Source organism: Aphelocoma coerulescens, chromosome 1 (assembly GCF_041296385.1).
Source record: "Aphelocoma coerulescens isolate FSJ_1873_10779 chromosome 1, UR_Acoe_1.0, whole genome shotgun sequence".
In the NCBI taxonomy this organism is placed as follows: Eukaryota; Metazoa; Chordata; class Aves; order Passeriformes; family Corvidae; genus Aphelocoma; species Aphelocoma coerulescens.
This window is the reverse complement of record NC_091013.1, coordinates 5,678,190-5,801,579: the sequence shown is the minus strand read 5'-3', so window position 1 is coordinate 5,801,579 and position 123,390 is coordinate 5,678,190. Positions and strand designations below refer to the sequence as shown.

The 123,390-nt window shown below is 43.0% G+C and overlaps 1 protein-coding gene and 1 long non-coding RNA gene across 8 annotated transcripts in view; one reads left to right on the top strand and one right to left on the bottom strand.

The window, feature by feature from the left end:
* Window positions 1–15,599: 15,599 nt before the first annotated feature.
* Window positions 15,600–100,196, bottom strand: AGPAT3 (1-acylglycerol-3-phosphate O-acyltransferase 3). Of its 7 annotated transcripts, XM_069022607.1 has the most exons (11): window positions 99,900–100,196; window positions 62,045–62,165; window positions 61,460–61,549; window positions 31,327–31,553; window positions 26,807–26,976; window positions 26,463–26,624; window positions 24,881–25,034; window positions 24,360–24,462; window positions 21,733–21,808; window positions 19,391–19,589; window positions 15,600–18,735 (listed from the first exon to the last, which is right to left on the bottom strand). In XM_069022607.1, exons 4-11 carry the CDS (start codon window positions 31,502–31,504, stop codon window positions 18,647–18,649), a joined length of 1,131 nt encoding a protein of 376 aa, XP_068878708.1. In that variant the 5' UTR covers window positions 31,505–31,553; window positions 61,460–61,549; window positions 62,045–62,165; window positions 99,900–100,196; the 3' UTR covers window positions 15,600–18,646. The 7 variants fall into 7 exon arrangements, with proteins under 7 accessions (XP_068878708.1, XP_068878389.1, XP_068878445.1 ...); XM_069022288.1 differs by lacking the exon at window positions 61,460–61,549 and having other exon boundaries at window positions 99,900–100,195; XM_069022344.1 differs by lacking the exons at window positions 61,460–61,549; window positions 99,900–100,196 and adding an exon at window positions 82,829–83,096.
* A 21,031-nt stretch (window positions 100,197–121,227) lies between these two features.
* LOC138117728 (uncharacterized) overlaps window positions 121,228–123,390 on the top strand; it is a 4,080-nt gene continuing 1,917 nt past the window's right edge. Inside the window, exons 1-2 of the long non-coding RNA XR_011154832.1 lie at window positions 121,228–121,332; window positions 123,239–123,390. The exon at window positions 123,239–123,390 is cut by the window's right edge and continues 950 nt beyond it. This is a non-coding gene — a long non-coding RNA (uncharacterized lncRNA). The remainder of the gene's footprint in view (window positions 121,333–123,238) is intronic.

Below are 123,390 nucleotides of genomic sequence, written 5' to 3'. Positions count from 1 at the left end.
TAAAAATGTCAGCACTTAAACAATGTTTTACAGTACAAGTGATAAGTGTGTGGCTAAAAGGATTTACAGAAACAGAAAAAGCACTCTGCATGCACTTAGAAAAAAATTAGAAATTCCTCCCACTAAGCTCCAAAGTAACTCATTTTGGGCATCTGTCAAATGGTCGTGCACAGTCCTAAGCAGCAGAGGTAGGGAAACAGGCAAACCCAAGTCAAATGTCCTTATCCCCTTTTCTCAGTGATTAGAGCTAAGGCCAATAGTTCATTTGGATTAACATTTTAATCGCTATAGAATTTGATAAATATTCAATTTCCTCTCTTGTTTTTATGGTTGCAGTGTAGCTGTTTCTGTTAAAAACAAACATTTAAAAAAAAAAACCAAACCAACCAACCAAAACAAAAGCCCTGTCCTAGCCCTGCTTGCTATTTTTGATAGCAAGTGAAGCAAATACATCTCCATTTGTGGTTTGTTCCTAAACCATCTCCTCCCCCCAAAAAAACAAGACAGACTCATTAATGTAGGCAAGAAGACTAATGAAAACAACTTTTCATTGTGTCTCAGGTGTTTAATTGCCAAAAATATTTGAAATTCAGTTTGACAGGGAAGTGAAATTGACTGGTCTCTGATGGACAAAGTAGATCTTTTATAGCAAACTGTACAGAATAAAAATCCAAGCATTTGGAAATTTTCAGTTTTTACCTTGCATTTTGAAATGAATGGGTGAAATTTTCCTTCTGGCAAAAATGTGGGAAAGGGAAAAAGAGACCACTTGAAGGGCAACTAGAATTTTGCTTTTCCTCCTGCTTTTACACCAACTAAAATACTCTCTGTATCCACTAGAAATCATTACATGCCTTAAGTGAATATTAATTTTGTATTCACAAAACATAATCATTACAGACACCAGGCCATCGTGGTGCTACAGTTCACTCCAATTTTCAAACCTTACATGCTTGGCAAGATAAACTTTAATTCTTGCCTACCAATTGGTCCCTTTAGCCAAGCAAATTCTCTCCACCATTTCAGATTGCTGAGTATCAGGTGCCTGACACTTTTCTGTTGCCACATTAGCAGGGCACAATTATACCTGCACTTTGAATGAGTAGTCAGTAAGAGAGGAGGAGCTGAATTTGAGGTAGTTTATGGCCAGGCAGAGCCATTAAAGCCAGGCTTTTATGTACCAGCATTATCATTTCTATTCCAGCCACAGGCTTAGTGCCCAAGTAAGGTCACCTCTGGGATGGATCTTGACTTTGAGGCACAGTATAAAAGAGCAGATTAATCTAGGAGGCATCTGTGTGACTGGATGGAAAAACTGCATATATATTACTAAACCAGGTGTTTCCTGGTTTCCAACTCCTTGCATCTCATTTTCCCTTGGATTTCAGGTTGGTATGGACAGAAGGACACACCAGCCTTTCTTTTCATCCCTACTCCACAGCTTGGCTTCTGCACAGAGCAGAGGTGTGCTGCTGGAGCAGGGCCATAGCACACACCATCAACACTGGGGTGGGTATTTACAGGAACAGGGCTCTGGTGGATGACAACACACTAGCAGGAAAAACAACTTCAGAAAAATAGACTCTCTCTCTCCCCCAAAACAAGGCACATAAACTCATTGTATTTCAACACCCAGACTCTGCACATCACACTCAGTTAGTTTAACTGCACTTCATTAACTGTTCCATTAGCAGTAGCTGATGTCTATTCTTCCAGCTTTCACTTGGTCTGTGTGCTCTGATCATGCAGCCATGTCACTTCCCCCTCAGTTCACAGCTTCTCTCTGCAATAGGATTTATATGATACCATACAGAATTTAAAATTTTCTCCCATCAAAATTTTGCACCATTGTTCTTCTGTGATGTTTTTTCTTATTGATGACTTAGAGATTTATACACCCAATAACCACTGCCACCAGGCAGTCCCATCAGTACTACATGGCTGGGTTTGGGTTAGGCTAGTTTCATGGGCAGTTTCTGTGGCTTTTGGGAACTCTCCCTCCTAGAGGGGGAATGAAGTCTAACTTGAAAGGTGGGAATTGTTTCAGAGGAAGAAACTGGTTTCAGAGGTGCTGTTTGTGTATATTGTGTGGTAGTTAATGTAAACTAAGGGTTAAATTTCTCATTGTCCTGTTCTATCATATTTCATATGCACAAACCCAGTAGCACTGGTGTCAGGCAAACAGAGGAAGTCAACGTATCCCACACCATTTTCTGCTCCTGAATTTCCATTTCCTTCTTTTTCCCCTTGCTCCTCTTCTGTTACTGGTTTGTTTAAATTATGTTCTCTGCAACAAGGAATTTAATTGTAAAATATTTAGCACTTTTAATTTCATCAAAACATAGCTGTACCCTTAACAACCATATCACAGAGATGAATGAGCTCAGTAACTGCAAGAGAAGCAGCAGTGCTTTTCTGAGGAACTGGATCCTGTGTCTCAGGTCTCCCAAAGAGCAAGAAGGTTAATTAAATCCTCTTAGTTATAACATTAAATCCTAAAATACTATGTCAGTCGTCAGGTCCCTACTGGGACAACTCTTGTTGCATTTCTTTCAAATATTTAAGCAGCATGAAAATGGAAGGACAGCAGTTAAAGTGTATCCCTAATTGCCTTATGTTTTGATGGAATGTCCATTACAGAGGAAAATCCATGTTTGAAAATGTTCCTGCTGAGTTTGAAAATTATAACAACCATCCTATCTTGGGGAGGCAGAAAGAGAAAAGATCAACAGAAAGAATGGTGTTGATGAAAGAAAATGATCACCAGGCAAGGGTTTGATAGGAGGAAAGTAAAATTCTTATGCCAGGTTTCAGTCAGGATGAAGACAAAACCAGCAGTGTCTACAGGACAATTTGATTCCCCCTCTCCAGTTTTATCTGACTGTCTGTAAGATAACCAGGCCCTAGGGGTATCATGGTAGATCCTAGAATCCCAGGATTTGCCAGCAATAACAATCATTAATTTCTTGTATCCTCTAATTCACATAAAATCCAAATAAAGATTTGCCATGAAAAATATTATCTTTATATTCTCCATATCTGACCCCACTATAACATTTCTGTTGGATGTAGTGGGTTGACCCTGGCCAGCAGCCACACAACCACTCACTGTGCCATCACCAGCAGGACAGGGGGAGAAAAGAAGAAAAATAGAAGTGGGAATGCACATGGGATGAGATAAAAACAGTTTATTAGGTGCAGGAGAGAGACAGAAATGAAGCAAAGGAAATCACTTACCACCTCCCACACGCAGACCAGCCATTCTCCAAGCAGAAGCCACCTTGGAGGCCAGAAATCTCCCCTTCTCTGTCCCAGATTTTACTGTCAACCGTGACCTTTTGGAATTGTATTGTGTGTAAGGAAAAGCCCTTTGGCCAGTTGGAGCCAGCTGCCCCAGCAAAATCCCCTCACAGTCTATTGCCTATCCCAGCCTGCTTGCTGGAGGAGAAGAGTGTCCAGTTCTGCTTTTTATGATTATCTTACAATAATCTCATTTAACAGATTGGGTTGGTTTCCCTGAGATGATTTAGTGTAGGATTATGCCAGAGATATCCATGAAATAATGTGCAGACTTTGACATATTGTCACCACTACTTAAAACTGATCCTGAAGATGGGCAGTCCTGAGTGGAATGGTAGGACAGAGTTTATGCATCTGTTTTTTTACCAAAAGTTTAAATTCTCTCTGACCTGAAAATGATTACAGAAGAGAAACTTCATGGGAAAAATGAATATTTGAATGTTCAACTTAAGCTGGACAGGAGCAACATTTGGAATGAAAAACTCTGGTGGAATTTCTATAGAAAGCCTCCCTCTTCAGACTGAGTATCAACTTTCACCTATGGGGAAAATTAAATGAGATTTTTCCAATAATGTTAAAAGATATATCTCTGCTTGCAGGGATTGCTCACCTTTTCCTTTTATACACTTGGCAAGTTATATTTGGGGAGAAATGGACATTGAATGGGCTTCCACCGAGATGGCCTTCATTATATACAGTGTTTGGGATTAAAAAATCTACTTATTTACTGTAACTAAGTTTTATAGAAGTACTGAAGGAAATTTTACCCCCAGAAGAAGAATTAGTCAAGGAGTCACGAGAGAAACAAATGTATAGTTTGATGTTTTTATTTGATCTGTGGCAGCAGTCAGAAAACTGACACCAAAAAGCACAGAAAGTTTAAGTGAAGGAATTCTGGTTTTAATTAACTGATTTCATGAATTCACAGCCACCTGCAGAAATCTGACAAGATTTTTATATCTGGGAAAATAATTTTATAATACTGTAAAGCAAATTCTTTTTTTAAAATGAGTACTTTAAAAGCCACCTTGTCTTTTTGAATTAGTACGTCAGCCACAAATCATTAGTGGTACATAATAATCAGAATTTTGGCTTTTTATTTCATAATGTTGGTAATGAATCATTGACTGAAATGTATTTAATAGCAAAAAACCAGCGTGGGAAACCTATTTCCACAGAAGCTCTATTCAAGAGCATTTTCATTCCATCTGTAGATTTCTGTCTGTGTTTCTGCAGCAGGATCAGCTGTGTTGTGTGAACTTCCCCCCTTCACCAGAGTTAGGAAATCATGGGAATGCAGAGAAGGTGACAGTAACTGGAAGAGCTGTGTGTGTCCCTGTTCTGAAACCCCTAAACAACCACAGGACAAACCAGAGGGACAAAGTTGAAATGTGGGACCAAAGACCTTCAGGAAGGGTCAGGAAGAGCAAACAGCCTGAAGAAGGGGAGAGAAAAAGAGAAATCATAGAAGTGCTTATTTTGAATCCTCATTATATCACAGAAAATACTTAAGAAAGGAGTCTTCAGAAATACTGGCCAGCAAGCCAGAGCAGAGCAGCTGGAGCAAGGAAGGGGAGGTCCTACCTGGCCTGGAAGGGAGAATCAGTACCTTTCTATTTGTCCAGCATAATCTTCACTATCTTTTCAACATCAGTCTGTGCCTTCTGGGACTCCAAGAAACCTCCTTTCCTGGCAGTGCCTCTCTTTTAGCACTCCTTGCGACAGACTTTCCTCCTCCCCCAAACAGTTTGCTTTGAATAGTTCTCTAAAATCCTACTCATCCAGGGAGAATGGCACAAAAAGGCAGCGTGTTTGAGTTATCAGAGGCAGCTCTACCTTGCAGACATGAGAAAGACACTTGGACTCAGATCAAGTGCTGAGTGTGTTACAAGCACGCCAACCCACCTCAGTAAAGATGAACAAGTTCAAAGTGTGAAATTTTGAGTAGGAAAATATAAACATCATTACTGGGATGTTAATGTTACGTGTCTAATGGTGCCAGCAACTGCTCTTGCTGCCCCTGTACCACATGAACCACATAAAAGAAAGAAGAGGGAAAAGCTGATGTGACAGCCCTTACTCCAAGCTAATTCTGAAGACCAGAGGAATTCAATCTGCAGCTGAGTTGCCACTGTACTTCCCTCCTTTTCTTGCTCCCTAGCAGGTCATTTAGATCCATATCCCAAGTCACTAAACATACTGAGTAACTAACTAGCAATAGTGCAGTGATCTTGGAGCCTTTCACAGCTCCCTGAAATTCAAACTATTTTTCAACCACTGTGGGCAGAAACAAGGTCAGGTGCCAACAGGCAGAGAAGGCCCTCAAACTCCAGGAGTTCCTGCAGCTCTGGACTATTTTCGGGATAGGCCCGAGCTGCAAAACAGAAACACTTCAGATGCCAGCAGGGAAGAACATGGGCTAATTAGCAGGTCTTGAACAGCAAGATCCAAACTGAGAGCATCCGGCACTCTTCTCCATGTTTCATGGATGCTGCTTCTCTGTATCGCCTGCCTCTGCTCCCTGAGCACCCACCTTTTCCCTACTAGCCAGCCCTGCCAAGCATGGAGCTGTAGTAGCTGTTATGAGAACATCAGCTAAAACTGTGCTAAAATGGAGATCAGTTCTCCTCCTTCAGGAGAGGGCTTTGTGTCAGGAGGTTCATTCTCATTTATGCCACAACTATTAGTGGCAGAGAGCCCAAGGCAGAGTCCCAGGACAGTCAAACCCCAGGGTAGTTCTGAACTTCCTTTTGAGACTGGCAACTTTAGAAGAAAAGGGTTGTTTGTCTGGAAGGTTACCCAGTCCTGAGAGGAGTTAGAAGCACAGAAAGATACACATTTGAACACTGGCTGTTCTTTGGAAAAGGGGGAGGTAGGACATCGCCATGGGATGTTTCCATGCACAACTCAAGTGCAGGGGCTTTGGTACCACCACCACCAAGGTGATTTCATCACCAGACACAGGAAACCTGTCATGGCCTGCCATGAGGTCATGCAGACAGCACGATGTATTTAGTCTGTGCACAGCCAGAGAGTTCCCTGCTCCCAGCTCACAAGGTAATTAACTGTTCTTCTACCAGCTGTACCCTGCAGTCTGCACCTGGACTCTCTCAGCTGGAGACTGACAACACTTTCCTCCAGAATATATTAATTTCTATTCATTTTTACTTACTACACTATTAGAAACATAGATGTGTGGTCGCTTAAAAAAACACATTATGGGAAACATTAATAAAATACACCTTTACCAACTAATTATGTTTTTTACAAACATATCATAGTAGTTTTGGGTCATTACTTCATTTATCGTTCTACTTAGGAGTAGCTTCTGAAGAGCGCTGAAGTTGGTAAGAATGAGACCATAAAATTTCTAATTCAATTTTCTAGACAATAAGGATCTATTCTAAGGATCATGTAAGGATGATTGTTTAATCTCTGTCTGTCACACCAGCCTGGGGAAGAGCTCACATGTGTTCAAGGGATAATGTAAAAACTGATGGGAATAAGGAAGGAGGGAGTCTTATAGAGAGTTACAGCATTATTTAAATACTCTTCTCTGTATTCATCAAGGGAAAGCTCAATTACAAATTAGAATGTAAAATTATTAGTTGTTAAATTAAAATGCATTATTAATTAGAAATTAGATTCCCTTGCAAGGTTATTTTAGGCAGGTCCTCCCTGGGTGGCAAAACTGAAGTACTACAAGAATAATGAAGTCTGAAGAAGAGGCACAGAAAGCCATTCACAATAAGCATAAAAGTAAATATTCTGATGAGAATCCTCCCCTTCAGAATTTTTTTTTTTTTTTGGTGTGTCCTGCCATGACAGCAGGACCCTCTCAGAGGGTTAAACTGACAGGGTATGTGTGATTTCATGGAGAATGAGGAGGGCTGAACAACCAGCAACTCAGCAGTACCATAAGTTTGAGATCACAAGGACATCCAGGCCACACAGGCTATTTCCACCACAGGTTTCTATTCCAGGCTTTGATCCTATTAGACCCTGGATCTAATAGGATCTATTAGATCTTAGCAATAAAGCCACTGAGACAGCTGTAAAACAAAATATATCATTGATGGGCAAGAAAGGACAATGAAATCTCATCAATTCTTGCTCTGACCACCACTGCCCCCCAAATAATTCAGCAGCAAATATTTCAAACAGAAGATGCTGCTTAGATCCAGAGTCCTGTATGAGCACTGCAAACAGCCCTTCACTACTTTTAGCACCCTGTCAGTCTTTTTCAGCTGCGCCTGAAGACACAAAGGCACTGAGAGCCTTGCCCTAAGCACCAAACTGAAGCTGAGTAAAACTAAGCCTGAACCCTCCTCAGTGAGCTGTTGAAAAATGGGAACAGGTTTCCTCTTGCAAGTGGAATAGCAAAATTCTGATATTTCATTTTTGTAAAGGTGCTGTATGGTTATGTTTTGTATCTTGAGTGGGAGTGAGTACTGTTTTGTCACAGGTTGCACACCAAGTGCAAGGCCCTATGCCCTTCTGATGGGTGGAATAGGAAATCTTGTCTGGGGGACAGCCAGAGAGGAAAATCTGGGTGTACTGATGGTTTGGGCAACACTTCTGAACCTGTGCTGAAATCTCTGAGAAGCCCAAGGGAATTAAACACTGACTCCCATCAGACTGAAAAGGAAGTCATGTGCCTAATCCTATTAGTGCCTGTAAAATTCCCAGACCTAACATTAGCTCCAGACGTTACTCCACCGAGAGATCCCTTTGAGAGTAAGCAAAACCCCTCCTATTGCTTCCGTGCAATTTGTTCTCCCTAACCACGTTATCACTTTGGAGTTAACAGCAATAATTTATGTTCCATTATGTGCAGTACTTAATTTAGATAGGCCAGCTGCTTTCTTGTGTGGCTGCCAGCAAGAGAGTGCACACTCTCAGGAAATAACAAGTTTTCAGGTTTCCCTTGCCTGCCTTTCTAATCTTACTGGAGTTCTGGGCCAGGGGTGCTGGGGGGATGTGGTTTCTTTGTTCCCATGTGACAGGGAGCTAACCCTGGTGTGAGCAAGTTTCCCTCCCCAAAAACACAGAGTTCCAGTCTGCAGCACAGGGTTGTGTCTTGTCCATACCTCACAGCTGCAGAATATTCAAAAGCATTTTCATAAAAGCACTTCTTAGCAGCTTGAGGTCTTCTCCATCCTTTAATGATCCATTAGCATTAAACTAATCAGAAAAGAAATACGGGATTTGCCAGGTAAACTCTTTTATCATGCTCAGTTGGAGAGTCTTGCTCTGAATCTACCTGCTGGCAGGGAAAGGATGCAATGCATCCTTCTGACAGATTATGCCATTATAACCCAAATAAATGCTCTGTACTGAAAACATTCAATTTCTTAAATAACAGAATTTTTTCCTTTAAAGTTTGACTATTGGAAGCAGCAGCCTGTAAATATGCTGAAGTGGATCTGCACGGTGGAGATCTACAACTAAATGATGCAGCTTCCAGCTCTAATCTTGACTGGATAACTTTACTACAGCTGAATTAAAAGATGGGGGGGAAGGGGACTGTAGCATTCTCCTACCTTTGATAAGGAGCTCTGAGCTAATTGGAAGCATACAACGAATAGCATTTTCCTGAAAATACCAGTAGAATTTGTATTTCATTGCATCAAAGGCGGGAGGAGATTTCTGTCTTCCTAAACCGATTCATTTCTTTCTTCTACTGATTTTCCTTATAAATGGAGCAACCGCTGCACTTAACTACCATTGGAGAAGTGAAAAGAAAAGGGATGTCTCAACTAGGCCAGTGCTGAATTTGGCTTTTGCAAATGTTGCCCGACATCAGAAAGATGAAAAACAAAGGCAGTTCACACCACAAGTCACAGGAAAGTAAAACAACCCATCCTCAGAGTCAGCTGTGCCCTGCTCTGTATCCCGTCAGTCATGTGCCATGTCTGCACAGAGGCAGTGACCACAGATGGCACGGGGCACCTGCTTTTGGCACTCTGCTTTCTAGCAAATGCCTCGGGAAGCAACGTGCTTTGCCTTTCCAGCAGGGAGCAGAAATGCCTGCTCCAGCCCCATCAGCTCAGATGTCACAATTCCAGCTCCAGCCCCAGTAGCCTCATCATAGCAGTCCTGTCCCTTTGGCACAAACCTTTATCACAGCAGAACGTAATGATGTTGGCAGTATAGGGGACTCCTATATGTGCATGTATCTCATATACTGTATTGATATCATATGTTATTTCTGTGGGTGACCCATAACCCCCAGCAGGAGAGAAGGCTCAGTGGAGATCGGTGAGGGTGATGCATGTGTGAAGCTCAGGGAATGAATAATAGAATCATAGAATTTTAAGATGTTGAAATGGTCCTTGAAGATTATCTAGTCCCAGCTGCACTCCTGTGGGCAGGGATACCTCCCACTAGACCAGGTGCTCAAGGCCTTATCCACCCTGGCTTTGAACAGCATCAAGCATGGTGCTTCCACAACCTTCCTGTTTGTGTCCTTACAGTAAAGAGCTTCTTCCTACTGTCTAACCTAAATTTTCCTTGTTTCAATTTGTAACCATCCCCTCCTGTCCTGTCACTACAGTTCTTGACAAAGAGCCATTCTCCAGCTTCCCTGTAGCCCCTTCAGACACTGGAGGGTGCTGTGAGGTCTCCACACAACCTTCTCTTCTCCAGCTGAACAGCCACATCTGTCCCAGCCTGTCTAGGGGAGGTGCTTCAGTCCTCTTACCAACATTGTGGCCTTCTCTGGACTTGTTCCAACAATTCTACATCCTTCTTATGTTGGACACCAGAACTGGACACAGCACTGCAAGTGGGGTCTCACCAGAGCAGAGGTGGAGAATCTCCTCCTTAGACCTGCTGCCTGTGCTCCTTTCAGAGGCCAGGACAGGGTTGGTTTCTGGGCTGTGAGTGCTCACTGCTGGCTCATGTTGAGTTTTTCATCAACCATCACCTCCAAGTCTTCCTCCACAGGGCTGCCCTCAATCCCTTCTCTGCCCAACCCATACGTGTGTCTGGGATTGCCCCAACGCAGGTGCAGGACCTTGTACTTCCCTTTGTTGAACTTCATGAGGTTCCCACTGGCCCCACCTCTCAGGCCTGCCAAGGGCCCTGGATGTGGGGTGTGACAGACCCCAGCTGTGGCACAGCAAGCTGACTTCAGCTCAGCACAGCAGGGACCAGAGGGCAGCCTTTGGTTCAGATCAATAGCTGCCAACAGCTGAGTGGAACAACTGGTGGTGTAAGTACCTCCCTGAGTTAGACATGGAGAGGGGCAATTAAACATTATCCCCTCCACATGTGGGACGGCTAAAAGAACCTCATCAGAGAGCACTGCACTCTGACATATAATATAGGATATGATGAAATCCAGGAGAGTACTTCATTAACTCATACCACAGCTATTAACCTTTTATCTACCTACAAAATCCTGTTATACAAAGTTTTGTTTCACAAAGGCACTCTGTCAACCCTCTCAGGAACAGATTCCAGTTTTAGCAGCATGTAGAAAGGGCATCAGCCTGTTCCTCAGCCCAAAGGCCCTGCCCAACATAGCAGCACTCAAGAGGGTGGCACATGTGAACCATGAACTCGCTCCCAGTGCAGCTGCTGATTGTATCTGGTATTGAGAACACAGCATTGCTTTTATGGACTTCCAGGCTGTTTTCCCAAATATATTAATGCAGTGTTGGAAGAAAAAGAGTGGAATTAGTGAGATGAAAGTATATACAGAAAATGCCACCACCACAAGCAGCCTCTGACCATGTTTGCAACTTAAAGAGAGCGTGTGTAAGCTCCCACAGCCTAAAGGTCACTGTGATGTGACTGCTTAGTACAGAAACAAACCACCTAACAACATTCCCTGTGCCTCCATCCAAGGAGTAAACATTCTTCCCTTTCCACAGTTCCCTTACACAATGCTGGCTGTCAATCACTGTGGCGACAGACTGCCCCATGGACCTACCCTTGCCCATGAACCCCACTGCTGACTCCCTCTTAGTTGTATAGTTGTGGTGTCTGACCCTGGTTGGTTCTAGATCAAAATAATCGTCCTTTAAAAATGAATTATGGATCCAAGGAGATCCAACTGAGGCACTGAGATAAAAAAAGCTGTTTTTGTGAAAACTCAAAAGTAACAGAAAAGTTTTTGCCTGCATACTCTTAGAATGGAAGCCCATCCTCTCCACAAAAAATAGGTCCTCCCACACAGTGACACATGACACCACTCATCTGTCATTTTAAGGCAGCTCAGCCCAACCTAGACTATCCAAAGGGGAACACATCAGGGAAGAGAAAACCTACAGGAGAAACCAAGAGCCCAGTGCTTGCAGTGTAGCAAAAAGATGACCCAGAAATGTGATATTATGACAGAAATGTCATTTGCTACAGGATCATACAGGCTAAAGAAGAGCTGATGGCCCAGGGGTACAGAAGTACAGTGTATGCTGATGGTGGACAGATGAGGAAGTGCTTTATCTCCTAGTGAAAAAAAAAAAAAACCTTCAAAGATGTCAGATTTGACAAATTGGTTTAATCTACAGCATCTATCCATACAGCCACTGCACCCTGCTGCAGTCTCAAGTTCTTAGATCATACAGCTTTGGGGTTTCTTTGGAGGATTCTTCAGGAAAGGAAGATACCTCCCTCCCCATTCTGATCTTTTGGAGGAGCCATGCATAACTTTAAATATTGCTGCTATAAATGCCTTGGTAGTGAACCATCCCTCTGCAGTTCTTAAGGACTGGTTCGTGCAGGGAATGCCCATAGAGTTAATCTTGTTCTTGCCTCCCACCCCCACAAAACGATCCACCCAGGTTATTGCTGCAGACATGTGGCCCTCACATGGATTAGTCTGTAGGACTGAGATCAAAAAGCATAAGTGGAAATAAAACCAATCAAAGCAAAAAGAAAATAGCCCTTAGTGCATGTTTAGTTACAAAAGCCAGAGTAGCAAGTAGGAAAAGAATGCAGATCTCCCAGTTACATTATTGGCTGCTCTATAAACACTGGAAAAAAACCCAGGTGCTAGGCAGTCACCCTTTTTCATTCAAGCACAATTAAACCCCTCTATTCCATCACAGTATGTACAAAATCAAATACAGTTAAATAAGAACTGAAAGCGTGAATGAGATTCTAATATACAGTACTTTCACACAGCCAAAGCTATTTTATTTTACAAGACGAGGCTTTTGCGTTCATCTTTTTTTCTGAAAGCCCAGTAAAAACAGCGTAAACTACTTAAGCAAAATTTAAGAGACAACTTACAAAGTAATATTTGCATAGCACTGTAAATCTGCGTATTTGTTTGGGCACAGTTCTCAGTAAAAACTACAGTAGGTGACAGGGTCGGGTTTTCTTAATAGCTTCTTGTTTATCACCAGATTCAGACACACCTCTTCTGAACGTCATAAAATCAAGTGTAGGAAATAACCGTAAAAATGTACAAAAATATATACACATGCACAGTAAATGCATACCCTGTATACAGTTTTATTACTCATTAGATTTGGCTAATAATGGTCATCTGGTGACTTAGGCTCCCCTCCGAATGACAGGTTTGCAACACATCAATCAGCTTAAGGAGGATGAATTTCCTCGGAGAGAAGGTTTTGATTAAAGCTACAGTACTTGCTGGTGATCTGAGGAGTGAGCGAGGTGCTGGCCAGCAGCGGCCACCGGGCGTTCGGGCGAGTTCAGCATTCAGATGTCACAAGGGACAGCTGGGACACAGCTGAAGCGAAGGGACACAAAGGGACACAGCTTGGCTCTCTGCACAGATGCACATGCACGTAATAAAGGAGGTACACAGAACCCACTCATGCCTTGGGGAGTGAAATTTAATTCCTGATTAGGCTCTGCTACCTACTCTCCCTCCTTCGCAAATTGTGGTTTAGTAAGTAGTAAATCGGTGTGTTTTCCTTAAGAATGCACACTGGTCAAAATAAAAAAGAAATAGAAGTTGTGTAGAATTGGTAGTGGTAGCCCCCACACTACAGAATACTTCTAATTTAAAATTTAAAAGTACTGTTATATTCTGGTTTCTGCTGAAGTGTCTAATTTTAAAATACATTTTTCTCCTAAAAAGATAAAATGCTGCTTCTGCTAGTGGTTTTTAGAAATAGACAGTCATCTGCACTCAAGTGCTCTCAACAGTGAAAGTGCACAAATAATCTTTCTTTACATTTTCAAAAACTGAAGAGTGGCCAGTAACTACAGGTATAACATTTTAAGAAATACGGGCAGCTTTCTAATAGCCTAGAGAAGCCAAGGATCAGAGAAACACGTTTGTCTTAGATGTCAATCCCACATCTGAAATATGAAATATTTTCATGATGTTTTCTGGTGGCTAACACACGCACAGACTCTGTAAAGCTGACCTCCAGAACATTCTCACTCCAAACCACAGCAGGTAAATAACACACAACCAACAGCCTGCAAGCATCTTGCTGCAGAGACAATCGGATAAAGCAGCCTTAAAGGTAAACAGGGGGAGGTGTGGCAGAACAAGAGTCCGCATCTGTAACAAGACCTTGGGAGGAATTCTGACCCAAATCACGTGAACACAGCAAGGGTTATTTTGTAAGTTGTCACAGGGAGATATCACAGAGTCAGAGCTTGCCTCTCACATACTTGTCTCTGCTTTGCAAAGCTCCTGGTGATCCCTCAGTTTTCTCAGAGCAAGAATTTGGCTGGGCCTGTCGGTGTTCTGCTCTTCCCAGTGATGCACCGTGCGTTGTTCCTTCTCCCTCACAGCTCCCAGCACAGCTGGCACCTGCTTCAAATCCCAGCTTCACCCAGCACCAGCAGCCCTGCAGCTGCCCGTTATGATCAGAAGGTTCAGGAATAGGGGAACAAGCAGCTGTGACACACTGGGTAGGAGTGCAAATTCAGCATTCCCATTACAGGGATAAGCTTCTTTGTGCAGGCACAAAGCAGAACTTGCAGCAATCGTCTGCTGGGAATCAGAACCTTCACACCAGGGGACAGAAGCACTTGGGATCCAGGAGATGCTGTGAGCTGTCCTGCTGCATCCTCTCTTCAAAGGAGATCAAGGAATGGATTCTTCACTTTGATCTGTGTTGGCCTCCAGCATCTGCATGAAACACTCGAGCAAGCTCTGCCCAAGCTTGGCTTTAGACTTCTTAGCACATACTTCTCCAAGATGCCAAAAAACATCAGGTTGTCTGTCTTCAACCTGAAACACTTTGTGAAGCATGAAGTCAGCATTATTAAAAGCCTCCAACCTCACATTTCTTCAAAATGTACATGAAGCAAAACCAGGTTTTGGGGTGGTCCCAAGACAGAAACAGTACTTTGAGCAAGTATCTGATGTACCATGACTCCCTTGCTTTCTCATTATTCCAACTCTTACTAAAAACCTTGTTCCAACTCCCTTTCACCAGTGCCAGAGGGAGGTGTTGCCAGGTAGGGATGGCCTGTGTGAACAGGCCTGGGAAGGGCTTCTCTTCCCTGATAAAAGTTTTGCTTTGAAGCAGCAAAGTTGCATTGTCACGTAACACAAACACAATCATGTCACTTCACATCTAGAGCTGTCAACCAGCGCCAAAATTCAGGAAGACAAAACCCCAGCCAGGTAAGACAATTGCTGTAGGACTGGTTGAACTGGAAAGCTCCAAGTTCCTGCTAAGAGGCTGTACCCGAACCATCTGCAGAAGATACAGGTGAGCAAATATACAGACATCAGCGATGGAGACAAGTGGTACCATGTGGAAGTGAGCAGACACGCTCACTTTTCCTGTGAATATCAGGCAATTAGGACACAGGCAGCAGCCAGATTCATTGGTCAGCAATTAGGTGTAGAGCCCTTCGAGATAAGTTAAAGCAGAACAAAGGAAGGTTGCCCATGCTCTTTGTGCTGGAGACAGATATTTTGCTCAGTGACGCAAAGTCAATTGCAAGAGCACGTTCAGCCCACAATGAGCGAGAGAGAACTGTAATCCTACCGAACCAAGGCCTCTGGATACCACATCCTTCTGCAGCATCAGCTCTTTGTGCCTTCCTAACTGAGAGATGCCACATGGCCAGCAGTCCCCGAGCTCTCTCAGCAGGTTCTCAGACATAGGTCAACGTGATGCTACTCTGGAACTGCAAATCCCACTTGGAAAGCAGTATCATTGCTGTTCACAACAATGACGAGTGCTGCCAAGGCCAAGAGCACACATCTATCATCTGTCCATGCCAGTCTGAGAACCATTCCTCTTCGGAGTCAATGCTGAACTCCATGGCAGTCAGCTTGCAAGTCCATACTGGAAAACTCTGTATTTACTCCAAACAACTAAGCAATAAATGAGAATTCTGAAAGGTGGAGGAAAAAAACACTCCCATAGCTGTAAGTTTATTAAACCTAGCACAGTTGAAAAGCAAAAGACAAAAAACATGATGTATTTTTTTTATTATTGCTCTTAAAGGGCTTGGTAGTCAAATATACAAGCTATGTTCTATTAAACCAGAAGAAAATAAGATATAAAATCTATGCTCACTTTTCCAAACCAATCCACCTGCTAATCTTCATTAGTGACATTAACTTCAGCTATTTCCAGTCATTTTAATTTATACATACTCTGTGTACGTGTGCGCGCGTGTGTATAAAAACCCCTATTTGAGGAGATAAAATTCAAAATGAAGATATTTGTGTTGGTTTTGTACTGTTTTGTGCACTGCTGTAGGTTTCAGTTTTTCAAGTGGTTACTGATATGTCTGTTTAGAAGAGCAAAATTTATGTATCCGATGATGTATTTATTATATTTTCAAAAAGAAAGCATGACCAATAAGTTATGATAAGAAAATATGAAATGTTGATTATTCTCCCCTTGATGTACAGCACTAATCCCATGATCCTGAATAGGGAGTTACATGCACTAAGAGGAGAAAAGGATCCTGTAAAGAGAAAGGCTATTAATTCCTTTCTCCTCTAAGCAGCTCCCCTCTTCTCAGCATTAAGAAGGGATTTATTTTGTGAAATTCTTGTCATGCCCATTAATATACTGCTAAAAATGTAAGTATAAAACAGTCAATGGTCAGCCTGCTTTGCAAGCCTCTTCTGCTAAGCCAGTACAATTTATACATACTCAGTATCATCTTCAGGAAGCAAGTATACAGCATTTGTAACACCTTTCTAGGAAGCAAGAATTATACCCATTACTGAATTACTTAAGAAAAACAAATAAAGAAAAAGAAAGAAACCCCCACTGTTCTCAGTCCTCCGGTTAAAAACAGGGAAAAGCCAGAGTTAACTTTATCAGCATTTGGATGTCTGACTGTATTTGAAGACAAAGTGCAAAAACATCCAGCAAGGAAAACAGAGTTATGGCTAGGCTCTGCTCTCCTCAGTTCCCAAAGCATATTCCAAATTCCACTAACATTTGCAACAGTTTTGCACCCCCTCTCTTAGGGAAGATTTATTGAGGGGACAAAGATGACACACTAACGTTGGGGGTCTGGGTACAGGACTCAGCGAGGTGGAGTCTAACAGGAGACAGACAGAACGCAGGTCATCCTTCAAATGCTCTTGTTGAAAAGACCACAAATAAAAATCAAGTGCATGACACAACAAGTGATTAATGACCCCAAGTAAAATATTTTTCTAAGTTACAAAATTGCTCTTCCAGTGTTTGAAAACAGAAAAACCTGTAGGAGAAGAGGTTACATTCCAACAGTTAAGAGTAAATATGGAAAGAAGGTAAATTATTACTCTCTTATCTTGGTTACTGGAGCAAAGATGAAAACAACAACCAGTGCTTTGATAAAATCTGCTCTTTACAAAAGTGAGATAAATATTCTAGTGGCAGCTGGGTTACAGATACAGACCCTGAGGTCAGCTTCTGCCCTCTGCTGTAGATCTGCAACTCATTTCACCCACTTCTGAGAGCAGCCAAATGCAGATTGTGACCTTCAGACTTGAACATACAGGTATAGTTACCATCTGTTTGCAAATAATTCTCCAGCTATGCATAAAGCAGCAACCTACAGAAATCTCTGAATGTGCGTTTGTAAAAAAAAAGATAAGGAAAGAAAGAATGAAAAAGAAAGGAAAGGAAGGAAAGAAACAGGTACAGACATGATTCTGAACTCTTAATTTTCAGTGAAAGACCAAAATGTCAACAAGCAAAACTAAAGATACTTAAAATCCCTGAAGAGACCTTACTCGTTCTAATGCTTAACAGCACAGCTCACCTTGCAAAAAACTTCTCATGAACATCTAAAGCATGACCCAAGTCGAAAGAGCAGCACACCCTATCCTGACACACACAGGGTAAGGTCCTGGCCCCATCTGAATCAATGCTGAAACTCTCATTAGAAGTTCAAGAGATGCCAGCATTCAAAATCTGACTGCTACAGACCTCTCCTTTTCACATTTTTTTGCAAAAGAAGACATTTTGAAAACTATTGTGCTGATTTCTTGTGCTGTCTCCCAGTTTACTGAGAGAGGTTGGCTGAACTGGACTTTGGTAATGAGAGATGCAAACAGAAATAAAAGGAGAATTGAAAAAATATCCTTCTTTGCACAACTCTAAATCCCACGGTCAACCACTAATTCAAAAAAACTCAAACAAACCAAAACAGATGCAAAATTATCATGTGTTTGATGTGAAACAGGGCAAACTCAAGACTGAAGTAGTATTTTGAAATTAAACAGCCTTGAGCAGTTAGCAGGAGATAGGATGAGAATTTTATACTATTGGATCTGTTCTATGGGATGTGCTGATGGATATATGCTGCTTCCAAACTCCACTATCTGTTCTCCTGCATTACAGAAGTCTTAAGATGTTGCCTGAAAATAAAATGTGTCAGTGTAACATACAAACAGGATTTCATCTGTAGCCATGACAACACAGCTGAAAAGATTCTAACCCAATGAACACCTGTCAATTAATTTAAGGAGGGTGTTTTGTCCTGGCTCATTAGTAAGAGAAGTTGGAAATCAAAAAATGTTACGTTGGCTTTAGCAAGAGGAAACATTCAATGGCTCCTGTTTTAAAAGTGAGTGTAGTGGTCTTGACAGAAACCAGTGTTTTCAGTCATCTGAAGATACATGTGGCCATGGCCAATGCCCTCTTTTCTCCCCCACCCCAAGTCCCCCAACACAGCAAGAAAAATTAGTTTCTTTTTCCACCCCACCCCAGATTTTCTCCCACTGCTTGACTACAGTAATCCTTGAACAGGCAGAAGGTTGGTGCATTCTCTTCAGCCGATGCCTCCAACTTCTTCATTCTTGGCTCAAGTTTTATTCATTAATATTAGTCATCAGTTATTAAGAAAAAGATAGTTTCTAAGTGTTTGTTGTTGTTTTTTTAACTGAAGTTAATCGGATACCATAGTCTGGTTATATGTGCTGAACTGCAGCTGTCAGTTATTCCTTTTTCTTGAATTCCTGGTTGCCATAGCTGGAGCCTTTTTCTATTTCAGTTACTCCTATCAGTCTACGAACTCCAAAGGAAGCTTTAAAATATAACAGAGAAATGAGAGGCACATTAAAACCAATCCAAGCATCTAGGAAGTTACATGTAAACACACAAGCAGAACCCACATGAGTTAAGCCAATCCCCAAGTCAGTAGTGACCAACAGTGCACTGTATGAAGCTGCACATGGATCACAGGTCAAATAACACTCAAAGAGGGGGACAATCCAGATTTAAAAATATAATTACTGCTTCTGTTGGTTAACAGCACATGTGGCATGAACACTGAAGCATATGCCCTCCCCCTGCTTCCCTCTTTATTGTTAGGGTTTTTTTGTTGGTGGGGGGATTTGGTGGTATTTATGTATTTTTTGTTTCTGGTGGTGGTTTTGTTTAGGTTTTTTTAATTCACAGACAAGGTGTCCAGTAGAAGTATTTTTTCCTTCAGGCACCATAATAATGGGCTACAAGACTCACCTGCTACTATTACAGATTTTGCTTAAGATATATGAAGGCAAATTTGCCTGGATTAAAGCTTTTGAAACAATAAAAATGCTGTACAATAGAGAGACTACCGAGTGAGCTCCAAGTATTTTCCTGCAAGCCCCATTCTCACTAATTAATACACAGAACTTATTTGAGGTAAAGAATCTTGTTACATGTCACACTGGGCTTAGCATCTTTGCTTTTATTACCTGCTCCAACAAGTCCCAGGAATGCAAGGATAAGGAGAGGTGATCCACTTGCAAAAACTCCAAAGCCAAATGTGAAGAGGGGAGAGAGGAGAACTGTGGCCCAAAAAAGAAAGTTTAGGAGGGTCCATGGTCTCCTAGGAGGTTTAAACTGCTTGCCAGGAAATATACCTTCCTGATTATACATCTCTTGCAAAGCATCCTGAGGGAAAGAGAAAAGAAAACAGATTCATAATGTTTGCACCAAGCAGCCCAAGATCAGTCAGCTCCAGCACAACATCAAGGACAGTATCTGTGGTACAAACTCATCAACAGTGCATGGCATCCAATTCCATCTGCTGTCATTTATTTGGGCATTTCTGCTGACCACCCAAGTGACCCTTAAGCCATCTGAAGGCAATTTTGGCACCATCACAAAATGAAACCATATTGTCCCCTCCATTACCAAATACCTTCATCTTGTCTGTTAATTGCTTAGGAATCTAGGGCAACTTCAGGCCAGAGATCAGTTCAGACACTACCCTCTTAGCTGGGTGCTTTTCCTTCTCATTTTTACTTCCAGAAAGGTCAGCATGATTCAGCAAAGGACAGCAGAAAAATGCTGTGTGTAGAGCCAGAAGGGGAGAGCAATGCACAAGCTGAAGAGCAGAGACAGCACCACACCAGCCCTAATCCCAGCACTCCAACTGAGCTGCTGCATCCCGAGCTGAGCCTGCAGAGTTGCAATCCTGGAACACATCACCCAAAGGAACAAGGTGCCCACCACCTTCCCTCAGTCTGTAAGATTTTTTTTTAAGGTTTCCAAGCCATTACCAAGGATGGCTCAAGTCTGGCTGTTTCTCATTTTTCTTTGTCTTGTTTTGCTTTAATTTCCCTTACAAACAGCTGAGAAGTGCGAGGCATTCCTTGCCAGTAACAGCCTTTTGAGGACACATCCTCTGTGCAGGAAGAGGATTCCAGTTACAGAGTCATTCGAATAAATGGAATGAGAGGATTCCAGTTAAAAAGTATTGCTAACATTTTAAGATCAATATGTATAATACCCATGTCTATAAGCAATACCTCCCTGGCAACATCTCAGCAAAGTTGAACAGAGGTACAGCTAACAGCAGGAGGGATGAAGGGAAATGGTGTCACATTGCACCAGGTGAGGTTTAGGTTGGATATTGGAAAAAAAGAACTTTCATGTAAAAAGGTTGTAAAGCAGTAAGACAAGCTGTCCAGGGAACTGGTGGAGTCATCATCCCTGGGAGTTTTCAAAAAAACACATGGATTTGGCACTTGAGGACATGGTTTAGTGGTGAACATGGTGGTGGTGCTGAGTTTACAGTTGGACTCGATGTTCTCAGAAGTCTTTTTCAACCTCAAAGACTCTGGTTCTATAGACCTGCTGAGAGGAGCTGGGGGGAGAAGATGAGGAGCTGCTGCTCTTTGTAAGATAACCTCTCTCCTTAACTGAATCAGAGTTCAGGTATTCAAACAAATTAGGTTGAAACAAATAAAAGGAAACTCAGAACAATTTGCTGCCTACCTAGAGACTGAGCATAAGCCTGGCAATGCTGCAGCACAGGTCATCCCAGCTGGGGAAAGCCCAGGATACTTAAACTTTCTGTGCTCTGCTGTCTTCCCACAAAGATAAGTAACACAGAAATCAAGGTACACTTTTCAAGTTCAATAATCCACCAATTAGAGCTGGCCAATATTAATTACAGTTCTCTCCTACTTCCACAGAAGTGTTAAATCTGTGGTCAAGAAAATAACCATGTAAGCTTACAAAAAGAAATGACATAAGGAAAAGCTCTGAGCCATCTGAAGACACTCTGGGCAAGTGCTCTATCAGTCCCTGGCAGCAGATCCCACAGACTGTCTGTCCCACGTCATACACCACTGCAGAAGTATTACCAGGAGGCAGAAGGAAAGTGACAGTGGAAGAAAAATGAAAGCAAAGAACAATTGCAGCTGAAAGCCAGGACCGGCTGTCCCTGACAGACAGTTATCACTCTTCTCGAGTGCCTAAAAACACCCACAGGGAAAACAGAGCTTTTAAATGCATGACAGAGATCCAAGCACTGAAAAATGTAAAAGGACAGTGGATTGCTATTAGTCTTCCACAGCTAAGGAATATCTCTGAATTCCATTGTGCTTCCCGGCAATTTGGGACTTCACTACTCAGCCCTCTGCTGCCAAGGGGCTCCTCTGTCCTGCTCCTTCCAGCATTTTGAGGCACGGCTGTGTAATTACACAAATATCCTCTCCATCCAGTGCAAGAGTGTGTATTACTCACTGCCTTAATACACTCCCCTGTGCAAGTCCCAAAAGACAGAAAAGAAAGCAAAGCAATTTACCTTTTCCTGGTAAAGCTTATGAAGCCAGTTTGCAGCTTCCTTTTCATCTTGAGGGATATCTTCCAGAGGAAATCTCCTAGTTTAGTAGAGAGATTAAAAAATGGAAAGAAAAAAAAAAAAAAAAAGAATTAAAGGAAAATCCAAGTATTTGGTTTTATCCTTCTGCTAGGGAAGATCTTCCACTCACTAAAGGGCATAAATCATAGGCAATCCTGTCACCGATGGCAGAGGTCTTAAACACAGAGAACTGGGACTTAAGAATCTGAGATTTTAGGTTGAGAATTGGGCACTGTTTAAGACAAAAGAAACTGTACAAGCTCCAGGCAGTTTCAGAGCACATCACTAAATTAACCATCTCCCATTCAAACACTGTTACTCCTTCACCACATCCACCACTGGCTGATTCCCAGTGAGCTCAGACTGAGGCACTCAGAGCTGAGAAAAGACAAGCAAGTGGAAAACCCAAGGACAATTGTTTGTTACATTTTGTTAGTGAAAACCCCATATTGGAAGTAATGGGAGAGGCAACTAAAAATTCACTTCAAACCATCTCTAAGGAAAACATCTTCTGCAGTGACTGCACTTGTCCCTCTTTGCCTCTGCAGCCTCACTGAGGCACACAATTCTGGGGGTGTGTGACAACTATGCCCAGTGCCAGCCCTCACCTGACCTCACTGAGAACAGGTGCCCTGTAAGAGCCTCTTTATAGTGGTGAAGAGCCAACCATTTCCCTGCATTCTTTAATTTTTTGAGACCCTTCCAACCCAAACCACTCTATGATTCTATGAATATGTTCTTACGCTTTTCAAATGACTTTTTCCATCCCATAAACAAACTGAACGCCAGATCTGGCAGATTTACTTACATGAGCACTAACAAGAGAAACTGCTCAATAAAAGCTCAGTGAAATTGCTGAAAGCTCTCTGGTGAAATTGCCATGGTGTTGCTGTCACCACTAGAGGGGACTCACAGCAATAACATTTGGTGATTTCCTGATTATTTCCTCTGGGGGCAGTCGAGATAAGGACTGGATCCACTGCAGAGCTAAGCTGCTTACCTCTGCACAGGTAACTATGTCTGCACGTATCAAGAACAAGAGCTTATGTGCTTCCCTTCTCTGAGCTACAATAAGTCTGTTGGCACAATACAGACGTGCTCCATTTTCAGCAAAATAAATCTGTAAAAATAGTTTCCTTACTCTCATAGCTTCTTCCCCAAAGCAGAGAAAACATGTAGAAAAGCACCTTGAGAATATTCATTCTGTCCACAAACATATTTTAAATCAAAATTATCTAAGCACAGCCATTTGTAGGGTACAATTAGTAATTTTACCTGCCAACATCATCCTCAACAGAGTTTTACAAACCCAAACCTCTTCTAACACTATTGAAAACTAAATTTCTCTTCTTTTCTCCCACTACCCCTCCAAGAAATAAAATTGCACCTCTGTCAGCAAACCGTAGGATATTTAACTGAAGGCTGCCACTGTTCAATGTATAATAATAACTATACAGATGTGCATCCATGCATGTGCACCCCAGATCCAGCTGGATATCCTACATGCATCTGCCATCACTGTGGAACTGCCTGACCAGCTGTTTTGCTGGCTGGCAAATTGTCTCCCTTTCCTCATCAGGAATGTGTTTGGCAAGTGTAAATAGTGAAAATGAAACCCCTTGCAAATGAGCAACCCCATTTCTCTGTGGACAGCACCACAGTCGCCTCTTCAGCTGAGAGACTAAAATGTTGTGGATGTTGCAGCATCTGAGAGCAGAACTGAACAACTGCCCTCCCTATGCACATTAAGGCTGCATTCTGCACCTCGAAATTGGTGCTGCTGCACCTCAGCACAGTGGGTAATTACTGTGATTCCCTACAAAGGCTGTAGGGAATCACAAAGCCTGGAGGCTCTGCCAAGACACCCTGCTTCGATTAGATGGGACAATGAACAGAGCCAGTGCCATTGATCTGCAACACACAGACCCAAGGCCAGAAGGGAAAGGTGTGGGGGGAAGGAGGAAGGCTTTTTTTTTTGTTTTTAACTTTTAAAAACCAAGCATCAACCTCATCACCAGGATACAGCAATGTTTTCCACAGTGTGGGTGAAGCCCGCAGAGAAGCAGAAGCAAACTGTCCAAAGAACTGTGGAAAGAACAATCAGGTCATCTCTCAGGTTCAAACATAAAAGGGAAAAGAAGAAATTCAACAGATTGGTTGTTTTTATGATCATAAGGAAGCCTTTGAAGCAGAAGGCAGCAAGGAGAAAGCAAGAAAGAGAAGGGGTGTGTGTTTGTGCATGCATATGTGTATGTGCTCCATGGGGTTAGGTGTTAGCAGCTACTCTTTGAGGAAGAGGAACAGTGAGGAATGTAAGCAACGTCCCACCTCCTTCATAGGATGTCTGAATTTCAGCATTATTTGGTTTTTAATCTGCTGATCAAACCATGTGAGTGAGGGAGAGAAACCGGCATGTAAAGGAGTTTTACACTCTCTACTACAAGGGACCACTGAAGCTGAAGGACAAGGAAAAGTGGACTACAAGAAGGGAAATTACCCTCTAAAATCTAATACACTTCAATGTGACAAAGTATGCATCTTAGGGCTCACCTCCATCAGTATATGCTCACCTTACACACATATCTGCTTCATATTTCTTTCCGTAAAGAATTCCTAATAAAGACGGGTTCTTGTTTCCTCTGAAATTTAGTGTTACATCATACACTGCTGAAACTGTTGGAAAAAAAAAACCAAAAAAACCAAAACAGGGCTGTTACAGAAACAATTCTAGCAAGCATCTTCTGGCATCCTTGCCTGAGACAGCAACAGAGCCTTGTGCATTAATGATGTCACAGAGTCCTTCACTATTTTGTGTTTACACATCACATTTATCTGCACCAGCCCCCTGACATTCCCAGCTCTGTAAAACACCAGAGGACTTGATGAACTAAGCAACATAAAAAGGTTTTTAGTATTTTTAAAGACTGGTATCTGACAGTTCTGTGGCAATTTACAAGTTACCAGCTGACAGCCTGGATCCCCATTACTGCCAGCTCACTAATTGTAATGGACAACGGAGTAGACTACACTGGGCTACACAGAGTGTGCAATTAAATAACACATTACAAGTGCTGCAAAGCTTGGCAGTTACCTGTTCCCCTGAGACACTGGACAGCAGTGGTGAAACCTTTGGTTCTGGGCAACAGGTGGTATTTCAGTTTAGGCAACCCCTTGGATTCAGCTACTTCCATACTGATGCGGTGCTTGGTCTCTGTGAAACGAGTTCCTTCACAGTACAGGAGAAACTGTGCAAGACAAAAGCAAAAAAAACCCAAGGATATCTTGAGATATCAAAAGAAATCCAGCAGAATACTGAAAATTTGTCCAAGATGAACGTACATGTGCACACACTTCAGTTGTCTTATCTCTTCACCAAGTATCCACCAACTCAACTCATTTACTATTACCTTTACATTTAACAGCACTCGTACCAAATTTAAGGTGACAAAAAGACAGCCCTAATTGTGGCCTTTAGAATGCACAGAAATTAGGAAATTGAGTCGCTCAAGTAAATGTTAATCATTATTTCAATTATCAAGCAGGAAGTCTTGATTTAAATAATCAATGCTAACTACATTTTGCACTTACATTTTCTAATTGTTTTCCCTAGAGCCTAGTCCTTGGTTCTCAGTTGTAGAATCATTAAAATGTACAGATTTGAAGCTCAAGTTCAGTCTTGAGATTTTCTAATTGGTAGGGTTTTTTCTGTTTTTTTCTTTTTTCCTCCCATACTAATCAGGAAAGTATCTTCAATATAATTCATATCCATATATTCAAGTAATTAAGTAGCTTAAAATATATTCTCCAGATTCTTACTTTTTTTATCTTTGTAATGGTAGAAAATTATAATCCATTCATGATATTCTAGTTAAGGCTTAATGTTTCACTATTCATTTTAACAAGCTGTACTGGATAATACTGAAAACTCACTTAAAATGCATAAAAAGCCTCTTTATGTTTCATAAGCCAAATAATTGTACATTACATATGCTGCTGTAAAAGCAAAACTGAGAATGTATCAAAACCTTTGCATTCAAAGCTCTAAGAAGGTTAATGGGTTGATTACAGCACCGTGCTGTTGCAGTGAAGTCTAACAGCATTGCACACAATGAAACAGAGATGTTTTACCCTTGATTTTAAATAATGTCAAAATAAAAAGTATAACTGCAGAAGCAGGTATAAGCTTGCCATATGTTCTCACAGAGACTTTTTGGGAAACCTGTAATTTCACGTATCAACGAACACACTAACAGGAACTTTCTATCAAAATCTATGGTCTGTGCAGTCTAATTCCCTCACTTCTCCAAAAAAGCTTTTTGTTTATGCATCTTTTCAGCCTACCTCAGAAAATGTTACACAGATGTAGTAATCAAATGTAGGCTTTTTTTTAATAGGTAAAAATAAGTTCGGATAAAATCGTTAGTATCACACACACCTGATTTATATATTACTCTCAAGCTTCTGATCTGTTTCCCAAAGGACTTCCCTTACCAACAGGCAAACAGCAGTTTTCTACCAGCATATGCCAAAAGACCTCCTGAAACAGAGTATGGCTCTTCCCTGACAACACTTGGAAGTGAGCACACCTTCTCCTGACAGACCAGGCTACAGCCACCAGTCTGCCACCGTTTCACTTCTCGCAGCCAACACCAGAGGAGGGACTCAACACTTACCCACATATATTCAGGATAATCAGACAAACGTTTCAATCCCTCAATAACTGTATCTCTGTCCTCTTCCCATTTCCTTTTGCAGAAAACAATCTCAAGGAAGTACCACGTCCAGCCGATTAGGGGCACATAGAGCAGCTCTCTCTTAGCAAGAACTTTGGAACTCTTGGAGAAAAAAACAAAAGCGACAATCCAAAAATGGCATTTGCTGATTTGTGCAACGAGGTCAAACACACTAGGATGATGGAGGTGTATCTGGGAACTTAAATGCAAGGGAACTGTTTATACATGGTTTTAAACCATGTATATCACCGTGCAGAGGAAGGGAAAGCTCACAGCCCACGTACCCCCAGCACTCCAAAACGCTCTGTCATCGTCCAGCCGCACAGGAAGTCGATCTCAAAATTGTGGTTCAGGATGATGATAACGTGTTCCTTCCCAAAGGTTTTCACCGTGGCCTCATCTGAGAACAGGGTGCACTCTGTGCCTGACCACCATTCCAGCAGCATTACCAACTCTAGCAAATGTGATGAAGGTGGAAAGAGGAGTTAGGGGTGCCCCTTACAGAAAGCATTTAGTGTTTCATCCTCAGCCCCATTCAGTGCTCTGTCTCTCCCAACTCCCAACACTGTCACCTTCTCAAACCCACCCAGCAGAGATGAAACAAAAGCTTGGAAGGGAACAGACCAAACCACATTACCATCCCTAAGGAGTATTCAAGGCACCAGACATATGCATTATGGATAATTTAGCAGGTTTTTAACAGCAACAAGTTTGGGCATTGCATTACAAATGCGAAATTTCATGATCACTGGAAAAAAAGCCTGAAGACTTTTGTGCCTGGAAACAGACAGTGGAGCCGTTGATTGCTCCACTAAATGAGTACAGTTCCTCCCAGGTGGAATACAAATTATGCATAGATGCAGCCTAATGTTTTTACTCCACATGAAACAAGCCTTATGGAGGTAAACAGACCAATAAAGGTCTTTTAAAGGGATGCAGTGACATAGATCTTCTGTGAAAGCTTTTAATATTACAACACAGGGCTCTAATTGTTCTGCATTATGATCATCAACCCAGAGTTTAAAACAGCAGAGAATTGAGCTAATTTATTAAAATACCTGGGCAAAGACAGGAATGGTAAATTGTGTCTTTCTTTCACTGCAAAAGAATGAGTCCTTTTCCCTCCACTTACTCTAACTTTAAAATATCACAGCAACTCTTATTCCACCCTGAATATTTGTTACCCATTCTTATTTTCCACCTCCCCTTTTTTCATCATAAAACCCCCTTCCACTTAAATTCAGCACGCACTGACTGTAGTTGCTATGGTTAGCTTATTTCCCTCATTTCAGTACATCGAGGCAGATGGAAGGCATTGCTTGCATCATGGGACAACTATAAAAAGTATGAGAATAGTACATCCTCCCAGCAGGAAGATTTGCTTCCCTGCAAAGTGTAGTCGTTGGTATTTTCTCTTTTCAATGAGACATGGATGAAATAAAAATCTGGTTGCACAAATATGGCAGTTAAAAAGAGTCCAACCCTTCCCACATTACTACACCTGCAGGGTTCCCGTTCTGTTCCCTCTGTCAGGCTCTGCCAGGAGGTTTTCCAGCTTCCTAATGGGAGATCCTGGTTTTGCCAAACAGGGCAGCACCTTCCTGCACAAGGGTTTCTGATCGGTGGGATCAGACAAGGTCACCTATCCATACAGCTAAACAAGAGTTTAGGATCCAGTCTTGCACCACACCAGAGAGAAGGTAAACACAGTATCTAGGGGAATAATGGGGAAAACCAGTCCTGGTCTGCTGAAGATAGAGCACTTAGCTAGCACTGGTTTTTTTCACTCATGACCACTTGCTCACCCACCAGGTTATTCCCTTGTATCACTTTCTGCACTTGCTCATTTGGAGGCACAACAAAGTTATGCACATTGCTGACCAACAGAGCTTAATCCCAGTCAACTGGAAATATGGCAGAGGAAGGACAGAATTGTCCTGTTCCTTTACACCAAGTACAGGTTCCTATCATTGCTTCCCAGCTTTGCATGCTTTGTGATCACTTACCTTCCTTTCTCTGGTTATCTTGGCTCAGTAAAAGGAGAAAGAGGACAGCAAGAATGTCCTCAGAGCACCTTCCAAGCAGGTGGCCAGGAGAATGGAGCAGTGGTACCAAACACAGAGTGGTACTCTGGTAATTTTCCCTTTCCATTGCTGACTATGTACCAAGGAGGAACATCTCCAGTACCTGCTACAACTGCTGCATTTTCTTAGAAAAATTATAATCAACTGGGTGTGTTTCTTCTTCAAAAAAAAAAAAAATCTGCAGAGGCCAGTGTGGATGACTTTCTGCAGAACATTTCTTTCACCTTTCTCCCTGTAACAGTGGAGAATTTGCCAGAGTCCATACTGAGAGAGGAGGGTTGACAAGCCAAAGGATTAACACGAGGAAACAGATTGTCCTTTACAAGTGTGCTGACAAATGATGTAATTATAACCAGGAGTGGGCTCGTTTCCTTTTTTCGGTGTGTGGGTTACAGCTGCTTTGCATGGCACTGATCCTGCCAATGCTACAGCAAGAACATTCTTCTGAATGAAGGAATGGGAACACTTGCACTGCCCAGGATATTTCCTGTAGGGAATAACCAACACCTGGCTTCAACCACCCCCTGTGGCTGGGGTTCCCACACTCCAAAGCAGGTGCATTTACAGCCTCATAAACCCCCCAGGAACAAAGCAAACAAGGGGCACAGCACATCCCTCAGCTGAAAGTACCAATATTTGAGAGGCTATTTTTGCAGCCGGACTAACCCAAACATGCTGCACTCTCCAAGGGGGTGATTCATCTGAAAGGAGCTGACGTGGGAGAGCTGGAAGCGCAGACTACCTGTCACAAATTTACGGGTCTGTGTTGGGGCCAGAGCCCAACACACTTTCTTCCCCAAATGTCTGTCAGGAACACTGGGTAGAGTCTCTCTCCCTCCCCTTTGGAAGCTGGGCTTTTGTGTTTGAGAGGAGATACAGTAAGAATAGAGCCTGGTTTTCAGGACAGAGCCAGGAACACGATTACCTGTGTATCCATCCCTGCACACTGATCCTTTGCCAGCTGGGCAGAGCAGCTTCTCTTACAGACCCTCAGCCTAAAACCACAAACAGCTTGGAGTAGGCGAGCAAAATGCAGCATCCAGAGCAGAACACCAATCTACAGGTTCCTTGCCAAAAGGCTTCTCCATACTGAGATATATTTCATTATGAATGACAACACTGGGGCTGCTGCATTTACACAGCTTACCTAAATTACTATAAATAAATCACAATTGAAGTGCATATTCTGTCAGCTCTTCCATTATAGGGCATCAGCTCTCTGCAATCCCATGTAACATTTACAATAATTTTCATAGTTTAATTTCCCAATGTGTTAATTTATAACAGGCTATACACTAGGGGTTATCCTAGGTACAACCCAATTATCTACCCAGCTTCTCCAGATCTCTTTGAACAATGGTGTGGTATTTCCAGTGTTTAGAAGATAACAGCATTTAAAATGTTAGCATTTAAACAGTGCTAACTAGGGGCTGAGCCTAAAGCCTTACAGGAGCAAGCAGCTCATATCCTCAGAAAAGCCAAACTATTAATGCAACAGTAGTTTTTAGCATGAGATCAGATTCTAGATTGTTAAATGCATAAAGAAATTCTTACAAGTAAATTAAAAACAAGAACTCCTATATATCCCCACTCTCATCCAACCAAACTAATTTTGGAATTTCTACTAAGTTCTTCTACTACAATACCTTTTTTCCTGACAACTTGCCTGCTACTCTATTTCATTTCCTTTCTCCCGTGCTTCTCAGTAGGCAGGAGAAAAAGCACAGTAAAGGCAGGGACAACAAGCTTAAGAAGAGACCAAACCAGACACCTCAGAGGGTTTTTGTTGGTGGTACTTCACATCGATGATTTACAAAATGTGGGTGCCTGTCAGTGGACAGCTGAACTGTAATTTCAGTGCTCATTTTGGTGACTCATTTAGCCAAAGTGGGAGTTGGATGCTGAGCTGAGCACTAAGGTAAGTGGCTGTGCATACTGGGAAGGGATGGAGAATGGAAACCGATTAGATGATTCACTGCTGAAACAGGAGGTGACATTTGGGCTAAGGAGGTTTCCAAACACTCAAAAACATTCTCAGAAATCCAGCCCCCCATTAAGGTCTGTGAGGAGAAAAAGAAGGCATCCACAGGGATGAAGTTGTGCAAAGGTCTGAAAGAGGAGAACAAAGAAGCTGCACTCAGTGCACAGCTGGCCCATGGGCAGAAGAAGAAAACACTGACAAATTGCTCCCAAGAGGAGACCCTGGCCTCAGAGATGGGCACTGCAGGGTGTAAGGGGACTCTGAAGTTTGTCACACAGTTCAGCTGCAGAGACATCTACAGGAGATACTTTCAGACCAACCTCTCCCTCTGCAGCCCACACAATCAACTTGGGCCCCTACAGGGTGAATATTGCTCATATGCTCAGCAGCTGAGCCAGTCTCAGAACTGTCCCTTAGCATAGGTGCTGATACTGGATGAAGATGGCACTGAGACAGAATTAACAACTCCCCTCAGTCCAGATAAGGCTGGAGGTGCAGAGGAGCTTTACTCCTCACTTTTTTGAATGCCAGAGTGACAACATACATCAGATCCTTGACTTCTGTATGATTTCCCAGTATTCCAGAAAAAACAGAGGCTATTTTGACCTGCTCTGAAAGAATCTACATCCAACTTACCATTTCTCCCGTCTCTGTGTGCAAATATTTTTTTTATTTTTTTTTAGTTAACAAAAGCAAAACCAAGGAAAACCCCTCCCCAGCCTCATCCCAGCATACTCACGGCTCCAAAGGGAATAGGCAAGGCGACAGTTTACTCGGCGATAAAGCTGCTTGTTGATGGGCCAGAGGACCAGCGTGCATAGTTGAATGAAGTTAATGATCAGTCCACTCACAACAAAGACGAACCCAATGAGGAGGTGAACTATGAACTGGGTCTTCAGGAAGGCAATGAAGCCCATGATAACCACTCAGAAGCGTGTGCAAGGGCCGTCACTCAGAATAACTGTCCTGAAAGAGGAAGAACAACAACAAAGAGTCAAATGGAGAGTGGATTTACAAGCTGTGAGGAAAGACAAAGCAAAAACCTTGAAACAGTCCAGGCTCATTCATCAAGAGGAACCCAACCAATAAGCACTCTGCTCTCCAAGCCTGCCTCATGCAGGTCTTCACACAATAAACTGGTGATGGTGCAAATCCCTGCCCAAAATAGGAAGGAATCATTATTTACAATTTACAGCCCACCAGGAAGATTATTGTTTGCTGAGGAGACTAATCTCACACCTCTCTTCAAACAAATACCGCATAATTGGGAGTTAATGCTGGGAGGAACACAAAGCCCTGCACTCACAGCGAGCAGTGGAGCCCTGATGGGCCAACAGGGGCTGTACCTTCAGGGGTGCTGTCCTGTGCAACAGGAGCCTCACCCTGGAAAGAGCAGGGCTGGTCACACACAGCATCAGTCTGCAAACAGTGAGGCATGGAAATGGAAATCAGGTACTCCCACATTCAAAAACCCATGCTGGAGCAGGTTTAATAACTTCTCACTTTGTCAAGCCACAGTTCCATGATCAAGTATACCAGTTAACATGGAGAAAAATGTAAAGTAATAAAAAAGCCTTAGGCTGTGTAGCAGTACAAACTTGATCTGGAAAGGGCATTGGTGTAGAATCTTGATTCCACCAAATTAGCCAGAGCACTTAACTCTGAGCACGTGCCATATTTATACCAGGTGCAGAAAGACTGGCACCGTCTGAACCAGCAGAATGCCACAGGAGCTTAGACAAGCCTGACCCACTACAACTCCTGTCAGCACAAAGTTAACCCAGCAAACCGTATTTACCAAGCCACCAAACTGAGTTTATTGCAAAACCCACATTATCCAGCACTGGCCTGTTTGACCTGTTGGGTACTCAAAGCCCTGCAAGGCCAGCCAGGCTGTCAAACCACAGCCTCGAGGTCACACCCAGAAACTAAAAGCTTGACCCTATTTTCTGCCACAGCCACAGCCTGCTGATGGTTTTTATGCCCAGCTTTTACAAGTGTGGCAAATGACCAGATTAAGCAGCAAATGGTAACAAATACTTTTGACAAGTCACGTGTCCCAAGGTGATGTGGAGCCACTGTCCGAAAATAAAGTCCCTGCCAGCTGTGAGGAATCAAACCATTTTCACTCACCACCTGCTTACAGTGTGCTGCTATTTATAAAACTCTACAGCAATTTTATTGTGAAAGCTTGTTTTCTATCCTCTCTTCTACCAATCAGGTACTGCTTTTCAAGGCACGGAGCGTCTAGTTTTTGCACAATTAACATCCATTTGCATCATTAGTAACCTACCCACTTCAAAGCACGTTAGAGAGGCAAAAAAAAAAGAGCCTGGTTGAACACAGCCAGTATTGCGCCTACCACAGAAAGCAAAGCAAGATGAATAGTGTTGGAGCTTATGATAAATAATCTAAATTCTCTCAGTGTTTTCCTGTAAGGATGAAAGAAACATTTCTTCCATCAATGAATTACTTTAAGAACAGCTGTTGGGAAGCAGAGACTTCTGTTTGAAAAGGAACAAGTGGAGCTGTCCTTCCTCTTCCCTCCCCAAAAGGCTCCAGTTGTCTCACACAGCCAGAACACCACACCAGTGTTCACACATTGCCATGTGGGAGGCAGCTGTGGCATCCAGTGACTCCCTAGCACTGGGCTTGTTTGTCTTTTCCACTGGCATGCTCTAATAAACACTACCAAGCATTAAACAACCAAGTTCTTCAAGACCAGAGTCATTCTCTTCATCTGGTGTATTTCAAAAGCCAGTTCAAACAAACAAGGAAAGAACAATTGCCTCCACTCCCCCAAGCTATTTCTTGAGTTCTTGCTTGCCCTCTGCACAGCCACGTGCAAGCAGCTTTGCTGATGACTGTGTCTAGTGTCAAACCATTCAAAGGCTGGACTTGAGGATCTTGGAAGCTTTTCCATCATGATTCTGTCTGTCACAGTTGTCACACCAGCACTTACAGCCTTTCGATGCACAGCTTGGCCCCTTTCAGACAGGGGCACAAAGGACATGCAAATGCCACAAGCAGAAACAGGAATATCAGGTATTATCTATCCTGAAATAAAATGGTTTGGCTCCACTTCCACAGCCTCTTGGCTTTGAGGATGTCCATGGCACTCTGGTATTTCTCCCTTACGTTAAGGACACTGCTGTTTTACAGACCCCAAAGGACACTACACTGCAGCATGATGGTTTCTCCAGCTTTGTTGCACATGGCAAACAAGATTTATCACTCTTGCACCGGCATCCAGCCCCACATGCTGGGCACCATAGAATCACTAAGGTTGGAAAAGCCTCCCACAGTCCAGTCACTTCTTGAACACCTCCAGGAATGGTAACTCCACCATTTCCCCAGGCAGTTTCAATGCTTAACAAAGAAATTCCTCCCGATGTCCAATCTGAGCCTCCCTGGCACAGCTTGAGACCACTTCCTCTCATCCTGTTGCTGTTATCTGATTCTTCCAGTTTCACTGCTGGATACAGAACATTCCAGTCTCTGTTTTGACAATTCCTCACTTAATTGTATTTGACGTTTAAGATAATAAGAAGTTAACCTTAATCCAGGAATTCTTTAGTTTTCTGCACTCCTGCCCATGTACGACTGCCAGGCAAAGCAAGGACAGGGCATCAGGCAAAAAAAGGTGATCAGCAGCTGTTCTGTTCTATCCCATGGTCAGGGTGGGGAAAGGATAGGGAAATCACTATTTGCTGAAACAAGGAAAAGCACCACTTCTGCATTTGACATATGTGTTAAGATCAGCTTAGTGAAGTATCCAAGAAGTAAACATCTGCCCTAGTCTACGACAGCAAGTCTCAGCACTATTAAATTTTTCTTTTTTTTAAAGTCTACCCATATCATCTGCATTTTTAAAGACCTGCTGGCAAGCTCATATTTTTGCCCTTGTTTTTCTAAAACACTTTGTAACTTCACAGCACTGACCTTTCACCACAAAACCTTCACTTCCTCCTATACAGCCACACTGAGAACTGTGGGGAATTTTAGTATTCCCTCTGTTTTCACATCCTCACCAAGGGCCTGCTTTTCACAGCCACGTTGCCAGACAGCACCAGGGTAAAACCCAGCTCAAACCAAAGAGGACTTTCACTGCCTTTTACAACCTCACCTTTCAGGGCTGTTGGACTTCTGTAGTCAGACACCTCTCCCCACAGTGTTGAACACAGGATCATAGAATGCTCTGGGTTGGAAGAAACCTTCAGTATCACCTACTTCCAACCTCCACACCACAGCCAGGGACACCTCCCACTAGACCAGGTTGCTCAGAGCCCCATCCAGCCTGGTTTTGATCTTTTATCTGCTCTGATGAAAAAGTTCTTAAATTTTTTGCATCCTTCAGGGCTCCCTCCCTTATTTCTATGCCTCTCAAGAAAAGGGCAAGGAGACAAATGTCTTGGTGTGGTGGGCTGACCCTGGCTGGAGGACTGGTGCCTACCAAGGCCACTCTATCACTCCCCTCCTCACCTGGACAGGGAAGAGAAAACATAACAAAAGGCTTGTGGGTGAGGTGAGGGTAAGCACAGGACAGGGAGAGGCCACTCACCAATCACCATCTTGGGCAGAACACTCTCGATGTGGGGAAATCAGCTCAATTTATTACTAATCAAAGCAGACCAAGGGAAAGAGAAATAAAACCGAATTTTAAAACACCTTCCCCCCTAACCCCTCCCTTTTTTCTTGGGCTCAACTTCCTGATTTTCAGTATTTCCTCCTGCCCAGCAGTGCAGAGGGACAGGGAACAGGGCTGTGGTCAGTCCATCACTCATCTCTGCTCCTTCTTCCTCAGAGAGAACTTCTCACACCCTTCCCTGCTGCCACAGGGAGTCCCTCCCACAGGAGACAGTCCTCCATGAACTTCTCCAAAGTGAGTTTTTCACCAGTTGCTCCAGCCTGGTTCCCTTCCATGGGGTGAAATCCTTCAGGAACATGCTGCTCCAGAGTGGGTCCCTTGCAGGGTCCTGCCAGCAAACCTGCTCCAGCCTGGGCTTCCCAGAGGGTCACAGCCTTCTTCAGGCTCTCATGTGGGCTCCTCCAGAGGCTGCAGATGGATCTCTGCATCCCCATGGACCTCCATGGGCTGCAGGAGCACAGCTGCCTCGCCAGGGTCTGTAGGGGAATCTCTGCTCCAGTGCCAGGAGCACCTCCTCCCCCTTCTTCTACACCAACCTTGGAGTCCCCAGGGCTTCTCCCACATATTCTCACTCCTCTCTCTGGCTACAATTGCTGCTGTGCAGTTCTTTCCCACCTTCCTTCTTCAGTGCATTATCCCAGAGGTGCTACCACCATCTCTGATGGGCTCAGCCTTGGCCAGTGGATCTGCCCTGGACTTGGGGACAGAGTTGTGTCATGAGGCCTCACACTCACATGGATTCTCTGGTTTCCAAAAGGTAACTATGTGCCTCTCAGTAGAAGTCAGAATACAACCCTTCTCCTTTACCCAGCTTTCTACATTCATGGAAGTCCTAATGATTAAACTTCCTGGAGACTTCTACCTCTCCCAAATGTGACTGGAATGTGCCACCAAGTTCAAAGGCCATTAGAAGGTAGAATGACAGAAGTGTGATTGCATCAGCCCCATTTCATTAAGAAATCAGGTTTAAAAACCCCCAAATGCACAAGCACATTGCAGCATTTCATGAAACATAGCTATTTATGACCTCAACATTAAAAATTAAGCCACTAATCATTCTATAATACAGTATATTCAGTTTGAACTCCAGATTTTAATTAATTTATTGCTGTCACGTGTGTGCAATCCTTCTGAAGTTCATGATGTTTGCATGAATATGAGCATGAAGTTAGAAACTGGTCCACTGATCCTAATATTCCAACCCAGTCAGAATTAATGAGCTTGACAACAACAAAAACTGTGGCAGGCAGTACTTACCTCTCTAGACCTTTGCCTTCAGTTTTTCTGAACGTGCTTTTGCTATCTCTACTGTGCCATATTCACCTCCACTTATGAAACTAATTACAGACATCTTTTGCCTTGAACATCTTGCCCCCACCCTGAAACCTGGTATTTTACCTACTTTTGCTATTTGAGAAATGAGTGAAACTTTTAGATCACTGAATTTTACCTTTCACCACCACATTCTAAAATACTGTATTTTTCAGAGGAAGCTTTTTAAGCCTCCTTGATGTCCACATAAACTTGGCAAACTCTGTCTGTGAAGAAGGGTTAATGATGTTGCAAGTCAGAAGCAGTACATAAAATGCATTTTGCTGCCCATCAAGAGTTTCCTGATAATTTTTCAGAATTTTACAAACTCTGCTCATCAAAAATACACAAGGAAAATAAAACCTTTTTTATTCAAAAGTGAGATCAACCTGTTTCATGAGCTGCTTCATGAGTGTGGGGACAGATAAAAGCAGCAGAAACCAGGAGCTGAAGAAAATGGCTCTTTTCTCAGTGTACTTTCTACCCTCCAATCCTCTCTGATGACCCAACTCAGGCTACTTCTCTTTCAAAAGCATGAAAATCACTAGCCTAAGTCTCTGTTCCCTCACCTCTCCTTCTGAGATCAGAAACCCCAAGAATACTAAGCAGCTACCCAAGAGTCAAGGCAGAGGTATGAAGGAAAGCTTCCAATAGCCCTGCCTGTACTTCTTTGGCAGATAAATAAAAGTACAGCTCCCAGTCTTGTTATTTTATCATCCTTCAGAAATACCACATTGCCACAGGGGTAGCAGGTTACTCTCCTGGACATTTCTGGGCCATACCACACAAAAATATGTTGATCACCTTATGACCAATGCTTAGAAGTAATCAGTTACTGCCAAGAAATAATTTTCCCTTGCAGAATGCACGTTCTTCTAGCTGAAAGACAGAAGTGCAGTGGCTATCCAGCTTTTAAAAGCAAAATGATATATTCATAGCAAACAACCCTGACAACAGGAAAATGTTCAGGAAGACAGCAGGTCATTGGTGACTCCCACTCCTGCACTGTACCACATCTCTTTCTGGGATGAGGAATTTGGGAGCCTGTCCCCCATCATGCAGAAGCCACACAAAACCAATGGAGAGAGGATTTACCCAGGGCTTTGCCCCAGACTTTAGAAAAGCCCCCCAAGACTCCTGCGCACTCTGCCACAGCACCCCTAAAAGCAATCTCCACTCAGACCTCACTTATTTTAGAGCCATCATTGGCAACCACAGGTGTCTAAGTAGGCTGGAAAACAGAGCTTAGATCAACAGCAGTGAGTCAGTAGAGAGAATAAGTAAGTAAGGCATAACAACAGTTTTGGTATCCATTTGAACAGTCTGTACTAGGGATTCTCCAGATAAGCTGTAAAAATAGACAGCCACTCAATTGCATCCCACACAGCATTACAAACTGTCTACTACAGACCCAGCCTTTTAAACCTAAGCACGACAAAGATTCTCTTCCTTTCTCACACAATATAGGTCTAATTTCCTTGAACATGCCTCAGTGAGATGCAAGGCTGGTTCAGAGTTCATTAAAAATCCTGCTTGTCATGAATTTTTAAAATTGAAGAGTATGGAAAAGAACCTTAAGCTAAACTGAGGTCACAGATAAAAATTTGTTTATGAGTTGTAAGAACTAGGAATAAGAGCTGAAAAAGAAAAAAATGTTACTGAGTTACCATCATGAAATCAGATGATTCCTCATCATCATTCCTCAAAATTTTGTCCATCTTGGCCTTGAAACAGTACCACAGCCAGTTTCCAGAAAAGGTCAAGAGTGAAAGATTATCAGCACTATCCGTCTGAAATATATTCCTTACTTTGGGCTTGATCAAACCACAAAAATTTCCACTCGTGTCAATAGGTTTGGCTCAGTATCTGTAGAGATTTTTGATAAGACTATTTCCACCAAATAAAAAGCCTTTGATTTGACTCATCATCCTAATGAGATGCCAATACTTTGAGGTAAACAAAAAAAGAGAAAAAAATCTGTGAACATGGCTCTGACATTCATGATCATTTCACAAGCATACAGAATGAGAGGTAGAGAGAAGTTTTTACATTTTCTTCTTATCTTCAAGATCCAAGTTGCTCTAAGAAAAAAACCACCAACATAACCAGTTGTTTAACTTGTATTTGGTAGAGAGAAGACCACAGAATATAATAACAAAGCAAAGAAAAGCATTCAGACAACTCAGTGCAACCAGAAGGGAAAAAAAACCAGCCCTCAATACTACACATCACTGCACTTGAGGGGCAGCTTTCCCTCTTCCCTGCCCGAAATGCAATGTTACAGACATGACTAAGCCTCCTCAACAGCTGCAGAGAGCACTGTGCTTATGCCACCACTAGGGATGAAATTGTATTTTCTCTAACTTGTTGCTACAATATTACAGCTGAAAACACCAGCAATATTAAAATGGCTGTTTTCCAGATTTAATTCCAATAAATTCCTTTTATCACACTTGGCACAGAAAAAAGAGAGAGCAAGTGCGCACAAATTCAATTTCTCCTCAGCATACACACTCAGTTAGCATTGCCTCTATTTGAACAAATGGATTGGATAACCAAAATGAACCCTGACTTGCTCAGAAATCTGCTGGCTGCAAGACAACCCCCACAAGGAAGCAGAACTCCTTGCAGAATTTCCCTCACAGTGAGCACCTCTTTATTGACAAAGAAAATAATGGTATTTTCCTAAGGATTTTCTGTTCACAACAGGGAGACTAGAGAGATTCTGTCACGAGTTCCCTGGGAAAAACCAGCCCAGACAACTTCAATGTCAAGGCTGAGTCTCACCAAACCAGGCTGACATGACTTCTCCCACAGAACAGCCTCCCATACTCGAAAGACATCACAGGGTTCTGGCATTGAGCTTTCCAGGGAAGGCACCTCACAACTTCAGCACTTGGTTGTCCACCCAACCTTTTTTTCTTTCAGGAAGACAATCACTGCCCTATGTTTTAATAAACTTACAATAGCTTCTATTAGAGTATGTCACTTACAACTGCTTGTAGGTGTTTGTGTGCTGCTTCTCCCCTGGATACACACATTTGTCATCCCTCAGTCTGCAGTCTGACGCTTTTGTTTCAGTATGAGCAACACAAAATGAATTTTTCTTAGCACTATAATTACAAAACCTTAATTGCATCTTAAATTCAGATTAGATAATAATTGCAAATTTGGCAAGTTTGCCTCTTCTCTCACAGGTTCTGATGAGTTTTGTGGGTGTATGCATATTTACAGATACTTGTGAGAGCTTTTGTAGAACTCAACCTTAACAAACCTTGTCCCAAACTTGAATATTACTGATCACCAAGGTATACCCAACTGCAAGCCCTTGAGCTCAAGTTTTTTACCTGCTTGCTATCAAGAGGAAAAATAAACACCCTGTAACTTATGCTGTTCTGCAAAGCATGCAATCATATAATTAGCCTAATTTTGAAAGCCAAAATCAGGCAGACACACATTACTTCTGGCTTCATCTTTAGCAGGAGGCACAGAGACATAAGCCATTGACCCAGGGCAAGGGGGATCCATGCTCCCACCAGCACAGCAAGACACAGCAGGATGGAGCAGCAGAAGATAAGCAAGACTGCAATTTCAATGAAAGAAAGGATTAAAACCAGGGGAAAATACCAGCCCACTGCAAGACATTTACACTGGAACGCACGAGCTAGAACACTGTCATATTCTGTATATTTTAAGAAATAAATAGGAACAATTATTCAGCTTTGCAAATTCTTCCTGGCTCCAGACAGACAGCTAAGCGTGACTCACTCAGAAATGGTTGTCAAACACCTTCTGCCAGTCTTGTTCCTTCTCTTGGGAACTTTTAAACTTCTCCCTGGCCTTTTTTGTTTGCTTGGTGGCAGCTATTCACCCCACTTTGCCACTTTGGCTAAAACTCCCTGGAGGGAGAAGCAGGATGCTAATCCTTGCTAGCTCCTGAGCTCCCTATTCCTTCCCTCACAGCATACTCTCCTTTTTCTTTTTAACTGGCTCGGAACCAACAGCTTCCCAGGCCTGTGCACGAGCCCTGCTTTGTGCCACAGTGGATTTAATGCCATTCCATCACAGTGCACAGCACTGCAGGCACTGCCTGCCCACCTGGTGCTCAGTTTGTGTGTCAACCCCAAGTTCTGAAAAACACTGTCAAGTTTCCAGCTTGCTTTGAGAGCAAAAGCAGGCTGGGAGAAGCTCTTGGAGAACTCAGCACACTCCAGCAGGTCCACGCCAGTTCTTTAAAGGACAGGGAAATACTTTCTGTCCTGCTGACTGCTCCCTGGAATCTCACTGCTGGGTGTCCTGCCTGAGTTCAAGTCAGGCCAATTATGGGCAGTACTGGGATGCAGTATCTGCCAAGCAGCATTGGGATGCTCCTGCTGTTAAACACTCCCTTGCTTTTCCCACACAGGTTCACTCATCAGCAACATCTAAGAAAGGATTTCACAGAATCACAGGATGGTTTGGGCTGGCAGAGACCTTGAAGCTCATCTCATTCCACCCCCTACCATAGGCAGGGACACCTTCCACCAGACCAGGTTGCTCCAAGCCCCATCCAACCTGGCCTTGGACATCTCCTAGGAAGGGGCAGCCACAGCTTCTCTGGGCAACCAGAGGGTCTCACCATCCTCAAACAGAAGAATTTCTTCCTAACATCTAATCTAACCCTATTCTCTTCCATTTTGAAGTCATTCCCCCATGTCCTGTCACTCCAGCTCCTGTGTGGCTTCCTTGTAGGCCCCTTCAGATTCTGGAAGCTGCTCTGAAATCTCCACACAACCTTCTCTTCTCCAGGCTGAACAGCCCTAACTCTCTCACCCAGTCTCCATAGGGGAGGTGCTCCAGATCCTCCTTTTGCTGGGGGCACAAGAAATGTACACAGTATTCCAGGTGAAAATCTTGGCTGGGGAAGCAAGCAGAGCACCTTTGGTAAGCACAATGCACCCCTTTAACCCTGTACACAAAGGGAGGGATACTTGGGAGAGCCAGGAGCCAGCTGGAGCTCCATGCACAGCCCAGCAGCAGCTCACATGTAATTTAATGCTGCACTTGTAGTGAACAAAATCACCACCAGCACCACAAGACATTTAAGCAGTTTTGAATGCTCATCCTGAAAATAAGCCAACAAATCTCCAATAACCACAGAGTTTTACATGCTTCCTACTCCCAAGGTTATACCCAAGGCATGGGAAATCCTTTCCCTAATGACAACACACAGATTTAGGATGTTGCAGATGTAAAACACATCCCCAGAGGGACCTGCTGATTGTCCACTTGCTCATGGTGCTCGTGTTCTCTGCAGCTAAGCCATGACTGACCAGTTTGTGCTCAGCACCACACAGATGTGGCTTTAGGGTTTATGGAGCTGTGGGTGAAGGAGCAGGAAGCAATGTTTCTCCCTGGAAGCAGAAGGATGGAGGGGGATGACCAATTTTAGCCAGGTTTAGTGCTCACAGTATGGGTGCTCTAGGGGTCTTATAGATCCAGTAGGCAGCACTGTACTGACACACCAAAGAATGACCCTCAGCCAAAGGCAGGTCTCACTATTAGGGCAGGATTCCCCAGATTTGAAAATCCCTTTGCTTATATATAAATATACATACAGATACAAAAACATGCAGAGATGCAGCAATTTCTAGGATAGTAGTTGTAGGCCTGAAGGAGCTTCATTTTAACCCAGTAGTTATGCTGGTGTTTAGTAAGAAATGGTCTGTAGAAAACCAGCATTGTAATCAGAGACAGGGTGGGAAGTGGAAACCAGGAGAGCACGGATCTCATGATTGAAAAGTAATGCCACGAGGCTGGGCTGGCCATAACCAATGCACTTCTCACATCAGCTCATTATTTATTCCATCCCACTGCAGTTTGAACACCTAGGTAAGTGCTGCACTGTATCAGCAACCCCCCAAAACTGCGATAAAAATTGCATTTGGACAGAAGCATTAATGTTTCTTTTTTACGGGCAATGTGGCAAGAGCATCAAATTTCTCCCCACCAAAGTGATTGCTGGCAGTTGAATTTTTTGCTGTTAAGTCAATGCACAGATCAACCAATACAGAGTAGTAAGAAAGTTAAGATGAACATTTTATACTCACTCTTTTCAAAAAGGACAGACAAAAAGAAGTAGTTCTTCCTAGTTCTTAACTGGCTCGGAACAGACTCCTGCCCTGAGCTTAACTTCCCAAACGCTAAAACTGTGACACATTTGGTTTCTCCACTTTTGTTCCCCATGCAGGTAACTGTTATTTCTGCTCTAACACCTTGAATATTGTGAAATCCTGACCAGGCTGGGTGCTGACAATTCCCAGATCTGAGACAGGCTAGGAAGAGCTGTAACCTCCCCCTTCACTTGACATGAAGGTGGGCAAAACCAACAGTACTGTCAGTCAAAAAGCACAACCCAGTATTTTAGTGTGCTTAAAAAACAAAACAACACAACAGACATTTAAAAAGTGGAACAAACTCTATCTGCTTAAAATGATGAAAGAGGACTGAGACCAAAACTTACAAACACATTATTTCACAGAAATAGCTGGAGCTGTAAGTTACCTCTGCAAGTTCTTCTCATGTAGCTGAAAACCGGGCACTTTTATTATTTTGAAGAACTCAGGACTTCTGCACCACCTGACTTGGAAATCATGCCAAGATTTAACCACCAGGAAATCACATTCTGCATCTAGCAGCTCTATTATTTTCAGCCTTTCCCATGGAGCAAATGCTGATACTGACATTTTTCCTCTCAAATGTAAGCATTTTCCATCTCTCTTGCAAAGAAAGACTTTTTGCCTTAATTACTTCTGCTTTTGATAGAGCTAGCAGGTGTAGTGAGTATTTTCTTCATTTCAACTAGTTCATTCAAAGTTGAAAACCCAATTGGGAGCTGAAAAAGGAAAGAGCCTCTTGCAATCTGAATAAAAAGCAGGTGGGAGAAAATGAGGTCTCTGCATTTTAAAGGAGCCAGACTTTTCCTTGGCACTTAGGTCTTGTTTTCTCCCTTACATTCTGGCTGTGGTTACCCTTTAGTGAGAAGAATACTATCCAGAACGGATTTCCATAGTAATTCAATACCTTTCCAAAGCCTTTCATTCTTTCTGAAGTTATTAAGACAGATAGTTTGACTGCACAGGTGAAAATGCATTTTTATGAATACAAAAACCTGAAGCTACCACAATTACAACTGGCACCACAAAACAGGATTTAGTCAGATTTATGTCTAGACACTGATAGTGACACTTTTTAAGCATTAATTGAACACTGTGGGGAAAATACTAATGAATAGTTCAAGCGTAACATGCTTAGATATTATGTCATCCCCCTGACTCCTAATTTCTAACTTGAGATAAATACCTGCTTTGTATCTTGTAATCAAACCTCTCATTAGGTCCCAAATTCTGAAGCTTGATTAGGTGAAAAAAGTTTGTTTTGTCAAAAAAACCCAAACAAACCAACCAACCAACCCCTAACAGGTTAAAACATAACTATTTCTGGGAGAAACTTTAGCATTTCTAGCTTTAGTGTTTCTGTATTTCTATGCAGGGATTTATAATGTTACAGTAGATTTTCTGAAGTGCCCTTTCCTGAGTCACCTGCTCTGCTTTGTACAGCCCCCAAGCTGCAAAAAATTTCAGAGTTCCTCCACACTCACTGAAGACAGAGTTTCACTGACAGCAAGTGGCCAGAGCAGAGCCATGCAGCAACCAGATGAACTGGAATGTAATAAATTAGACACAGTAAATTATACTGGACTTTTTTTCTAGATTGCCCCAATAAACTTTGTAACACCAGAAAGGCATAAAAATGCCTTTAAAGAAGTTAAATATTGTGTAAAAAAGAATCTTTTAGAAAATGTTGCCTGTCTCCAGATGGCTTCCCCAAAGATGAGAGTGCACAGCTCCAGGTGTGCCCCAGTCACTCCCCTGGATGGAGGAACAATTTCCAAAGTGAGCCTCACAACTGCTGAACAGAAATCCTGACCGAAGGGGCTGCCACTACTGACTTCAACAGTAAGTTAAATCCAAGGAGTGCACAGGGAGAGCCAAATCTCCTGCAAAACAGCAGCTTTTCCCCACATCCCTGTGGAGCAAGGGGCCCAAACCTGATTCATAATTGCTCAGGTAGATAAATGAAGATAGCTTAAGAGCTGAGAAACTGAGGAGGAGTACAGACCATGCTCCCCCCTGAATCCACAACATGAACCAGTCTTCCATCCATCACTCTCCACCTCCATGCCAGAATATTTAGCTTGTTATTTTCCTCCCCTCACTACACACAGCTACAGAGTTATTTACATGTCAGAAGAAACCCTCATCTTTTTTCTCCCCTACTTGCTGAATCCATGGAGTAAAGTGACAATCTGGTGTCCTGACATCAGTCTGATGCTAGGTACTACCATGCCACAGACACATGGCATTACATTAATAACCATAACCACTACAACACTTGGATTTAGTCAGGCAAGAGGAGCTTACTAATTGCCAGAAACTGAACTGGGCTATTTGTTTTCCAACCCACTGGGCACAGAAGGAAGCTGCATCCATCCACACACACATCACCCTGGTGCAGCTCTGCCCTGCTCATCAGCTTCCTTCCACCAGACCTGCTCCCACTGGACGAGCAAAGCAATCATGAGCTAATCCAAAAATTTCCCAGATGTATCAAGAGGGTAGTAAACCTAAAATATCCTTGCTTTGTCTCCTTGTCCATGTAAACATCTATTTTCAGAAGTGTAGCTTCTATTAGTGATCTCTTGAGAACAAATGATTTGTTTTTAATTCTCCCCTCACCATGGCAATACACGCACCAAGCAGAAAGATGGTCTATTTAGCAAAGTGCATTTGATGCTATTTCAGAACTTAAGATACAAAACAGTATCCTAATGCTTTGCAAGCTTTATTTTTACAGTAATTTCACAAGAACTCAAGTACCCATTAATTTTTCTGACATTACAAGCCACTTTTTCATTTCATACCATCATTTCTAGTTAGTTTTCTCTGCAAAGCTTCTCCCTCTCCTCTGTGTTAATATATTCTTGGTAGCTGCACTCTGATGGCATTTTTGTCACCCTACCTGCTCTCATGTATACAGTTTTTCTCCTCAGTCCTTCCCCAGATGACAGTTCCTAAGAGCACTTTATGATCTTTGCTACACATCTCAAAAGTTTTGCTTTCTGTTTCTGGTTTTATAAATATATTGGACTGTGTGAAAGCAAACAGAATACACGTAGGGCAGGGATTTGAGGGAAAGCATCTTCAAACAATTACAGATGAATATATATTTCAGACTATAGGACAAACAGGAGAAGGGGAGTGACTCCAGCTGCTGATAGCATCTGTTTCCCTGGCAGACTCCTACTGCAGGATGAGAAACCAGCACTTCACACAGACAAGGCCAAACCACAGACACCTGCATTCGCTTGAGTCTCTCCTTTCCAGGCAAAAAAGGCCACCAAAAAAGAAAACCCACAGGCTTCTTCCAGGTTTACTTCAGTTTCAAAATCAACCAAACTTCGATTTTGCTTTGCCTTGTCAACTGGCCTCTCCCAAGCAGCCACCTTTGGAAAAAGTGACCCATTGCTCACTTTTGGACACAGACTAATAAGCATCTCATTAAAAGATGACACGAATTTATATTATTGCCAGCTGTATTAACAACACAGGAACAGTGGTTCAGCACTGCAATAAGTTGAGTGCAGCTGCAAAGAGGCCGAGGAAATGCCACCCTTCCACATTTTCAAAACCCAACTGGAAAAAGCCCTGAGCAAACCAACCTGTTTCTGAAATGAGCCTGGCTGAAAGCTGCCTCACACTCAAATGATACACACACCCCCAACTATATTCTATGTATTTTTTTTTAATGACAAGCCTAGAATGACAATCTCCATAGAAAGAAAGATGCTGATCTCTTATTTGACCACATGAAGCCATCCTGAGACCTCTCTCCTTGAAATGTCTTTTCAATGGAAGGCATGCATTGCACATGAAACAACAATAATTAAGTCCAAACTGCCTGAGTTTTCACTCCACTTCCCAGGTGTTTTTTGCAGCCTGCAGTGAACTTTACACTGTCATGGCTACTCTTTCAAGCATTTCACCCCTCCTTTAAAATTAACCACATCACAGCTGCAGGTAACTCTACCAGGTAACTCAGCCACAGATTCATTTTTAACTCTACCAGCTAAATCTAAGATGTGACTTGAAACACCTTCATCCTTCTTAAGAGAGATCTAATTTTAAGTATTACTTACATTTGTTTTGCTCCTCTTAATCTCTTTGCTAGCATTGAAATGATGGGTCTCTATTGCAGTGTCTTCCAAATTTCAGAGTGCTAAATCACATCTCTCTCACATCAAAGTCTGACATCATTTGTTTGCAAAGGGCAACCAAATCAGCCATGGGGGACCAAGTGCCTGGGGAACCATGCTGTTGCACATCTTCAGGGGAATAGGAACTGCTGCCTCTCCGGACCAGAGGTCTGTGGCAGAGCAACCACTGCATGGAGCAGGATCAGCCAAGTCCCTGAGGTCAACTCGGTTTGTGTTCAAAAGTAAAAAACAGCCTGTGCAGTATTGACAGCTGCTCTTCCAGTCTTTCCTCCAGCCTCTAATAGCTCATGTTTTATCTAAGCTCCAACTTGGACCCACATACAGGAATCTCTGTTTATTTCCTGGATAACAATTGCTCTGGTTGCAGAGAGGAGCTTAAGCAGCTTAGACAGCTGCCTGCCAAAGAAAGGAATTTAGCGTGTAGTTCCAAAAGCCTGGTTCCTTATGAACTTGGATTTTAGTGTTGACAATGCTCACATCCATGAAGAGACATGGGTAGCAAAGAACATCCAACTTTGTCATAACAGGCTCTTAGCATCCCCCTTTCTCCTCTCCCTGGCTACTTCCATGAAACATGGGGTATTCCAGTTATTTTGGAGACACCCTCATAGACATTCGCCAGCCAAGTGTGTCTGGAAATTCCTCAATGGGTTCAAAACAGACCAGTGAGGAGAGAGAGACAGATAAATGTATTTGAACAGGACAACACTAAGTTTTATATCCATAGCACAACAGGCTGAAAAATCTGCCAAGCCCAACCTCTTCAGCTCATCACATTTAAAGACACAGCAATGCTATGCTAGCCCAGATAAACTCATGCTTTAGGCACGTGGGCATGGTCACAAAATTCTTTGGGTAACAAGCTTTTAGACAGTCAAGGTTTCCATATTTTCCACAAGCAGCAGCCACAGCACAGAAACAACCCCCCTGAAACCCACACTGAGAACGCTGATCAAAGCTCCAACTTCTCTGCAAACTCCTGATTTAGATGAATACTCTACGCTCCTCAAATTGCGTGGTTTGGTGCTACGGGTGTGTTAGGAAGACACAGGCTGTTTTAATCTCCAGGCACTTATCTCAGAGATAACTACTCAGTCAATGTAGGACACCTATCATCTCAGTGCTTCGCTTTAAGCTGCCTGAATAAAGCAGCAGAGCACACAGTGGCTTTTACACAAGCATGGTGGTATTTCAAGCACAGCCCACTAGATTATGGGCACATTATCCACAGATAACACAAACCAAGTCCTCACATGACAGGAACAGGGCTCAATGCTCACCTTTCACCAGTTTAGAGTTTACACTGCACTTCCCAAAGCACCAAACCATTCCCAGGGCCTTCCCATGGAAACAGCCTGGCCCCATTGTGAATCATCCCCCAGCACGTACAAATTAGGAACCTTCAGGTTATTGTGGCTGAAATAACAGATAATACATTCAGTCCAAAACCACCTATGGGAATTGCTAATAAAATCCAAGTGAAGATAGACATCATTAGAGATCATGTGCTGAACTACTGCTTCAGACACTTGAAACAGAGAGAGCAAAGCACCATTACAGTCAATAAGCAAATAAAATACATGGGGCAGTGAAATTATGTAGCTCATTAAAACTCTAAGTCTAGCACAGGTCTCCCCCCTCAAAAATTGCTAAACTATTGCAGCACAAAATACAACAGTAGCCAAAACGTGATCTGAATTATTGTGCTCTTAAGGCACATTAATGAAATCAAAGCATTTATGGCCAGTTCAGGCATTTGGGCACATCACTCAAGCCACAAGGCAGCTCTAGGAACGAGGTAAAATCAGTGTCAAATTACCTTCATTTCTAATACAAAGTACACCAATTAATCACACTAAATACATGTTAGTATTCCAGGCTCCTTTGATGGCCAGAAGCTGAAACAGAAGGCAGATTCAGCAGCAGGGGAAAAAGAAAGGAAAAGCATTTGTTTCAAATATTTTGTAGCTTGGAAATGGTCAATTAAAACCCACCAAAAAAAGTGCAGAGGATTCTTATGAGTTTATCCTATGTATTAAGTGATGACAAGCCTACACAGAGTGATAAATCCATTATTTATGGGCTAAGAGATTTGTTGATTGGTGAAAATGGACAATTCTTTTAGAGTCTCATGTCGTGATGAGAATTTAACCAAACAAACTCTACGGAGCAGCAACAACTGCGCAAAGAAGAAAATGTGATATCTCGTGCTCTTATAATTTCTGTGTTCTTTGGCTTTGCACTACTGGATTGCTGAGTGTACCTGGGAGGATTCACACCTGCTATCAGAACGAGCCTACGTGAGGAGATGTGGCTGGGTAATGGGGGAAACCTCTGGGTTATTCTCTATACAGCTGCCTCTAACTTTAAGACTGTGGTGGTCCCTCACCCCTTCACTGCTGCCTGAGCACCAGCCCTCACATATCTAAGAAATGCATATTTATGTTTCTCTTTCTGGTTTTTTGGGTTTGTTTTTTTTTTTGGGGGGGGGGGGGGGCAGGGGGAAGTGGAAGGGACATGCTGATTTCCAAGGCTTGGGGTGATACTGCATCAGAAACACAGAAAGCATCAGGCCTGGAGGATGCCACAAGTCCCAGAGGAACAAAGAATCTTCACTTCCTTAGATGAATTCCTTAGAGAGTACAAACTAAATTTGGCCCAGAAAGTGAGGAAAATACATCAGGTCCAGCAAGATAATGAGGGTGCTCCAACCCAGGAGAAGCAAAAGATCAGATGGAATTACAGAAAAAAAAACAACCCCGAGTTAATCTCTCAATATGCAAAGTTGATTCCCTGCTGAACTGGTGATCTCTGATCTTAATCACCCCAGCTCTGTCTGAGGATATTCTAAGGGAATTGCAGCAGCCAAACTAACATATTTAAGATGAAAAAGGAAATAATTAGTCTTTCTAGTTACTTCCTACAGGGCAGGCTTGTGCTAAAAAATTAATAAACTAAAATATTTATCAAAGTCAGCTTTCTTCAAGCAACAACAAACTAAAGAGTTAAAAATACCCAAACCAACAAAGCCAAAAAAGCACTCTGAGGTACTCACATTAAGTCTCATCTATATCTAATCAAAGAGGTTTGAATGAGCTCTCATTTCACAAACAAGCAGGTGACATAATTAATTTTCTCCTGAACCTTGAGGTTGTCGAAGAAGAGGATCTGACCTAATACCAGCTAATTCCTGCTGTGTGCAGAATTGTAAGCTCTCCTGCAAACCAGATTTGACCTGGATTCAAGTCAAGAATTTTAAGAGTGAACAGAATAAGGGGGAAAAAAAGAATTACAAGAGATGTGTGCATGTTATGCTCTATGCATAATGCACACAAATTTGTATTTGCATCAGTACAAAATCTAACTGATACCAGATGCACACATCACACCCCAATACTGAACTAGGACATGAAGAATGAATTTAAAACTACACTGTGTTCATGTATATACCTACTACATGTACTTTCTTCTATTGAAAAGAATATTTAGCAGGACAGCTGTAAATGTCTTTAAGCTCTAGATTTCCTGATTTTTAACATTAAAACTGTGAAGTCACATATGCCTGTTTTCTTGGAACACTTTGAGGGCTACAGAGGCTATTAATCACACACATTTTAATTTGAGCTGCCACACTGTATAGCTGAGAGTTTACGTCTCTGCAGAGATACACTATAAAGCTTAAATGTAAATAAACTCATTAATATTACAAGTGTGTGCATACACATACACAGAGAGGATCGTAGGTTTGTAAATAGTACAGGCATAACTGCCTGGAAGAAATACTTGGCAAAACAAAACCATGATGATCCTACACAGATTTTTATTTCTTTCGTTTTTTAAACAACTTATAAAACAAACAAACAAACAAATTCATGTGTCATGCTGGAAACTTGTTCACAGCAATGTCACACCCCTTGGAAAGTTTTCCAGCAACAGCCATATTAATTCCAACTCCAAGCTTTTCCTTTTACAGTTGAAGTGATGTGTATTTTTTCACTAAAACCAGTCAACAGATTGCACTTCAGCTTCTTAAAGTCGCTGTTTGCTTCAGACACGGCTCTAAAAAGCTTCAAGATTTCTTTCGGCTGAAAGTCTTGGACATATGTGGAGACACAGAGAAACAAGGCCAGCCCAGAAACGTAGGGCAGCCCTGCCCTGCTTCTACCCTTCCCAAACCCAGTCAAAACACCCAGGCACGTGGGGTCTCCTGGCTCTGCTGCTGCCAGTCACCACCCTCCCAGGCCCAGCTCACCCCCAAGGGGTAGAATCTTAATTTTCACCTGCCTGAAACATCCCTTTTCCACGCTGAAGACATGAGTGTCTCACAAAGACCCTAATACATGGTGAGCCTGTCAGCCTCATTTCCATGTTACGTGCTGAGAGACAGCTATGAGAACACTAAGAGCACAAAGTCAGAGTGAAAGAAGTCTATAAGGGCTTGCAGAAAAAAATGGAAATACACAATCATCATCTTGCCCAAGTGGCATCCTTAGCCACTATGCTCTCAGCTGAATAAAAACATGCAAAAGTTCAAACAGCAACAAAATCGAGTCCCAAACAAGTAACAAGGGCACCAGAGCAATTCAGGGAAGGTATCTACCCCAGCCACACATTAGTAAGTACACATCAGCCTTCCAGAGCACCTCAAAAAGGACCACCACTCTCCAGGTCGCCCCAGGGAAGCATTTCAAAGGACAAGCCACCACCAGCACAGTCGCAGTACGAAACTCCAACTTACCAATACAAGTAATAGGCTAAAGCCAGGGCAATGAGTGTAGCGCAGACTCCAGCCAATAAGCAGGCACCTGACTGGTTTACCAACATCTTCCCAATTTGTTATTAATAAACAAACAAACAAAAAAAGAGGAGGAGGAACGGAACGGCAAAAACGCACGATGTGAGTCTTGGCTAGGAAAGCAAATCAGTCTTGACATGGAGGAGGGATTATGGTGACAAAAGCACATCGAGGTAAATCTGGAAGTGCTTCAGCTACTAAAACTGCCTGCTCAGAGGCCCAAAAACCCAGCTGAGTGTCCTCTCCATTACACGGCTTTGTAAAACACTGAACTAAAAAAGCCCCTCTTACCTCAAGAATGAAGGCATGAATGGGGCAGAAGTGGACTAATATTTGAAACAGATAATACTGCTCAATAAATATTACAGTCAGGTGGTGTTGCTGACAAACCAAGCTTTTGCTCTAATCCAGTAAGCTCCTTACAGGAAATTACCAGGCTACAATCGACCAGACTCGCTCTTGTGGTTGTGCGTGTGCTCAGCGCTGCCACTTGACACTTTTTGTTTCTGCAGGACCCGACGAAAGATTTTAACAAAACCTAGATTTTAGCACCAAGGAGCCTCCCACCACAGCACCCAACAGATGACAATGGCATTTCCTCTCCCTTCTCCCTGCTCCAAAATCAGGCCTTTGGGAGGGCACTGAGCAGGCACAGTCCAGGAGTTCGGTGAAAAAGGAGATATCTAAGCCTGGAGAGGAGGAAATGAGGTGACAGCATCTACAACCTGTGCAGGAACACGGTGCTGATGGGGTGGGTAAGACTCAGGGGCCAATCCAGATGCTCTGCACCATAAACTGGACAGTTCAGATAAAGAGAGACTTGAGGGCACATCTGTACAGGGACACAACAGTCAGACTGAAGAGTGATTCGCATTCAACCACACAGCCCTCTGTGAAGATGCAGCTTTAACTGGCATAACTCACCTGGTCAGAGTTAGGCCTCTAAAGAAATAAAATCCTAACAAAATCTAGCTTAAATGCCGAAGATAATACTCAAGTGGTAGTCACAGACCCGTGACACTCCCATTTTTTGACCAAACTTAGCACTACAGAGAGTTAAGGCATGGTATAAATGCCTCTTAAACCCCTGGCTGCCCTGGAAGTGGAGTCACATCAGAAGATGTCAAAAAAGTTGAAAGAGGCAGCACAAAACCACTTAAGATGCAACAGATAGAAAGTTTTTACATTCAAAGAAACAGACAATGCTTAGAATAATTTCGCCAAAAAGGAAAAAAAAAAAAATGGAGGCTGGGAATTTAAATGTCCCAGACAAATAGGAGCTTTTATCTGGTTTAGCAGAGCTGGGTGGAAAAAAAATGTGAAAACCGCCTTTGAGTTTAAAGCACACACAAATTAAATACAACATACTCCAGAAAGCGTGGTGAGTAAGGGTCCAGTGGAAAACCAGGACAGAAGCACCACAGCATTCATGAAATAAAGGAAAATTTCAGGTGCTCCCCATGCACCAAGTCAATAGGTCCTCCTGCCCCCTTATACCCTGCACACCATCCAGGTCTGTTGTCAAACCTTTTGCAACCTCACCCACAGCTCAACAGCATTTCTTAAGTGACTGCACAGATAAAAGTCTTACTACTATCTACATCTTTGTCAGTGAAGGAGATAGCTTGCAACTAAATTCCTTGCTTAGGAATAATCAGTTTCTGTGGGCTCCAAAGGAATTTTTACTGATTGTGTTCCCCAATCTCATTTTGAGACTGCTCACACTGCTTCTGTTCTCAACTGGAGAAATAAGGTTATATCAAATTACATCAAAAGAAACCCCAAAGCCCAAGAGACAAACATACACACAATTCAAAGAAGGCAGGAGGGTTTCGGACATGCAGAGTCACCAAACTGGCACTTGCAATGTTTTTGTAGGTGAAGCTCAATTACCAGTTTCCAGGACTGCTGATCAATACTTTCCCAATGCACAACATTCATTACAGAAAATGCACATAATGGATGATGACTGGGCACAGGACAGCATCGTGATTTTTTAAATGAAAACAAAACCCAAAGTAGCAATTATCAAGAGGCCTCATTTGGGAAAAAAAATAATTACGATATTAGAATAATTGCCTATATTTGGAACAAGGCTTACTTGGTATTTCTATTATAAAAGCTACCCTAAAATTATAGTGCTGGTATTCAAACAGCAATTCTGTAATACCAGCCCTTACATAACAAACAGAAAAGGAGTTATCTAACAGAAGCCCTATTAGTACAAAATTATTTGAGTAATAGGTCTCTTGCAACGTATAAAATACATCAATGTTATATAATTACAAAATGCTGCCAATCTTAGTCTCTGATGATTAAGAAAAAACCTCAGTATTGTCTACTCATCTCTAAGACGACATAAAATGCTCCTCTTCGCTCCAAGTGGTTGAATTTTCAAGACAAATGGGAATTCATCCTTTGTATTCAGATAAAAATAAACTACAAAAGAAACTTCAGGAGAGTTAAATGCATTTACACACCAAGCTGTGAAACCTAGGGAGCCACCTGCTAGACAGATTGGGTGAATCTGGAAAATGCTTTGTGGCACAGGCGCATCACTTGTTAAAACAGGGATGCAAAATAAAGGATAAACAAAAGAGTCTCATCTGCAGATAAGCGTTATAGGAGAATGAGATACTTTGCTTTCTGGATGGAAAATTATGCAGGAAAAAAAATTAAGCCTCAAACATATGACAGAAAGAGCCAGCCAGGAGACATCTGTCTGCATGCAAATGTGCTGTGGCTGAACAAGGAGAAGTCTCTGACTGCTGCTACCCAGAGTCTCAGCAAGCACCGTATTCATGCCTGCGAGGCCCTGCCCAGGTTCAAAGCTTTCCTTTGAAGTACTGAGCACTAATTGGGAAGAAATGCAAACTCTGTCTTTCAAGAAGTGCTGAGCTGCTTCAAATTTCAGGTATAAAACACTACCTTCTGCAGAAGAGGAGCAGTGTGATTTGCTCTCTGATCCATAGTAATGCAGGATCCCTGATGCAAGTCAACAGGCAGGGGCAGGAAAGCTCCTGGGGCTGTCTGGTGGCAAAGCCACCACCTCCTGAGCCAGTGTGACCAGAGGCAAAGCCACCACCTCCTGAATCAGTGTGACCAGAGGCAAAGCCACCACCTCCTGCATCAGTGTGACCAGAGGCAAAGCCACCACCTCCTGAGCCAGTGTGACCAGAGGCAAAGCCACCACCTCCTGAGCCAGTGTGACCAGAGGCAAAGCCACCACCTCCTGAATCAGTGTGACCAGAGGCAAAGCCACCACCTCCTGCATCAGTGAGACCAGAGGCAAAGCCACCAGCTCCTAAGAGCCAGCTTGGACACAAACGCAGGGCTCAGCACATCCCCTTCATTCATTTATGCCTCGTGCCTCTGCTCCAGAGTTTGCTACCACGAGCTGTACTGCCAGGATGGAAAAGATTAAATAGGACTATTTTTTATTTTTATGATTATTAAATAAATAAGATGAACAGGGTAAAGCAAAGGCCTCAGGTGACACCAGAGCTATCCACATGCTGTGGGAATCACAGCTGCAAGACCCAAGAGAGACATCAGGAAAGTTTTCCCCTGCCAGTGCCCTGCTATACTAATCCTAAACAATCCCCAGAAGAGCATTTGCATGATCTCACCTACAAATGTACCTCCAAAGTGGGAGCTGTTCACAACTTACCAGCAATGGAGAAAGGCAGCTCTAAAACTGAGAAGCAGAATACAATGCCATGCAATTTTAACTTTACAGTCCCCAGTCTTCCTGACATCTGTGACAAGTGAGAAAGACCAACCGGCCTCCTGTCACCAGGCTGACATTTGTCACATGGACAAATATATCTCATCAATACATTTCTGTACAGAAGACTATGCTTTAAGCATCAAACTTTCCATGGTTTGAGCCTGGAAGGAGACAGAGGCCATGTGGAGAGGGAATGAAGACAAAAGCCACCATTCTTCCAAATCCAAATGTTTCAGATCTTCATCACAGGGGAGACAGAGAAGCAAAAATACTAACACCAAAAGTAGGCGTTCTGCTGAGTCAGTGTCACCAGGGCAGCTTCAGATAAAACCCAGATTTGCAGTCAAGAACAAATAAGAGGTGAAAAATTAGACCTGAAAATGCAGCAGTACACATGCCAACGGTTTCTCATAAGTTCAGTGAGCTGAACTGGCAGCCTGAATTACAGTGGGTAGGGAGCTGGATCCTGCTCAGTGCATTCACACTGCTCACACACGGCTGTGCAGCTGCTGTTCATGGCCCAAAGGGGAAAAAAGCAAGAAAGGAAGAGCTGTACAGGAGGGCAGAGACCCAAATCACCCTCTTCCTCCTTGTATGGGATCCAACTTCTACTCTCTTTGATGTCACCCTGACTGCCATCAGCAGCTTGTTCATTCCTGAACAAGACATCTATTCTTCTTTTGGGTTATTTCACTGACAAATATTTCACAAGGCTGTTACCAGCCTGAATCCATAATTACCCCTGTGGTCAGATCTCTTTTTGCATATACACAAAAGCAGCTATCTTCCTAAAAAGACAGACCAGACTTATCAAGCAGACTGATAGCAAAAACAAATACATGCTGAACAAAGTTTTATTGTTCTGTGTTTTCTGTCAAGATCACACCAGCCCCTTCTGGTCTCAATACCAATACTGGCAGCAGCCACACACCATACAACCTTACAGTGACCTCCCCACCCAACAATAAAAAACACTCAAACCCCCAAAACAAGTCACCACAAAAAGAAAAAGCCCTTCTCCTGTGCAAATTTAAAGATCACATTTTGAATACAAAGCTGAACTGCATGCACATAAATGTGCACTTCTGCACGTGGTGAAATCTTTATAAATTACAACCATAACTCTTTACAAATGAAATTTCCCACAATTAAAAAAAATTAACTTAGAAGTGGGAAGGCTGTACATTGTTGAAGTTCAGGCTTTTGTTGGCCACTCAGCTGGGAATCTAAACAGCAGCCACTCTATAAACATCCCATCTGTCTTTAAAATCCACGTTGGACAAAAACCTGAAAGAAACATCTACAGCATTCACCTTTTCTTAAGATCTCCCATCTCCTGGGTGGCTTTGGCATTCTATTGCTAAGTAGGCCTCTAGCAGCATATATAGTTAATTTAAGCCATTCTGGATCCTGCAGAGCAGGGGACCCTTCTGTGGTAACACACAGTCTTTGAAAGATGCTGCCAACAAAGATCACAAATCCAGGACTGGTCAGCCCTATCACGATTCAGTTTCCCTTGTTCAGCTTCTGCTGAACAGTGGCCTTTTAATGCAATGTTTGAGAGAGACATGACCTAAATACCCTTTTACTGAGGGCTGCAGGAATCCTGGGAATGACTGGCCCACTAGAAATACATGCTTGCCTTCCACGAGCAACATTCAGACAGCAGCGTTGCACAGGGTCTGGCTGTTCCACAGCTGATACTGAAACTTTGGGAATTGCCACAGATGCTCTCTGCTCTCTTTGTCATGGTCTCATGTAAACCGACTTTGCCACACCCAGACAAAAAGACATTAAAATATTCTGCCACTGTGAGTACTTTTTCAGTCCTGTAAGTGCCACAAATAGTGATAACAATCTGACCAGGAGATCTCTTAGTGATCACAACCCCAGCCAGGTGGGCAGCTGCCTGAGTGGAAATTTCTGCATCTCCCTACATTCCTCTGTATTGCTTCCACTTCTGTCAGAGACACAGAAAGTCACCGAAGCAGAGGTTGTTTCCTGCTGGCACAGTTATAAAGCACCGGAAGAAATGCAGAATGTGAAATCACTGGTATAAAAGTGAGCACCCATTTCTCATGGAGCTTGTAGCATTTCAGAATAGTTTGACCGCCAACTCAAAAACTGCTCCACGTCACTTTAAAAATTAGAAGCTAATTAGTAAAAAGAGGAGTTCACTGCACCAAAGCTTCATATTCCAAAGACCCTATGTGCCAAACTCAAATTATTGATGTCACCACTGCTGGCTTAGCACTGCTCCTCAAAAGCTCCTCAGTCAGGCTGAGTAGTGGTTTGAGAAGCAGCGTTTATGCTCATATGATTCATTTTTATCTGCCAGAATAACCCTCAGCTCATCTGCAATTATATGCCCAAAAAAAAATCAGATATTAAAGGGTATTACAAACTGCCTGCAGTTCAGGGCAATGTGTTAATATAGGACACATTTATAGACAATGACTCTAGCAAACCAGGCTAGCTTCACTTAAAATAAACAAACAAGCAGCCCAGTCTAATTACCAGAATTAATCTAAAAGAATCAATATTTCTTCAATCAAGACACATAACATGAACCTTCATGCTATGTACTCAGCAATGTATAATTGCTTCTTGAGTCTGCCGATTTTGTTCACTTTTAAGCCCATTAAACATGAACTATTTTTTATTAATTCTATTTAAATTCTTTTTACTTTTACTGTAATAAACCAGATTTCAGAATAACTGGAATAACTGAAACTTCACTGCATTAATCAGAAGTATTTTAATGTAAGTAAGTTCATTACTTCCAGGCAACTGGGAGCTTTTTCTATGCCTGGTTTGTCTGACTGCTCCCAAGTCTCTGCTCCCAGGCACTACTAGAGGCTCGCTCTAAACTCATGCTTAAGGTCAGCCTGTCCTCAAGGTTTGCTTGTATAACTGCTTTCACAGTTATTACCCATCCCACATCTGTACCAACAGGATATATCTTAAGCTAAACTGTTGGGTTTGGGGGTTTTGTTTAGGTTTGTGTTGGGTTTTGAGGGTTTCTTTTTTCAATTTTGGTTTAGAACTCTTTATCAAGCAGATAATTTCTGTAGGCATTGGGGAACCCAGGCTACACAGGACAGTAATAAATTGCATTGTTATTACCTTCAGCACAGGGAAAAGAACTGCACAAGGAGATGCTTAGGCCTTTTGCTCCCATCTTGCAACACAGATCCAAAGTACCCAGATAACTTTGTACCAGACAAAGTTGAAAGCTCACAAAGCCTTGGCAAAGAGTATCCAGAAGTGACCTGCAAAATGCCCCAGCACAGCCAGGTCCTGCAGTGCCACAGGGGCCCAGCAGCCCCATCACCAGCTCACAGTGCACTGAGCCTCTTCCTCCGTCCTTATCCTTACATCCCACAGGAACAGGGCTTGTTCTGCTTTTTAGAGGGGTGTCCTTTATCAGGCATTTTCAATCACAAATATATTTGGCTGTGCAATCTTTAACTCCTCAGTCTCAGGCTGATTCACTCTTGTGCATTGCTTATCCCATTAAACTTGAACACCACAACCAAGCAGGAGAGGGAGGCACAGGTGCAGAGGTTGGGCAAATGAAGCCTTGAATCAAAAGTGGCCTTGCTGCTGAAGCACAACAGTATTGTCCTGAAACACATCCTGTGAAAGCATTTGTATTTAAATCTGTGCTTTCTGCTGCTTTGGAAAGTACTGCCAAAGGTCCTGAATGTGTGGCCTTCACAACTTACAGATGTGAAAACAATTGCTCCCACAGCAACATCGACATTTTCAAAACAATTATGAAAGAGTAAATGCCATTATGGTTTCTAAGAAAGCACTTTCAGTTTGGATTCTTTTTTTCTTCTCAAAATAAACATCCCCAGGAGATCAAGTCTGATCCTTGAGTTCCACCAGCAGATAGCCCCAGCTGGAAGGGGATCCTGTGCTGGCCCAGAGCAGTGACCACCCTGGCAGGGCTGAACAGTGCAGGGTTCCAGCCATGAATGTATCCAGCATTGTTTGGAAAGGCTGCTCTTTCCCTGGGAAAGAGGCACAAAGCTTAATGGGGTACAGTTTTTGAAGAGCAGGAGAACTGAGGGCTACAGAAAAAAAAAACCACTGTCATGCTCCCTTCCTCCAAATAGAAGGTACAAAGACTCAGTGCCCTATCTATTAAAAACAGATAGGAGAGAGCATTACTTCTGCAAGTTGTGCAAAACTGATTCTGCCTAAAAACCAGACTACAGCAGACTAACAGCAGGGATCATATCTCTGGGAGCAGCTTTTCAGAACATCACTCTGCCAGTGAAGAGGCCTCTGTCTTACAGGCTTTCAACCCTAACCACAGCCTCCACACTGGTAAATTAAGTATGGAAACAGGGACTGTAACTGGTTTTCCAATATACTTCACATTTCTCATTGCCTGAACTATAGAAACTCTTGAAACTGTGACTGCCATGACTGCTTTTGTGAGCTGCTTCCAGGTCTAGCCTGATGAATCCAAAGATTATTTTGTTTTCCTCTTTGTGGCCACAGCTAAGTTTATACAAAAATTGACTTTTCCAAAAATTTCTACAAATTATAACACTGACAAGTCTGAGAAAGATGAATCCCCCCAGGAAGACACACAATAAGGACAGCAGCAGCAGATGACAGATCACAGAATCACAAGATGGTTTGGGCTGGAAGGTCATCCAGTTCCAACCCCCTGCCATGGGCAGGGACACGTGCTTCTATCCCAGGTTGCTCAGAGCCCCATCCAACCTGGCCTTAAACACTTCCAGGATCGGGACATCAACAACTCCTCTGCATAGCCTGTGCCAGGGCCTCACCACCCTCACAGGGAAGACTTTCTTCCCAATATCTGATCTAACCCCACTTTCTTTCAGTTTGAAGCCATTCTCCCTTGTCCTGTCACTCCAGACCCTTGTAAATATCTCTCTCCAACTTTCTTGCAGCCTTCCTTTAGGCACTGGAAGGCCACAATAAGGCCACCTTCTCTCTTCCAGACTGAATAATCCCAATTCTCTCAACCTTTCCTCACAGGGGAGGTGCTCCAGCCCTCTCACCATCTTGGTGGCCTCCCATGGACAATCAAGAAGGCAAAGGCTGAAGGAATTATTCAGGGGGTTATCCAATACATGCAGCTTCCAGCATGGCCCTTCACTCAGAACATTTAATTTCCAGATTATTCCTTGCTGCAGGTTCTAGCGACCCAAGATAAGACACTCAGGCAGCACCACATGAGGGCACAGGTAACAGGCCTGGCAGCCTGAAGGGTATGAGAAACTCAGATTTTCTCTTCTCTGAACAGCAGAGCTTGAGAATTCAAGAGCTGTCACAATTCAAAATCTTGCCCCCCTCCCCCAGCATATTTTAGCTTCTCAGTAACTCATCAACGGCATTTTCAAGCCTTACACACAAACAAGAAAAGCCAAAATTGCAGCCATGTAAGTTGAAAAGTATCCTACAAAAAAGCAAATGCATTAAAAAAGGTTTTCTTGTGTTTCTGGGGCATTGCTCCTACACCAGTGTCAATAAGCCCAGGCAAAAACATTTTACACAACCAGTTTTGAAAGCAGCTGGTCACCATGACACTGGGAGAAGGCTACATTAATGAATCAACCTACTGGGTTCTCCCTCCACACACCAAAGCTGCAGGCAGTCAGCCAGGTTCAGCTGCAATAGCTAATTTTTGGGGGCAAAATTTTTGACCCAGGAATATTTTGGGCTGGCAGGAAGTGTCTATTTGCCCACCTAATGAGCTGGGATCAATGCTTTCACTAATACAGCAGGAAAATGTACATCTTAAAGGGATGTAACTTTGCACAGGGTCAATACATGCCCTGAACACAGATTGTGGCTGATCCTGTACATGCTGCTTTATGAATCACAGCTTTGAGAAATCAAGATTTTTAGGGAGACTTCTTGTCCTACAATAGTCCTTGAAAGGTCATAGAATAATAAAGCAATAATCCAGGCCTTTGCAAAATCACCATGATTAAATTATTTTCTTACAAAAAGATCTACTAATAGCCCATGAAGGGGCACGGTATCAGAGATCATAATTAAAATGTCAACATCTGACACTAACCACAGGTTTTAAGATCCTGTCCTGAAAAAAACTGTTCTGCTGTTGTGTCAGTGGGGTCTCAGCAGCTTTCCACTTTGCTTGTAGGACAGACTAGAAAAAAAAGGCAAAAAGTAGGAAGTTTGTTGATTTACTTAACATTTTCATACCCCGTTATTGGATAAAATTTAAAGATGTTCAGATTAAGGGCAGCCTAAGATGACCCCAGTCAGCACTGATGAGATTTCTATGAACCCCATAAAGGAGGTTCTTCAAGCACTCTAAGCACATATTTCCCCTTCTTCTACATTACAGGAAGGAGGAGACATTAATATTTCTAGAGTCCCACGGAGGTTTATTTATGGTTAAATCTCTGCTGCAATGATTACCAACAGATACAGCATACATGAGACAGCAGAAGCAAGAACCTCAAGTGCTGATTTCATTCCTAAACTAAAATTCTCAGAGTGGGAGACTTCTGACGCCTCTCCCAGCAGTTCATGCAGCTCTATGAAAAGAACAGGATTTGCACGCCCATTTTTTCCCCAAAAGTATATTGCTACAGACAAAACGCAAATACAGAAATGTGGGGGAAGATTTCTTTCTTACCACCACCACTGGGGACCACTTCTGGCACCTGGCAACACTCAGAGCAACAGGAGAATCCCCATCTCCTCCCTCCAGGGAAGTACCACTGCTTATGTCTCAAGAGATTTGCTTTCTCATTTGCCTATAAGCAAAAAAGACATTCTCCAATGAATGAAGGTAAAAATACTTTGTTTAGAAGCAAAATGCAATGCAAACAAGCAGCTGACAAGCCAGGTAATGAATAACTCAAACACTTCTTAGTAAAATTATGAGCCTTTTTCCTTTCCCTGGAGAAAAAAAACCTACTTGATCCTTCTTCACACATATATTACTACACTCAGCTCCACAGGTACCAACTGCTATTGCTTTCAGAGGAACTAACTGGCACATACCTATGAAATTAAAAGCAAGTGTTCTAAATTTACCATTAATAGAGAAATTGCAGCTTCTATTCAGAAAGGAGAAAGGGCTTGCATACACAACAACTAGCCTACTTTTCCTGGCTTTACTAATCAGCATAACAAAAGGTTATTTTACTTCTCTTACCTCCAAACCCTGTCTTGAGAGAAGTTACTGAAAATGAAGCAGAAGCAATTATCTGCTCTCAGAACACACACTTAATCCCTATATTTTATTAAGAGTGTTTTTTATGATCCTGAAGCAATTAAGCTAATCATTATTTAATTTTAGATTACTGAACTGGAGATTTACTTCAGACACAAGCTCACTTGCCACATAATTTAGTCTCCGTAATTAGAGATGTACTTTACCCAGAGGTGGCTTGTTTAAAGCATGTTGTCTAATTTCACAAGCCTCACACCATGAAAGTTTCATGCAGAAATCTACAACCCAAACTTCAAAAATTAGTAAACCCCCAAAGACACTCAGATTTACCTGTTTTCCTTAAAAAAAAGATGAAAAAAATATTCTTCAAACATGTGCCCAGAAAATTAATGCATCACAAAAGCTAACATAAAGCATTTCTACAGCCCACCACTCCTTTAGCAAGTTGTTAGATGCTCCTCTCACACAAATCACTTCATTTACAACTTATTTTAACCAAGATGCAAGGTCTGCAAATATAAATGTTTTATTTAGAGCCCAGCAGGTACCTGCCAAGGGATGTAACCAGTGATAAAACCTTCAGACACTTAAAGACTTCTGTGATAATATTATCAGAGGAACAGAAATAGGGACCAGGCAGGTAGTTTCATACTGTACATACTGACCCTGGACATGATGCCATTGGAAAACTGCTCAAGTCCAACCTACTTCAGCCAAAATTGTGTTGTAGGAACCGAACTGTACTAGGAAACACCAGTTACCCTGGTAGCTCCTACCCACCCAGCTCAGCTTTAGTTCTGCAGACAGTTAATGCCAGTCCATCCAGACTGAGACATTTTCCAAGGCCAGTTTTATGTCAAAACACATTTCCTGGCTTTTGGAACAAAGGGTATCTTCCACTGCTGCCACTAAAGAGAGGGAAAACAGATGATCAGGCAAACATTTGAATAATATACACAGTTTTTTAGGCAACGTTTTGTCTTCTAAGTCATCCAACAAGACCAACACATGCAACTGCTCCACACTCAATTAGAAGTCAACTGTATTCAAACCTCTAAAAATGCAGAAGAGGCAGATTCATTTCAGGACTTCAGTGCCAGTACTTCTATGAACCAGTCTGACTTGCCACATATAAGAAAGGCTACAGAGCTCATCCACAGCACGAGATTTCAGCAAAGGCTGACCAAGAAGAATCAGAAAAGAGATAATAGAACAGGTTGGATACAGAGAGTTTGCTCAAAATAAATACAAGTAAGTCTCAGCTATCTGGATATTCAACAAACATACTTTTCCATGTGTTATCATATTAGAAGTGTAAACTTGGAGACAGAGGAATTCTGACAGCAGTAAAGATTCTGCCCAAAAGAGATGGTGCCTGACAGTACAGAAAGAAAAAGCTGCAGTCTCCTTGGAAGTTACTGATGAAAACACAAACCCCAAAAATCAGTCTTCTGGTTCATTTTTAACTGATTAATGGCTTGCATACAAAAAAAAGAGTAATTGTGGCAGCTGATGACAAAGCTGGGAAGCAATCTGAACATGAAGGTGCATTCAGGTGTTAACACCACAGGCACCATGGCCATATAAAGACTGGAGCCAAAGGATAGGGATCCAATTGCTCCTTGTAAGACAGTAGAGATAACCATTAGGAAGGGAAATAAACCACTTCAGGCAAAAAAGGCTGCTGAAACCAGAACAAACAGGTATCAGGTGGTGAAGAGTAAGTTCAGGCTTTAACCTTTCAGAACAGCAAAGCTCTGGGAGAGGTTTTGGTGACAATAAATCTACATGCTTAAGGAGGCCCTATTATGACACATTACCTGCTTTCCTTAGCTCCACCTATTTTTGTAGCTGTCCATCTAAACATTCATCAAAGGCTCTAAGAAAGTATCACCAAAAGCAGCTGGTTCAGTTCTCAGTGCTGGTGGGGGAAGCTGGTACTGAGAGTTACACAGCTGGGGGGAAGCTGGTTTATAGGCTAAAGTATAAAAAATTACCATAACATTCCTGCACACCTATATGACAAACAAATAATGTTAAATTTAAAATAACAACATTAACCATTTTGTTTTCATTACAATCCGCACATGCAACTATGGCAATAAAAAGTGTTCATTAAAAAAGCTCGGCAAGTCACAAGCACTATCTCATCCTGCTTCCCATTATCCCACAACAAAGGAATCCTTAAAACCAATGCAACACAAGTTGAGCTGCTCCTTGGAACAAGCACATTCTCTGGTCTTGAAGCAATTCTTGAACACTCCCTCCACGGGCTATCAAAGGGATCTTTGCCTTTTCCACTGCCTGTGTACAGCAACTCTCATGCAGACATTTTACTAAAACTGTTAAAACTGAGGTCAAAGTTCTCAGAATGAAAGAGTGCAACTGGTAAGAGAATAATTTCTGGTTCAAGATTGAGCACAGCAGTGTTATGCAAGAGAACAAGATCTGAAAGCAAGCTTTGGTCTGGCACTGTTTATTGGTGCCTGCTAAGAGGTACTTGAGCCTCAAAGAATGGGAGAGAAGCTCTTCCCATTTAGGATCCTCATCCTTCTCACTTGAAAAAAAAAAGTATTTATATATATATAAAACACACCGTGTACTGGACACTGCAAGCTGTACCAAATTGCTTTTCTGATGTCTTCTAAAATGGAACAAACAGATTTAGGCAGTACATTGAGGATGAGAGTCCCATTTAAGCATACACATACAAGTATTTTTCCATTTCAAAATGGTCCCATAATTAAATATAAATGTGCATGCACTTAAACCCTTACACAGTTTCTCTCTTGCACAGTACCTTGCACTGAATTCAATACAACCTTCAAACCCATGTTTCCATTAGCTACTTTGTGATACCACAGCTCTGAAAACATTCTCAGTGCTCCAACACTCAAGACATACAAGATGCAGAAGTGGCCACACACAATTCTGGCTTCAGCATCATCTCACAAGGAGAACATTTCATTCCTTTTTATTTCCTCCACCCCTTCTTTCCCTTTTCTTAAATAATTTATTAAAACTACTGAAAATATTTTCTAGTCAGCTTCCTTCCTCACTACAGGAAGTACCAGTATCTTTGAATCCCTGGCTCCCCTGCTTCCACAGTTTGGTTCCCTCTCTAAAGGCCACCTTCTATATACTAACCTGATGTTGACAGAATATTGTAAAGAAAAAAAAGGGGGGGAAATGATAATGTATTTTTAATCACAAGTTAAATTTCTCCCTAGATAAAGAAGCTGATTTCATGGCATGCCCCTCTCTCAATGTCTTATGGAATCATCCATCACCGACAGAATGACTTCAAGAAATTCCTTCCTGCTACCATCCTACAACTGTGACCATCAGCTCTGAGAAGGTGAGCCTCTAAAAACTGAACACTTCCCTAAAGATAATTGGAAATTATTGACTTGAAGGCGCTTTCAGAAAAAGAAGTCTTCACTCAAAGTAGGAAAAACAGAGAAGCTGTTGTTAAGTTTTGATGGATGTACAACAATCAGTCAGAAGTGGTTTCCCTCCTCATAATCCATAACTGACCTGTGAACCTTCTTGCCACAGCTGTCAGAGGTGGTGTAAGTAGACTGAAAAGAGAACTGGAATCCTGAATGACACAGAAATGACAGAGAAAATACCAGTCACTGTGTTGACTGTAAATCCTTTAGTAAGGAAATCCATTATAAGCCAGACTACTGACCTAGATAGACCAATGACAGACAAATTCTTTCCTTTCCAAGATGGAAATTAGACTTCTTCAGCTAACAAAGCAATTCATTTTCCATTGCAACTTGCAACCAAACTCTTCAGTTTTGAGCCTTAGAGGGAACTCAAAAGACAAGATAAGCAAGAATGAAATGGGTGAATGTACCTGTGGCCTCATAATTCCACAAAGTTCTGTGTTCACTCATCAGGAGAGCTTGAGCACCAGCAGCCCATCAGTTTCATCTAACCCTGTCCCTAACCTGTGGAGCCAGGGTTCTGATGGATAAAACATCCTGGAGCACGGTCAGCTGCGACAGCCTACAACATTACTGCCCCCTCTTGTCCATCCCAGCCTTCTGCCAGGGATCATCATTCCATAGCCTGCATCTCAGCTGCTCCAATCCACAGCAGAGAGTGTCACTTTAACCCCCTGATGAAGGTGGGCTCTTATCATGACTCTCATTTATTTTTACAGGCAAAGTGCACTGTAATTTTCCAGCTGTGTACTGCTGGGGCTGAAGCAGCTGCACATGGTCCTCTCTACAGTGGCTGGCAACACCTGGAGAAGGAGGTGATGTCTGAGGTCATCGCAGCAGGGTTGCTACACAACCCTGGGCCGATTTGAAGAGGTTGAGTTATTCAAACTCAAATTTGAATAACTCAAAGAGGCTCTAATTCTCCTGCTGCTAGAGACCAGAAACAGGGTAGGTCCTCAGCAAGTTAACTTGGTATAGCACTACAGTGAGATGCAGTGAGATACCGAGTGCTATCTCACCCCGAGACAGAATTTCAAATACAGGACAGAAAACTATGGCCATGTAAAAACGAAGCTGGGAAAGACACAGCTGCCCTAAACAACCAGGGCAGAACATCTTTGAACCAAGTGAAGTGTGCCCTGTCCTGTGAAATGTAATCCCAGATACAGTCCAGACAGGTTCACTCCCAAGAGTAAATTCTTACAGCCTTGCAATTTTTTACAGCCTGGTTACCTCTGAGGTTTTCCCGTGACTTATCCTTGATTAAAGGCCTACATGAAAAACAGCATGAGAGAGTAAGTGTTAGAGGGGAATTTGAGCAGGCTTAGGCAAGGTTTTTGCATTTTCTTGTGTTTGGGAATGCTTGGGGGTTTAGTTGGTTTATTAATAAAATTTAAACTGTGAATAAATCTTGAATGTTGATGCAAGCTCATCCGTACTTTACACAAGAATTGCCTAAGCTGACTCCTGGGAAGAAGTAGGCTCTGAAAAAGGACCTAAATTATTTTTTAAATGACCATTAATTGTACGTTTTTTTTCTTATTGCCATATATCATGTAAGTCTGTCATGTTCAGATTAATTCCAGGGATTGCTTTTTTCTTTTAAACACTGGAATGTTCTTTTGCTTACAATAAAGAAAATGTTTATGGCAACAGCAGAACACAGAGCTATGTAAAGTGCAGCCTTTCACAGACAAGGAGAGGTGCTGTAATCAGCACTTAAATGCTACGGAGAGACCTGAGTGGAGTGAGTGTGGCACTCATACCCTGCAGATCATTCTTGTGTAAGGGATAAGCTTAACTTCCTAATTTCTCCTGCTCTTTCTCTTTTCAAGTCTTAAAAACAACAAAAAAAATCATTTGCAAGTATCTTTCACTAATTTCCTTTGGTTGCCCTTTGTAACAGCACGTCCCTTTCACTACAGTGGTCCTCTGCCACCTTCATTGTGTGCCCTGCCCCAAACCCTGAGGCTGAGGGTCCCTGAACTGCCCCCAGGTGCTGCACCAGCTTTTCTCCTACTGCTGTGACATTTTCTTTGGTGTGCAATAGATTTATAGGTAGCTTTTAGAGCTGCAGGTCCTTAAGTGGACTTCAGTCAGAAAAAAAGGAAATTCTAAACACAATTCTTCATAATAACCCAGTAACAAGCAGCAATCGATCATTAACTTTCATGCTCTGATCTTCCACAAGCAGACTTCCCAGTTACTCCAAATTAATCATTTCCTTAGGAACTCTCAGGCAAAGGTAACAGGAAGGAGCTACCTCGTAGGATTTGAGAACTGCAGCAAGTCTTCGGACCTTTCCTTTACCAGCCTCGAATCCATAAGGTTCCAAAACAAAAACTTGCAGGTGAAGCATTAGTGACAACAGGATTAAAACTCCAGACTCAGGTCAATTTGAGCTCACCCAGACACCTTCCCAGTCTACTTTAAGCCCCCTTTAGCAAGAGGTTGTCACCAGGGTCACAAGTCAAGCAGGCTTGGCTAAAAATATCCCCCAACACTGTCCCTGTCCTGCCTCACTGTCATCCACCTCACCCTGGACATCATCCAAGAAACAATCTCATCCCAGCACTGGGCACAAACCTGTTTGTAGCTCAGGGATCCTCCTCCTCAGGAGTTATTTTACTCCCCTGGGTTAGATTAAACTACCAATATTTCTGTTTATTCGCTATTCATAATTCAAATTCGAGCGAAATTAAAAGGCTTTAGAATGGCAATCTAGTTAAGAACTTTAATGAAGAGCACTTCAGAAATAAAATCTATTATAAAGCACTTGAACTAATGAAGTTTGCTCCCTGTCCAAAATCCTTAGCATTCTGCACTAAGGAAGTAAAAGTCTTTTAAAGAAACCTTTAAAATTCTGAACTGCTGCAGGTAAGATCTGAAGAGGCAACAGTGAAACAAGCTACATTTGCAACCATATCTCATTCCAAAACAAAACAAGGAAAGAACAGTTAAATACATCTGCATCCTGAGAAAAATAATATTATTCTTTGTTATGGGTGAAGGCATTTCATAGTGAAAGAGTTGATAATTTTGAATGCATCACCTCTTCAGGATCTCAGAAAAATTATAGATTTGCATACTCATACTATAGATATTCATACTCATACAAGGGAACTGTGTGTAATTATAAAATAACGATAAAAAAATAAAAAATACAATTTTCAACAGAGCTAACAGTGGAGACAGAGAAAGCCTAGCTCATCTTCTCTAGGAGAACCTGTACACTGGACTTTTGAACTGTCTTTTTTCCCCTTGTTTACACAAGGACAGTTTTTTAATACCATATTAATAGCATTTATGATTCATCAGAAATATACACAAATAATAGATTTCCAGAAGCCTGATGAGGCTTGCAATCTGAAATAACAATGTAATTAATTCCTAAGAGGAAGCATTATCTTTACACTGTCCTACCTTGGTCAAACACAGCGAGAGGTAAATTTCGTTAAAAGCAGAGGGGAGGGGAAAAAGAAACCAAGTCAAACAGAAGGGCGTGCAGCTGAGGAGACAAAAGTACTCATGATCAAAGGGTGACACGGCATGGGTGTTTTATTAGTCTTGCAGGAGCCCATGGAGCAGCCTTGCCAAGGGTCTGTCCATGCTCCTCCCCACGGCTGGGGCTGCTCCACCTGTGACAGGCGGAGAAAACCTCACCAGAGCACTCTCGCTGGGCAGCCAGGGCTGGCGTGGAGCCACAGCTCACCCCAGCCCGGCGAGACTGAAGCAGGTGCCAGCTCTTATAAAGTCTAAACTGCAGTTTACATCTGAGCTGTTCTCAAGTTCAAAGGGAGAAGCAGCCACAGCAACCCCTCTGGGAAGGCAGAGGGATGTGCTCCCGGCTCATCCGTGGAGAAACGGTGGCTACAGATGAACAGATTATGGCCCTGGAATGGTCTGCAGGAATGGTCTGCTCCAACCATCATAAACCAGCATCTGTCTGATGCTGTCCAATCTGTGAGATGCCCAGAAGGCCTGACCCCTCATCCTCCATGCACCACACCACCCACCCCTGGCAGCACCAGGCGATGGGGATGAGATTGGGCTGATCTCAGCGTTTCTGGATACTGAAACACGTGCACAGTTTGTAAATAAAGGAGTGTGACACTGAATTCATACATTTTGAAGGGCGCTGAAGTAATAATCTAATCTTAAACTGATTTAGAAGTGTTAACTGATTCACCAGTTCACTCATACTAGAGATCTCAGAGGACTATTTGGAATGGAATCAAGTGGCCAAGTATGTGCAAGGAATCGTGTCTACAGCAGATCATCTGCAAATTGAGAATTATTTCAAAATCCATTTCAAGCAAGTCATTCTCCCACTATGAAAATCTCAGCTTCTAGGATTAGAGACTTTTTGGAAGATTATTCATTCCCTCATCTCACAGTTACAAGGATGCCAGAATTACTATATCCTGGACTGTAACTGAAGCCATTCAGTGAAAGCAGCTTTCCTATCAAGGGACCATCTTTTCAGTGAGATTCATGATATATCTCAGGGTTTGATTGAAGTATTTAGGATCCTTTTTTTCTCCATAAACACAAGAGCTGAGCAGTCTTCTAATCTTCAAGATCGTAAATGCCCAGCTTCTACAGCTGCAGTAATTAAACCAACTTCTCATTCCATTACCCACAGCAAGTCTCTTCCTCGGCATCTGCTCTATTCCCACACTGCACTCTTCAATCAAACCAAGATAAGCTATTTTCTAAGATCAGCTGACTTGTCTGTCCCTCAAGACATCACTGCAGCCAAAAGGATTCTGAGCAGATATGATGCATCTTGCTAAATACCCAAAAGGTCTCTTTTAAAGGAAAAAAAAAAAGTAGACGTCAATGCAAGTGCTTATTTTTAGCACCTGAGTTGTTCTATATTTATTCCTTTATGTCTTTCTAACAAAAGCACAATCTCTGACGAAGCATTACCATAAAATACACTCTACTGGGAAGTCTCCTTTATGACTCCTGGCTACTGAGCACTGCAACAAGTACATCACACCACCCATTCAACCACACAGGTTTAAGGGTGCACATAGAACAATGCTTCCTCGGTTCCAAAGAGGTGCTTAAGACAACCCAAACTCAACAAAAAACCCAATCCACACAGAAAGCAAACTCCTCAGTATAATCTGTCATTCTGCTTAGATACCACTCTTCAGACTCAAGCTACAAAACTGCCACTTTCAAGTATTTCTAATTGTCTAAACCCCCCAAAAAACCCTCAAGACACCTTGTGAGTTACTTGTTAAAAAGAACACAAACCACAACCCCAATCTCCAGGACACACCATACTGCAACAAACCCTCAAGTCAGCAGGAACAAATACTCAGACTATAAAAGACTACTTACCTCTTCCTTATTCTCTTTCCTTATAGCGGTTACCTTCTTGCCCCGAAGACTCCTGGCCCTCTACCTCCCATATATTTACCCCAATAACCTTGTGCCTCTGACTTATGCAAATTATCTGACGATTTATTTTCAAGGACAAGATACAATTAATCAAAGGTGTGGTGTGGCTTATTTGTGTGGGAAGAGATACATCAAATAAACAGGAAAAGCAGAATTGTGTCAAAAGCTTCTGCTAGTTGCAGTAAACTTTCATTAGAAAGAAAATAAAGTAGCTTAAGACAGGGTTTAAGACACTGACAAAATTGGGAAGAAAACTTGCATTTTGAAGCAAACAGTATTTTAATTTCCTGCTCTAGAAAGATAGCTGTTATCTACCCACAGTTATTTTAATTTTTGCATTATGCTAGATCTCTCAATATACTCATTGAAAAAGCAGAAGTAGGGATGGGGTGGGCAAAGACAATACAGACCTCTGGTTATTAACTTGAAACCTCTCTCCTTTGACCTTGAAGGACTCTGTCTTCCTTCCAGGTATTCCCTACCTACAAGACAGACATGTCCCATCACTCAGCCATACCCTCCAAGTATTTTACTGACTGGCATTGCCTACACATGGGCAGCTCTCTGATCCCAAGGCAAACAGCAGATGGTTGAGGGACTCCAGAGTATGAAACCACGCTCAGCACACACACTGATATCAGATGAATAGGTTTGGTCAGTGGCAGGTTATTACCTTCACACAGTGCAAATCATCCAAGTCTGAGATTTTCCACAAGGTAAAAGTATGGATCTTCAAAAAATTATAGACTTTCAAAATTAAAAACAGACATGGACTAATTACCTCAATCTCAGACTGACCTTTGTATATTTGTCTTCAAAGACCTTGTATCACTGCTGCACTGTGGAAGCCAGAATGACTTCCAGGTTAATTTTAAAACAAGCTATTCTGAAAGCTTTTAACTGAGCAAACCCACCTAATTCTCATATCTTGTTGTGAAATACTTTTCCCTACTGACTAAAATGCTTCCCATGCAGCTGTGATTTCATTTTAGTCTTCTGCAGAAAACTGAACACAATATGTAGTTTGAATTCAAGGAACCCCTTCTCATAGCCACATAAAATTCACCAAAAAAGGGAATTCTCTCACTGTTGCTCCTCCTCTACTAACAAAAAAATAGTTTCTTTATCACTGTAAAGTACCCCAAATCAAGACAGCAGAAGCATACAAAACCTTAGTGAGAAATCAGATGCTTTTTATCCATATTATTAAAAACAAACAACAAAACACATACACTAAGCAAAATGAAGTTAGATTTGCTTAAGAAAAGTTCATCTGTGGCAGAAGGAGCACATCCACTTTATTCTTACTTCCTAGATTAAAAGCTATTTAGTTCACATGAAAATTCTGAGGCAGTTTGTCTATCTTTTGTGAATTGGATAATCCCTTTTTCAAAATTGATTAAATTCCAGAATAAGCACATCAAGAGAAGTTTGTTCAGAAACGTGCACTGTGAATCAAATGGGTTTTGCCTTTTGGCAAATCTTCACATTTCCTCTATTATTACTTATTACTATTTCCTCTATTATTACTTAATGCCCAAATGCAGCTGTTTTATGGATGTTTTTAGTACTTGGGTACCAGACTGACCACATACAACCTGTGCACTGAAAGGCCAACACACAGCCAGGTATAACCCATTTGTAATTACAGTTCCTCACGTGCCCTTCTGTGCTCCTCTGAGCAGACACCCTGCAGACCCCAGTTGGTTCCTCAACACAGGCCACAAACACAAGGCTCCCAAGGATGCAAACAACCGAGGGGGTCACTCCTTGGACAGCCATGCTGTAATCAAGAACACATGAGGGACAAAAATAGCTTCTGTCAGAGGAATTAAGACTGCAATATGACCTCCAGCATCTGCCCCTGCCATGAGAAGGTGGAAAAAGCAACAAGGGAAGTCCAGCAAGAGCACATCCAAGTCCCAGCCATAACCAGCATCAAAGGTGGTAGCTAAACAGAGGGCTAAGCAGCACCCTTTGCACTTTTATAAGTAATGCACTTTTATGTTTTATATTAACCACCAGTTCTGCAGCTCTCAATCCTTTGCAATCTGCTTTGCCTTCCACCGAGGCCTCTCCAGCCTCTGTGCCATTTTTCTTTACTCAATGTTTGCCCTGCCTTCTGTCATCTTCATCATCATTGCTGAACACCACCACTGTTTTCAGCTTTATTTTGTATCATTCTGCTACAAAATGTCCTTTCCCAAGACAAAGATCAATCCCCTTTATAAGCACAAAAGCATGGGTCTGTTGGTTTATACTGCCTTCCAAAAAAGCCTGGCCTAAATCCCCCATAGGCACACTGGGGATATGGGACACCTGGGTGGTTTGTTATATTCACTCTATCTAGTGAGACTATCCTCACCCTTAAAATTCTAGGCACCACTGCCTTCCCTCAACAACTTCCTGCCTTGAGATGGCAACAGCTAACAGAGGTTTTGCTAAATTTGCCTTCCCTTCCCCAGCCCAGCAAAGCACAGACACCACTCCAAGTGCAGTGTCCCAATGCCCTCAAACCCACTCCCCCTGAGGCCTCCTCAGGGAATGGGACAGGAGTCAGACGCACAAACCTGGACATGAGGAGGATCCAAAGGGTTGGAGGCCCAGCAAAAATGCTGTCCAGGATAATCAAAAGGGACAAAGGGTTGGCTGATCTGAGTGCCACCAGGAACAGAGTGCACACACGTGTGCATGCACAAGCATGAAAACATGGGGAGGGCAGGTTAAGCAGATTCAGAGTCCATCAGGAATCTCTTGCTTTTTATTCAGTAGTGTTCTCACATGAATAAGTCACGACATGAAGTTTTGTTCCCCTGTTCCACTAAGTCTGTTCCAAGACACTGATCACAACAGTCTTCCTCTGTTGACAAGAGTCTTAGATGAGACCCATGCTGGGGGCTGCAACTTTCTGAGGCAGATGTGGGAGGCTGAAATTACATCCTCAGTGTCCACAGCAGCCACCTGTGACTCACAGGGCCCTGCAGATATTTGCATCCAGCCTTTTGTGCGGGCAGACCCAGGCAGCAAGTTCCACCTCAGTCAGGCAAGATACGAGGTTCTGGCCTGGCAATACCTTTCCATGGCCTGCAGTCAGCAGGACTAGCAAAGAACTGCACCCACTGTTTATTTAACAGCAGTCCTGTTCAAGGCACCAGCCTGGAATCGATACTGCTCACGCTGCCTGGGGATCCACAGAGGGCACAGGCCCAGATTACCTTGTTGATAACTCCCACTGCATGGAGGTAAAAGGTTTGAAAGACATCCTTGGAAACCCTGACCATAACTACACCCAGACTTGCTCAGCCCACATCAGTTCACCACTTGTAGGGATTGAGGTTCATGAGACTTTATAGGTGACAGTCACTCTTTTGAGCAAGGCCTGAGCTGCTGAAATTCCATTCAGGGACAGCTGAGATGCTGTACCACAGGGTGGAAGAAGGCTTTGACTGTGCCTCTTGTCAGAGCAAAACTCTGTGCCTATTCCTTATCATTTCACATAATGAGAGGAATGGCATCCAACTGAGCCAAGCTTCTTCACCAGGCCAGAGAAAAAGCAGCAGCAGAACTTGAGAGAAAGCTCCTTTTCTGTCTTCCCCAAACAACAGGATGTGCAGAAAGGTGAGAACGTGGTATTTTGGGTGTGCTCCTGGAAAGCTGATGGTGAAAAACACACACCCCCCGACATCACCCTGATCTCGGGAATCAAGCAGGGAATCAGGCAGCGGGTTGCATAGGTCACTCAAATGAGCAGGAAGAGAAATAAAGTTTGGTTCCCACAAGAGGCTTACACAGACACCACTGACAAGGAAATGACACTCTAGCATCATCCCTGTGAAACAGGGAAGAGGATAATTTGACACTTCCTGGAGCAACAGTCCAAGGAGCAGAGATCCAGGGGACAGTTTCCTCCAGAGAGCTCTGCAGCACATGCACAGGAAAGGCAGCCAGTCGAGGGAGTAGGATACCTCAGATGTAAAGAACATGAAGTGGACAAAGCAAATGAAACTGAAATCTGCTCTCCTGGCCTGCTCTTACTGCACTGTACATGGGGTTAAAGCAGATACAGCCAGACAACTTCCCTGGCAAAGGGATTTTCTCCTGTGTGGAGAAGAATCCACAGAGAAAAGCTCCAAATTCCCAGCCAAAGCCCAGCATTGGCACTGAGGGGAAGAGAGGACTTCTGCTAAAAAGCATTATGAGAATTATGTGCCATACTACATGTAGTACAGTTCTGTTGCTTGGGGGTTTGTTTGTCTTTATAAACTTTTGCTTCAGCTATCTGATGGACAGGTAAATTTTCAATCTTCCTTACAATATGTACCTTTCTCACTGTGGCTATAATCCCCACAGCTACGAGAAAAAACAGGGATTAGCATGTCTGTTTGAACTACTGATAAAGACAGAAAAGCACACCATACAGTCCTTTGATTTCCAGTTTGAGCAATATCCTGAGTCTGAACATTTCACATGGGTGTGTTTTCCCCCCTTCCTCCTCCAAACATGACATTCAAACACCCAGAGGTTATCAAACACAGAGTAACAGTATTAACCAGCCTCTGAGGATATGAATCCCATGAGCTCAGGGCAAATTGCTGTAGAAGCCTGTTTCTTCTTCAGTGGACTCTGTGCTGATTCACAAGCCACACGAAGAGCTCAAGGCAAAGACAGGACTCCACTTTGCATGCACCCTGCCAGGCAATGCAGCCACTGCTACTTGAAGGTTTACTCTTAAGCTTGACCAGTGCTGCTAAAAGAAAGGCCAGAAGGCCAAGTCTGGTCCAAAACAAGTCAGGGGGTAACCTAATAGTGTCTAAGGAGGCTGGACGACAAGAGTCCAGTCCTCACGATCATTTTTTTGACTTTTTTTTTAAACAGAATTGTCCTCTTGGGTCCCACATCAGTCAGAGCACTACAGCAAGTAACACCACCAAGTGCTTTGTTGAACCACTGCTTTCTAAACATGGCCCTTTTCCAGCTTGCCATGAAGCATCACCAGCTCCCACACAAGGGCTCTGCTTCAGACGTGCACTGAAGATGTCTCCTACCCTGACCCTTCCTGTCCTTCACTACTCTGGATGAGTACCCAGAACCTACAGAAAGGAGATATCAAAGGAGAGAGGGAAGGTCTCCTCACATCCAGGCTCACCCTGACATAAGGGATGTGAAGAGCAATATCTTAAGTCAAGTGTGTGGGGGAAATCCCAAACCTTTATGATTGTATTAGAGACTGAAATAATTTTTCAGTAATTTCTCGTTCTGTTTCTTTGCTTTCTCTGCTCCTGCTGTATATGTACAGGCTGGCCTGTTCTCCAGCCATAAGCACTGGGCCACTGAAATCTGAGAGAAAGCAGATCTCACATGTACTCACATCATCACCACCTAGATGTAGATCCTCAGTGTTGGCTCCCCAATAGAGAAGAACCAGCTGCAGAACAAAAGGAATACATCTCTTTATCAGGCAGTTCACTTCTCTTACAGGGGCTGGACAACAGGGAGCAGCCAAACTGGGGGAACAGGGATGAAAGGAATAAAAAAAGGAACAGACTAAACAGATCTGGCAGCTGCCTGCAAAATGGGACAGAAATTATTCTACTTCCAAATGGGATAACAGGACCCTCAGAAAACGTGCAGGATAAATCCTTACCAGAGCTGTACACTAATACCTAGTGCCATCCATTCCTGTTCATGTCTGGACAGTACTCTGAAGCCTGGGGAAAGGACTAATTTGAGCACAACTCTTCACTGGGCTGATGAATCAGCCTTCCAGTGTGCATTCTCCTTAGGGAGAAAAGGGAGAATTGGCAGAGGACAGCGCTGCAGAAGACAGCAATAGGAGGAAACAGCTGCTGAATTTGATGCAGGAGCAGCCCATCATGTGGCAACATTTTGGTGCAGTGTTCTTGGCCAAAATCCTCATCCCCAGCCAAGCACATCCTCCAGCATGAAAGGAACAAGCACATTCCCTTACGAAATTCACAGGCGTTCCAACTCCAAAATGCTGGCACAGCAAAACCCAGGGCTCTTGGTACTGCACATGCAAGTAACAGCAAGACAGAAAGTATTCTGTAACACATGGCAAATATCAAGGGAAGCATATCCATGATACTATCCTTGAGAGAACTGCAACCATGTGCACCCAAAAGCAATGTGCTTGTCACACGCCCACATCTGTGTTTCATGAAACCTGAACAAGTCTGAGGGTAGTTTTTACAGCACCTTGAGGTCCACTGGCCTTAAGTCCGTACTGTTAACTTCACTCACTAACCTTACAAAAGATTAAATGCAAAATTAACTTCAATTGTTTTCTATAAAATTACTTTATCCAACCCTTAAAAATCCTCAGAATAAAATAAGAGTACAACACACCAGGTAGGACCTCCATACCCTATACATGCTCACTTCCATAGGCAAAAACATCTCCAGGAGAGGCTGCTGCAGGTAAGGGATGCAGAATCAGCAGTTCAATTTTATTCCTCTCTCTGCAAAGGCAAAGAACCATCCCTGGAAGTGTTCAAGGCCAGGTTGAATGGGGCCCTGAGCAACCTGGTCTAGTGGAACATGCCCCTGCCCATGGCAGGGGGTTGGAACAAGATGATCTTCAAGGTCCTCTTGCAACCCATCCCATTCCCATGATGATTCTATGAACCATGTTAGGAAAAATTACAACTGCAAACATACATATACTCCAAGGGCTCTTCACACAACACAATCTGTTCCACCAAGCAATTTTTATACTTTGAGGAACAGAAGTGGGTTTATATTCCTATGCCAGACTGTCTGGTCCTCTCCTTTTTCTTGGAAGTAAATAAAACCTTCTCTCAATTCTGTCAGCACAGAGATAAGTATCTAACTTCAGAGAACTGCAAGTAACCCGACCTTTTAATTTTTCCTAATGCTTCACATGTGTCCCATCAGTAGCAGACTAATGTTTTACTTATTTGTTCTTTTCCTGCACAGAAGAAAAGAGCTTTCAGTCTGTGAAAGACGATGCCTTGGGCACTCCCCATGGGCCTCTTATTGTTCACTGTAACTTCTTTCTGCTGCTGGCAACTGGAGACTCATTCACCAGATTTCTCTGGTGACAGGTATAATAAGAGACAAGCAGATAACTTCTATTGCATCTCTGGACACCTGCTCTGAAAGGGTTTTCTGTTCCTGCATGCTGTTATTTGAACACATGAATGACCTTTCCAAGGAAAACGCCAATTTTCCACAGAAAAGGCTTGGTGTGACTGTCAAACTGAAGGGTGGTAAAAAAGCACTTGTTCTCCTCATATATCTTCCAGCACTACCTTAATGAACTGAAAAACCAATAGCCTCAAGGACTTATTTCCAGTCCTGCAAAAAAACAAGGCTTAAAGCAAACAGGGCCTTACTGCTGTTATACAAATAAAACTATGACACTCTGCCTATCTATGAAGATTGTAAAAATACAGAGTCCTGTAAAGGAGTCCTGTTGAAGATTTTTCCAGGTGACCAAAAGGTCTACTTTCCCTCACAAAAGCCTCGACAGGAACCTGGAAAAGCAAAGCAGCAATTTTTTTTTTTTTTAAATTCGAAATGCTGAGCCACTGAAAACCAAAGGAGGGCTCTACGTACACAGCAAATTCCTGAGCCTGGTGAGACTCATGACTTGAGATCATTGCTTCCTCCAAAGTCAGCCTGAAGAGTAGAACCATACTAAGTCTTCTAGTCTTCTAGTTCACTCAGTGGCTTTCAAACCAGCCAGTAACTCTACCCAAAAGGCATAAAAATTACGTCCTGAAGAAATAGTGAAGAGGAAAACATGCACATCAGATTTTGGGACAGTTCTTGAGCGAGGGGAAACAGAGCAGATAGAGAAAACTCCATAGAAGAGGCAGGAGAAGCAACATGAGTAAACAGAGATGCTGGGTGAAACTAAAAGACAGAGGTCACAAGCCACACACTTCAGCAAAGACCAGCACACCCTGGAACAACTTACCGAGGGCCAGGACAGTCTTAGTAACTAATCATTTTTTAAAATCAAGTTTGCAAGTTTTCCTTGGAGGCAAATTACAGTTTGCACACAGATTTGAGACATGGGTTATCCCTGGGATAATTCCTACACCCTCTGCTTTTGGCTTGTGACTTGAGAAGCCAAGAGGTGGCTGTGCAAAGGGACTGGGGAATGAAAAAGGGGAAGGAAAAGAAAGTAAGAGAAAGTACAGAAAAAGATACAGAGGGAAACAAAGAAACCATACCGATAATGAAGAACAATGTGTAAAAGCAGCCTAAAAAGATAAAGTATGTACGCAGTAAGTGGATTTCTTTTAGTAGAAGATGTGTGGAAGAAAATAGAGTAAGAAAAAACAATTCTGTGCAGGAAACAATTCTGGGGCTGGAGAGGGGCAATCAGGGGCTATGAGGAAAAGATGACAACTTTCTTTGTTCTCTCAGGTCACTGAGTATTTCAAGGATTACAAAGGATGACTTTTCCAAGCACAAAATTTCCTGTATCAGAGACAGAGCGTCTGGGTCCAGCTGGCCATGCAACACTCTGACCAGTGTTGAGCTGTGCAGTCAGTACACAATGCCACATGACAATAAACCAGAAAAACGCTATGCATTCACCCTCAGTCTGACTCTTCCAGGTGACAAATCCCTAGTGAGCCCCTGTCCCAAGTGAAATATAGGAGCAGATGCCAAGGCTGGGTCACAGCAACACAGATGCTCTTCTAAACTCACTTTATTCCTTTCCATGCTGCCCTGATCAATACAGCTGCTGTTCATTTACTTGTTTTGAGCTCCATGACAAGGGACAGCAGCGAAACTTTACCTGGACACCAGCTCTGGGGGGGATCAGATGTGTGCAGGCATTGTGATCTATGCAGAAGGAAAGGGGACACCAGGACACCAGGTACAGGGACACAAAGCAAGGGACTGCCCAGCCAGGCTCTTTCTGCTGGCTTCTTTAAGCAACAGCTACAGGATCAAGCAACAACAACCAAATTAAAAGGATGTGCCATATAATGGTGTAAGTTCAGATCCTTATAATCAAGAGTAGCTGAGGTGGAAAACTGTATAGGACAGATCAAAACATCCTGACTGATTCATTAGCCACAGAGGCTTTTAAAGCAGGCTGGTTTGTCTTGTTTACAGCTCTATCAATGAAACCAATCAGCCTCTCTGAACACAGCAAGAAAGTTTATTTAGGGCAGTACAGCAGGCTTCTCTCACCTCTGCTAGGCACAGGATGACAACTTCCAAGGGATGCTGGACAGAGGGATCAATTCCCTCACCAGATCCAAGTTTTCTCTGCTCTAAAAATCATGTCCAGCAAAACACACAAACAGAAACTTCCAAGTGGATAAACACTGCATAAAAGCTACACTTAAAACAGCTGAGCTCTATCTTAGGCAGAAAAAGGCAGAAAATGCACACAGCAATAGCACACAAAAAGCCATAGACAAAAACTAACTTAGGGACAGTAAGTCTGTTAAAAGTCTTAGGGAAGTAAAAACAGGCAGCTTTACTACATCCTCTTTTGCTTCCACCAATATGATTCATCCACACAACTTCTACCTGAGACTGAGAAAAACAAAACACACAAACCCCACCCCGCCAAAAAAAACCAACCAACCAACAACCCCAAAAGATAAACACCCCCACAATAAGCACAGATATTCAAAAATACGTTTGCCCTCCCATCGATCCTACAGAGTCTCTTTACAACTCGTGCAATACTACACTGCATCAGCTCAGTGATCCTCACTCCCCACGGGGTGCTCCCAAGCAGTGTTCACTCTGGAGGTATCAGAAGAAACAGAAAAAACCCTGCTCATGTTTAGATAGACTTGAACAACTCCAGAATGACTCAAGGACAAGGGAGTAATTATTCCTGAGCACTAAAGACAGCTGGCAATTTACTCACATCACATGCAGAAAGACTTGAGCATTCAGCAGCACAGTCAAAGAGATTTATTCGTTCTTCCATGTGCCTCTCTCCCTGTGCTTCCAGTCTCTCTGCTCCTGGGAGCTCCATTATTTATATTCCTTTTTAATCTACCTACTGTTTTCCAGATTCATTTCACAGCATGGTTTTTAAAAATTTTAAAATCAAAGGGAAAAAAAAAGAAATCACAACATTTGACCACAGGAAACTAACACTGCCCAAATAAGCAAGTTGGTATTCTTTTTTCTTTCTCTGTATAAAATTTCTAAACACAAAGAAAGGCAATGGAAAGAAAGATAAATGAACAGTCAAATCCTGAGAAACTAGATTTCTCCTTTTCATTTAAATTTGACAGATCTGGGTCCTGCAGTAAGACTGTCTTCAAGCTCCTCCAAAAAGACTCAATTGCATCTACATGTCAGAAGTCTGTTTTCACACCTCCTTGTCAGCCTGAGCACAGGGTTAGGCTTTCCCTGATTCTTATTTTCCAGGTGCCACAGGAGGCTAAAATGGAACAGTAGAGCCACTTCCTACCCAAAGACATTAAAAAGAAGTGAGATGCCTCTCTACATCCATCACATTCATTTTATCATGGGAAGCAAAAGATGTCTCCTTATTATCCTCAGAGGAAACAGAAATACATAAGTAAAAACAACTTTTCCTAAGTGGATGAGAAATTTAAAAAGTAATTGCTGTTTCAGGAACATGGAACCCATAAAACAGTATTAGTAACTAGAGGTTAAAATATTTACTGGCACATGGAAAATAGAATTCCATGCTTACAGAGCATTCCAAGTATAGCACATTCAGTGGTAAATAGATTAAGACTTCCTACACACTCCAGAGGTGACATGTAGGGCAATTGTAGTGATAGGACAAGGAGTAATGAGTACAAATTGAAAGAGGAGAAATTTAGGTTAGATACTAGGCAGAAATTCATTACTGTGAGGGTGGTTCGACACTGGAACAGGTTGCCCAGGGAAGTTGTGAATGCCCCAATCTTGGCATTGTTAAAAGCCAGGTGGGCCAGGGCTTGGAGCAACATGGTCCAGTGGAAGGTGTCCCTGCCCATGGCAGGAGGGTTTGCAACAAGATGATTGTTAAGGTCCCTTCCAACCCCTTGACATTGTATGATTCTGTGATTACTGCTTTTCTTTAACAAGTTCCCAGCTTCACCTTGCCTCCCAGCACAATCATCACTTTGAAATATCAAATCCCAAACCATTTTTAACAAACAGAGAACCGAGGCAGCCCCATTGCTCTTACACAACAGGTAACCCTGCAGCACCAAAGAACTGCCTGGCAGATATCCACAGGAAGCCTTACCCACTGCAGGGAAAGCTGCTCCAGGAACAGAGGAACCACACACCATCCACGTGAGGAATTCAGGCACAGCCAGAGGAGCAGCTTCCCTGACTTCACCAACACCTTCTGCTCGCACAGCTCACCAGAGCTCACCTCAGGTTCAGGGCCCCAAAGGGACAGCCAGCTCCACGTTCTTGCCTTCTCCTTAATCCAGGGATCTTTCACTGACAAAGTGCCTGCCCCACAGTATCCCCAGCATGAGGCACGGCTGGCCAGATGCCTGTGTGCTTGCACACCCTGCTGCCTCCAGATGTGTCCAGCTGCACGTCAAAAGATCAGGAAGGCACTGCTTAAATGGCCCGTGCTGCTGCAGAGCAGGCTCGGAGAGGAACAGCCAGTACGCACCGACCCACACGTGCAAACCACCCCTCACGTCCTTCACGGGTCCAGCTGCAATCTCATGTTCCTGAAAATATAAATACCCCTTGGAAAAGGCACACAACCAGGGTAAAGTGCAAAGGTAAAGCAAACACACAGCTGCCCTCTGGACCTCTGACCGTTTTTTTTTTACGGTCACAAGGAGGGGTTATGATTCTTCACGAGTGCATTTTGCCAAGAGCCAGAATTGGCTTTTCAACCCCGTGTCCTGCCCCACTGCCTAGCCCTGACTGCAGTGCTGCAGGCTATGCTGTCTCCTCCTTCCCAAGCTAAATCCATCCCCTGCAAACTTTACCAGCCCTGTGACCAGTGGTTGTCACACCACAAAGCACCAGTTCATGACAATCCACAAACATAATTTGAAATATTTAGAAAGCACAGACTATAGTATTACTTGTCCATTAAAACTCTGTAGCACACCATTGTGAGACTCTTTGCTTTTCAACGTACATACTAGTGAACAGAATATATTCTGACCCATATTCAAAGTAGCAGCTGAATTTTAGACAAATAGGTAAAAATAAACAGAATACCTTCTGAAATCAGACCTATTAACTACTACTGCAACAAGCATTTGAGACACTTCAAAGGAAAGAATGTTTGCTTTCAGGAGTGCAATAACCTGGATGAAACATCATTTTAAATGCTGCTCACTAGAGAGATGGGCACAAGTTACTGATCTAGAGGGAAGTTTTCTAGTTATTAATTTCTAAGTTTAAAGCTCTGCTTATTGCTTGATTCTTAAAAACAGACAACTCTACTCCTTTCTCTTGGACATGGAAAAAAAATAAGAGAAAAGGAATATATATGCAAACTCCCCCCCACCAACTTCTCCCCTTCCATTCTATGCCTTCCCTCCCAGAAGGGTATTTAAAAATAGGAAATACCCAAAATACTAAACAACTGAATCTATATAGACCTATATAAAAGGAGTCATAATAAAACCAGAGTCTTAGTGATCAAGTAACCTGCACCACCTTAATATCTGAGAGATATTCAGACAACAAGAACAACAACATTCAGAGACTCCTTGAACCTTACCCCAGTTTGCACCATTGATGTGGCTGCTTTTCAGAGACTGGACTTTCTCCTGCTATCTACACTCATCTTTCTTTCCACAGCTCAGGATGGTTGTCATATTTTTTGTTCTAAGGCAGTTTGCAACAACAGCCCCTTTTGTAAGCCCAAACCACTCTTTAGGAATGATGATGATAAAAATGAAAAAAACAGCTTCATTCAGGACAGATGAGAATCTTGAAATCAAAAGGACTTAAACATTTATCAGAGTATTATCCTCTAGATAACAGAGGATTGGATAGCATAGAGGTGCAAATAATTTTTGCTAGGGAATGACTTCTCTCTTCACATGGCAAATATTTTTCCAACACTGCTAATCACTGGAGTTGTTTTATTTTGTTTCTTTAGACCATCAGAGCTACCACAAAGATATCACACAGTGTTTAGTTTGGAAGTACTGTGTTAAAAGACAATGGAGAACTAGGGGGGAAAAAAAAACTTCTCACCATACCCATCACTGCCTTACTCCTTCTGCCTTGATCATAGCAGAGGAATTGTATTTCACTGAAATGGGGATAACACTGGGGGCCAGAAATAGAGGAGACAGCAAGCAAGCAGACACTACATAGCTCAGCTGCCTATAAACTTTTTAATGCATAATAAAAAACTTGATCTCAACAATAATGAAAATATTAAGGCTTACAGCACTTGCAGCTTCATAAGTATCTTTCAAGGAAGAGTACTCCTATTCCTATGCACGTGCATTTTTGCTATGTTCATTTATTATAGATTAGTCAGAGACCTTAATTTCAGATCACTCTAGTGATTTTAGAGTCTTATAGCCATGAAATTACATCTTCAAGAGAGTCAAATAATCTCATGCACTGACCTATGTGTGTATTTGCATATTGGCACTTAAAGCTTTTGGCTTTAAACACACAGACAGGGAGGCAGGGAGATAAAAAGATGACTGAGGTTTGAGGAGAAGCCTTCCAAGTTAACAGGCTGAGAAAATTCTGGAAATTCTTACCAACACTTATGGCAGAGATCTGGGTTTCTAAACATAGCACCAAGAGATGTTTTTAGATGTTTCCAAGACACATCCACAACATCCACACAGGACTGGCAGATGCACACCAGACCACTGGGAAGCCAATGCCCTTTTGAGAGCGGTGGCTCCAGGCCAGGAGAAATACCCTGAATTACCTAAAGGGACATTCAGTTACCCGAGTTGCCCCACAAGTCTCTACAATGTTTAATTAAAGCAGAGATAATTATAACCAAGTTTAGAACCAGCCTGGTCCCTCCATCCTGTCCCCTTTCAGCCAGTTCTTTTGGTGGACAGACACATGATTTCAGTGTGCAGAAAAAAAAGCTGCTCTTTCAGTTTGAATGCTTTGCATGGTATCAGTCTGTCTCAAGAAACTTCTGAGAATAGTGACTATGAGAGAAAGAGCACATAATAAAAAACCTGAGCTGCACAGGAGGCAAATAGAAGGTGTCTTGGGGTGACCTTATGATGTGTATCCCATATCACTGCCTATGCCCAGAAATTAATTTCTGTGTCTTTCTATGCCTCTAAACTGAGCCTGAGAAGGGGAAGGAAAAAAACTGAGCAAAAAGGTTGCAACAGGAAAGCTCTAGGCTTTCACAGCACATCAAGGGATTTATAACACTATTTCCCTCTATTACTTTGTGAGAGATCATGGCAGTTTCTCTCCCTCTCTCTTAAAAAGGAGAAAAAAAAAATATCAAGCTCTAATATGAAAAAGCATACATTATGAACTCAACCCCCCCCCAGGTTTTAGATACCAGACATTATATATATAAACCACCTGATATACACACACTTCACACTCTTGGGAAGTGTTTTCTAACTTCACAGAGCCATCCTGTTCTCCAAGGACACTGTAATTACTAACAGGAACCACCACGATATAGTGAACAAAGGTGACAGTCGTCTTTTAAGACTCCAAGTCCTCTGCCTTAATTTACTTGAGTCTTTTGTAAGTTTACTCTGCTTGGTGGCAAGACTTTAAATTTCAAGCTCATACTAGCAATGAAACAGGTCAAAGCAAAATATGCCCATAGCTGATCTACAGAAAAAACACTATGCCAAGAGGAAATGGTTTTGTTCCCCTTTGGGTTTTATTACTTTCCCCAACACATTTCTGTTAGTCAAAAGTACATTTAATACAAAACAGAAATTAGCGTTCAGAAGTCTGAAATGAAACCATGTCAGGAAAGCCAGTCACTGCCAATGGGAAAGGCCTACTAAAAATTAGTTTGAACACTCCAATTCTTTCAACTTGTATTGTGAGCAATGCCCAGCAACCAAAACATGCCCATACAAAATGAATCAGTCCTAACTGAAATTTGATTTTTGACCCGATTACATTCTTCCTCCCAAAATAACCTCTCATTAAAGAACTAAAAAGGTTGCAGTCAAGAACTGGCCAACATAACCAGAATCTTTAGTGAGTTAGCACAGCCCCCTCCACACACAGAAACTCTCACTTCCATCACAAGAACTGCAAAACTGTCTGTGCTAAGTTAACAACTGAACAAGTTTCAAGATAGGATTTCTACATAAATTAGGACTGTGTCCAGACCCAAGGCAAAAAAATAGGACTCCCAAGAAAAGGAAGAGATAATGCATCCTAAGAAAACAGGCAGCAGCTCTTAAATGGCTGTAAGAGCCTTCCAGAGAGTAGTCTGAGCCTCCTGGCCTCTGACAAAGCAGCACAAAGTGCCTCAGTGGGACACGGGAGAAGGAGCAGCAGAAACAACTCCACAAGTTCCTAGTGGAGAAAATAAAGGAATTTGACAAACAGCACACTCAAGATGTGACGGACCCCAAGGAGCACTAAGTGAGGCCAGGAGAGATGTGCCACAGGAATTTAGAACAGGCAACAGGAGTCCCAGAAAGGAACAGGCTGAACAGATGAAGCTGCACAGCCCCTCCAGCATCTCTCCCTACACACTCCTCTCTTCCAACCCAGACCAACCCCTAGACCCACTGGCTTAGTTCATAGCTGAAATAATGGCATTATCTATCCAAATGTGGACCTGTTACATTCAGGTCTGCTGGTTGCCTACAGATGGATTTGGGAGAGAACAGCAGTCCCCACCCCATGGCAACATAAGCATTAAACCCAAGAGAACGTGGGAATAAAGGCCATTTTCACTCCCTTCATGCTCCTCCTCTTTCCCCCACATACATCTTGTACCAAAAAATGGTTAGAGGTACAGGAAAGAAAACCTGATCTGACTACACAGGAAGCACAAAAATGAAAACCACAAAGATGAAGTATTGCTAGTACAATTGCTGCATCTATCACACTGTGCAGCATTGAACTACCTGCTCGTTACTGTGATTTGGCAACTGATTCTAAATGCCTAAAAAAGGGCCCTGACCAAACCCACAATAAGTGGGATGAAACAAGGAAGAAGAGAAGGAGGAGGAGAACAAGAGAAAAATTATACCAAGATAAGTTGGAGATGCACAATTTCACCTGTCTGAGAAGACCCACCCTCTTCTAGAAAAGACAGGCAGGTTAAAACTTCAAGCAGAAAAACTCAGTGCAGGGGAAAAAATCCCCAGTTTGTAACCAGGCTGTATGTGCTTGATGCTGCTGGACCTGTTAAACACTACTGCTGCCAGCCAGACACCCCTGCAGAGAGGACCTGTATCAGTGCAGTGGGGCTTTTAATTTGTTTAACAACTATTTGCAGGTTCAGAAGCACACAGCTAATGAGGCCTTGTTAGCTATCCAAAGCAAATATGTACCATGGAGTGCAGGTAACTGGCCTTCTGCTGCTCATGCCCTCTCATACATGTAATTCCACCAGATTTGTGAACTCCAAACACTACATTATCTCCAAAAGACAGTCTTCCAAGATAGATGGTCCATTTACTCACAGTAACATCCAAAATGCTTCCAGTGGAAAGAATCCCATCTTAACGTTGTCCTGGAATTAAGGCAGAAACACATCGGGGCTGCCCTCTCAGAGGAGCATCTGGTACCTTGAAAACCAGCAAATTACAGATTCCCCCAACAGCTATTGAGTTACTCAGTGGAGGCTCAGTTTATCTTAGTTCTGTCTGCCTCATCTAGGCACAGGCTCCATAGGGAGTGGCAGGAAGACTGAATTTCCTTGTGGTCAGCAGGCAAGTTGTGCCTCATTTACATTACAAATACACACATTTTTGATGCATTTTTCAGACACAGCCAATGAGAGCTCAGCACTGCCAAGGTCACACGCTGGCCATTGCTGGGAAGAGAACTCCAAGAACAAGATGCTCCACACTTCCTTGCGTGGAGCATCCCAGATCGCCTGTGTTTTACCAACACACAAAGACCATATGTCCTATCAAATAATTTTAGGCTCACCACGCACCAAAGAAATCAATTCAGGAAGCTGGATGGCATTTCTTTTCTGCTCACACAGAGTGACAGACCATCACAGTCCATAAATTTTCTGGTACTTCGTCTCAGTTACTTGCTAGTGAAGCGTTCGCCGGTACAGGGAGCCAGGAACTTGACTCAGATTTTAATTCACTGCTTATGGTTCTGCAAAACTACTTCAGCACTCACCAGCTTCGTGCAGTGGCTGCAATACCAAAAAGGCAAGCAGGACTGTGCTGTAGAGAGAACCAGCACCTGCATTTAAATTCTGCAGGCACTTACCCGGCCTTTCAGCTTTTGTTTAGTGCCCTCCATGCATTCCTGGTAGTTACGACTCTACTTTGGCTGGTCATCAGGAATTAACTGTGCCACAGAAACTCACTGAGAGCCCAAAGGCTGAAAAAAATAGCAAACTGAAGGCACCATGGTCTTTCTGGTAGCTGGGTTCAGGCACCAGTTTTGAGGCTGATCTCTAAGGTCACCAACTTCAAGGCTTTGCTTAATCTTCTCCATGGAACACGCATGGATTGCAAGTGAATTGTTTCACATGCTCAAAGGGGAAGATAAGAAGCAGCCCCTATCTGAAAGGACCCCTTGACAGAGAAGCAAAAATACCAATATCCTTCCCAAGGTCATTTGATCTGACACTCAGATCCGTGCTGCCCTGTGCTAGAATTCACAGCATGTGAGGCTCCAAGAGTGGAGCAGGGTTGGAACATGAGTCTCTCCCAACATAAAATTGCAGCGTGCGCAGTTAAAGGACATTTCCATAAGTCACCTAACCCAGCTGCCCCCAGCCTTTGACAGCAAAGCTTCTCCATCACCTTTTACTTCTCTTCATCATGACCACTAATTTCATGTCCCCCACCCCCTCCCTAGCTTTTTTTTTTTTTTGTACAGCAACATAAGGGATGAACAGGGAAGGGCAGAACTTACATTCTTTGGATCTCCCTTGCCCCTTGTCCAGATCTCATAAGGGTTCATTTCCCAGTAGGGACCAGGCACTCCAGTCCCCAGTGCAGAAACACCAAACCCCAACTCTCCTCCAGCATCTGCCAGGATCTTTTCTTTCTGAGTTCCTACCAGCAACATTGATTTTACAACTCCTGCTTGGCAATAGAAAGCTTTTCCCAAAGTTTTGCAGCTCTCCATTCTACATCTTAAATCCCTAACTTGCTGTCCTCTCTACAGCAGGCACAGACAGCAGTTCACTCCCTTCTTCTCCCACAGAAGGCTTTTAGGTGTGTTCTCTGCGTAGAACCACCTTGATTCTTTAAACCTTCCCTTTATTAATGTTTTCTAGACATCCCTGTGAATTTCTTTCCACTCAGTTTTTCTTACAGCTTGGTCCACAGGAAAAGGTGCCTTCAGCTGCATGCCACAGTCCAGCTCATGCCAAGGAGAACCATTTTGCAGGTGTGTGTGCATCCTCATCTAGGGTGCTTGATTTTTTTCTTCTGGCGTCAGAGTGAAAGGAAGGGTTTAGGATTCTTGGGGTTTTTTTTGCAATCACCTAAGACTGACTCACATTCAGGTTTCAAACTGCTAAGTGGAAGCACTACATTTTTGGTTAGTATCAAAACAGGTATTTGGTAGGAATACAAGAAAGCTTAGAGCACTTTTCCCCCCTTTAGAAGTTTTGCCAACCTCACTGTGTTAATGAATAGCATTAAAGAAAAGCCTCCAGAGTGAACACAGAGGCACAAATGAATGTAGGCAATGCTATCACCAAAAATCGAGGCTGTTGTGATTAATCTTATTCAAAGGGAGGGTTCAAGAGTACCAGCAGACTCCTCTGTTCAGACTAAACTGCAATCCCACCATAAATGATGCTGCCAACCTTTTTTTTCCAGTGTTGGTATTCCTGCTTCTCTGGGGAAGAGCAAGGAGCCAACTAGATAGGATAGTAAGCAGCCAGTTTTATCTGCTCAGTGACAAAATGCTCCTACCCAGGAGTACTCCACCATTCCCCACACTGGATCAGGCAGAAACCTATAAAACAGAAGAACATAGCTCTGTTTCCTCTTTAGGGATCCAGGACAGTTAATGCTGGCCAACAAGAAAGGACAGGCCTGCAAGAGGAAGGGAGGGGGGGAGAGGGAAAGGAGAAAAACTGTAAGTTGTTTATTTTAGGTCACCCAGTAAAACCAAGGCATCTATGCAATGCTGCAAGGTTCATATTTAGAACCAAATTCATGAGGTTCAGAAAGGCAGCTTACAAATGCCACAATATGCTTCAGACCATTCTTAATGCTTTTTGGCCTGAACCCATCACTTTAAAAGCCAGCAACTTTTTTTTTTTTACCAAGCCCACCCCTCCCACATACCTCCCTGCCACAGGGCAGCAATACAACAGACACTTCTCTCCAAATTAAATCCACTTCTTGAAGGAAGAGGGTCAGGAGGATGAGGGCACTACACTTTAAAAAAGGGCATTAAAAAATAATTATGCTAAACCACGTATCAGCACAAATTAAAGAGAGACAGTAAAATGCCTGCTTTCAGCTTGCTTAAATATTCAATTAAAAAAGCCATCTAGGCAAAATTTTATTAAAATAAGTCAGCTGAGGAAATGCCTGTCAAACCAATCTGAAACCACATTCTTTTAGACCTTCTTTCACTGAGAAGGAAGTCTTCACCCTGCCAGTATCAACCCAATCATGTTCTCAAAGGATGTGCCTTCCTTCACAGCAGCAGTGGTATGAAGAGCAACCAGTGCTCATTTCAAACACAATGCCAAATGCAGTAAAGCTTCTGCTGGCTTCCCTCGTACAAAAACACATCCTCCTCCTCTCTCAGGCCCAGCAAGCCAAATTACCCACAGATAACCCCTCACAGCAGTTCATGGCTTCCTTTGGGATCCAACAAGACAGGTTTAGAATTTGTGATGGAGGAGTTAGTGTAGGTGGATGTGAAGTACAGCCTTTCCACCCATAATGCCTTGAAGGAAAACCAAAGGTTCAACTTCCAGATCAGATCTACCATTTGGGTTCTTGACAAACACTGAGATGATTGCACTTGTAGAAAATGTATAAGGTTTAGGACATTAAAAATTTGATGAAATACAAACAGTGCAGGAAAAAAGAAAGGTAAGAAAGGATCATACCACTTTCTTTTGCTGTACAAAAAGGTACAGGCTCATTACCTGAACGAGGTAAGGCTCATAGCGGGTTGCAAACAGCAGGTTCTGTTATTTCAAAGATGAACACTGTCTACCTGGCTTCTACTGTGAAGTATAACTGAGGTGATGCTGTGAACACCACAAGACTCATCACCACCACTTGTTCTCCAGCATGATATTGCTTCTGAAAAGCCAATACACCACTCCAGCAGTGCACTGGAATACACCAGAAAAAACCTACAGTACACAGACAAAAATTAAACTTTTCCTTATTGGAAAGTTGTTGACAAAGGCTTCAAAGTTATAAAGAAACAGAGAAGTACCATCAAGAGGGCTTTGGTATAAGCACAGCTGCACCCAGGAGAGCTTGCCAGCAGTATACATTTAACACCATAAACATACATATTTAATGGACATGTCTTCATTCTTAGACTATATGCTCCAAAAACCTTTACCGTAAGTTATGGTCCTCAGTTCACAGTCACAGCTCCAGCTGCAACAAGCAAGATAAAGCAATGCCATTTTTAACCACAGTTTTCAAAGGCAAGGCTAAGTGCCTTTTCTAGGGGCTGTGCAGGAGCCAGGCAGCAACAAGCACGTCTGTACCAGGTCAGAGCCAAGGTCTGCTCCATCTCATGACACATCCCTGGCAGAAGACAGCAAATGATGGCCAGAAGAGCAGAGGACCAGGGCAAGCACATTGTGACCCTGCTGCTGCTGCCTAACATCCCAGTGATCTGCAGCCAAGGCACTTCTCTGCTGCTGCCTCCTCCTAAGTTCATCTTAAGGCACCACTGCTGTCAGGTAAACGCAAACTCAGACCTTTCAGAGCAGGCAGAGGGAGAGGGCTCACTGAGTGTTTTCCAGTGAATATTTGGGCAGGAAAGCTTGAAAGGAATCCAGCAGTGTTTGGCACTTGGTCTTGTAGGTCTTGTACCATCACAGAAGACGCTTGGGAAAAATGCAGCTGGAGCGTTAAGCCAGCCAGTTCAGCTTCCATCGACAGAAACAACTCGAGACAATAAAAAGCAAACTGAGCTACTCAAAGTACATCCTACTTCAGATTAAGCCATCTCGACTCCTAAAAGATCATACAAACAACATCCTTGCCACAGTGCTAGCTAAATATAAAATACATCTGTTTTCAAGTAGTTGTCCTCTCCACAAATAAGAAAAATACCACAGGCAAATTCAACATGAAAACCATTTACAGGTTTCAGACAAGTTAGTTATGAGCAGAGACTGCAAAAAGGCATGGCCCTGTCCCCTTGCCATGAGGTGGCCAGGAAAGCAAAAGACAAGATAAAAACCTCAAAACACAAAAGTCCAAAAGCCACCTCAATACAATGATCCCAGTGGTGATATTTCACTGGAAATGGAGATCAATAACAATCTGCAATCTGGCCCAAAGTTCCATTGCTACTTAACACTTTTAGCCAAATGTACTTTACAAGCAAAGCACATTTTTAAAAAAAATAAAAATCCTTCAAATAGAGAGAAGACTCCTCTTATCCCTAAGAATAGAGGGGCTCCAACATTCCGTAACATGACTAACCTCAGGAAGTTGTCTGAGGAACCAGAGGCATCACCTCTGCTGTGACCACCAGAAGGTAAAAACACTGCTCAGGGGTAATTTGGTCACAGTCTCTTCACTGACCTCAGGAAATGAAAACTTTTCTTTCCCTTTGGCTTCAGTCCTCTTGTAATTCAAACCTGGCTGGCTACACGGTTAATAACCCAAGGGCCATCAGCATCAAAGAGATGCAAGAGGAAAAAATTCAGCTCAGACACGCTGGTAAGGAGATCAAGACTTCAGAAAGGTATTGGAGCAAGGGGCCCACAGAAAAGAAGACACTATGCAGCATAACCTTGGGTCAATCAATCACAGCTGCAACTGGGAGATGAGCTCTTGCATTAGGCATTAAAGACGTGTCAAACCTAGAGCTTCTCATCTCTGCTCACATGGCAGAACAACATTCACAGTGAAACCTGCTGGAAGGTTACCTACCTTTATCAAACAAACTGATAATGGTTGTGTTATTTAGCAGTATGTCAGCTGCTATCAAAACTTGGGTCCATAAGCAGTCTAACTTACATCACTACCAGGAGCATGAAAGTTGACCTAGCAAGAGAAGACTGAAGACTGGTAACACTAAAGCATGATATGAATTATGTCAAGAGGAAAGACAGGCTGCTTCTGAACCAGCATGTAAATCACACATTTCCTCCATCATGTTCTCCTGAAAAGACCAAATCTGCATTTAAAGTACCAACAACTTTCAATCTCCAGGGGAAAAAAGAAGCGTTCTTTGTGCAGAGTCAAGCTTCGGCAAATCCTGCAGCAGTAACTACAGACACTGCCTCCCCAAACCATCTGCTGTGGCATTTATAACTCCTGGAAGGGCAGCAGGCAGAACTGGTGGAGGAGGAGACACAAGTATCTCAGCAGCCAAAGCCAGGCTGCACAGGAAAGCTGCAACACTGGTCTGACCCAAACAGGAACTCATGTCCTGGTTATCCAGACCTCCTTCAGCTGGCAGATGCAGCTGCTGTTCATGTAGCAGAGGAAACAGTGGGATCTGCATCCTTGTCAGATAACAGGCAATTAGGAGACCAACCTCAAGTCAAACTAAGCAAGCCCAGGCTGGCAAGGCTCCAGTGGGAAGTGTCTGACCAGGACCTCAGCCCACAAATGAGCAAACTGGTGCTCTGGAGTCAGTCTGAGCAACTCAGCTTTCACATTCAGATGGACATTCCAGATCCCAGCACAGCCGACAGCTCCACACATCTCTTCTCCAAGAAGCGATGCCAGTGACATGGTCAGAGTAATTCAGAACGAGCTAAATGCATCCTTTATCAGGACATGTAGGTTCCACCTTGACCTACATACCCTCACACCACAGATGACCACAGCATCTGCAGAATGTTTTCATCAGCACAGATACAGACAGAAGAAGAGGCAGCAGGACAGGCTCACCCACCCCTTGCTCACACGAGCAGGAGTTCCAGCAGCAGGCCAAGCTGCAAATCCCACTTTCTCAGTACGGCTGGAGACAATGCCGATTAATTGTTTCGCCATCCATACAAAATTACTACAATACTCACTTCATAGGGTTGTCACAAGGATTATTTAACATCTCTGAAGAGCTTTGAAGAAGAAATAGTGGCTATTGTTCTCAGTACCATAGAATTGGGAACTATCTCACATGAATTTTGCATGACTGTGCATGTGTGACAGTTGCAGCACCAATACATTATTTTTCTTCACACAAAAAAAGCGCCTCACAGTAGCTCATTAACTCGGGGCAACATTTTAGTTAGAAATGTATTTTGTTTTGCTTGTTAATATATCCTAAACAGAGATCAACTTTGACTATTTAATTAATAGATTCAGGTGCTGTTTCTAGTCTCTCTTAATTAAGGGAAACACCACGTTTTTTACAAAGAACTCAGTTTAGGCTGTCAGGGCTTCTAGCGAGCACACTGTAATTACCTAAGCAATGCTAACACACAAGAACAACAAGAGGAGAAAAAAAAGGAACCAAAAATGTCACTGAAATCTCATTTCATTTACAGCAAATGAGAAAGTCTGCATGGAGAAAAGCTGCTACACACAGAAAGAGTCCAATGTCATACTGCTTACGCCTGACCATTAAATAGCTCTTAGCATTGATGCAGAACATTGTACCAGTTTAAATAGTTTCTTTTTTCCCTGAATACACAGGAGCCGTTGGATTCTAAACGTTCTTGCAATACACTTGGATCCACCTCATTGGTATAGAAAACTACTACTGTTTCAGTCCAAATGTATAAGGAATCTATATGCCTCCTCTTTCTCATAAAATACAGGGAAATCAACACTTACTTCAAGGATAAGCACTTTCTTTTTCTGTTTTCCTGAGCAGTCTTAAACTCTCGCAGTAATCGCACAATTAGGCAACAAGGTTGCAATCCAGGGCAAAGCTGGTTTGGCAGAGAACACCACCATTTTCACTACACCAAGCTTCAAACGATCTTTAAACTCTTTCGGACATAAACCACATCTTTTGTTTGGAAAGTAAACACCACATTATTGATACTACTGCAAGATAAATGACAGTATTAAGACTAGTCAGCATACCAGCTTTCATTCCTCATCCAAGAGGGAACAGAAAGCTCGTTCTCTTTATTTCATCCTGGCTCACTACAGAGGAACTGGCACCTATGGGTGTACAAAAAATGCAGCATTGCAGCAGCAAGCCTCACAGAGCCTAGGTCCCAAGTTCCCCAATTCCCAGGGGAGGCATGAGCCCAAAATTACATGCTTGCACTGCCTAAAGTAGTATGCCTTAGAATGGCCACAAGGGCAGAGGGGAAAGAAAAAAAAAATTTAAAAAAAAAGAAAAAAAAAGAGAGAGAGATAGAAAAAAGCAACAGGAGCAACTGGGCTATTTTACCAAGAGCAAGGAGATGTACTACCAATTCCTGCTTTCCCCAGGTTTGTCTCATAGAGATCAACAACTTTAGAAAGTTTAAGGTGCCAAGAAGACACTGACCCCCTCACAAAACAGGCATGAAACAGAAAGGACACTCCTGATTGTCTCCTCTGCCCATCAGTCCAGTGGGAAGTATCTTCATGTAACCTGAGCTGTGCATTATTTTGATACCTTCCAGGGAAAAGGCCAGGAAAGCTTTTTCATAATTGCCACCCAGCACTTCCTCGGTCACTGCACTGTCCTAAAACTATTTGGGTTTTACTTGGGTTTACATGCAAAAAACAGCTCCTGTGGCACTCCGTTCCTTCTTAGAACACTGAATACTCACTTGGACAAGGACAACCACCCAAGTCTCCTGCTTCCCAAGACAAACGTCCCATCCAGCACAGTATAACTATACTGTTCAGACAGCTACAAGTACATGCACAGCAGGAGGAGGAGCTGCTGCAAAGGACTGAATCCAAAGGCAGCAGTTGTAGACTGGTCTTTAGAAAAAAGACAGACATTTCTTTCATCTTTGCTTTGACTTGTGTGTAACACTCCTAAGCGTTCATCTCATCACTGTCACGTCTTGCATACTCCTAAATGTGTCCAGACTCACAGGCACAAGGAAATGTTACAGGTAAATCCTAAGTATATACCAATTTTGGAAGCATCAACAAAAATATGTGAGCAAGGGTTTGCTTCCTTTTTAACCATCTGAAATTTGGACCTCTGCAATTAAACTAAGCTGGGTACACCAGCAAATTAAACACTTCCTAGATTATCTTGATTTTGCCTACAGGTGCCTGTGTGCTGGTGATAATCAGTCCCCAACTTAGGTGCTGATTCATGCCTGGAATCCTACCAAGATCATGCATCAGATGGCAAACTGATTTTCATGCAACACATTTAAGAGTATCCTCATCAAGCATGCAGCAGAGGCCTGGGGATTAGTGTTCCTTTTTCTTATTTTATCTTGGTTAATATCATGGGTAAAGAAGAAATTTGGATAATGCCTTCAAATATCTCTCTATTCCTTTTGGTTTTGGTAAAAAAAGATGTTATCAATTACTTGTTAATTGAGGTTAGGAGCTACCCACAAGCAAAAGCTCCCTGGCCCAAACGTGGAATGTGAGCGTAGACAGAGAATACTTATTACTGATGGCTCTGCACCAGAAGGTAGTAGAGCAGTCTGAGAAACAATGAAACCCCAGGTTCTCTTTGGGTTCTATCATTTCTTTAGTTCTTTATCTCCCAGCACTCCAGGTACCTACTGCCAAGTCACCTGGTCTTTGGTAAGGCACCGACTATAACCAGGCTACACATGCACCAACTCAGTATGAACACTAAAAAAAAAACCCACTGAAAGGACATTTTTAGCCACAGCAGATGATAATTAAGTTTCTTCATCAGTACCTTGGCCATTCCTATCAAGAATTATGTTCTCGTAAGCCAAAGAAGCAAGACTGAATGCAAGCTTTCCGGGTCTTTTTTTTCCTTTTTAATTTGCATAGAGTGGAGAAGCAGCCTCCCAAAATTTATGGCTATCATAAATTTAGAATAGGTGAACACATTACAGTTAACAGCAATACTTTATTCACACTGGTTCCCCACAAAATGTAAGCCTCAAATCCAATTATTCTGTAATAGTTTTGTAAATAAACAAACCACCATTTAGGATTTGAAAACAATGCATCTTTCTGCTAACAGAGGCAGAAAGGAAAAAAAAAAAAGCTAGCACAAGACTATGCAATAATTTAATTTTGTAAGAAGATTAAAACAGAGCAGAAAGCTTTAGCTCTGGCTAGGAAAAGAACATATACTTTGTGCTGGTAGAGTTCCCTGTAATTGTAAGTGCAATTTTGTCCGGTTTGTTAATGCACCTCTTCAGAGATAAAAGAAACCACAAGGGGAAGAGGAAACAACATTCTTTTTTTCTGTGCAACATTACCTCAACTAAAGCCCATTCTGATTTCAGCCCTTGTCAGGCACAACTTGAGCACTCTCAGTGGAGCTATCTGCACTGCATTGTTAAACTGCACTACAAAGTTTTGGTAAGTGGTCCTGCCATTTTAATCATGCTCAGCAGGGACAATCTGGTCAGGTGTCTTTCCTGTGCTTGTTGAATTCCAGCTATATTTGGAGACCAACTGTTCTCTGTCCTGCTTTCTCCAATTAACTGTGTGTATAAGGGTGGAGAGGTGAAGGTGGGAATTAGGAGAGAAAGACATGAGACTTTCTTAAGAGCACATAAAAGAGCTCTAAAAAAAGGCTGAAAAACATACTGAAAGTAATGAGCATCATTTTAGTGATGAAGGCTCAGTAACAATAGATGTGAAAGGGAAGAAGACTACAGTACACAGAAACGAACCAAAAGCCAAGGCTCCTGTGAAAGTTACAGAAAACATTAGAACATTTATGTTTAAAATCCAAGGGTCAGAACTGTTCGCAGCACAAGGAGCTCTGTAACAGCCCAATGCTCAACTCCAACTCCATTTAACTTCATCGTCTCCTACACAGCCGCAGTCTTGCAGGAAAATGAATGGAAAACATATGAGTCCTACTGCTTGTAGAATCAAACTTTAAAAAAAAAAAAAAAACATATATCTGAGATTACACTGAACTCCACCCAAACGACCTGTGGGTCAAGTAGAGTCTCAGGTGAAGAGCGTCACCACAAAAGAAACAGTTGCCAACACAAGTGGAGAGCTTCACCGCTCTGCTCCCAAACACGCTTGTCACATCAGCAGTTCACTGAGAGCAAACATGCCATCTTGGACTCCAGCCTACTTCCCTTAGAGCAGGAGAAGGGGAAAGGGCATGAAGTTTATTTTGGACGTGAAATTAATGAGTAAGATAACATGATGAGCTAATAAGATTATTACTGCTTTGAAGAATGAGCACCAAGATTACTGGAAACTCTGACACTTTCCTTTCTCATACCACACCTGCTCTCTCCCTAATCAATGAGGAAATATGAAGATTCTAAGAAGAAAAAATATTGGAGGGGAAGAACATATAAGTGTGGCATCGAACAGGTAACAATCTCAACACAAAAATTTCCATCAGAATACAGTGTATTAAAAGCTCTAAGGGGATAATCAGCGTGCTGATTTATTTAGATGCCTACACATTAGGCTATCGCCTTAATATATCCATGAGCATCCTCTGAACAGATCCAGGCACAACAACATTCCATTTGGTTGCCTCTCTCAGATCAATAGGGTTTGCTCTTCTCCATTTTGCACTCGCAAGCCGTGCACCCAGGTACAGCCCGGCTCTTCCGAAATGGGCTTTCTTTCTTTCTTTTTGTTTTAAGCCGCTCCCCCACTTTTTGCCTATGCATCCATGCATCCATCCTCCCCTCGCAGTCGGCGGGGAGCCGAGCCGCCCTCCTCACGGCAGCGAGCCGCCAGCCTGCGCCTCCCGGGACGGCGTCCATCTCACCCGGGACGGGCAGGATGCGTTCCAGCCGGGACCATTGTGCCCTTCCCCGCACCGCCGCCGTCCCCCCGCCCCGGGTACCACCCGCCGGCGCACAAAGCGCTGCCCCCGCCGGCGGCACCGGCACCGCCGGACCGAGCCGGACTGGGCCCGGCGCGGCTCCTCCCGAGCCGCCGCAGCGGGGGCGGCGCGCCGGGGCCTTTCCGAAGGGGCTCCCGGCCGAGCCCCCGGCGTGCGGCAGCGCCGGGCGGGGGATGCAGCCCCGGCCGCCCAGGCTCCGCCGCCCGCCTCCCCCCCGCATCCCGGTACCCGCGCCTCGCCGGCGGAGCGGCACCAACCTGCAGTCCCCGCCGCCGCCTCCTCCTCCTCGGCAAGAGCCGGAGCTGCCTCTGCCCGCTTCAGCCTCCAGCCCCCGGCGGCGGCGGGCTGGCTCGGCGCCGCTGCCCTCGGGAGGCGGGGAAGGGGCGAGCGGGGCGGGCGGCTGCGGGAGCGTCGCTCATTGAGTGCGGCAGCCCCGGCTGCCGCCGCCGCCGCCGCTCCCCGCAGCCGCTACTTCCTGTGCGGCGATGGTTCAGTTCCTCCCGGGCCGCTGGGGGCAGGAGAGCCGGGGGGCGGAGGAGGAGGAGAGGGGGAAGGTCGGGTCAGATAGCGGGGGCGGCAGCGGCCGCCGCCGCCGCTCCTCCCGCCCGGCGCGGCTCCGCCCCGCAGCGCCCGGCCGGGGCTCCGCGCTGCCCGCGCCGCAGCGGGACGCGATGCGGCGGAGCCGCCCCCCTACGCCCGCCCCGCTCCCGCCCCAGCGCCCATCACCCTGCGCTCTGGTGTGCCCGGTGGTGGCCATGGGGAGATTACCCAGCCCGGCGACGGCAGTGCGGCTCCCCCGCAGCCCCACCGTTCTCCCGGGGCCGCTCACCGGAGACATGTTTCTGGCTCCCGCCGCTGCCCCCGGGGAGCGCGGTCCGTGTGCCCGCCCGGCAGCGCATCCCGCGGCACGCAGGGAGGGAGGGATGCAGGGAGGGAGGTGCCCGCGGGCCCGGCCCCGCCGCAGCCGCCCCGCGGGGCTGGGAAGGAGCGGGCGGCCGCCGGCAGGGCTGAGCGAAGCTCCCGGGCACGGGGGATCTGTGTGGAAGAAAGGCGGAGATGGAGCCGTGGGGGCTGGATGACGGAAACTCTTAAGTAAGGCAGGAAACGGGCACGTAACGGTGTTAATAAATGGCACAGTCCCGGGGCGGGATGGAGGAGAAGCGATGGAGGGAGCGGGGGCCCGGCTGCAGACACTCCATGCGCTGTAAATCCATGCCCTGCCAAGGACCCCACGTGTGGAAGCGCTCCGTGAAAGGAACAGAATGTCACCTGGGCTATTGATTGTTATTTGATTGGTACAAATGTGACACCAACAGACTGACAGTGTCTTTGTGTTCCTACATATAAAGGAGCAGGTCAGAACACATCAAAGGCAGTACAAGTTCGGTCCGTTTTTCAGAATAAGTTTTAAAAGATGATGATTTCGTTTGTAATCTTATTCGTTCTCTTCAGGGTGTGACAGGACTGCATGCAGGGTCTGTCCTGGCCGGAGAAATTCAACATGATGAGGCTCTTGTGGGCGATAATGAATTGGTATAGGCAGTTTTTTGTCTTTCATCTTTCTTGGATGCAGCATGGGAAGTGTCAAAGCTTGGAAGTCAAAACCTTTTCTTAAAAAAAAAAACAATAAAAGTAGTTAAATCGGAACAACATTTTAAAATACCAGTGTCTGGCGTTATCCTTCAAACACCTTACTGATGCCACTAAATAATTAGGTATAATCTCCAAGATGGTGAATGCTTGCAGCTCTTAAAGCTTTTTCTTCAAGATTACGTATGTTCATTATGTCTGAAAGATAGTTCCAAAATAATAGATTTTGAGGAGATTAACATTAGGCAGGAATGTGAAAAGAGAGGGTCATAGTGCTCTGTAAATCTTCACAATAAGGCAAATGTTGCCCTCAGCAGCTATGGTAGACCTATGTAAAAAAAAGTGTGTTTAACTGTGGTTTAGGTTCCAAATGTCCTCCCTCTTTTGCCTGTGATATATGACATTCAGAACATAACTCAATCTACTTTAGAAAAGTAAACACAAGGAATATCTAAATATTTATGTTCTGTGTTTAGTTGAAGTGCCATTAAATCCCTTTATTGCTGTGCTTTTACTACCATCACGGAACTCTCAACTGGTTTCCAGTTGTAGTAGGAGGCAGAGATTCTGCCCTTAGGTCAGGTGGGTGTGTTGCTTTTCCTTACCTCTCTCTCCTCCAGCACAACCTGTTCCTGGCAGTTCTGATCAGCCCCATCTAATGATGCTCAGCCCACGCTGGCTTGGCCAACCACAAAACCTTTGGCTGGTCTCCTGTGCTGCTGTACCTTTACAGGAGGCTGCCATAAATTGCAGCAGCCTCCCTGGCCTTCTGAAGAACATCCCAGGTGTATTTCAATCTTTCCATGGAATGGAGATGGGACAAAGGCACTTTAGCCTTCCTCTGAGGGTCCCAGTGCTGAGCATCCTGTTTGTCTTCATTTTCCACACAGGTAGCACACAGGTATTTGCAGCTCATTTTTTTCTGCAACTTCTGGGTTTGGACAAGGATGCTCATAGAATAGTGCTTCAATTTTTTTCTCTGCGTGAACTTTAGTGTACCTCACAAGTCGTTTTCTAGATAAGAAATAGCTCATTCAGAGAAATGATCTCATAGAAGTAGCTCATGGCAGTTTGACTGCAGAAACAGAGCATGATGTAATTCTTCAGTCAGAAAAATACTCAGATGCTATCACCAACAGGAGGACAGTTAAGCTTGCCTGACCTGGTTCTGGTCTACCCAAATTTTAACTACAGCAAAGTGTAAATTCCCTGTATTATTATATACTGGCAGCCCTACTTTGCAGTGCTTATTGTGTGCAGTGAGAGTGTTGGGCATGTAATGATGAAAGGATCCAGACTAAAATCTGAAAGGATGGTGTATTCATGGGGTATTTTATCATGAGACAGATAAAGAAGAGAGAAAGAAAAGGAAATACATTTAAAGTTTAGAAATAAAAATGTTGAATACAAAAACAGCATTTTAAAACATCCCCAAAGGTAGCACTTACGAAGTTTGCCAAGAAGTGAGTTCGCACCTTCCTGCTAAGCTGTGTTCTCACATCTTCTGGCAAATTACATCTTCTCTTCCTCAGCACTTAAGAGAGCTCTGTGAAGTTCTGGCCATTACCTCTGGAATGAAACTGAGAGCAACTCTCCTGATATTTATCCATTATCATCCCCAGGCTTAAAATGAGCTCTTCCATGGAAAAGTTTGCTGTGTGCATGAAGGAAGATTTCAAATAAAGCACTACTAACCTTTTCAATTGAGCAAAATGCACTTAACACATCAAAGCAGTTGAAATCTACTTAAGAGCAGCTATTTCAGAGAACCCCAACAGGTCTGCAGGGTATCCTGGAAAGAAAGTCTCCTGCATTGATCTTCACTTATCAATTTTTCTGAAAGCATGAATATAATCAGAAGCAGATTTTCTCTGCACCTGAAGAGACTCTCTTAGTTTTTCAAATGTACTCCTTTGTACCCATCTCACCTGCCATAGCCCCTCCTTCCCCAGATCTCATTCTGGCTTCTCCAACCATTGGTTAGAACTCACTGGAGAATGTTTCCATGTTAGATTTCAGTATGAGCTGTGTCTATGGCATGTTCAACACCCGGGTGCAAAGGCAGCTCCTCATTGTTTCCAGTTAAGTGCTGAGAAGCCCCAGTTCCCTTCTGGACTGAGCAGAATGCAAGCAACCACTTGCATGTTGGTACAGCAGGTCCTGCACGAGCTGCTGAAAGGTCAAGGAGACTTGAAGCTGACACTGAACTGGGGCTCATCTGTTCTTAAAAATTCAGGGGTGCTCCAGCAAGCACAGATACACAGCTTTGTGTGAAAGCACAACAGCAACAATACTGTCATTTTCTAATGCTGACATACCCTGTCCTAAATTTCAGCTCTAATTAATTGAAGGTTTTAACAAAAAACACATGCTGACACAATACATTAACGTGCATGTGATACAGAAGATGGAGAAAGCCAGAATTCATCCCCCGAAGTGGTTGATACTTTAAATCCAGCCTAACTGAATATCTACTTAGCTTACCAAATGTTCAGTGGTGCCTTACACTCATTACTGCAATATTCCCTGCTTTGCTGTGTTCTTGGCAGTGTTGTGCTGTTGATAATGACAAAGGAACAGAAACCTGTACTATGAGCACAGCTTTCTACCAGTTACCTGAAAACTAACTGCTGTTAGAGCTGAAATTTCTTAATGCATAAAACTTTTTCTTTCCTATGGGGAAGTGTAGTCAGCTTTCATTTGGCCATTTTTGAGTTACACAAGCATTAAAAAAAGTCCTATCACCATAATTACAAAGACTTCCAGCATGGTGGAAGAAATGATTAGAAACAAAAATGCTGCAAGCTATAAATACATATATAGAGGGCATTTCAGAAGGGACTGCTCATTTGGAGTGCCTGTGTGTACTTCAAGGGCCCAGCTTTTCTAAAGCTGTCGAGTTTGTATAAACAGTTCCCTTCCAGATGTCTCTGTTATATATATGCTTGTTATTTTTTTTCTCTCTCCCCTCTCAGATTTAGCGTTGGCTCCATTAGGAATGAACTCAGAAAGTCTGATAGACAGAGTTGCTTATGAGACTGGGACACAGGAATTCCTGTTTTAGGAAAGCCAGATGATTTTATCCAGAGGTGACATCCCTAGATTTTCATTTCCATGTGCATTGTTTAAGAAACTTCAGGCAACTAAGCAGAATTTAAGCAGGAAATGTAGGCACCTCTGTGAGTTGGGAGGCATATAAGGCAGCTTAAATTCCTTTTGTGCACTTTAGACACCTAAGTGCTTAGCTGCCGTTGTGGTTGGAAATGGACTTTAAATCATATTAAATCCTAGTGTAGTTTAATTTGGATTTTCCTGATGCCTTGTACATTTCTTTGAATGAAATCCCAACAAAACTACATATTGCCAGCAACAGATAAGTATGTGTATATGCTGTACTTGTCTGCATCTTTTAAAAGGGTGATGAAGTTTAAAAAAATAAATCAAATGTGAGGTAATGTTAAACTGTTTCATTGGGCAGAAGTAAGGAAAATCAAAGTAAGGAAAATCAGTAATGTCTCTTTTCCATTGGAAAATTAATTCTATGTCTTTACAGAAGAGTCTTCCAATACAAAAATCACATGATGCTGGGAAATAGGTCATGCTGCTCAGCGAAGAACAAAACCTTGCACAATACAAACACACAATGCACATTTTGCTGTAACTACAATCCCTACACTTTCCCTCAAAATTTCATTTGTTGTCTTTGGATGCCCTGAGGTGAATTTTAGTTCTGTTCTTCTCACACGGCACTTGGAGCTAAACCAAACACCCTTGATTTATACTGAAATTGCATATTTTTGCCTGTCATCTAGGAGCTTTATTTTGTACATCTTTTTAAGGAGAAAAAGTACCATTAATGTTAGTGGGAGTTCTTCTGTACAAAGAAAGCAGAATCACAGTCCTTTACATAATTGAATCGGAGGAAATGCTGGAAAAATACTGTTTTGGTTCAACCCCTCATAGCAGTATATATTCACTCCCTCTCTTTGCAGTTTGTTTTCAGCCTCAGCAGCCTGAGCATGGCTCACTGTCCCAGCCAGGCCTGTATCCCACTGGTAACACAGGCAGCCCAGTGAGTGTAAACATCTGTACTTTAGATGCTGAGTGGGAAATGAATCCAGCACGTGCTGAGTTGTGTGGCTGCAGAAGTGTGGATCTGGAAGGGACCCTGGAGATCACTTAGCCCAGTGCTCATTTATCTGGTCCAAGTGCTACATAAGCACTTCAGATAAAATTAAGGGGTCTTGAAATGCACCCACACAGGTTTCCATTTTCCAGTGGAAAGCCTTGGGTTCAGCTTTGAGTGACTCTTTACTTGGTTTCCTTTAAAGAACTGATTTTCTTGCTTGTTTGATCCTGAGTTTTCATGTCCATCAACCACCTTCTGACAGATTATGAGGTGTGCACAGTCCCCAGATCACAGAGTTCACCTATAGAAAACATCTCTACGGAAAAGAAGAATGGGGTAATGAAAACCCTACTAAACACACATGGTCAAGGAAACAGAGCTGAGTTCACTGGGGATTCTTAATTCTGAATTTCCTGGTGTTTGCCACAGACACAGGAAATTGATTTGACGGTGTTTGAGTCTCTAAAGTAATTCTGGAAGCTTAGTCAATTGATTTCCCTTTGCATTGCTGGAATGGTGGATCTGAGCCAAAATGTGAACACAAATGAGGTCCCTCAGCTTTGGGAATGCATCAGGAGAGGTTCTCTGCCAGCCACAGTACCTTGCTCTCTAGAGGCACTCTCACACTGCTCGGTTTTGCTGTGTTTTTAGTGGTGGTCAGCACTGCAGGCAGCACCTCCAGATTTACAGCTGAGGGTTGACAAACCAATGTGCCTATTCCATGCACTGCTCCAGCAAAAACTTCTCCTCTCAGAGATAAGCTGTCTCTTCTGGTTTTGGCCAGAGCTGCTGGCAGGCTGCCCTGTTGTGTATAAACATGTAAACCACAAAAAGATAAAAGACTGCAGTGTGCCAGATCCCTAATATAGATGAAAACTTGATTTTTACCTCTGTGTGGAAGAAGTTGCCTTTTCCTGGCTTTGGAAGCATTTGCAGTTCATTAAGCTGCTGTTACATGGAAGGGGATGTGCTTTCCCACAATGGTTTTGATTTACTTCAAAATGCTTTTCTGGAGTAATTGATTGCTTTTCCAGCCTGAAACTCAATAAGCATGGTTTTAAAAGGGCAAAGATTTAGTGGTGCTGCAGTCTGCACCATAAATCTCTGTTGATTTATTAATGAATGGATGAGGCCAGAAATGATCGTCCAATATTATCTGTCATCATTGTTTACAATCCCTGATTTATGGACCTGACTCCTTGTTTTCTCAGGTGTGGTTTGGTGATGCTTGTGGAGTCAGACTGGCATTGTGACAATATATCCGAGAGGAAAACCACACCCTACTTGTGCCATCAGTTAATGTTGTAGGTACAGGTGCAAGATAAGCCCCCAAGCTCAGGTGGGAACAGGTAAGCAGGTGGTGGCAACATTTCTGTTAGTCAGGCTTATTTGTATGGTTTTCTGTATGTGTTAATCGCTAGACATTGAGTAATCTTCCCCAGACAGTGAAATGAAAATTGAATGTCACGCTATCTGTTTGGTCTGTACATCTGTTACTGGTGCTTTGGTTTGCATAATAGTGGTGAATTTTTGTGCAGTTTAGAGTACATGCCTATTTTTTTGCAGATTTCAGTGTCATTGTCACATTTCTGAGGCTAAGTGGAGAAGAGAAAGGAGCCAATGGACATCCCTCCCTGCAAGAGTGTGAAAGGCATTTGTAATTCCCACAGCCGTAGAAATCCCATGGCTGATGAATTGCTGCTTCAAAATCTACATTCACAAAACACAAGTTTGGAGAAATGCCAGTTCCACGGTTGTGTCACAGCCTGGACTTGCCAGAGCTGGGAATGATAGTAGAGTATGGCAGATTTGGTGTCATCAGCAGTGCTTCAGCATATCTACAGTTGGGAAGAAACGTCTGGATGTATCTGTGTCAGAAGAGAAAAGCAGCAATTACTGATAGGGAGTCTCTGAGACACATCCAAGTGCATCATCACATGAAGCAGACTGTCTCCTCTCAGATGAAAAAAAAACAACCAAAACCCCAAAGCAACCATATTTGAAAGAACCAGGGATTCTTCAAGCTCTGGTAAGTGTAAGGCACAGTAACCAAATGCCCAAGTAAAGGAATCTGCTGGAAAGGAAATGGACAACTGGTGCTTCCCAACTTTCCTATGGGAGATTGGGGCTGCAAAACCCTGTTATCATTGTACTTGCTCCTATGCATACACTGAGAATGAAGAGGTCATTATAGCAAACTAAGAGTGGGACTGCTAGTCTGGAGTCTGGATTAGAAAATGGCCCTTAATGCAAACATTTTCTGGTCGGAAATAGGAAATCCATTATCCAAGTGCAAGAACTGTGACTGACTTCACAGTGAGATTTATACCTCTGTGAAATCACATACATATATGTCAGTATTTAGAGGATTCGTGGAAGAAACACTTCCCATTGTAAATGAGAGAATGAATTTGAGGAACTACAAAACACTCTTGTCAAGACAGAAAAAAAAGTTACCTTCCGGTAGCTTGTTTTTAAATTGTTTGCTATGGATAATCTGTTGGTAAAAACATAGATGACATTTCAGAGCTCAAGCCAAGCAAATCCAAAGCAACACAGAGGCAACAGATTTTGAGCAGAGAAGCATCATGGCAAAGATCTGACTTCTCTAGTAACACCCTGTGAATCACTGTGAGGGCAAGGACAGGCAGAAGGGAACAGGAGGCCAGCTGAAACCATCCCAGGAAATCTCTGTGCAGTACCAACTGAATCAAATCAAAGGGACGAGCGGATATGTGCAGACCTTCCAGAAGTGTATTAGCACTCCAGAAGGGAAGTGGTAGATTTGACATGGCATTTGGTATTTGCCAGGAGATGCCAATAAAGGCACTGCAAGGAGCAAAGGAAATTCCTCTTCTGTAACACACCTGCAAGACACACAGTCTAAGAACAGAGACCTTTTTTGTATAGCTCTATTTACAAACCAGGATTCATCAAATTATCACTTGAGAACGGAAAAGTTTCTAGTGAGAAGCTGCATGACAAAGTTCACTGTCCCAGATGTGGAACCTCAATCAGCCTCACCAAAAACCACTGAGAGGAAACTGAGCTTCTGAAATCAGCACAGGAGATACACACAGATGTGCTGCTTCACACGTTCTCCAGGATGAGGGACCAAATCAACCCTCACTAAAGGCACAGAAGCCTTGGATTCAGCAATGCTGTGCTGCACTGGAGTATTGGAAAACTGCTGCTGCTTGCTTCTTGTTTTTTCTGAAACACAGTCTTGGGCAAGACTCCCTGACAACAATAACAACAACAACACATATTCCCTGATGAGTGGCTTTTGGGATGAGACACAGCTTGTACATGTTTCTGCTGTCAGCAGAGCCTCGGGAGCCCTGCTGCTTACAGACTTTTTGCAGGCTTGGATATCAGGGGACTTCCCACCAGGAGCTGCAGCATTCCCATGTGGCAGTGTGAAGTGCAGGGGCTGGTGCCTCTGGGCACTGGGAGACACTGGGCTGTGCCAAATGTGGGTGCAGGTAGAGCCAGGAGACAGGGGTTAACTCCAGACACTTACTGCCACACAACAGTCACCAGTGTGCCTGGAATGGGTGCTTGGAACTGAGAAACTGGAGACAGCCACGTAGTGTGTGCACTATTTATTTTCAGTTAAGGTCTGGAGGAGAAGGAAAATAACAATTTTGCTTAAATTATGCATCTTGTATCATAGTATTGCCTTGCAGTAAGCATTATGGGCATTCATCAAGAAAGAGTAATATTCCATTTGTTTGTGGTGCATTTAAGCAACGAATATTTATACTTGTATTGCAACTTTATCTTCTAACTATAGCTATGAGAAGTTCAAGCATTTTTGCACCAAATTCATTTGTCACTGATGGGAGGAGGTTGCCATAAATACATTAATTACTAACTGATAGACTGCTACAAAGAGAAGGTGGTTATATCTAAAACAAGCCTAGAAATACAGATGTCTCCAACACAGCATCTTTAGAATTTGCTGCCTTCAGTGATACCAAGAGCTGAAATTTCCAAACTTGTCTCACTGGCTGCATGACCCTCGAAGAGTGAAAGAAGCAGTGTGCTATGGGTTTGCTGCAATTGTATTGTCATCTCAACAGAATTCCATATCATCAAAACATGAAACAGGTAAAAAAAGTGAATACCTGCAAAATATTAAAATCAGCAGCTGTTCAGTACTAGAATAAGTGCATTTGAAAGATTTTCTTACCCAGTGATTGAATAAAGCCTTGGCAAATTCTAAAAATATTCAGAAGTCCAATTACTTGAGGAATCAGAACATCTGAAAAATACTTTCTGAAGCTTTTAAGTTAGAGGAAAGGAGTGAATAGTCATTTGTTTGTCTAATAATTTAAATGCAGGCAGGTTCCAGAGAAGGTTCTAGGCAAATACATAACAGATGTGAAATACTGACTTCCCACATATTTTTCAGTTTCATTCTTTATCAAAAGTGCTTGGCACGAATTCATATCAAATTAAGTTCCTTTTTTTTTTTACTGTCATTATATCACTCAGCACATTAGGAATGCAAAAATTAAGCATTTGGATAGATGTACGTTAGAGCAGGTAGTTAATTTAGTAAGTATATACACAGATCTTGTTTGCAAGAAAAAATCTGACAGTGTAAAATTATATATGATTGCAAAACAACCTGTTTTAATGGCTTTAATGCAATAATAACCAACTTCTCCAAATGAAAATAGCAAAAGGATGAAGGGCCAAAAAAACCAGCTTAAGATTGATTATATAAATCAGTGAATATCCAACTATGCCTTAAATCATGATTGAAGTGAGTATGGATTCGAAATTAGAATTCTTGGGTACTACAATTTCCAATCCATTAAAAGCTTTTGCCTCTGAGAAAGGGATTTTTTCCTCATGCAGAATTTGAAATAGGAATATTCCTTGCAGCAGAGCTTTTAAAACTCTAGCTGTTGAAATGTAAATATGGGATACAGGCACACACACAGCCCTGAGAATATGCAGGTACATTTTGCCTGGCTCGCAGCTGCCCAGTTACTGTTCAAGAGAGAAAAAACATGTATTTAAGTGTCAACAAAACACAAAGGAGAAACAAATCCTTCTGGCTTGGAACCCGAAACAAACAGACAAAAAAATCCTAATGTCACAGATCAGGCTGCTTTTGTTGCTTGAGTGCACAGACCAGCTTTCCAGTCACAGGACTAACTGAAAGTATGAGAAAGGAAGAGAGCAGAAATTAATATCTGGATTTTCTTTTTTTCCATTCAACAAGATATTACCTCCTTACAATATATTCCATCCACCACACAGCTTACAGAACAAGTACTGATGATTAGAGTGTTTCATAAGACAGTCTGAACATGGGTTTTTGGGAAAAGCTATAAAAGTTGCCATTTCCAACTGGGAGGCAGCTCATTAGAAGGCATGAGATCAACTCAAATTATGCCAAGAGGGAGAAACAAGAAGGCAAAAAGATCCCAAGGTAGGCTGTTATAAGTATGGATTATTTGCCTTGCTTTAAATTTAAGGCATATTTAACAAAGGGGATGCTTTCTGTTACTCCTTGGAGACTTTAAAAATAAATCTACTCTGCTTTCTGTAATTTTTCCTTGGTTTTAATTGCTCAGGATTCCTGGGTTCTGCTGTGGTAGCAGTCATTAAATCAGCGACTGATGCACCAACATCTCAGTGTTTATTTACCTACCTCTGGACTTGGTTAGAGGTAGGTAAACAGGCTTTCTAGGTTTTAGTAGGTGTTAATTATTTGATTGTAAAGCACGGTGAGGCATCTGTGCCTGAAAAAACGCCTCCTGTGCCTTTCGAGTGGCTTCTAAGTAAATCCTCCCACTTCTCCCCAGTGGGGCAGCCTCACTAGTTAAGTGGAAAGGCAATCCTAAATTCACTCAAGGATGTTGAGTGTACTGAACCCACCCTGCCCTTCATTTCTAGCTGCTGCCAACTGGCTTCTCTCACCAAGCAGTGCCCCACAGCCCTGGCCACAGTCCTTACAGACAGCCCTTGTTTTTTGGGAAGGGGGGAAAACAGACGCTCTAACCATGGATGTCTGCATGAAGGGGATTTTTTACCTTCCTTTAGCTGGTTTTTACTCAAACTTGCTCCTTGGCATTGACTGTGACTAGGAGGTGCAGCAGGCTTGGGTGGCTTGGGTTTGGGTTTTTAATAGGTTTTCAAAGCTTCACCAGCAATGTTGGACTATCAAGTGCTGTACCTGTGTAGGGAGTTTAGGGCCATCACCATCAGATGATGCAGAAGAGAGTTTTCCTTAAGTTATGCTTTTAAATGTCATCAAGATAAGGGAAAATTCCTGCAGTCTTGAATTAAAGGTTTTTTACACTCACTGTCTCGAGACCATAAGCATTTATGATCGTAATTGATAGACACACTTAACTATTGCCTTTGCAGCATTAAATTTTACAGCTGCTGCTTGCAAAATCTGCTGTTCAAAGTAGTCTGAATTTATTAAGTCAAGGGTTTAAGGGTAGCTTCTCTTCAGAAAAAAAAAAAAAAACACACAAACAACAAAACCAATCAAAACCCAGCACTACAGCCAGAAAACCAGAAACAATTAAGACAGGTCTTAAGAAATCTTAATACAGTGTAATTGCCTTGTCAGGGAGAGGAAGGGAATGTCATGTTCATGTTGCTTCCTCTTCCCCTAAATCAAGAAGTGGAATTAAGTGAAGCTGATGCAATCAGGGCTCTGATTTGGCTGTGGTTGTGCAGCTGTGTCAAGCAGTGGCAGCTCTAATCTCTACCTTGCCATGACACAGCACAGGCTGTGCAGGAGGCAGCTCCAAGGAGCTCTCCAGTACAACTCTCTCCACAGAAAATTTCCCCCCTTCTCCCTTTCTTTCTTCTCCATTTTGCCTACACTAAGCACTTTTCATGGTAGTGTTATATCCTATAATTTGTCAGAAAATATGCAAAAATATTTACAGTAAATCCACACAGTATATGGCAGTTTTGTTGCCATTTCCCTAAATTCACCCACTAGTTAAAATCAAGATAAAGTCCACATTAAATGCAAGGGCAAAGGATGCTTTCTGAGCACCAATGTCCTCCCAAATTCAAGGTGCAGAGGAATGAGTTACAAGGAGAGGAGGGCAGGGAAGTGGCCTCAGCAGCCAAAGGGAGAAGTTGGTGTTTTGTCTTGTGGGGGTGACCAGAGGCCCACATGCTGAGGGAAGGTGGTCTGGGGAATTCTGCACAGCCAGAAGTCATTATCAGGAAGCAAATAATAACTGATGAGACACTTGATCAAAAAGAGAGGAAGGTGGTGTGGGATAAAAGTGTTGATGATTGCAAGAAACTGTGAGACAGTGACATCTCCTTTCAAACCAGCAATCTGACCACCCAAGAGAGGTGACTGGTGTTGCAGAGTTCACTCTGTGACACCAATATCCTTCCCAAGACAAACAGAGGGACCACAGAAGTCCTGCTCTCCCTCTCCTGGGGCTGAGCCTCATGGTGTAAGTCAGATCACACAAACTTCCAAGGCCACTCAGCTCCACTGGTGCATACCAACATCAGCCTCACGTGACATTTGCCAAATTTCAGGACTTTTGAGGAATTTGGAGGCTACTGAATGAAAATAATTTCTGAATTAGGAGCAGGAGTGCAGACAGCCACAAGCTCTGGAAGCCATGCACACCTAGCAAATGAGGGACTCAGTTCTGATGCTCCAACTTGCATGTAGACAGAAACCTGTGCAGTCAGAGTGGCTTCATTGCAGCTGAAGGAGACCCTGTCCCCAGAGGAAGTAAACCTGACTGAATTATTCAGGAGGGCAACGTGGTAACAACTAATGGCAAAGAAGAACCACCAAATAAACATTGGTTTTGCAAAAATTCATGTCTGAAGAGAAATTTAACCAAGGCACCAAGGGCATGACAGAAGAATGTCTTTTTTTCTATAAATCAGCACTTGATGACTGGGTAATAGATGAGATTTGGGATTTCTTAAGTAGCTCAGCCTGTTTAGCTTAATAAGGAAAGAGTGATAATTACATGATAGGCTGTAAATATCTATCTACAGGGGACCAGAAATCTGATTAGTGAGGGCTCTTCCACCTACCAAACAAAAAAGTCCAATTGTCTAGATGAAGCTGTAAACTCAAACTAAAAATGACATGCAAAGTCTGAAATGTGAGGGTAGGTGACTATTACCAAGCTACACTAATGCTGAACTTCCCATTTCTTGAATCCATTAGAAAGCTGTATCAATGGCTATGGTGGATTTCCTACTCCTGATAAAATTAAAACTAAAAAACCAAAAGTTATGTTTGTTTGTTGTTTTGTTGGGGTCTTCCCCCCCCCCCCCCCCCCAAAATACGTGGTTTTAACAAGATTTTTAGGTAAGTGTTGTAGACATGTTCACCCTACATAATCAAAACTCCATGTGATTTATAATCTGCAAATCCCTCTTTTGTGCAAACTCATCTTTTCAAGGTGCTTAGCAGGGTTTATCACAAGTTAAAGGAGTAAATTTTGGTGGGAACTGCTTTTCAAAATATTGGTAGCCCTCTAGCATGGCATCCTCATGGGATCCTCACTTTGAAATCACAAATGTGTGTGAGAAAATGACCCAGAGCTATGCAGAGCAGCACCAGTAAAATGGCAATGTTCTGGAGAGATTTTTCTCAAGAATACCTAAACAGAAAGAAACTGAAATGATTCAAAATACAAAGAGAAATATCTGCAGTTGAAATTAACTGTCACATCCATCAAATCTTGGATTTAAGCCTGGCACTTTACTAAGCAAGAATTGCTTCCAGATTTCCACCAGTCACAAATTGACAGTCTGGGCTAAACAGACCATAATGTGAGCACTAAGAGAATTTTGATGAAATTGGACAAAGGGTGAAGAGAATTCCAAAAGCTCCACATCTGGTGGTTTAGAAAAAGAGAAGTTTTAGCAGAGAGTCGCTTCATCCAGACCTGGTATAAGTGAACACACCTCTGGCCTCCTGTGGATGGTGCAGCCACACACTGAGATGGACCAACAGCACTGCAAAGTCACAGTGTGAACCTCTCTGGGATCTGCCTTCAGTTTTAAAAAATCAGAGCAGAGATCCAATAAAAGAACATTTCTGCCCCTATTCTCCCTCTCCATCCAAGGCACATAGAAGAACTTTGCTGCAGAGTCTGGAGCCCAAGGGTTTGGGCAAATATGAGTGACCATCACTGGGATATGAATTGTATGTCCACATATAAAAAGAGACTACCAAGACAAGGAGAGAATTCCTTAGGTTATTTCCACACCTTATTTTTGTAGCTTTTCAGAACAGCAGCAGAGTTTAGCCACTCTTAACTAACCTAAATAGCCTTCTTCTTAACATGGTTTAGGTCAAAAGCTAATTGCTTTTGTTTGGGATTTTTTTTTTGAAGAAGGGATTTCACATCTGAATTTTAGGGATACTGATCTGAAATCTCAGATTGAAGTCACTCTCCATGAGATTTGCTTCCAGACTTGAGGCATTATTGATTGTGTAGCAGGTTTAAAATGAAATTAAATGCAGTAATTTGCCCCCAGGAAAATTGTGTACAAAAGAAGAAAATGTTTCTCCAAGCAAATCTCCTTAAGTAAAAAAAAGGGGAGAAAAGGGGGAAACAAAAATAAATAAATCCCCATTACTTAATTAAATCTCTTCCTATGTGACAACATTTTTTTCTCTTTAGAGAGAATTATTTCTAACTTTGATTGTGAAGAACACTGGTGGAACAGCTCTTGTGTGAGCCACAGCAAGCAGCAGCAGTGCCAAAAGCATAACTAGGATTTTTCTGGGTTGCTGGGACAGTAGTGAAACTGCTATCATGTCACCTAGGAAGATAAAAATGATGCACTTTTCACAAATTCAGACCAAAATGTGACCACAGTCAGATTTTGAGAAGGAACATTTCCATCCATTGTATCAAACTGAAGCTCATTTTCTACCCTAGTATACTGATGTATTTTGGGATGTTTTCTAACATATCTTTTTTTCTCATCTCCCAGGATTGCATCAAACCAATCTGCTTACAGCATTACACATCAACAGCCAAGGAGAGGAGAGGGAATAAGACATTTCTACCAGCTCCATTTGCAAAGCTCACATGAATCAAAATCAAGCACTGTGGTGCTTCTAAGCAGCCCTGACTGCTGAACCCTGGAGCTTTAACTTATCATTTAAACAGTGGAGTTACTGCTTGTGTCAGCAATCATGTCTGAGAGCTCTCTGGAATTTGAGGGGGGGAAAAAAGTGAAGTCAAACTCCCCTTTTTCTGTCTCAGTTAAAAATGCTGTGATTCCCAGGGTGAGGGCCTGTTGGGCAATACCTTTGTGGTATTTGCTTTTCATTCTACACAATTAATAGGTGATTCGAAGCTATCCATGCTGATGAGGGGAAGTTCCTCCGTGCTCACTGCCCCAAATCTTGCCCCAGGCACCAACCCTGTCTCTTAGATGCTTAGCCCCTAGGGCATGCTGCTGTTAGGGTATGAGCCATTCTTTCCCAGGGATATGGGAACCCCTGCCCCAGCTGCCAGAAAATCCTGGCTGGAAGGAGTTCTGGTGGGAAAGGGATCAGCTGGAGAGGGCTCCCACTGTGGGCAAGGCACAGAGTCCTATTTGGAGGAGGCCTTGGTAGGAGACCTTGCATTTGGGAGCTGATGGATAAAGAGAGGGTAACCCATGAACACACGTGGGGCAGCTGCAGAATCACGGAACGATTTGGGTTGGAAGGAACCTTTAAAGATCAACCAGCCCAAACCCCCAGAAGGGAGGCTCGAAGAGGACACAGAGGAATCGGTGGGTGATGTGGGACAAGATTGCTGTAGCATATTAAAAAGGTGGGGAACTGCACATGGCTTGTGCACAGAGGCAGCCCAAGCCCTTGGCATTTATCCCTGTTCTGTCCCAGCTCCTCTGGGCTGTACCCTCGGCAGGGACAATGCAGCACACCCAAGCAGAAGGCAATTAAACTTCCTTCTGTACAGCAGCAGGGACTCTCTTTTTAGCTTCAGAAATCTGCTCTCCAGGGCCTAAATTGAACTTCAATCTACAGTTGAGCAGCACTATGGGGGCTCTGCTCTCAACTGGAGTACCTGGGAATTACTGCAATGTAAATAATAATTCCATAATATTCATGTAAGCCTGTTGTTGGATTGCAGCGTCACACATTAGAGTTTAACATGCCTGGCACAAGGTTGCTCATGCATATTCTTGCAGAGGGTTTAATTGGGAGGGCTAAATAGCTATGAAGGGGTGACTCTGACATTTCTTCTGAGGGTAATATGGGTTGCGCTGCCTACAACCCAGTAGATCCATATGGAGGATTTTGCCTTAAAACTGGCTTTTATTCAAGGCTCTTCAGAGAATTTCCCTGCTTTGCTTTTCAAATGCAGTCACAAGAGGAAAGGAAAAATGTATCTGAAAAATTTCACTGTTGTGGGATTATTTTCCTTCGTTTTGCTATAGGTGTATATTATTTCCCTCCTTTGCAAAGCAGCTTTGAAATACACAGGCTAAAAGGGGCAGAGAACATTTATTTTTATTTAGTATTACTATTTACTGCAGAGAGCTTATGGCTTGGATAAATTTCCCAGGTGCAACCATAGCCTTACAGAAGCCAATAATATCTCTCCACTGCCTTTGTGGGGCTGAGTGAAGGGAAAGCAATCCAATGGTGGGATATTGTTGGTGTCTCCTCTTTTCCAGAGATACCACTCAGCCCAAATCTAAACAAACCTTGGCCTGACTTTTGGTTTTATGCTTGAGGGTCACAAGTCTCAGTTTTGTTTAGGCTGCACATGGACCTGCTTCTAAAAACAATGGACTCTTTCCACAAGTACATCTGGTGCCTTAGCTCTGATGTCCAGGAAACGAGCTTCCCCCCCTACTATCACACTGCTGAGAGTGAAAGCCATACATGAATTTGTTAATTCAAAAAGAAGATCTTGCACTAAGACTATAAATAAAATACCCCAAGAAGGCAGCACAGGCCATCCTCCTGCCAGCAGATACTGAAGTACTGTTGAAATCAGAGGACCCCGGAGGGCACCAAAGTTATCAAACTGCAAAACTGATGGATGTCAGGATGATATATGCTGGTCTTTTGCATACCTGTGCTGATGACTTCCTGGTGGCAGATATTCCCAAATTTGAGTAATCATGCTAGAAAATCATACTGAACTGCAAGGACTGCAGCTGTAATTATCAAGATTATATTTCTACACTTTGCCTGTTTTGCATCGAAATCATTTTGCATTCAAGTAATTTCTCTGACTGGTTAACTGCTTTTTTCTTTTTCTAATGAGTAAGTTCACCTAGTTTGACAAAATACATGTGCACATTCCAAATTCTGCTTATTTACAGCACTGATCCTATAACTCCATAAATGTCCAGCTTAATTGTGTGGTGAGTTATGTGTGGTGGAAGTCACCACAAGAATTTCATTAGCCTCAGCTCTAAAGCAGTGGCAGTAATTGCTGTAAGGCTATAAAAATTGAGCAGGATGTCATAAAAACACAACAGTGGCGATAAGAAATGTAAATATCTTTGCTACCTGGAGACCAGTTAATCTGTGCAGGCAATGTATCGTATTCTATACATTTGTAATATTTCTCTCTGTGCATCCTGTTGGCTGCAAGAACCTTTATACTGCAAAAAACTTGACTCTGACTCTCAGCAGGTCACTCGTCGTCAAAACTGCAGTGTTAATTTGTACGGCTTATAGTGAGTAATAACTCGTTGAAGAAAAGAGCTATCAACAGGAAATGTTGGAGAGGAGGCTGGGTAACAACCCACAGTGACACTCACAGTCTTTGCAAAAATGACCTGTCCACAACCTCTCTGGGCAACCTGTGCCAGGGCCTCACCACCCTCACAGCAAAGAATTTCTTCCTAATACCTAACCTAAACTTCCCTCTTTCCCACTTGTTCTATCACTCCATGTCCTTGTGAAAAACCCCTCTCCAGCTTTCTTGTAAGGCCTTAGAAGGCTTCTCTAAGGCTGCTCTCCTAAATATAATTTGTGTTCTCCAACAGACAACAGAATCTCATCACTCCCTTCTTATAAAGTTGTGTCAGTGGTAGTTCTATACCCACACCGTCCTGCCCAAGCCCTGACAAGTCAATCTCTTTTTCCTAACGTAGCAAAGTGTCCTAAGAAAGATGAAAATGCAGGCACCTGCTTCTAGCTCCAAATCTGTCGTTCCACTGCAAGCAAGGCAAGCACTACTCTGCAAGAGCTAGGATGGTGCCTCCACACATGTAGACAAACCTTGGCAGTGCTAGAGACCAAACACCTCCATTTTAATATGCCTCTGAGTCATCATCCCCATGAGGCACAGGCTGTGTGGCTGCATTTCCCTGAGTTGACATGAAGGAAAATAAACACTGCTCTGAGAGAAGCAGAGCTGAGGAAGCTCCGTCTTCTATGGTCTTGCATCTTACATCTCTTCTCTCTGCTCTTCACACAATATCCCCTTCTACCTTCCTTTGTCTCCTGCAATTCACCCTTTCTCTCTGATTTCTCCAGCACCCCTCACATCTCCTCACTATTGCATCCCATGCACATGCACATCCTGCCTCCAACCTCTTCCCATGTACTAAGTCAGGGGCAGTTTCTGTTGTGGCCAGTCCCGAGCCACAGATGTGCTGATTGTTTGGACATCTGACCACAGACTGACCCTCCCACACACATCCAGTGACTGCCAGCACAGGCTGCAGTCTTTCCCAGAGGAGGACACACATAGGAACTTCACTATCTCTGTGCCTTAACTCACCTCTCAAATTTGGGTGAAACTGGTTGGTTTTGAGGGGGAAATTGGCAGACAAGTGTGATCTCATGGTCTTTGGGAGACCTGTGGAGAAGGCAGTAGGGTTTTTGCAGTTATGGTGGTACAACCAGGTAACACCAAAGCCCAAGCCTATGGGACATCATGTAGCAAGTATCTCTGGCTTTCTTTTGGCTCTCTTGCTCTCCTCTTTGTTTTAAAGCTGCAGGGTTCATACCAAAACTGCCAGATCTCTGAGGCCACGGTTGCTCAAGCTGCCCTCAATGTGATGTCTGTCCCTTTGTAACAGCCCCTCAGGCAGGGCTGACTCAAGTGTCCTCACAGCCTTGTGAGAGACAGAAACTGGAAGCTGATCTGACTGCAGGGAAAAGAAATGGCAAAAAAAAAAAAAAAGGCAAAATGGGGTTAGGCATGGGAGCATTAGAGTTCATGGCAGTAATGCTTAAACCAGCAGCACTGCTAGGAAGTCATTTGTCTGATACGCCCTGAACTCAGAGAGGTAAACACCAGCCTAATACAGGCACAGGTCACTTCCTCCAAAAAAGAAGGGAAAATGAAGGTGCAAGAATTCCTTCACAGCTGCAGCCCCTGAGCTGTGAGAGGCAGGGGGCAAAGCAGCCCTGAGCAGAAGCAGTGGCAGAGCCCATCTGCCCCCTCCACGTACAACCACAGCAAAGCCCTCTCAGACAAAGGCAAAGACACAACTACACATCTCAGGCCCTGGAAAGATACAGAAATCCCTCACTACAGCTGTCCTTTTGCAAACCCTGCACCTTTCCTTATTCCTGCCCCTTTTCAAGGAATTTTCCCACCAAGGGTTTTGTGCACAAAGGCAGACAAACTGCAGAGCCTTTGTCAGCATTATGCTGTGTCCAAGCTAATAATCCTAACTGAGAGACTGAGCCTGACCTCAGGCTCAGCACTACAGCTCAGAGCATGAGCAAACTCGCCTCACAGAGTCTGCAGAAAGGCTGAGAGGGCTTGGCTTGCAGAGCCACTGCAATCACTGGTTGAAACTGAGGTGATTACCCTTGACCAGGGGAAAAAAATCAACCAGCGAACCAACAAAACAAACAAAACCAACCAACCAAAACACAAAACCAAAAAAACCCCCACAAAATACAAGAAGCCCAGGGACATCTTAAAACATCTACGGGGAAGTGGTAGGGAAACCAAATGTCCACAGCATCTCTACCACCAAGGAGAAATTATTCCTACGTGGAGATTTATAACATAAGTAAGTTTGGTTGTAACAAAGCGTGAGTGGAAATGTGGTTTTGAAATCACCAGAAAAAAACCCCAGCAAAAGAAGGGTTAAAAGAAAAGCCTCTGCCAGTACCCAAGGTCCAACAGACGGCTTTGACACACTAATGAAGGTGTTTATGCCAAGACCAGAAGGTCTGTGCTCAGATAAAAGCACAGCTGGGATGGTTCCTCAACAGCAGATCCCACAGGAGGAGGGCAACAGGATTACAGGTACCTCTAAGGATCCCCAAACATGGATGCACAGACAAAGCACAGCAGGGTTTGCTAACAGTCATGAAGAAGGAAATGAGCAAAATTCTGAGGCAAATGGGTCATACCACAATTGTTGGCTTGTAAAAGGTGTTAAAGGCCAATCCAAACCCAACTGGCCATCACCAATGAAGAGGAGCCGCCTGTGCCTCTTATTCTCCACGTTACACACAATTGATCCTTGGCCAAACTGCTTGAACTCACACTTCTGCTTCCCTGTGCATGACTGTAACAGGCTGTGAGTGTAGAGGGCAAAATCTGCAGTGCAAAAATCCCTTGAATCTCCCTCAGACATCACTTTGAGTTCTGCTGCTCTGGTTTCCTGCAAAACCTGCTTTCCTCCAAAAGCGTAGAGACAAACAAATAAAAAGGTTCATAGCTCTGAGACACAATCTATTCACAGCTTGCCCCCTCACTCATAGTTTTATGTGCTCCTGAAAGGATTGCACTTACCAGCTGACTTTTTTTTATTAGCACTTATCTTTATCTGAAGTAGCCAAACAGGTGGAAAGGGTTTAATGATTGGCGGCTTCCCAAATCCATCCCTCTCATCTTCCAGGTCTTCTCTTCCTCCTCCTCCTCCTCCTCCTCCTGCTGCTTTACTGGAATGGGTGAGCTGTGTCCCTTGTTCCTGCTTCTCCTCCCTGATCCCAGCTATAGACCACCATGTTCGGGAAGTGTCACAGCAATGAGGTGAGTGATCCTTTTCTCCCAAGCACTTCCCCTTCCTGCCTTCCTCTGGTGACAGCAGCAAAAAAACAGATCAGCAAGAAGCCAGAATTCCATCAAGATGACTGAAGCATCAGGCTGTGACCTGTCAAATCCCTCTGAAACCTTCTTTTATTGTTTTCAAAACAAGCTCTTCTGCGGAGTCCCTTCTGATGCTCAGTGCCTACTCTGTTTTGGCCTGATTCTTACTAATTCTTAATGTCATTTCTGATATCCCATTCATATCAGACATGAACCTCATTTTATTTGGCTATCAGTCATTTTTCTCCACTTAATAGGTACAAAGTAATCACAGATTCAGTGGCTCTTCTCTGTTCTTCAGGAAGCTGAAACTCAGAGCTGTTAGAGACACAACTACCATCTTGCTGGGCATCCTCCCATATTTGAATGCAAGGCATGAAAGAGCTTTTATTATGAAGGAGTGAAAGCAGAGTCAAGGCATAGCTGGAGCAGGGCAAAGGTATTTAGCAGAGCTCAGAACTGTCAAAATCCACTGTGCTATGCCCTGCTGCTCACCAGAGTGACCCACAGCTCCCTGGGTTCTTCACAGCTCTTCCCCTCTTCCCTCCTGCCTTTGGATGATCCAGAATTAACCATCTTTCTCCTCTTTTTGCTGGAACTGTGCCATCTCCCCATCCCTCCCTGTCCCCTTGAAGACTTCCATGACTGGTTTGGGAGCTTGCAGTTTCCTGCCCTTCCTGTAAACCTAAGTTGAGGGCTCTTCTTGCTGCCCAGTGGTGTAAAGCAATGAGGAGCTGAGCCAAAGTGCAGGCAGAAAATCACCTGTGCAAATCCTTATTTGTGGGGCTGCTGGGGGATGTTAAGCTTTATATCTGTGCTGCAGCTTCATTAAAATAAAAATACAAGGAGCAGGGAAAAAGCCTCCTGATTTGACCCCACCTTTTTCCCAGGTTTGCTTTGTGATTGTGTAGAATCCAACCCATCTGCCACCCCTTTATTTGTCTCTTCTTACCCCTTTGGTAAGAAGAGACAAATAATTCAGCTGCTATTTGGTCTGCAACCAGCATAAGCTTGCAGAAATGTGAGCAGCCTAGTTAAGGGAAAGGTTGTGTAAGTGCAAACTTACAGTTCACAGTAGTCAGCAAGAAATGGTTTATGGCTTTACTTGCCAGGGGCTTTGCAGAAACAAGTTCTGGCCTTGAAAATTCCTGTCTCTGCTCAGAAGAAGAGGAGTATTCCTATCACAACTGTCATAGGCCTCCCTGAAAAACATGGTGACTTTCACATTTCATCTCAAATATTTATATGTATGTGTGATAATACATCACTTCAGTAGAAAATATTGGTATGTATTATTAAAAACGGGCTACAGACACGGCTCAGCTTGGCCAATAATGCCTCTGCAAACTGAAGGCTTTTCTACCTCCTTTTATCTGAACCTGTGTAAATTATGGAATAGTTCAGCTACACAATAAAGGGACTGAGTCCTCACAATCCCTATTATTACTCTGGACCAGGCAGTCACCTGTGGCAGCTCTTATCTGTCTGGCTAAACTGAGATCTTTTCCCCATCCATATTATTCATGTTGTATGGAAGGAAAAAAGAAAACCTTTGTGCTTCTCCAATAACTTTTAGAAGGTGAGAACTTCTCTGAGCCACAAAAGACAGAATCATCCTTTCAGCACTCACATTTCTGGAATAATAGCACAGATATATTATTTCTTGCAACTGTTTTACACCATGTGTTAGCAAACCCACACAAGAGGAAGCTGCTTGTTCAAAATACCAGAGACATGATGTGGGCTTGCTGATACAATGAGAGACACATCTTCTGTGTCTGAGGGGTTGTTTTTTGTTTCTTTCTTTCTTCTTTTTTCTTTTCTTTTCTTTTTTTTTTTTTTTTTTTAGCTGCCAAGCAACGTTTGGATGCTAAATGGGAGAAATCTGGACAGAATGTTTTCTGCAGCTGAATTGTTGGTAGCTTTGCTGTTGTAGAAATCACAGCTGATCTGCAGGAAAATCTGTATGGCAGAGGATCAGTGACTTTAAAGATCCAGAAC

Coding starts and splice junctions, on each gene's coding strand:
- AGPAT3 (XM_069022607.1), bottom strand. CDS start 31,504: ATGGGCTTCATTGCCTTCCTGAAGACCCAGTTCATAGTTCACCTCCTC. Junction 26,625..26,806: donor AGCGTTTTGGAGTGCTGGGG/GTACGTGGGCTG, acceptor TTTTTCTCCAAG/AGTTCCAAAGTTCTTGCTAA. Junction 19,590..21,732: donor ATAAGCTTTACCAGGAAAAG/GTAAATTGCTTT, acceptor TCTTTCCCTCAG/GATGCTTTGCAAGAGATGTA.